Source organism: Apteryx mantelli, chromosome 1 (assembly GCF_036417845.1).
Source record: "Apteryx mantelli isolate bAptMan1 chromosome 1, bAptMan1.hap1, whole genome shotgun sequence".
Classification (NCBI taxonomy): Eukaryota; Metazoa; Chordata; class Aves; order Apterygiformes; family Apterygidae; genus Apteryx; species Apteryx mantelli.
In genome coordinates this window covers 131,292,947-131,426,182 of record NC_089978.1, presented here as the reverse complement: position 1 = coordinate 131,426,182, position 133,236 = coordinate 131,292,947, and the positions used below count along the sequence as shown (strand labels likewise).

The following is a 133,236-nucleotide window of genomic DNA, read 5'->3' as shown; positions in this document are numbered from 1 at the left end:
TTCAATTAAAATGCAGAAAGCCAGCATTTTAATTTTGCTTTTTATTAGATAATAAAGCTACACTAACTGTGCAGGATATACAAGACAAATTGATCAGAACTGATTAAATAAAGAAAGGACATATTATCTCTAGGTAGTGAATTGAATCATTTCTTTTTGGTTGTATTTCCTACAACTTTTAGAGCTAGTAAATCTCAGCCTCTCAAATATCATTTATACTGAAATCGAAAAAGAAAACGTAGTGTTTTTTACTTTTCCAACTTGCTGTGAATTTCTTAGTGTTGAACAGAACAACATTAGTTATTGAATTAAACAACACTGAATAAATTTAAGAAAATATCCTCTAGAATCTCCAGAAAAGGGTACAGATTGTAGGGAAAGGAGCTATTTGACTTCAGCAAACTCTTTTCCTAGACTTTGCACTGGTGCCTTGCCTCAGTTCAGTGGTTGAGATTAGGCCTTTAATACAATGTGTCAGAATTTCACATTAATTTTTCCAGCAGCTTCACTTTCTAAAAGGAGGAATCATTTCATTTAAAGGCTAAAAATACAATTAAACCAAAATTAGGCAGTTATGATTCCTCCCCATCGGTTCTCCCATCACTCCTAGTTCATTTCACATCTAAACAAATGTTTCTACAACAGGCTCCACTGAGATGAGGAGCCATAATACAAACACACAGCACACATTTTTGCAAAGGGTGCTTCCAAAAATGTGTGCCGCTTCAGCAGGAATTTCCTTGCCATCTCCAGGCTTGTCTGAGTGTCATTAATCCACCTTCTTCCCCTGATTCTCTGTGCCCATAAGCTTTTCTATTTCCCATTCAGCTGGAGTTCAGGACTTCCTCCAAGCTGGCCTTGCTGCCCTGAAGAGGTCACAAAAGGAGGCAGGACATAAAATTTCCTTGGTGATTTGAGCAGGCACCGCTGGCTTTTTTATAGGTAAGGGGCTGCAGCGCTATCTTGGGGAGGATCAGAGGAGGGAAGTGGCTGCAGGCCAACCCCTCTCTCATCTCCTAAGCAACCATTAAAATAGATGAACAGTCTTTTCATAATGGCATCATGATAAAGCGATTTGGCAAAATGAGAATATAATTTCCTGTTGACTGTTAAGGCTCTATAAATGATCTTTAGTCAGTAAGCACAGTGGATCTGTGTTCTGCAATAAACGGCAAGTACGAAATAAACCCCTTTATTACTGCAGCATGTACCAAGAGGATCCCAGATTTCTCAGCCAGCCTCTGTGTGTACCAAATCAGGCGCTGTTAAAGAGAGAGCCCATTTGTTTTTAGTTTGCCCTCCAGAATTTTCTGAGCTTTTTTTCTTCAAAATTTCCCAGTGCACTAACAAAGGCTGTAGCTTATTTGGTACTGGTTTTAACTGAAAGCAGAGAGTCTTACAAGAAATCACCTGATTCCAGGAGCTGGAACTTTAAGACAGTTGCTACGTAAGACAAGAATATTACAGCACCAAAAACCTGACACATACAGAACTTCCTTCTGCAATATATGAAAGGGCAACAGCACAAGGCCTGGATTCCTATGACCTATAAAGCCTGTCTGCTACAGGTCAGTCTGAAATGAAGCCTTCTCTTGCTGCATTAATTCCTACTTTCTCATGATTTGTGTGTTGTAGCCCATGAATTGCTCTCTATACTCTCTACTTATGTACGCAATTTCTGCCCCAGACTGCTGTCCTACAATGCCTGACAACTGGTGCTTTGTGCCCACAGTAGTCAAAACATTATTAATTATCTAATTATTCCTAACAGCATGTTTCTTCTGAGACTTTCTCAAAAGTTGGTTCCATTTTCAAGTTGCAAATATTTGATATCATTACAAAAAAAAAAAGATACTACTTAACTATAATGCAAACCATTGGATTCTGCTAATCATCTCTTAAATTTGCCAGAGAATAGTATATATGATGTGATCAGCAGAGCTACAGGATGACATTCTGGTGCTGGCGGCAGGCCCCCTCCCTCAATATTCCTCCATTTACAGTAGATTTGCATCCCCCTTCTCAGGCAGGAGCAGCAGACATGATTTGAGCAGATGCCTTTTCAGCTGATCATTCTCTTGCTCTAAGCTTTGCTATGGTTCTGGTGCAGAGCACCTTCCTTCCCCTACTGGAAACATTGATCCTTGTTGGTGTCTATTTTTTGCAAGCTCTGACCACTCTGGCGCTTATGGGCCTAAAAGAAAACCCAAAACACATCCAGCTGAAGGATGTTCCTGGAATCTCCCTGAGGGATACACATGCCCTTTTCTGGCTAGAGAAGGGGTTGACTCAGGAGGCCAAAAAAGCAACAAAGTTGGAATCTAAAGATAACAGAACAATATCTGTTTTGGATACAAATCTATAATTTCCAGCATCTCATCATGCAGGCTGCTGAGGATCGGGTGGACCCCTCTGCGCTAAAGAAGTCTCTATTCATTCTCTCTTCTCCCTGCCTGGCCTTTTAATTTTTTTTTCTTCCCCTTTGTATTTTCCTCTGGCTCCATTTGTTTAAAACAAGCAAAATGAGTCTTAACATGGTTCTTGCTCTGCTCATCAATAAGCCTGAGGCTGCTTTTCTTTCTCCTACAGTGTTTAGGTTGTAGAAAGTGGTAGTTGAGCACCACAAGGGCACGAAGAAGATGCACAGGGTAAGTGAGAAGGGCATCTGACTGCACCTGTAACCCTATATGTACATGAGCAGCTCTACTACAACTGGGGCAGATAGCAAAGGCTTTCCAGGAAAAACCTGCTGCTAAAACATGCACTGGCAGGGATACAGGATTAGGGGTGAGGGAGAACAGAGAGCAGATCTTACATTGCTCCTTGCCACCCTGATTTGTTGCCTCTCCGTGTTCCCCCCATGTCTTCTGACACCTCCTCAAAGATAGTCCCTGAGGCTGGGCCACACCACAGAGCTCTTAGCGTGGGGAAAAAGCCCGTGCTGGAGGTTGAATCAAGCGGGACAATTGCTTCCCATTTCCCAGTACAGTGTGTTACAAAGGGCCGTTGCAAAGCTTGGCGGCCTGACAGTTTCATTAGCAAGAGCGCTGGCCCCTTTCCAAGCAATTCTTTCAGGTCTCATTGTTTGGTAGGAAACAAACAAGAGGAACAGCACTGGGTGGGCACACCAGAAGAGGCTCTAAAAATAACAGGGCAGCATTAGGGAGCCAGGCTCCTTAGTCAAAGCTTACTCTAAAGAGAACAAAACCCCTCTGCTAGTCTGCAGAAAAGGCATCAGTCCTGCTATAACCACCCCAGTTACACAGGAGAGGGCTCCCCAGATGTCCTGATCATGCTGTCCTGCTACACGGATGCAAAACTAGCCATAAAAGTTGAAAGCAGTCTGTTAAGCTGTGTAAGTAATTGCAAAGCACAGAGAGAATATTACTGGTTCCAGGCTGAAGTCTTTTGAGCACTTTCTGCTATAATTCACACCCAGTATAACTTCAGCATGAGTCAGAAAATAATACGAACCACAGATTTAGATAATGAGGTGTCAGAGCCAAGGCAAGCCAAGCCCTTTTGGCCTGTGATGGAGAGAAGATAACTTTGTGTCAACTTTGCCTGGAGGTGTTGAGACTCAGTGGGATTCAAACTAAATAATGTCACTGGCAGCACTGCAGGCTAGTGACATTTCCAAAAGCCGGGGTGGGGCGGGGGAGGGAGAAGTGTGGCAAAGAAGTCTAAAAAACCCGTGCAACCTGGCATACCTCCACAGAAAACACCTCCCCCTAGAACAGCCAAGGCCCAGGCAGGGAAAGGTTAAAGGAGAAATGTAGCTTTCTCTGAGGGAGCATGTGAATAACTTTAATATCATTCATCCTGAGAGAGGGGGACTCCTAAACTTCAGGCAGAAGGAGGAATATTCCCACATAGCTAATTTCTCTGTTCAGTACTGTCAGCCTTTGACAACACAGTGAGAAGAGCAAGCTGTTTTTCCACTTTACCTAGGCACATGCCTTACTAAGAAGAGGGACATGGTGCAAGACAGGAAGAGAAATCATAGAAGGAAGAGAGGATATGGTCAGCCTTGCAGAGAAGACAATAGGAGAGCTTTTGTGCAGAGCCATCAAAGCTTTCCCTATTGGGACTTAGCCCAGCAAGCAGAAATAAGAAACACCAAATGAGCCAGAGCCTGCCTCTTGTAAGAACACCTGGCCTTCCCAGCCACAGCTGCTAGCACTCCACCCATCACAGCTGACAGCCCTCTTGCAGAGGTGTTGCAAGCGGGAGAGTTGGCTTTTGCAGACTTGATTTCCTCTCTCCCCTCTTCCTCCCACCAAATCAAATCTGTATTTGCCATGCTAAAGGCTGAGAGAAGAGGTGAAGAAGCAGTCTGTTCTCACAGGAGAGCCATCATCATAGCTGAACATTCTTCATCGAAACTCTCACTTGCAGTGCTAGCTCTTCAGAGACAATAAAAGGAATCTTAGTTGAAAGTTTGCACTAAAACTAGGTGAAGTTCTCTCATAGAAAAGAAGTTTCTCACAAGTAATCAACAGATGACCCTTGAGCAAAAGAAGTTAGGTTTTAAATGATTTCTAAAAATAGAACCTAACAGGCTAGCTTTTATCCCTAAAACAGTGAGCAGCCTCTGAGCTATTTGTATTTTTTTTTCAACAAATAGGATCATTACAAAACAGCCCTTTTCTTCTACAGAAAGTAATTGAAACAGATTATTGCTTGAGTGAACAACTAGATAAACTCATTTCTTTCCCCCTTTCCAGCTTAGTTCCTATAATACAGATTCTTTCTCAGTCCTTAACCTATCATCACTATTAAAATGCTGTAAGTGCAATGGACTGCTGTTTTTATGCAGTCAGGTTGACCCACAACTTCCTTCTCTGGGGGCAACATGATTGGCAGAACTGTTAATAAGGGAAGGACATCCTATGGTGTGAATACAGGCAGTGAAATGGAGAGAAATGGTACTCACTCCTCTATGTACCTATGAGCTTGGGCTAATCAGAAATGATATATGTGGGGTCCTTTGTAACAGATTAGGAATGCTGTTGGCTAGCAGAATTGAAATCAGGAGACAGGGTTATGACCAAATAGTTTCTCTTTTAGTAGCACATGCATCTAGGTCACCAGATTTCTCATTTCTGCTAGAACAGCACATACAGGACAAAGAGAAGGGGGAAAGTCCTACTAAACTAGCGAGGTGCAAATATGGAAGAACAGATACCGAAAGTCTTCTGCTCTCCCTTAGGCTGTGGTAGTGCTGCTGCTGGAGGTAGTGACAAAGCAAAGGGTGTTTGAAGTGATAGATCTGCTCAGGCTTTTCCCCCTCTATTAAATCTTCTCAGGTCCAAAAGCACTGGCTGTGCTTAAGAATCCTGATTAGTACCTGTGTTCACAGGCTGGTAAGACATGAGGAAAAATGGACTTATGGTTAAGGCATTTCTCAAGGTCCTAGGTGCTGTTGATTTGACTTTCTCCTTTGCTTACAGACTTACGACATGGTTTTAAGCAAGCCATTTATTTCCTGTAGGTCTCTTTAGTTACCTGTTCAGAAAAAAAGGAGGCAAAAACATTCCCCAGTTTGGTGGGAGTGCTTTTTGTTGTTATTTGCAATGAGGTAACTTGCTGAGAGATCACCTCTTTCCCAGGCTGCCTTCATGCTGCCTTGTTTGTACTCAGCACAGGGCTGCTAGCTGCCTCTTCCTTCAGCTTCCAGAGAAGCTGCTGGCAGGATACTCTTGACAGGGCCTGTGTGAGTCTGGAATGGCTCCACGGTGTGAGATTAGTGGCCTTCCTGCCTCACCAAAAGAGTCATCTAGTTGGCAAGATGCTTGGAGAAGGCTCAGGGCATGCCTTTGAAATGAAGGAAGCCTTTGCTAGCTGTGTGGCTGGTATGGTAGAGTTTTTGTCTGAATGCTTGTTTTATAGTACTATTGTATATTATTGTGCTATCAATTAAGTTTTACACTGGGAAACGTATGTGTTTTCTTTATATTGTTTATGTAAAGGACAGTTGGAGTCCCCAGTCAAGAATTAGTGCTCCTCTTTGCTAGATGCTGTACAAACACAGAATTAAGCAACCATCACTGTTCAGAAGAGTGTATGTGCAGAGTAAGGGAAGATATGTTCCTCACCTGTTTTTTTTCCCTGTATACTAAACACCTGTGCAATGACTGTGAATAGTGGGAGAAGGTAGTCTGACTAAAAACATAGTTGCATGTTTTGTAGTTGTGATGTGGGAAGTTGATAACCGAGTATCATGCTATGTTAGGCTACTTAAGTACTTCAGCCTGCAGTCCTAGTGCATCCCTAGACCCCTTGCAGCAGAGAGCACTACTCAAGTAGGTGGAATGGGCAGCAGTGCATGTCTACTCCTACTATGCCAATGACTACACCTGGTTCTCCAGCCACAGGTTCTTGCCCCAAGCAGCAAAGTAGGAGGTTAAGTACCTTCTCGGTGAATAGGATGTTATATTTGTTCTCTTCTGGCTGCCTTTTATGACATCACTGTGATGACATTACAGCACCATGCAAACTCATAAATAGAGCCTTCTGGGCGTGGGTCTGTCATTTCTCTTGGTTAAACCTTCACGAGCAGATTGGAGGCCTGGTAGCATGTGACTATGAGGTGCCTTCTTCATTTGTAGTTGAAGGGGTCTGGGGTCTGCATTTGCTGGGGTTTGTGTAGTACCTACCCAAAAGGTTTTACTTGTTTCTGTGGTGGGAGAGCAGTTTCATGGGACAGATGGACATGCAGAAGAGAGTGTGTTGAGATGTGAGGAAAGAGGGTCCTTTGGAAGGTGGAAAGGGAGGTGAGAGCCAGGGGAGAGGGGGGAGATAGGATGGGACAGGACTTATGACTCAGAACAGGTTGAAATTAGGAAATGAAAATGGTGGATGTCCCAGGACAAGGGATGGTGAAGGATAGCCCAGTAATTTGTTGTCCAACATGTACGCAAAGAAACAAAAGCCTCGGTGCCAGCCTTTAGACTTCACAATACACTTCAGCTTTGGCCCATGGAGATGGGAATAGACAGGAAATTGGACTGGAGAGAGCCAGGAGAGGAAAGAGAGTATGTGGAGGGGTAGGGAGGGAGGCTGAACTGGCGTGTCAGGGTCTAACAATGCACTGTCTGTGTCAGGAAAACAGTCTTACTCGGCAGGGTTATTTTTAGGGGTTCAGGGTTTTTTTGTTTTTTTGTTTTTTTTCCTCCCCCTGGTTCTTCCACTCCCCCTGCCCCCATCCACTCTTTTGTGCTGAGTGGCGCCTGGCAGATTGGTGGAGATTTTAAAGTTGTGGATAGGAAAGAGGTCAATACAGTGAAGGAAACGCAGCAGGGAGGGAAGAGATGAGTACCTAGAAATAGCCTATGTGACGCCTCCGCTGCGGCCCCTGGCTCTTAGAGGGGGAAGAGATACCTAGGCCTAATGGCTGAAGCTGGTCCCCAAGCTCTTTGACTGCTCCTAGGCCCACAGATACCTCATCTGTGAGAATGGAGAGAACTGTAAAATCAGATTAACTGTCCTGCATTCATTTATGTACAAATGCTGGCCTGCCACATCCACTCTCGAGCCAAAGTGTGAGGCATCTCAGATCAACTGGATGGGAAGGTGCCCCACCTTCCTGCATGAATGTGTGGCCTTTGTGACTGACTTCAAATCCTGACCTATTTTTATAGGTTCAGAGGAAAAGATTTAAAGTAAATGTTGTGGGCCTTGACTTCCTGCTTGGGGCTGAGGTGCTGTGGAGCAGCCAGGCTTTATGCTGTTGGTATCACAGCAGAGCATAGAAAGTAATCTCACAGAAAGCTTGCTCCTGCAAGAGCTCTGGCTTGGCTTGGTCTTGCTTTTATTCTGCAGACTCACTTTTTTCTCTTCTTTTCTTTTCTTTTTTTTTTTTTTGAGGGATGAAAATGACCCTTTCTTTTCCAGCTGTTTCAGCTTTGAACTCTGTTTTGCTTTCCACATTTCTGGCTCAAGCTTTTTTCCTTTCCTACTTTGCATGTTCTCATCTGCGAAAGCTTTTCCAGGAGTGACACTGGTTTACTTCTTAACCCTGTGGCTCACCTTAACTATTGCAGGGTCTTTCCCTGCCTCTAAGCCTGCTCAAATTTAGGCTGATTTTCTTTTCTTTTCTCTCCTCCATAGAGAAGCATATCATCCCCTTCCTTCAGAAAAATCCCCTGGCTCAGCACTGATTTCAGGCTCTGATACAAAACCCTTTGTTTGCAAAGCCTCCCATGTTTGCTTTCAGCTTACCTTGCCTGACCTCCTCCTCCTCCTCCTCCTCCTCCTCCTGGCCCAGGCTCCACGGCCATCCCAGCTGTCCTTTTGCTGAACCAAGCCATGGTGTGGTGAAAGACGTCCCCCTCTCTCAGCTCTACCTGGCCAGAGCTTTTCCAGGGCCCTTGGCACCTTCACTTCCTGGGGGATGTCCTGAAAAAGGTCTTTTTCACCCGGCCTGCTGCATGACTTGGTTTCTCCAGCTTCCACTTCCCTCGGCCACCGTGCCCGGCTCTCTGGGGCGGGAAGCTGCGTGGCAAGTGGGGGGCGCGCAGGTGAGGGCTTACCCAGTAACGCGGGGACGCTCACAAGATGGGGCAAAACCAAGTGCTCTGAAGCGGTAGCTGAAGGCTGGGCCCAGGCCAGCCGTCGGGGCCCTGGCTCCCAGCGCCCCGTCTGCCAGCAGGGGTGTGGGGGCAGCAGGCTGGAAATCAGCAGTGCCGCCGAACAGCACTACAGCACATAAAGCACGATCCTTCCCAGTTTTGTCACTAGCCTCTCTTTCTTCCTCTATTCATGCTTCATATATAGATTTTTCTTGGGACTGGGCTGGCAGCCTGCCCCGCTGCAGCACCCCTGTGGCAGTGCCTGGTCCCGGTCTCCTCAGTGAATCCCCCCTGTGCCAAGCGCTGTGCCCCAGTGCTGGGCAGCCCTAACCCAGGGGCAGCCTGGCCGGTGTCCCAGCAGCGCAGCACAGCACAGCACAGCCCCCGGGTAGCCAAAATCTGGTGACAGTGCTTCGTCTTCGCGGTGTGTATGGACAAAGGGTGCCCACCGTTGCAGCTTCCAACGTGGCGCTTCCCTCAGCAGCCACAGGAAACGGCCACAGAGGTGCAGCCAAGAAATGGGGCTGGCGGCTAAAAATGCTTGGTGGCCACTGAGAAATACCAAGGACTGAGGGCGACCCGTTGATCCAGCCAGACGGAGAGCTGGGGTGCTACTGAACGGCCTGCACACTGGGCCTGAGGAGTGGGCCTGCGTGAGGAAGTGCCAGGCTGCGCCGTGCTGTGCTGTGCCATGGTGGCCGTGCCGGGGCTCCCCTGGGTGGGTGACGTGAGGAAGCAGCACGCCAGTGCTGCAGGGGTTGTGTGTTTATTTATTTATTTATTTATTTTAATGAAGCCACCCTCTTCTGAAGATGTCCCGTTTTGTGCATCAGGTAGGTTTGCCAGAGGGGAAGCTATATCTAAGATTAGGGAGGGCGTGGAGGTGAGGGCTGGCCCGTGGTGTCTGCCAGAAGTGAGGTGCCAGGCAGAAGGCACCAGGGTGAGGACTGCGGAGATGGTCAGTGCTAGTGGGGCATCTTGGGTAGAGTGACTGAGAGGACCAACACTGCCCGTCTCGGTAGGGGAAGGAGGTAGGTTTCTGCAGAAGGGAATTCAGGATTTTGAAGTCATATGCCTTCAAGAAGATGGTTATTCGCTGTGGCGAAGCAGTGGGTCCTTCTGGAGCAGTGTTGAGACGCAGCCCCTCAGGAGGGAGCTGAAGTGCGCGGCAGGATGTGCTTCCTCTGCAGCTACCCAAAGGGGCAAGCAGATGGGTTTCTTCTCTGACAGGAGCCAACGGGCCACTGGCATCACTGGCGTGCAGCTTGGCAAGGCATCCAGATGTGAGTCATTTTGTCCAAGTCAGCTGCCAGAGCTGTTTGAAGTGCGCCCTTCGGCGGGCAGGCAGGATGCGCTGGGGCACACGATGGGTTTGGCAGCGCTGTGTCATAGGGACAGATCCCACGCACTGACTTGACATCACAGTGCTGCAAGAGGTCCAGAATAAATTCAAGGAAGTTTTAAGTGTTCTGTGAGCACTGAGGATCCCTGAGAACAGGCGCTCATCTGGTAGCTAAAATTTTTTTTTTTTCTTCCCCTTAACCCAGGAAAAAAGAGTGCTTGCACATGCAGAGGAGAAGGCTGGGAGCTGACGGACTGGAAATCTTCTCTCTGTTATTCCTCTTCCTCCAATTCTTTCTGTGACCATGGGGCAAATCATTTTCCCCTCAGTTATCTAGCTCTAAAATGGGGATAATCAGGATAATTGTGATGATAAACTGTACAATGGGAGTCAAAATCGTTCAAGGTCTTGCACAGGAGCTCCTGGTGTTCTTTTTTTTTTTTTTTCTTGTATGTGATATGGTAAGATCCCACCCATTTAAAAAGAAAAAAAAGGAAAAAAAAAGTCATGATATTAGCAGACAGAACCTGAATGACTTTTGGCAGCAATCAAATCACAATGGAGGCTTGATTTCTCTGAAAAATGCCACTTTGTCAAAATTGAGGGATGGGGTAGTGGCTTTGCAGAGATCTGTGAGAGAAGACAAGACTTCTATACTGCATGATGGTATGGACCCCAGGGTTGAGGTGGTAATTTGGTTAAGGTATTTCTTCTCCCCATTTCATGGCCAGTTTTCCTCCAAACTCTCTTCCTCTCTCTTCCTCTCTTAAGTCAGCATATTATTGATTTTTGGTGAAAAGCTCCATGTTCCTGTTCTTATTTGTTTGTTTATTTTTCAGTGAAAGCCCTACAGTTACAGTTGGCTTGGAGCAAGAGAGGGCAGTGAAGCTTTAGCAAAGTTAAATTTTCCTCCCTCCTTGATAAAGTGTCGCCCACCAGCATACTCAGATCTGTAAAGAGCTCTGACTTTCTGGGGTGAAAAATATGGAGAAAGCGCAAGTGACTGCTTTTACTGTGAGCAGAGATATGTGTGTACTAAAGGTTAGACTAGAAAGGTGCTTGCGGAGGCGGGGGAGGCTCAGGGCCTGATGGAAAATCCATCCAATTTTCCTTCTTGTCACTAGATGTTGGGTGATTTCTGTTTCATGTTTCTAAACCCTTCTTCAGTCAAAGGGAGCCTTTTCTGGGAGCTCACTTGAAAGTACGTGAACTCAAAAGCCCTAACGGCATCTGTTTCTGCTTGCTGGGAGGAGGGAGCTGAAGGATTCTCTCCTCCCCCCTTTTTAGTTTCCCAACTTTCTGCTCCCTTCTTGCATTTTGGTTGCTCCAGCCTGTACCTCTGGAGAGGAAGGCAAATCCTGAAGTGGCAAAGTCACATTCCAGGGCAGGAAGATGTCTTATGACAAAAGAATGAGCGTAGACAAACACCTACTGAAACCGTTCCTGCTCTCTCTTCCTCCCCAGCCCCTCCTTGGGCCTTTTCAAAGCTGAGCGTTTGTAGCACAGGAAGTGTCTGATCGCGAGCTGCGGCTCCTGCTCGGAGAGCAGTGATTTCCTTTTAGGCAGTCCGTTATCTGTTGACTGTCAGGACAGGCTTTCCCTCTTCCTCCCCCTGTCCCCATCCCCGTCCCCCAACTCCTCTCTCTGCCTTCCCTCAGCCTCTTACATACACACACATGCATTTTACTGCCAAAAAAGCGTCCTCCGCCCCCCTCCTCAGCTAACTTCCTTTCAGCATTTTTTTGAGCTGGATAATCCTAGGATTTGTAAAACGGGGGAAAGGGGAGAGAGAGAGAGAGAGAGAGAGAGACACGGAGTCAGGACAGGAAGCTGGCTTCTCATTCCTCTAACTGTCCGAAGGCAGGAGGAGGGAAAGGGGGGGGAGCCAAAGAGGAGCCTTGGGCAGGCTCTTCCCCAGTCTCTTTTCATTAGTCCTTTTGAACTTCCAGTCTCCTCTGAAAGCTGAGAGAAGGAAGACCAAACTGGGAAGTTTTCTTCTGGAAACAGCAACAGAGCTACTGAAAAAACCCAGAGGGTGGCTGTGGAGGGTCCTGGGACAGCGCTGAGGGAAAGACGCCTTCCACCATCGCTTGCCCCCAACTTGCAAACTCCGATGCGGGCACTTGTCCACCACCCACTTCCCTCTGATGAGAACCCTTCCGGGCTTGGGCTATGATCTCTGCTGCTGCCGGCTTGGGAGCCTCCTCTCGCCCTGACCTTCCTCTGCCGCAGGAGCAGCCCAACATCTGGTGGGGATTAATGTTTATTTCTCCGGCTGGACGTTGTACAGGACCCCCGATGTTACTCCCTGGGAGTGGGACACGGGCGGTGGTCTGAGGAGAAAAGTGAGCTTTTTGTTGCCTGGTGTGAGGCGAGGGGGGGAGGGGGGCAAGGCAGGAGGGTGGCTAACCTCTTTTGGGACTAAACTCATGAAGAACAAGGGAGCCAAGCAGAAACTCAAGAGGAAGGGAGCTGCGAGTGCGTTCGGCTGCGACCTGACGGAATATCTGGAGAGCTCTGGGCAGGACGGTAATTGCCTCTTTATTCTCACTCTGGTTGCGGAGGAGCAGAACGCATGTCCCCTTCTCTACTGGTAGGACTGAAATGAAAACTTTCCCAAGGGTGAGGGCTAGAGGATCTGGAGCTGTTTTATCCCCGGGAAGTGGAGTCATTGCTTCATTACTCACAATGAATGAACAATCAGAAGATTACTTTGGTGACGCGTTTGCATGACCCTTGCATGAATAGCATGGTGTGTGGGGAAAGGGCTGGATTAGGGCTCTCAGGCTGTGTGAGTGTGGGCAGAGATGGTCAGTCATACGTTGGCCTGGGGAAGGGAGTAGCAGGCTTTTAGGGAGCTAGGCTTGCAAATCAGAAGCATGCTCAGCATTGCCTCCTTCCAGGCTTGGAAATTCTCCTGAAGTCCATGAGAATCGAGAGTGCTCCAGGGCCTGTACAGGGGAACTGGGAATGTTACATCTGCCCCTCCTTGATTCCAGTATGGTTCCCATACTGTTCTCTTACTGCTGGTTTGAGAAAGGGCACAGGGCTGTGGGTGGTGGTGGTGAAGGAGGGGTGGGTGTGAGGTGTAGGGGGGGCAGCTGAGCTAATATTTTATTTCCTGGTTGGATATCTTTCTCTTCTGTTATCCTCCTCCCCCTGGCCCCCTTCCCCCCAGATATCAGATGAGAATATGGTAGTCCAGACAAGAGGTAACTGCAGTAAGATCAGAAGGTTTTGTGTTTGAAATGGTCAGTCTCAGATGAAGGAAGGAGCAGGACAATTTTTCTTAATGGTCAGTTGATGAGAGAAGCAGTTGAGAGCTTGGCATACAGAAAGAACTGCAATTTAGAAAGGGGACAAATAAATATATGCCTTTTCCAGTCCCTGATGTTAGCATTATGTTCCAGCCTGAATTAACTAACTCTTACCAGTGTCAGTCTACTCTGAGCAAAAGAGCTTCTAGCAGCAATGTCAGCTTTGTATGGGGAGGGCCATACAATCAGGTCTTTCATTTGCTGATGAGCATGGCTGATGAAGTACAGGGTGGAATTGCACTGGCTGAGGGATAGACTACATAATACAGCAGTCCTTTCCATTGCACAGTGAAGAGACAGCACAAATATCACTAAAATAACACGTTATAGATGTGTGTTTATTTAGATATGGGGGAAAAGCAGTCATTCAATTTCATTGTGAGTCAATTGTAACAATTACTGTATCTTTTAACATATATAGCCCTTAATGGCAATTGAATTGAAATAACAAAAATAATGGACTTAATGGACTGTTATCACTTTGCCAGCACAAGATACAGATAGATAAATTCCATCCAGTGCTAAAATAGAGCTACCTTGGTGGAGAACAGTTTACAGCCGCTTAGAGGAGCACTGAAAAAGAGCTTGGGGAAGGCAGGCGCAGACTGTATATTCAGTTGAAACAGCAAGGGGGATTTTAGAGGGAGGAACATAATTACTGCAGTTGAAATTAGGCCAGGACAGTAAAATTTATTACCAAAAGTCCCAGAGTTTTTTAAAAATAGCTTTTTGGCCACAAGGAAGGAGGACATTGTCTCAAGTCTCGTTTGTGGGATGGTTCACAGTTCCAACCTACTTATCTCTGCTGTGCTGAGGAGCAGTGGGGGAGAAAATGAAGTTCCTTTCCCTTTATAAATACTGTTATTTGCTGAATAGCATGTCCTGTTGCCCAATGGTGTGGGATCCCAAAATGAAAAACTCAATTGTTATATGTTTATTGAAAAGGTTGTAAGTTTGATTGGTACAATTTAAATCCTGGGGCCAGGGGAAGAAGCAGTGAGAGAATTACAGATATTCCTTGCTTTGCTGTTAGGGGTCTCAGGATCAATAGGAATGAACCCAAGTTTGCCAGGATGACCTCTTGGAAAGAAATGAGGGTTTAGATGTCACAAGGAGGTTTCAAACTTCCAACCTATCACTGTGGAAAAAAACCCAAAAAACAGAAGAGTGACTAGAGTACAGGAGATAGTCAGTTTGGGGATAGATAAATTTTTTTATTAAGGATTATTTTCAGTGACAAGCCAGTACTCCTGCAGGCAGGGGCTTTGTTGAGATATAGAGAGATAACTTTATCTTTTCTTTAGATAGCACTATGTGTTTAACTGGAGGAATGCAGGCTGTAGTTGTTCCCTGCTTGGAAGCAAGGATACATGATACAAGGATACAAGAGAGACATGGCACTACTGGAGCAAGTCCAGCGAAGGGCTACAAAGATGATTAGGGGACTGGAACATCTCTCTTATAAGGAAAGACTGAGAGAGCTGGGCCTGTTTAGCCTAGAGAAGAGAAGGCTGAGAGGAGATCTTATTAACGTGTACAAGTATCTGAAGGGAGGGTGTCAAGAGGATGGGACCAGACTCTTTTCAGTGGTGCCCAGTGACAGGATGCAAGGCAATGGGCACAAACTGAAACACAGACAATTCCATCTGAACATGAGAAAAAACTTCTTCACTGTGAGGGTGACAGAGCACTGGAACAGGTTGCCCAGAGAGGTGGTGGAGTCTCCTTCTCTGGAGATATTCAAAACCCGCCTGGACGCGATCCTGTGCAATGTGCTCTAGGTGACCCTGCTTGAGCAGGGGGATTGGACTAGATGATCTCCAGAGGTCCCTTCCAACCTCAACCATTCTGTGATTCTGTGATTCTGTGATACAAGACTGTTAACCGGTGGCTAGGAGTGATGAGGAGGGAGCAGAATACTTTGGCTGCTGTCCAGAAAACATTTTGTTGTGGACCTTTGTGAAAACAGGTTTTAAAATGCACCCGGAAGGATTAACTGGAAAAGGAGATGAGGCTGTAGGACAGGCAGGACACAAATCAGATTGGTTCTACTTTCATGCTCAGGTAGGCTTTATGCCATCTTGCAAGTGCTGCTTTGTGTGACTGGTCCTGTGCACTTGCATGGGCAAAGAGAAACTAAGACCCACTCTGCCTGGTGCTGGGGGAGACATGGCAAAGGGAGCACTGAGGATGGCCGGAATGGTGCACACACTTCAATTTGGCTTTTTTCCCTTCAGATTAGTACACAGCCGTTGCAGTTAGGGGGTGCTGTGCTACTTGTGTGATGCCTTGCAGAGGCGATGGACAACTTCAGTCCCTACATGCTTGTGGTTGTTGAAGAGCAGCTTGTGCTTTCTGTAAGGACCTTAGTCCCTGTGTCCTTGCCAAATTCCCGTGGAGAGAATTATGTTCTGCTTAAGGTATCAGCATTTCCTCTCCTGTCATTTAACTGTTTAATAACTTGCAATGAGGTTTAATAACTTGAGACAGCTGCATTTCTGTGAATGGTGAAAAGATCCTGCCATCTCCCTTACCAGATGTACCTCAGACTCAGTTATAAAGAGCTTTATGATTATACAATAAAATTTGTGGCAGAAGTACAAAGTATTTAAGAGTGGTGAGATTGGCAGGTACAGAGGGGTAGCTCAGAAGATTAAAAATGAGATACAAAACCTTTAGCCCATTAGTTGACTTTTCAGATCTAACATAGGTCAGTGGTGATGGACAGATTTTGCTGTCTGGTAGCTGGCTTGAAGCTCGGATGTATTGATTTTACCATATTTCAAGTCACTTCCTGTCACTACTGCGTTTGACCCTACTTGGCCTTTTTCTGCGGCAGTCTCAACACAGAGATTCGTTATGCCCTTTACGGGGGCAGACTGTTATCAGTGCTCCCAAGCATTTAAAATCATGAGTCAGGCCGCAAAAATCATGAGATAAAATAAAGACTAGTGCCGACTTCTTTTTCCTGCTGTTTTCTGAAACTTTAGTGTACATCTGTGTCATGTTTTCAAGCCTTTCTCTACTGCCAAGAGGACTAGAAACTTGGGGAAAAAATCAGGAGTGCTTCCTCCCCACTGAAATTCTGAAACAATGTCTTTAATACCAGCGGATTTGAGGAAAAGCTTACATAAGACGCGATAAAAGAATGGTGGTTGGCGATACTGATGAGTAAAAAACTTCTGATTTCACAAAGTCCCTCTTCTATCTCTGCTAGCACTGGATTTATACACAGAGACAAGTGATCTTTTGGAAAGTCAGAGCTTCACTAGAAATCAGGCTTTGAGCATGGATAGGCACCCTCAGCAAGAGGGTGCAGGAAGAAGTTAGCCCTAATGCTCCCTACTGAAACATTTTGTGTCAAACATTATTAAGTGCTGTATTGGTGCAATGGCTCTAATAGATATTAGCTCTGAAGGGTTAAAGTTAGAGCCATATTTTGGCTTCACAGTAACCAGTCAGGTTTTCAGAGGAGAAAAGCACATATTGCTTCTACTGCAGTCAGTGGGAGCTGCATGTCAGGCCCCCTGTTCCTGTACTAACAACAGTATAATTTTATAGTGATGGCTGGGCTGGCAAAGAAGACAAGACTCAAGGCTGTACGTGAACCTTAATTGGATCAGGACAGTCTGGACAGCTTAAGAAAAAAGTCAGGAAGAGTAGTCTAGCAGAAGTGTTGCAGGAGCGGGCTGAAAAAGACAAAGCTGTTAAACTGGGAGGGAAATGGGTATTATTCCCAGTTTTTCTAACTGTGGGAAATCAAGACTGGGATATTAGATACACAGCTAGGTGCCGCTTTCATTTTTTCAATGGAAACTGCCACAGCATCTGTAAAAGTTGGATTACACTAATAAAAGATAGTCCAGTCTTTTGTACAGGAACCACTGCCAACCCAAACCCACCTTTTCTTCTTTTGTTTAGGGACAAATAAGACTCAGAGGAAGGCTGAACTGTTTTCTTCATTTTTAAAATGATGGTGTCTAGATGCTGGGATGAGAGCTGCTACCAGGACAGCGAAAAGTCAAATCTTAAATTAGAAGCCTTGTTCTTAGACTGCAGATCAGCTGCATGTCCCAGCTTCCCCCATTTGCTGGAGGGTTAGTCCTGCTGCTGCTGTACCCCTCTGTGGTTTGTTGCACATCTGTTTCCTGCCTGATGTTGTCTGGTTGGCATGCAATGAGCTCAGCTTTTCCCCTTGACCCTCTCCCACACTGTTCGCAGTTCCCTCAATGGCTCTGATCCTCAATGGGTAGCACCCAGAGCACTTTCTATCTATCTCTTTCGTTATTGGCTTTGTTTATTATTCACTGTAGCAATCAGGCCGCTTCATTAAAGGCCTTTGAAAGAGCTCACCACTTGGGGCTCCTTGCCATGGCAGAGAGCTCTGATACTGCTGTGAAGCGTGGCTGGCTGGCAGCACTCTCTGGAGGCAGGGGAGGAAACGGGAGCTGTGTTCTGCAAACGCAGGGCAGGGAGATGGGTGAGTGCCGTTATAAGCCCTGGATTGTAATATGGGGAAGGAGACAACTTCTGTCAGTGGGAACCACCCTCAGCTGGGCCAGGGCCAAGGAGCAGGGCCCTTGGGGGTGGCTGAGCCAGGGAAAGTTGACATAAAGCCATCTGGGGCTGTAAGTATATAGACGTGGGGCTCATTGTGGTTCTGCTTTTGACATTTAGTGCTAGCATGTGGTTTCCCTCCACTGCGACTATTTGGAGGGAGCAGGAAGTACTTTCATCTCCCAAGGAGGCAGAGTGTGCCATCAGGTGAAGAGGATGGGCTTCTGCTTGTCTCCTCAGAATACAAATCCTTGTCTGTTGGCCAAGATCAATGTTGCAGCCTCTTCTCCTCAGGAAAGTGGAGGGGTTTTCTCTCTTGGAAAGGCTGGGATGGCAAAGGAGCCATCATTGCCATTCCATCATGCAGAAACTACAGATCTCCTCACAGAGGAGTGAGCCAGCTCCTTGCTTTGGGGCAAGAGTGGTAATGTCTAATGCAGAGAATATCTGCAAACACAGCCTGCTAAGGTGTATTTCACACCTCTCAAAGCCATTGCTGCCTGTCTGATGACTCGGGCAGATGCTTGTGTGTTGGTTTTGCTTGGACCATGAGTTCAAGCTTTCCTGCGTAGCTGTGAGAGCAGAGACTTCTTGAAGCTGAGATATTGATGTGACTGTAGAAATAAATCTAATGCCTGGATGTTAATGCAGCCTGTTTTGTGTCCTCTTTGTCAGGAACTTGTCCCTTGACCAGTAATGTATATGAAGGGGGCACAGATTATTTTCAGCATCTTCTAATTTACAGAGCAAACTGTTCAGATGCTGGCAGAGACTTTGGACTACATTTTGGGAAAATCATCAGGATGATTCTGTACTTTTTATCATGCAAACACAACATACCACCTCTTCCCAAGCTCTTCTCTTCATCTAGGTCTGAATCCTCAGTTAGCTCACAGTCCCCAATAGTCCTGGCTCAATTACTCACCCTGTGTTTTTGCCAGACTCAACCATACAACCCAACCATTTCTCTCCACTGCTTGTCACAGTTCCTCCTGGCTTTGGGTTGATTCGGGTGGGAGATGAGGGGCTCAGACTTATTCTGTCCTCACCCTAGCTGGCGTGTTGCGTAGTCCCACATTACATGATATAGTCATAGCTGCACAGCTCCTACAACCTCCTTCCCAGTTAGGCTGCATTCACCCTGACCCCTTGATGACCTTACCTCAAATAGTGACTGCCACATCTGTTCATACCCTATTCTTATCACTTCCCCACAGCACATTTGGTGGTATGGGTAGCCCATATGATACTCTTCTACTCTACGTGGTTGTACCATGTCTGCTTCTGCCTTGTTACAACTACATTTGAATGAAAGAGAAGAAAAGTTTTATTAGACCACTAACACTAAATGAAAAATGTAGTAGTACTGGCTTGCACTAGCTCCCCAAGCAGAATTTTAGCCATTCTTGAGAGATGCTGTAGGATAGGCAAGTATTTCTGAGGAAAACTAGTAACAATAATTCAACAATAATATGCTTTGTGCAAAGGAAAGGTAGCCCTGGATGCTTTTGAGCTGTTTTGGGACAATCCTTAGCATACTAGCTTCTGCCTGATTTTGATGCTATGTATTTCATTGTGAAGTTGCCTCGTCCATGCTCAGATGGATAAGGAGACCTGCTATTCAGGAAGAAAGTAGTTTGCTTTGAGGACAGGCTCCCCTTGGAGCCAATTGTGAAACCTGCTGCCCAGATGTGAAGCAGCTTTGCTGGGTCATGCAGCTTTCCTTCCTCACACTTGTACGTGCAGCTGCATATGTTTGTGGGATAACAGCACTCAGGGATGTGCGTGTGGGTGCATGCAAGTCCCTGTCACTTCTAAGTGTATATCAGCACATGCCTCTTGCCTAGCACAGTTTAATATTTAAGGGTTGCACCGTGTCATTGCATGTATTTCTGGGTTCCTAGGTGCAATTAGATGCTGCAAATTTATGTAGGTGCCACCAGGAAAGATACATCTGTGTCTGCTTAGTATATTTCTTTTTAAGCTGCTTTTCCTGTGTTGATGTTTCCGAGTGAATGTATGCTCTTGCTTTTGGTTAGCAATGCATGTAGAAAGTCCTGAAGGATCGTTAATGACAACGTGGAGGAAAAAGACGAGGGCATTTTTAAAGTCTCCTTGGAAAAATGAAATGCTTATTTAATCTGTTACCGAAGGATGAAGAGCTGCGTTCATCCTGCTCTCAAAATTAGAAACTGTGGCACTGGGGATTTCTGTCTCAAGAACTGATTGACCTGAAAAGAAAAGAAAGCCTTTTTTTTTTTAACCTCTTTTTTGCCAGGTTGCTTTCAATCCAGACCAGTTCCCCAACCCACCTTGTTCTGAGACTATGCAAACACTGGTCCCCCTGCAAGGGAGAAAGTGGCAGGGGCTGGGAGAAGAAGGGGACAAGAACAGCCTCTTGTGCTGGCTTGAAGGGCAGTAGTCATCCTTTTTTTTTATCAGATGTGCTGCCACAGTTTGTTCTGTAATTCACTCTGCTGATACTCTAAGCAGCCCCATGACCTGTACTGTATGGGATCTATTCCTGGCTGTAGTCATGTAACCTGCATGGGCATTTAAGGCTGTGTCCCCTCACCTTTGTGATGAGAGGAAAAGGACACTCAGGCTTTGAACTTTGGGGGCAGAAAAGGGGGAGCTGGTGATATAGCAGAGCAGAACTGTGGCAGAGAGTGCTCTGCCACAAGGGCTGAGGGGGCGGGTGACTCCTTGGCCATCCAGGGTCTGCCAAGGCATGTGCAGGGGACAGAGAGGAATGAGAAACTGGGCTGCCAAAATGCATAGTGTGGGGGAAATTATTAAGAATGTAAGGGTTGCTTTTTCTCCACCCACTTTCACAAGCAGAACATCATGTTATGAGTCCCAGATATCAGCCTCTATGGCAACAAAGTGAGAGCAACAAGACACTGGGAACAACAGGAGCAGCAGCCATCTGTCTGCTTCTGATACTCTGCTGTTCTTCCTTGGTTTGTATGATGTTTGTGTTACTTCCTCAATCTGTTTCTGGTTCCTGGGAGCTGGATTTGGTGTCCCATGGTGGCATGGTGTTACTGCAGTTAAACATTTGTGTTGCAGGCTCCATTCCTTGCTCTGTACTGACTTTTTGTTGCTGGCACTGTGTGATTAGCAGAGAGCTGTTCCGTGCTGCCTCCTGCTTTACATTTCCCTCACCGCCTGCCGCAGGAGGCACATGTGTCGCTTGCATGCACTAGCCCCCCTTTTGATCCTGCTTCCCCCCCCCACCCCAGCAAACGGCTTGAGTCACGTGTCTTGCCTGCAGATTCTAGATTAGAAAACATATTTTGATTTAGCAAATATTTTCTCTTTCTTGGTAACAGCAGATTTCATCTGGACTTGCAACAACAAGGACTAGGGGCTTCAGTGCCTGAGATATCACAGTTCTCAAAGGCTCAGGGAAATATCTGCAGTGGATGAAATACTGGCACAGTACAAGGTGGATGTATAACATAGGCTGTTACAGAGATGTTGAACAAGTAGTTTGGGAGATCCCCAATTTTCTGCAGTTCAGATCCAAAGTTTTGATGTAGGCCTGGTTCTAATCTGGGGAGCTCATGACAGACAAAATACTAGAAAGGTTGCATTTGTAACCAGGGCTTTGCATACATGATGCAGTTCCACAGACACAACATTTGCTGGCAAAATCATGGTTATGCCAAAGATTTATGTTCCAGTGTTTTTTCTTTAACTGTAATGGGGAAAATGAAAACAGCCTGTTGGTAACAGTATACCCAGCCCTGCTCTGAAGGGCATGGGGTGTGGGGTGGCTGTCAAATTGACTGCTCTCATCATTGCTTGGACTGGATCTCTGATCTGCACCAGATGTAGTTTTCCTGAGTGTGAAATACAAATGGAGAGTGGTTAAAGGATGGAGACCTATCTGACTCCGCCACCAGTCCTAAACCATGAACAGGGTGCCAGATGCACTTAGTCAGAGCTTTGGTACAGAAACCTACAGACACCTATTACAATATATATGCTGCTAATAGGTTCTACTGACGTTTGTTTTTAGGGCAACTAATGTGTCCCTGTACTGTCCATCCATCCCCAGAGCCTCAAGCCCAACCATCCTTTGTTCATATGCCAGAGCCTTCAGCTTCTCTGCTGATAACTTCAGTGAATGTGTTTTGCATTGTCAACAAAAAAATCTGCAGCATGTTTACAATGGATACAGACAGAGAACAGTGTAACATAAATTGAATTTAGTGTTAAATTAAATAATGTGGGGCAACTGTGCTGACTGTATTATTAACTTTCATACTTAATTCAATAATGTAACCCTCTGTTTTCTATATTTATCTGAGACCACAATCGGACTTTCAAGTCTTCTGTACCAGTATGACTGCAGATATGAAAGTGCTTACCACAGGCTTTAGACTTAGCTTGCTGCCAAATGCATAGGCCCTTATATATAATAAATTAAAGACACTGATACTAACCTTCACCCTCACCCAAGTACCACATCAATGCTGCTATTGTGCATGTGAGAGAGAGGAGTTCCGTTCTTAACAATACAAGTCTTCTAGCACTCACCACTTCAGTGGACAGGGAAGTCCCAGTCCTCTTCAGTGTCTCTCTCTCCTGCCTTGAACACAATTCTGCAGCTGGATTAGATTCCCTGTGTTCAGCTGGGTGGAGACACCTTGTTACCGTAACAGTGCACCAAAAGGAAAAGAGGAAAACTCACACTTTTGCAAATGCCTTCAATTCTTTTCCTCTAGTTGCCCTACTCCCCCTTGGGAAGAAGGGCCTTGCCTAGATTCAAACCAGCATGTGTGCATCCTGGTGCCAGCAACTGATGCCATGCATGACAGCCCCAGTGCCAAGCAATGCTGGGTTGGCTGGATGGCCACTTGGACTGAAATAACTTAATGCACATGTGGAAAGAGTTACCTTAGCAGCAGCAGAAATGGTTACTAGCAATTTAGACAGTTTCAAATTGGCCTTGGTCTTCTAACCAAGACTGAGAATATGCAATTGGGACAGCATTAAGGATTCTTTCTGCCCTGGTTAATGCTAAAAATGCATTGGCTTTTCATAAAGAACTCCTGTTCTTTAATGGTTTCTGCAGTCTTGCTGCTGGCCAGCTCAAACAAATTCATGTATGCTTTGTATAGTACGTTGATATGCTGCATTTTATGAAAGCTGTGCAGGCTTAATGGAAAGCCTACACATAATGCTGTGAAGCAGCATACCTTTCTTAAGTGGATGGTTGTATAGCCCCCCTGAAGATGCTGTGCACAGACCAGGGAGCTCATAGCCAGACTTCTCCCGTTTGTGGTGGCTGTGTTACGTTGCCCTTCTCCAGTGCAGGGACTGGCCAAGGGTAGGGGGACTCTGCACGCCAGTAAGGGATTCTCAGCTGTGGCTGCTGCACTTGGAAATCTGCCCTGAGCAGCTGAGCAGGGTTTGTAGCCATCTATCTCCAGCTCCTCTCTCTGCCCTCTTCTATACTTATGGCTCAACTAACTAAATGCCTTTGGAAATTCTATTATCTATCATCTCCTGCGCTCTCTGGGGCCAGAAGCATGATGAAGATTCATCATCTGGAACAGGCAGCTTTGTTTGGTTCTGGAAAGCACAGAACAGTTAAAGAACAAAAACTAATATCCAAACCAAATGCAAAGCCCACTTTACATCTCATGCCCTTTCTCTGCTTTCTCCCATCTGTGACTGCGGTGTGCATTTGGGTTTGTAACATGATTAAGTACTGTCACATGGTGAAACAGTTAAAGGAGATGTACCTGCATCTTTAAAACAGGGTCTGAACATCCAAATGGCCAGAGAACTTTCCTGCTATAACTGAGTTGTTTAATTTGTTTCTTACAGAGTGTTAGACAGGAGACCAGGTCAGCTTTTCCAGTCCAAACTTCATTTAAAGAATACCACCCTGGTTTTCACGAAACACAGCAGCATTGGTACAGTCTGTTGTTCTGAAAGCTGCCGGCATGCTCACAGACCTTTTCTAAACATGGGATGCAGAGTTCAGGGTGAGATCCAGGCTAGATCTGTGCAGTGGCCACCATCCATATTCACTGGCTTGTCAAAAAATGCTGGTTTAGCACACCCAGAAAACCATGTATTGAGGGAAAGGGTGGGGTTCGATAATCTGGATCTGAATATTTCAGTTGGGATATTTTTGATACTGTTAGTATTCTGTATTTGCCATCTCCAGCAGTGAATGTGATTGACTGTGCTGTTGCAGACAGGCAATTTGGCAGCGTCACAGGGCCAACCAGCACGTGGAGAACCCTTTGCTCTGTGTGCAACTAGTGCTTGTTTTTCTATTCATCTTTCATTACAGTGCTTTGTGTAGTGATGGCAGTTAAACCTCAGGAGGTTCAGAGGTGTGATCAGGCAGGATAAGCCCTCCTTCTGGACCTCTGGTGTCAGTGCCTCAATCTGTGTGAAATAAATAAGCTGTCAGCAGGACTGAATTGCTTTCTTTGCTCATGCAAAATCCGAGGGTGGGGACAGCTTCACCATTTTGCTCTTTCTCTTTTTTTTCTCCTAGTGTTCTCCACTTGGTATTGGATTTTCCTCACTGTTTCTCTGGTCAGGTAATTTTAGATACATGAGAGACTAAATGAGAACAAACTCCCTTGTAAGATTTATTGCACCTTCTGCTTCTAATCAAGCCAGAAAAATAGAGCAACAGACTTCCTTGTATAATTCTGTTCTCTCCCTTCCAGGCTCAGCTGGAAACCAGAAGTACAACAAGGTAGAGGAATGCAACAAAAAAAGTTAAAACAAATGTTTTGGATCCTCTAAAAAGAAAGTGGTGTTTAGCTTGAGGCAAAGACTCAGGGTTACAGAGAGTGCGTAGGGGATTCTTCCTTTTTTCAAATGTTTTCAGTCTCTCCATACTTAGTTGTTTCTTTTTCTTCCATTTCAATAACTCTATTGGCAGGATGGCAATATGCACATGTTGCCAAAGTCAATACATCAAGCATCTGCGCCTAAGGCGGGCTTAAGAACAGTAAAGGGGAAGAGCTGGTTTTGATCTATTGAGTCTATTATTCTTCCTTCCTGGCTCAACAGTGAGTGTCAGTCACATACTGCTGCCCAAGGTTTGCTGTGTAAATCCACAAAAGGAGTCCGAGTCAGGAAAATTCAGTTCCAGATACCAATGGCCTGGATTTGGGGGTCCCACCTCAGACTCGGAGTAATCTGAATGAGGAGGGAAGTCCTCCTGCAGCTCTGTTCCCAGAAGCGCTGGCCCTAGGCGACTCTGCCCGCAGCGCCCGCGGTCCTAGAGGCGGCACACAGAGAGTGCCAGTGGAGGCAGCTCCCTGCTGTTGCTAATAATGGGGCTTCAGAGGCAGGGAAGGAATCAGTGTAATAAATACAAAGAAGGGTTAGAAGTTCTACTAGTCCTCATTTCTAGCCTTCTAAAATGCCCGTCTGTCACTCCGCTGCAATAATGAGATTTGAGAAGATTAACTGGATACTACTTACAGCTCCTAAACATGGCAGCTAAATAAGCATGCAGTTATTCAGCCTTAAGCTGTGCTTGTGGCAATTAGACCCCAAGCAAGCTTATGTCTGGTTAGTGCTTGCACAGGAGTTGCCCAAGAAGACCTGCTGCAGGAGCACAGTCGTTTATTCAGGAGATGGCAAACTTACCATCTGTTAGTCAAGTTAATGCCCTGGCATCATATAAGGAAATGTCACTATTTGGATGTGGTATGAAACAAGGGCCTCAGCCCTTCGAACACCTTAAAAAAAGTTCACCTTTGTTTGTAGGGGATGGGGACCTTTTTACAAATGTACATGTAGTGCTGCTTCTTTCCCTTTCCACAAGCAGTTTCAGTCAGAGCCGTGGTTTATTTTCACTTAGCATCCTAAACTGTCATGTAGTGGTGCTCTGCACAGAGCAGCAGCTGCCACCTCCCAGCCCAGAGGTGGGTGGGGTGAGTCTTGTTTTTGCAGTTTGTAAAGTATTTCAGGATGTAAGGCACTCGTTAAATTACTGATGTTAGCTCTTGGGCATTAGAGACAAACCTGAACTGCAGCTCTGGATCCTAAGGGCTTTGAGGCTTATCCCTGCCTACTAAGGGTGCCCTACGATGGATTTTTCATGCGTCTCTTACTCCAGATTTGAACTCACTGCAGGTTGGTGGAATGATTTAGCAGATGGACCAAATGTGACAGCCAGGCTCTTTCCTTACAAGATTATATACCTATGAAACAAATTTAAGTGAGCATAGGTAGAAAAGGGAAAAGGAAACCTGAGGGTTTGCTTGGGAGAATAGGAGAAATCAGGAAAACATTTTCTTGCCCCTTTCTGTAGAATATGTAAAGTTTTCATATGTTTATGATTCAGGGGACTGTGACTGCAGTTCTTGTGCTTAAGGAAAGATATTTCAGCTTTTCAAGTGCCTCATTTCTATTACTTTCCCCACTTTCTGCCTCCTTGAAAAGAGAATAACAATAGTGTTACTTGCTTTATCTCACAGCAAAGTCTGTATGGAGTGCGTGATATTCAGTGCAGTACTGTCTCTGCAGTGCTTTGAGCTCTTTGTTTGGGTTGTGGTGGTGAAAAGCAAGGCCTCGGCTAACATGGTGCAAGGGAGCGAACGCAGCAATTGTGGCAGTGCATGCTGCCGAGTCCTTCAGGCTGCTTCAGATGCTGCCTGCAAGTTCACAGGGAACTGATGTGAAAGAAAAACCTGCATATGGCAGAAAAAACTTCTCCTGAATTTGAAGAGGGCTGTGTGTGATGTATTAGGGTTTGAATGGGAAGTATTCAAGGGGGCTTCTCCCTTCCCCTCCTCTTCCACACCCCACTCTCCCCTCCCTGTGTCGGAACGTCCCAGTTACACACAAACTTTCTGTTTATTATTGGGGAAAGAAAGGGGTGTGGGCCGTCTCTGACCCTCTTCTTCCTTTGGCCGTTTGCATGTTAAGTAAGTGGCTCGTCTGTACAAGACAAGCTGCGGCCCAACAGAGTCGCGATTCAGTGGCTGAACAATGTCCAATTATCCTGGACTGGGGAGCGAGAGGCAGGCCCCTGGTACGTGGGCTCTGCAGCCCTGGTCACATGGCTCCTTGAACTCACTTGGCTGGGCCAGTTAAATCGCTTGGGGAATTTGACATGTGTCAGCAGTTTCAGCTGAGCACTTTTGTGAGTTACCAGCAGCACAGTTGTCTGAAATATTAGGAACAACTTTCCTCCCGCCCTGGGCAGTGCCATCCACCGTGGAATGCCTTGAGTGGAGGAAGTTACTAGTGATTTAAAAGGGACTTTGACATTCACTTGTGAAATGAGTTTTTGCACCTCAGCCTGGCTTCTTCATCCAGCAACCAGTTTGGTAACTTGGTGTTGATGTAAGCAGCTCATGATCGTACCTTTTGGTTTTCATTTTAAATCCCTGTGTTTGCACATGTAGAACGAAGGCTGAGTTGCTCAGATTTATCTTTGAATTGCACAGAGCAAAAGAGGTGGTAGGAGACACACCAGTGGGACACCACAGTCTATGGCAAACTCTGTTCCTGCCTCTGCTTGACTCAGTAGGAGATCTTAGGCCACTCCTCTTTCCATGTCCTACTTCCCTCAGTTGTTAAATGATGCTGGTATCATCTTCTTTTTATACAAAGTTCTCATTATTATGATTATTATTAAATGTGAAGGGTATGTGTCTTTCATCATCCAATACTGAAAAGCAGGCCCTTGCAACTGTGGGAAGTGTCACACTGGATCACAGTGAGGGGAGAAAAGGATGGTGCTCACCCAGCTTGCCCGTCTCAGGCAGGCCCCATAGCAGGGGCCTCAGATGGAGATGTGAGGAACACCATGGTAGCATTACAGACCTAGAGAGGAAGGCTGCTTCCTCTTCCTCTTGAGTTAGTGGCTACCCTCTGCCCTGATATGTGAGGTTTTAGCTTTGAGCAGAACATGACAGCCGTTTACCAGCTAACCTCTGGGGCTAGGAAATGGAAAAACAATGCAGCATCTATCTGAAATAGCAGAAGGGTTTACCTAAACTGGAATTTGGCCAGGATGCTCTCTTTAATTCTGCTAATCTTGGAAAACAAAAAAAAAATGCTACAAGAACTTTATGCAAGACTGCAATCTTCATTTTACAGCCATTGCTTTAGAAGGGAGTAAATGCAAAAGCACAGCTTTCTCTTTGGTCCTAATGGGACATGGTTCATTACCAGCTCATAGCAAGGACTGCCACCTACAAGTCACCAGCAGCAAGTTGAAATGGTTTTGGTTTTGGGGCAGGCCTAACCTGAGGCTGTTCATAGAAGCTAATGATAATGTGTCCAAAGAAATGGCTGGGAGAGGAGCGTGACAGAGAAACAAAAAAGCAGACCAGAGGGAATGAGTGGGAAAAGGGAAGAAGGACAAAGGTAGGATGGAGAAAGCATGTGAAGGAATCCTAATATGCTTGAACTGGAAGAGGGAAAGGTTGGAAAAAAATGGTCTGAGTGCAAATGTGGTCATATAGGAACAACTGGAGACTGCCAGTGAACGGTAGAAGAGAGAGGACCAGAAGGGGGAGAATGAACTTTTTTGAACAAAATTCAAAATCTGGGCAGCTTTGGTAGTAGGCGTAGAGCAGATGAAGAGAGGATTTTCTGGGTACAGCCAGCCAGACGGTAGACAGAAATAGTGTTCATCAGAAGCAGTGGTGAGCGAAGATACTTGCAGTGCCAACAGTTCTTGTTATCCAAAACCCCTCTTCCAAATTCTTACCCAAAACTGAGCAAGAGTAAGAGGTGAGGGAATTATTTCTGGCTACTTGCAACCCCAGAAACAAGCATGGTTCTGGAAAGTGCAAGAAAATGCCACTGAATTACTGCAATGCGAGGGATGCAGTTTTTCATCAGCTAACTACATTTTTTACATTCTCCTTTTAGTGTCTAATTGATTCAGAAATGAGCTTCACGCTCTGAACGGTTCCAGAGTCTATGGCTGTGAGCAACAGTAGCTCTGTCTCGCTCAGATAAACTTGCAATACTTTACTTAACTTTTCAACATTGTCAGTTCCATTGCCTGCTGAGGGCATGCAGTACATCAGCTTCCTTGGCCTTGGAAGCCTGTGCTATGGTGCCATGAATCAAAACCACTCTGATTTCACAGTCTCCAAGAAGTTTGTGCTGTTAGATCATGCAGTGTGTCTCCCTTTGCGATAGGCTGCCAGCACAGAGAGATGAACTCAACCTGGCGTTTTCTCGCCTGTCAAACCCTTCAGCTGTTTGCCAACATTGGGATACAGGTCTTGGCCTGATGTGTGTGGCTCAGCTGTGGAGGCTGCAGAGAATTTCAAAGGCAAAGAGATGACTGACTTATCATGCAGCAGTGCTGGAGCTCTCAAAATGTAAGGAAGTTTGATTAAGTATGATCTCAACGCCCTTTTCCTGCAACACCCCTTCTTGTGTTTGCAGTGTGTTTGTTAGCGTCCCAAAGCCCTTAGTACAGCAAGATCCAGGAGTCAGAAAGACAAAAGAAACAGAGCCCAGAAAAGCAACTCCTTGGCATTTGCCTGCGCAGAAATGTAGCACATTAGAGACTTTTTTGTTGCTTCCTCTTTCCTTGCTTCCCCCAGTCTTTGTTGTTCCCAGCACCGACCATATTTATTTATTTGCCTCTTCCCAAACTGCTGGACAGACAGGGGCTGCACAGGGGAGCAGTTCAGCAGCGCCACTGGAGAGGGCCTAACAATGGGGCTTTAATGAGGGCGCCTCTGGCAGCTGCTGGCAGCCAGAGGCTTCCTGGCATTCCCAGTGTGGAACAGTTGCCTCTTTCATGGAGCGCCTGGGGGATGAGCACAGTGTTGCTACACCCAAAGCAGTTTCAGGCAGCAATGGCTCTCTGAAATGAACTGCTGCCGAGAACACCACCTGCAATGCCCCGAACTGCCGGGGTGTCCTGGGTTAGAGCCTCTTTCTTCCAGGCCTGGGCTGTGCTTGCCTTCCACTGCCATTTCCCAATAGCTCAAGGCTGGGAAGTGTTTCTGATAGCATCTAACCTTTCTCTTAAAGGAGAAAAAAAAAAAAGGGGAAAAAAAAAAAAGAGAATGACAGTGGGGAACAAAATAGTTTCCAATCATTTGAGGCAGTGTGGCCAAATCATTTGTAATAATTTCCTTTAGATTCCTTTTATATAGAAAGAATTAAATATGAAATCATAAAGCAGGAAGCAGTCATCCTGCCAGCCAGTGACATGTACATGGAGATCAGAGCAAAGTGAGAAAGACACAGAACAGCAGGAGACTTGCAGAAATCTTTTTTAGCTCTCTCTTTTTCTTCCCCTTTTTGTTTAGTGTACACATCCATGTAGTACTAACATTTCTTACCCAAAAGGAGCTACAGGAATCTCCTGCTGTTCATTGTCTCTCCAATGGCAGCCCTGAACCTTCCTGTCTTGATATGTCTCATCTGTCTGTGTTTCCTGATGGATTTTGCAGTCCGCAGAGTGTTTGAATACCTGATTCATCTCACAGGAGACTGTGAAACATTAAGTATTTTTAAATACCCGGCTTTATAATTGCCTTGTTTAAAATTTGCAACATTCTGAGCTCATATAAGGCAGCAATAAAAATCACCGCTGTTTTCCTTCAAAGGATTTTACTATAGCTGCTTCTAATTTTGCGTGTGTGGAAATGGCTTTTGTCTTTGCATGAGTAAGGTTGTAACATTCTTGTTCCGCGAATTCATATTTTTCCGATTCTCTTTTTCAAACCTTCTATAAAGATACATATCAGGAGCACCCAGGCCATTGTGTAAAGGGAGACTGAGTTCATCCAAGCACTACCAAATCAAAGTGTAAGAAATTTCCCTAATAAAACCTGAAATCAGAAGAAATAGACCTAGTGTCTATTGCCTTCCAATCTGCAGGTCTACAAAGCTGACCTGAGTTGCACCTGGGTTTTGCATACCTCAGCACCAAACCCTCGAGCCTGCTTGGATTCACTCTGGGAGCCTGGCGCTGGTCTCTCTGCTGTCTCCTGCCCAAAGAGGCAAATGAGGATGCTCATTCTGAGCTGGTTCTTCTCAAATTGCTCTGATCAGGGCAAAATCTGAAGTACTGACTCTTGAGTTCAATTTCCCTGAAATCTGGGGTGTTCAGCTGCAAGGTTTTTATCTGAGTCTGTCTCTAGCTTGGCTCCAAGGGAAGGGAGAGTGAACATTACAGGCCAGGAGCCTACAGATGCAAAAAATTAAAGTCTTTAAAATGTCACTAGCTGAGTGCATAATGGATATTCTTTGGATTTTGTGATTAGCTGTTGTGTTCTGTCAGCCAGTGCTGCCTTCCTGATGAGATTTATAAAGTAGTCTCAGGTCACAGTCAGGCAAGCCAGATTCATAAATTCCATGGATTTCCTTGGGAACTTTATTATCTTTTGTAACATTTCCTTTGTTTCTTCTCAGCAGGACAAGTTTGCTGATACACACCTGACTGTGACTCGCAAGCGCTTTGTCAGTAGGGCTGTAGTGTGATCTAAAGTATTTCATATACCCTTCCATCCCGAGTCCAACCATCCATCCATCATCCACCCAAATGTCTGCTTGCATGCCTTAAAACCAAGGGGACAGTTATGTTCCAGGCTGTGCTGCTGGATCAGGCCAGTATGTCCAGCATTTCAGATCAAGGTTAATGCATTACTTGTGGGGTTTATCCAGCTGACTCCCATCTCATGCTCTCCCCAGAGCCATCCTAAAACCCTAGGATGACCTGAACACTGCACATGTGTCTGTGTGCAAAGGAGTCAGTACTATACATGCAGTGAAATCAGGCTCTAACTCTATGTGGGATATAGGACCATCTGTGCCTGGGGAGCCTGGGCATTGGTCTGTACTCCATGACAGCTATGTCTGTACTTCATATAGTTTATATATATGCAGCAGTTTGCGCAGCAGTGTTTGGGCTCTGACTAGAACTTGAGGATCTTGTTGGAAGTTGTGGGCTTTCTGAGGACCCCTGAGGAACTAGCAGGTGATTGCTGTGAACAGGAAAGGAGAAGCTAGGCAAGGACAACTGCAGGAGGCCTTGACTTCTGGGAAAAGCTTGTGGGAAAAGCTCTAGCTAGGAGTGGCTGCTGCTAACGAGCTCTCTGGGCTGCCCCTGACCAGAGGGAGTTGGGGCCTTTGATCCCAGTGGCCCTTGATTAGGGCGGTCAAGCACCCTCTTAGCCAGTGCTAGGGAGAGGCCTATATAAGAGCCAGGCCTAGAGTGCAGCTAAAAGAGGCAGTGAACAGACGCAGCAGTTTGTGCAGAAGGGTGCATGAAGGGACCTTCGTTTCTGTTCCCTGTGGTGTACGCTTCCTCAAGTATGGTTGTGACACGCCGCACAGCGCGTTCCCCAGTGGCTGTTGGAGTTGCTGTGTCAGAGGCTTGGACCCAGACCGACCCTCTGACAGTAGCTGCGGCTCTACAGGTCTCAGGCTGCAGGGAGTGCTTGGGGCCTCTCCAGGAGGCCTGGGCTGGCAGCCAGCTCTCCTGCAGGAGGTGTGCTGCTGTTGGCGAGTTGTGTCGTCAGGTAAGGGAGTTACGGGAGGAGGTCAGTAGGCTGCGCAGCATCCGAGAAGCGGAGCAAGAGATAGACAGGGTATTCTTGGAGACTGTGCAGCTTCGGGAGTCCCAACCCCCCACAGCAGTGGAGTTGCCAGAGGGCTCTGTGCTGTGTGAAACGGTACATCATAACACCGTAGAAGAAGGCTGGAAACTGGTCACTGCTCGTGGGAGGAGAAAGGCTCCTACTCCTCCTGAAGGCTTGCAGCTGAAGAAGAGGTTTAGTGCCCTCCAGGATGAGGAGGAGATGGGCATGGCTGCAAGGGAAGTACCTGGGACAACAGACCCTGTGCCCTGCCGGAACGCCCGGAAGAAGCGGTGGGTGACTGCTGTGGGGGACTCCCTGCTGCAGGGGACGGAGGCACCTATCTGCCGACCTGACCTCTTGTCTAGAGAGGTTTGTGGCCTGCCGGGGGCTCATGTGAGAGATGTCATGCAAAGACTGCCTAGGCTCGTCCATGCTTCAGACTATTACCCACTGCTGCTCTTCCATGTGGGCGCCAATGACACCAAGGGCAAACTGGAGACCATCAAGCAGGATTTCAGAGCTCTGGGGATGGTGGTCAAGGGTCTGGGAGCCCAGGTCATCTTCTCCTCAATCCTGCCAGTGAGGGGGATGGATGAGAGGAGGAGGAGATGGACTTTCCAAGTTAACGACTGGCTGCGCCGCTGGTGTTGGCAACAGGGTTTTGGTTTCTACGACCATGGGACGCTGTTTGAAGATCGACAACTGATGGCGAGAGATGGGATCCACCTCACGAGGCAGGGCACGCGGGTCTTTGCCAACAGGTTGGCCAACCTGGTAAGGAGGGCTTTAAACTAGGAAAGATGGGGGAAGGGGAGAGTTATAGTGCCAGGGTAGCTGGCAAAAGACTGCTCAAGTCGGGATGCCTCCAGCAGGTGAATGCAGCCAGGGAAGTGCGCATGGGATGTGGCTATGGAGGATCCTCTTGTATCCCTCCTGGGAAACCTGCATGCTCGATCACCTCTCTGAAATGCCTGTACACCAATGCACGCAGCATGGGGAACAAACAGGAAGAACTAGAGGTCTGTGTGCGGTCGCAGGGCCATGATCTCATTGCCATTACAGAGACATGGTGGGATAGCTCGCATGACTGGAGTGCTGTCATGGATGGCTATGTGCTTTTTAGGAAAGACAGGCCAGGCAAACGAGGTGGTGGAGTTGCTCTTTATGTGAGAGAGCAACTGGAATGTATTGAGCTGTGCCTAGGGGTGGATGAAGAGCGAGTTGAGAGCTTATGGGTAAGGATTAAAGGGCAGGCTAGCATGGGTGACACTGTTGTGGGTGTTTACTACAGGCCACCTGATCAGGAAGAGGAAGTCGATGAGGCCTTTTACAGACAGCTGGAAGTAGCCTCATGATCCCAGGCCCTGGTTCTCATGGGGGACTTCAGCCACCCTGATATCTGCTGGAAAGACAACACAGCTAGGCACAAACAGTCCTGGAGGTTCCTGCAGACCGTTGGTGGCAACTTCTTGACACAGGTGGTGGAGGAGCCAACGAGGAGAGGTGTGCTGCTGGACCTTGTACTAACAAACAAAGAAGGACTGGTTGAAGATGTGAAGGTCGGGGGCAGCCTTGGCTGCAGTGACCATGAGATGGTGGAGTTCAGGATCCTGCGAGGAGGAAGCAGGTCACTAAGTAGGATTGCAACCCTGGACTTCAGGAGAGCAAACTTTGGGTTCTTCAGGGACCTACTTGGAGGAATCCCATGGGTTAGGGCCCTAGAAGGAAGGGGCATTCAAGAGAGCTGATTAATATTCAAACATCACCTCCTCCAGGCTCAAGAGCGGTGCATCCCTATAAGTAGGAAGTCAAGCAAAGGAGGTAGGAGAGCTGCATGGATGAGCAAGGAGCTCCTGGCAAAACTCAAACAGAAGGAGGAAGTATACAGAAAGTGGAAAGGGGGTCAGGCCACTTGGGAGGAATATAGGAACATTGTCAGAGTATGCAGGGATGTGACGAGGAAGGCTAAGGCCCGTTTGGAATTAAATCTGGCTAGGGATGTCAAGGACAACAAGAAGGGCTTCTTCAAATACATCAGTAGCAAGAGGAAGACTAGGGAAAATGTGGGCCCTTTGCTGAATGGGGTGGGTGCCCTGGTGACGAAGGATGCAGAGAAGGCAGAGTTACTGCATGCCTTCTTTGCTTCAGTCTTTACTGCTCAGGCCAGCCCTCAGGAATCTCAGACCCTGGAGGCAAGAGAGAAAGTCTGGAGAAAGGAAGACTTTCCCTTGGTCGAGGAGGATCGGTTTAGAGATCATTTAAGCAAACTTGACACCCACAAATCCATGGGCCCTGATGGGATGCACCCACGAGTGCTGAGGGAGCTGGCGGACGTTATTGCTAAGCCACTCTCCATCATCTTTGAAAGGTCATGGAGAACAGGAGAGGTGCCTGAGGACTGGAAGAAAGCCAATGTCACCCCAGTCTTCAAAAAGGGCAAGAAGGAGGACCCAGGGAACTACAGGTCAGTCAGCCTCACCTGCATCCCTGGAAAGGTGATGGAGCAGCTCATGCTGGAGGCCATCTCCAAGCATGTGGAGGAAAAGAAGGTGATCAGGAGTAGTCAGCATGGCTTCACCCAGGGGAAATCATGCTTAACCAATCTGATGATAGCCTTCTGTGATGGAATGACTGGCTGGGTAGATGAGGGGAGAGCAGTGGATGTTGTCTCCCTAGACTTCAGCAAGGCTTTTGACACTGTCTCCCATACTTCCTGAGCTTACCTATGAGGATGTTGTGGGTTAGATGAGTGGACAGTGAGGTGGATTGAGAAGTGGCTGAATGGCAGAGCTCAGAGGGTTGTGCTCAGCAGCACAGAGTCTAGTTGGAGGCCTGTAGCTAGCGGTGTCCCCCAGGGGTCAGTACTGGGTCCAGTCTTGTTCAACTTCTTCCTCAATGACCTGGATGAAGGCACAGAGTGCACCCTCAGCAAGTTTGCTGATGATACAAAACTGGGAGGAGTGGTGGATACGCCAGAGGGCTGTGCTGCCATTCAGAGAGACCTGGACAGGCTGGAGAGGTGGGCGGAGAGGAACCTCCTGAAGTTCAACAAAGGCAAGTGCAGGGTCCTGCACCTGGGGAGGAATAACCCCAGGCACCAGTACAGGTTGGGGGCTGATCTGCTGGAAAGCAGCTCTGCGGAGAAGGACCTGGGAGTGCTGGTGGACACCAAGTTAAGCATGAGGCAGCAGTGTGCCCTTGTGGCCAAGAAGGCCAATGGTATCCTGGGGTGCATCAGGAAGAGTGTTGCCAGCAGGTCGAGGGAGGTGATTCTCCCCCTCTACTCAGCCCTGGTGAGGCCACATCTAGAGTACTGCGTCCAGTTCTGGGCTCCCCAGCACAAGAGGGATGTGGCACTACTGGAGCAAGTGCAGCGAAGGGCTACAAAGATGATTAGGGGACTGGAGCATCTCTCTTATGAGGAAAGGCTGAGAGAGCTGGCTGGGCCTGTTCAGCCTGGAGAAGAGAAGACTGAGAGGGGATCTTATTAATGTCTACAAATATCTTAAGGGAGGGTGTCGAGAGGATGGGGCCAGACTCTTTTCAGTGGTGCCGAGCGACAGGACACGAGGCAATGGGCACAAACTGAAACACAGACAGTTCCATCTGAACATGAGGAAATACTTTTTCACTGTGAGGGTGACAGAGCACTGGAACAGGTTTCCCAGAGAGGTTGTGGAGTCTCCTTCTCTGGAGATATTTAAAACCTGCCTGGACGCAATCCTGGGCAACGTGCTCTAGGTGACCCTGCTTGAGCAGGGGGATTGGACTAGATGATCTCCAGAGATCCCTTCCAACCTCAGCGATTCTGTGATTCATATATTTGCACTGACGTGTCTCTCTGCAGCCCCTTTCCTACTCTGCTCATGCGGGCCAGATGTACAGTTGGCCTGATCGGTTGTCCCCTGCCCAGCTGTCGTCTGGTGTGCAAGGCTATAGAATAGAAGGGAATGTGCAGGGCTGTGTGGCAAAGACAGATGTTGAAGGGCCGTACAAGCCAAGGGGCCCTGTTAGGAAACGTGCTCCTTGGCTGTACTTTGCACCACAGGCGCTCCCTGGCATGTGGCTCTTGGTAGCCAGTGCATCCTTTCAAGTGCTCCAACACATGGGGTCTCTCATACCGAGACACAAGAAGCATGATGCTGGTAGAGAAAGGGTGGCTTCATTTTGTTACTGTGGCTCTGAAAATTTTTTCTAGCACCTTGAGGCACTCTGATACCTTACTTCCATTTCAGCAGACTGCCTTTTACCACTGAGCTCCTCCAGAAGCACAGGCTGCATGGCACAGAGCCAGGTTCTGACCTCAGTGACGCTGGTATAAATATGGGATGCTGCAGCCAACTGGCATGGAAGCACTTCAAATTTACACCATTTACACATACAGCAAATGTTTCCAGTTTTAAAGGGGCTTATCATTTAGGTCCACAAAACAGCAGAACAAAAGCAAAATCTATGTGACTTGTGTACATGCAAATGTCCTCTGTGACAAACTTCTGCAACACCCCTGCTTGCCCTGTTATCACCAGTGTGAGCCATGAATTAGCTCCAGAGAAGTCCAAGAAATGCACCAGAATGAAATTATCAGGAGTGAAAAAGAAAAATTTTAGGTGGATTTGTCAACATCAGGTAATACTGTTGTAATTTACTGCAGCTGGCATTGGAAATGGTGGTATCATCAACTCCAAAAGAGGTAGATTGTATTGGACTGGATTTCTAGCGGGACAGACTGCTGAAAATGTATTGGTGAGGTTGGATGTGTATCAGAGGAGCACTCAGGTTGAAAGCTTTGGTGACAGTGCTTGGATGGGAGATTCTGGAGAACTGGAGACAAGGCATTGTCTGTTGTGAGAGTGCCTGACTGTGGAATAACCTAAAATGAAGCCGAACTGCAGACAAATACGATCTTTTTGGAGACATGCTGCAAAATTCCATTTTGGCCAGAGCCCTCCTCTGCTGTAATTGGAGAAAATGAATTGGTAATAAACAGTGGGGCAAAACATCATGGTAGAACAAGATTGACTGAACCTGGGAGAGGTGCAGAGCAGAAAGAGCCACAGCTTGTTCCTAAATATGATGGTCACATCCTTAACGTGATGGCCAGAAGGGAAGTGCACTAAAGCAGTGTTACTCAGGCTCTTCATACTGAAGCCAAACATGTTATTTTAGCGAGGCTGAGAGACCACAACTGATATTTTGCAGCATATTGGCAGGCAATGCAGAGAGAGCAGCACAAATGTCCTGGAAGCACTGTGAGGATCCGCCTTGGTACGAAAACTTCAAGCTGGGCAGGGGAGTGATGCTAAGGCAACCCTTACCAGCCAGTGCAGGTTGAAAGTGGTTTTTGTGATGGGGCAGAGAAATATAGTCCATGATTGATAGTTGGTTCACAGCATATTTTTTTCCTCAGCTCTCTTGTGAACTGCTCTGTGATGCTATGAAAGCAGCAGACACATTTTGCAAGTGCTTCTCACAGCTCAGGTGGAGCCTGCTGGGCTCAGCATGGGCTCTGCCATGGCCTTGTAGGCAATGACCCTGGCTAGGATGGCCAGCAGTGCCGTCTGCCCCTACCCTGCAGTGTAGCCAGTGCTGAGCAAGGGACAGCCAGTATCCAGGGTAGTCCCAGTTCATATCAGAGTGGCTGTGGGGACTTTCGGGGAAGTGCCAAGAGGCAGCTGGAGTAAGACATGCCTTTGTCCCTCCGCTGAAGCCATTTCCATTTGGAAAGCAGCAGAGAGCTCCAACAGCAGTGAAGAGGTCTGACAGCCTTGTAGTCTGTTGGATCAGAAGACAGCAATAATGCATATATTTTGAGCCTTCTTCCAAACACCGTAGGTAAAACTGCGGAAGGAAGATGTGTGAAGGAGTGGCTGTCCATCCCTATACCCAAGGAGAGTTCGGAGTTCCCAGAGTGGTTTCCTGCCCTCCTGGCAGCATAGACAGCTGCTGGTTTGGAGCAAACAATCTGCGTGTCCCTTTGAGAGTCAGGACAGCTGGAGGTGGATTTGTTTGCTGTTGATTTCATGGCAGCGTTGCTGCTTCAGGCCACTGCCTTGGTGTGAGGAACAACAACATCCTAGAGGAGACACCCAGTGGACTGCTGAGCGTTCCGCAGCTACCCAATCTGCATGCCCAGTGTGGGAAGCGGTCAGACCACCCTGATGGCATCAACAAAACCATCATGTTTGCTGACATTTCAAGGGAACAGGGAAGGGAACAAAGGCTAGGAACAAAAGTCTTTGATCCAGTTTAGAGCTGTAGTCAGAAGACGTGGGCCTGAATTGTAAACACCAGATCCAAATCACTTTTTGCTGGGGAGGTAGTTTAAACCTGGGTCTAGATCCCAAAGCTGAGGCTTGAGTTTTCCTGGCCTCCATGGGAAGAAAATTATGCAGGAAACTGAGTGCCCTGTGAAATAATGAAAGGTAATGAGAGGAAACTAATGGAGACCTGAGGAGATGGAAGAGGTCAGAGGACAGGGAATGCAAGAAATATAGAATAACTGATTTGTGAATAGACAGGACATCTTTTCCAGTGAAGCTCGGCCTCCCCTCCCACCTCCCACCAACCTCCATTCCCTGAAATGATCAGAAATAATGCAGCCTCTCCCCAGATGGCCTCTGGGTAGCTTCTTGCCATTATTGTGGTATTTAGTTATGAGAGAACCATTCAAGGGGAAAAAAGAAAAGAAATAGAAGTGAGACAAAGCCACAAAGTGTGGATCCAGTTCCAGACATTCCCAGGCACAGGGGGACTGAAGTCTGGTCTTTTGGTACAAGACTCTTATGACAGCCAACCCCAAACTTTGCTCCAAGAATCTAGTCGGCACTCTCTGAACCAAATCGCATCCTAAAGTTTTCATCTGGGTGTCCAGATATTGGCTAGAAGTTTAGAGTAAGGAGGGTCTTTCTGGTTTGGCAGAAGCCCAGAAAGAATTGAGCCTCTCCGAAGAAAACATATCTGTATGAGATTTTCATTTCGACTTCCTGGGTTGGTGATTCTGATAAGCCAATTGCAATCTCTGTGTGCTTTACCAACTTCTGAACTTTTAAAGGTAGATCTGTTTACTAGGAGTTCAGATACAAGAAAAGTGGCCGTGTGGTTTAGTTACAGAGTGGGAATCAAAGCTGTGAGCTCTGACCTTAGCTCTTCCACTAACTCACTGCATGACCTCACACTGCCAACTCATTTCTGTTTCTCATTTTTTGCACCTATGGGATGAGAATGATACTTATCCTCTGTTAATTCATGACTCTTTGCCAAGGGGTTAGATTTTTGCTGATGGAAGCAAAGCATATTCTGTAAGACTGTGCTGGAGTTTTATCCTCACAATGGGGGACAGGAGATACAAATAGGATTTCAAATGAGGGTTTTTTTGTATCCTGAGGGCTGAAATGCAAACTGTAGGACATTTGCCTCCTTTTTCTCTTGTTCATTGACGAGAAACACACACAATATTCTGGACTTCAGCTTGCAAGGAACAATGCTGCCCTCCTTGTATGTGTGCGGAGAAGAGCAAACAACCTACCCATTTTCCGTTAATATTACTTGATACCCATTAAAGCTGGCTGAAATATCCAGTTTTTGTTTTGCATGGTGTGCCCTCTTTCACTGCTGCAAGATTTCCTTTCATCTGGAAGCAGAATAACAAAGTAGAAACTTCCCCTAAATAAAAGTTCTCCTACAGGTAATGTTACATTGAGAATAACGATATTGAAATGAACATATTTAGCCTTCTGGAAACAATATATTTGGATAGTTCTTTGATTGAAAAATTGAACAGAATCTCTATATTCCCATGAAACATCTTGATTCTGTGAAATGTGCACATTCCTACTGGAAGATCATTCTGCTAGAAGATTTTCAGGTGGCCTTTCTTCCCGCATGCTTTAGTATCCAATTTAAATTCCAGCTGCTGGTTGTGGTTGTCCCTTGTTTTAGCAAGTGTTGGCACTATATGCTTTTCTTTATTATTAGTATAGCAAACTCTTCCAGGGGATCTCGCTGTGTCCTTAAAAGTATTACCTGATAGTAATATTAGACATGGGAAGGCCAGAAAGATTGTTTTGCCTTTGTCACAGAGGCCAGTGCCAGACAGTTCCCTTCAGAGTAGTCTCCTGCCTAATTTTAAATATCCACACAGTGTCTTTCACACCTCTTCCCTTGAGAAGGCAATTCTACAACATGATACTATGTCTCACTCCTAGGACATTTTTCCTACTATTCAACCTAAATTTCCCCCTCATAATTTCATTCAGCCACTACTAGCTACAACCCCTTGATCACCCAAAATAACCTTTTTCCCTCTGTGGTATTTATACCCTTTGCAAACTGCTATTGTGCATTCGTTTCTCCCCTCATAATTTGCACCAGCTGTGCCTATTTACCACCGTTACTTTGTTCTTTCTTGCAAGTTGGTCCCTGTAGATCATTAGAATTTTTGTTCCTTTTCCCTTCCTCCTCCCCATATGCATTGTGGTATCCTGTTTTCCTTGTAACTATAGCCATGCACAGGGCTAAAAGATTCAAGGATTTTTCCATTAATAATCCCCACACCCTCTTCCTGGTCAGTACATTGCTTAAGAGGGATTGAGGTAATTCATTCATGAATAGAAAGCCATACTAAAGGAGAGGGAGTGCGCAAGAGGAAAATGTGAGTTCTGCGGAATATCGAATCTGTTTCTGTGGAGCACTCTTTATTGAAAGTGTGGTTTTGCTCAGAGAGAAGCTTTGGAAATAGGGTCCAATCCTGCAAACCACTTGGTGTCCTCAATGCTCATGGGTTTCAGCTGGCTCTGCTGGCTGTTAAGCACCTTCCAGAAAGGCAGCTGGCACTGTGTAGGCTAGAGCACTGTAAATAGCATAGAGAGGCCTTCTCTTCTGGTGCTGCATCCCACTCATGTGCAAGCAGTGGCAAAGCTCCAGCAGAGTTTAACTGTGCAGGGCTGGGCTCTGAATGGTCCCACAGTGAGGCTTTTGCACCATTGAAGACTTTCTGAAATGTTAGTGCTGCAAATTTCAGCTGCCCTGGCCAGCTTCTGCTGTGAGAATGTAGGTGGGCTTTTTCCCTTTCCGTCTCACACTCTCGCCAACAATAAAGATTTTGCAGTTGCACCTTGAGTAAGGATTACTGCTTGTGAGGAAAACTAAGTTCCAGTTCATTCTCTTGCAGCTCTGCTGGCTCTGCTAGAGTTGGGGCCACATGTGCTGTTGGCTGCAATTGCATAAAGCTGGAGTGATTTTGTCAACCTGTGTGGCAGCTTACACACAGTTAAAGGAGTCTAGTAACTCTTTAGTTTGTACAGTGACACAGGAGGTGACCGGGGAACAGATAGGAAAAAGAAGAAAATCATTTTATAGCAATATATTCTATTAAAATATAGATCAAAGCCATTTCAGAGGACCATTAGGAGCAATAGTTGAGACTCTGAGGGACCAGTCTTATTGCCAGGCATCAGGCCCCATAGTAAAACCCTTTCCCTTGTTTTGGCAGTAGTTTTAGGAGTGGTACAGAAGATGCTGGAGGGCCCTATTTCCCATCATTCCCTAGGTAGGGGAAACCTCTGTTTGTGGGGGAACATGCCCTAGCGCAAGCCAGCTCCTCGCCCTGCACTGGGGGCAGCAGGAGCTGTGTTGTTGTTGAAGCACTCCCGAGGGCAGGAAATGCCTTTGCTGTGGCTGGCTGTGCCATTTGCGCTCTGCCCTGTTGTGTGTCAGCACTGCGACACAGCCTGCAATCACATGTGTCGCAGCTGCTGCTTATACAGTGCAGAGTCTGGTATCATCAGGAGTGTGTTTACGGTCTTTGATGCTCTCAGTCGTTACAGTATACACTGGGGTGCTGCCTCAGGCCATCAGACCTGCTGTGCTAAGAATAGTGCAAATACATTCCTCTGCGCTTGCCTCCTTCTCTGCACGTATCCGCCAGTGCCCACACAGCATGTCCTGCCAGAAGTGTGCTTGGAAATGCCTCATCTGGATGATCGTGTCCACAGTCTTCAGCAAACTGATAACCTCCTGGTGGGAGCCGGGGAAGCCCATCAGCTTTTCCTAATGGGATAAATGCAAACCCTGGAATGCCATGGACCAAGAGAGCTCAAAAATGGTGTTGAGGTAGGTTTTCCCTTCCCTGCTGGGGCAGTGGCCCATGTGGTGGCAGTCTGAGGAGCTGGGTCTAAGGCTGAAGTGCTTCCGCTTGGCATAAGCCACGTTCTGCAGTCAGCATCCAGTTCTTCCTCTGTTGGTGAAACACTACTGGCAGCAGCAGAGATTCCTCCATTTGAAAGAATAAAAATGAAGGCAATGTTCCAGTGTAAAGGTCTTGGCATCTCGCAGCTTATGACAGCGCTGTTGGAGCATGGGAGCCGTGGCTGTGGCTTTTCTTTTGTGACCTTACATTCCTTAGCAGTGGGAAATCGGCAGCTGTTCTCTGCTAATACATGATCTCTCTGGTACTTGCAAACACTGGCATCACTGAGACATCGTTCTATTGTTTCAACCTCTTATCTTTCCTCTCCTCCTTATTGAGAGGGGACTCAGATATATCCTGAGGTTCTTCAACACTGTGAGGAAAAAAAAGTCCCCCTCTGCTCCTCCCCATCATAGCCCTGTCTCCACTACCTTTTTTTTTTCAGCTGCTCTGTAGGAAAATGGCTCCTGCTAGTCCTCATGGAAAAGGATACATATGCAGGCAGGAAGTCCATTTGCTTTGGGAGGAAGAGAGGCCTGACATCAACAGGAAGAGCTATGCGGCATAACTGCTGTTGCGTCCAAGTGAGAGAGACCTTGAAAACAATGTCAGCTTGTAGTTTGGGACTGGCTGGCAGGAAGTGAATGTACGCTGGTGTTTGCGGTGCAGAGGAAATGATAAGCACTACCTGGTCTGACTTGGAGCAGAGATAACACAGTGGAAAAAAAAAAAGAAAAAAGAACGGTTGTTTTTCTTCACACTGGTTCAGAGCCTGTCCTTTGCCAAATGGAAAACAAAATAAAAAGCAAAATATGGAATATATCAGGAATCTGTTGGGGGGCTTGGAAACTGAGGAGTGCAATTGCAAAGTGACTAGATTTACTACTTTAGTAATGGTCAGATATTGCTTTTTTTCCATTGCTAGCACTGAAAATGACCCTCTGCTTGATAACCCTTGGCATGCATATTTACTGAGAGACTAAAGGGAGGTGGAGGCTGTATCCAGTATGGGAGGGGGGGATTATATGTGTGGGAGAAAAGTCGTGGGGAGAGCTCCTTCCCACTGCGGGCAGAGGGGCCTGGGAATTCAAAGAGTAGCAGCGTATAGATATCTTTCTTAACTTTTCCCTACCAGGTGAGGAAATGGAAGCCATTCTGGGGAAAAAGGAGACAATATTATGCCATAATATTTAACTGAGCTGTGTTTCTTTTCCCTCTTTATGACTGACTGTAAGAGCTATATTGAGCCCCCTTTTAGTATTGACCTTCTGAGGGCATTAGTTTCTGGTCCTGATACCTTTATCCTTTTGCCAAGCAGTTACTGAGGTACAGGTCTTGCAGGTTTGCTTTGGAGAAACTGTGCCATATGGTCTGGGTGTATCTCAGCAGTTTTGCGCAGAAGTCCTGGAGTGGAGGTAGCCATGAACAGCATGGTAGGAAATCTTTTCTTCCAAAAAATCCCAGACCAACATCAGCCTTTAGAAGGCTTGGAGGCTGTGCAATGCTCTCTGCAAATGCTCTTCTGCCTCCTGTGCTGTCGTTGGTGATCCTTGTGGGGTTTGGTGGGAGAGAGCTGCCCTCTTGCAACATATGCCGAAGGTTGATCTGCCACAAGGCTAGCAGAGGGAGCAGAACTGGGTTCACTGCTGTCTCAGAAAGAAGCACTGAAGGTGCAGCCCCACATCCAGATGTTGCAGCCAGGCTGCTTAGCAGCTTCTTTGAGAACTCCTTGTGCTCCCTGGTGTATGGAAAGGAAAATACAATCCCTGCGATCAAGGCTCTAAGGTACACCTTAGAGGACTGCACCCTCTGAAGGTGAAAAGCTATAGCCAAAATGGTGCCTGTCCCATGCATGCCTGAGGAGTTCACCCGCAAACCAACAGTTTCCCTTGGCTGAGAATGCTTCAGCCAGGAAGGCCTTTGGCACAGCAGCAAAACACAGGGCAATGCACTAGATAAATGCACTTTGCTGGTGAAGGGACTCTGAGCATAGCAACCAGTGTGTGTGGCAATGGCTTATTCTCTGGTCAGCTGCGCAACCTTCAACAAGCAAGAGCACCAGCATGTAGCAATGTGCCCACCAGTGATGTAGACTGACCAGGTGAGAACTGTAATTATGGCCGAGCAAGACCTTTGGGACTTTTGGCTCTGTAAATATCACCATTAGGTCTTAAGCTTTAAACTGACACCTTATTCAGAGAATCTGTTTCTCTCACAAGAATTTCCTGATAATATACATGAAACCTCTCCCATACACATATACATACATACCTGAATATATGTATGTATATGTATAAATACATGTGTACAAATATACACATACATGTATATGTATGCATATCTATATGCACACATCTACCTACATATATATGTGTATATATTTATTTATACACATAGGTATGTGTGTGTCTGACCAGGTAGTACCATTGCTTCTGCTCAGACACAGAACTCAAGTACACAGTCTGTGGTGATCATATGGCCTGGCCACTGTTACTTAGGGTGGGTAGAAACCACGTAACTTCACCGGACATCAGCAATCCAAGTCACCCACAGCTTAATCCTCTTCAAATAATGACTAACTTGTTTTCAACCTCCCTGAACAGGGCTGGGAGGAGCATCTATAGGTGACCTTCCACTGCAGCAGCAGTCTTAATTCTCCACTCTGTGTTGTACCTCATGTCATCATTGTATAACCCTGTAAAACTGGTGCAAATGCTTCTGAGTCCTACACCTAGCTTGTCTGTATTTGAATGGCACAGTATGAGGAAAGAGAGAACTGGGACAAAAAGATTTTTTTTCCTCTTGTGAAAAATGCTGCTTAAGTCAATGGGATTTTGGTATGAGTAAGGTTCTTTGGGTCAGGCCCAGACAGCCTTGCAGTGAAAACACTCAACCTAAATATATGTCTCAGCAACTGAGCAAAGATGGAACATATTTTATAGTGCTTTGCTTTAAAATATAATGACTTATTACTGCTAGTGTCTTCACATGTTTGTCTTCAATCAGATTTGACATCATAAAGCCTTATTTACTTTTTCTCAAAAGTCTGTTTGCAATTGCCTTTCACTTCTCATTTGTAGCCTTCAGGGGTTTGTATTTAGGGTCCTCATCTGTCTTTCTGTATAATGATCCTCAACAATTTTCTATGCTCTTTGCCCTAAGTCATTGGCTATCTGTAAAACAGACCACTTGGAATAACCTCTGGAAAATGCTGTATCCACTCTTCACCAGGAGAGCCCTAGAGGCAAGATCAGCGAGAAGCTTGAGTGAAAGAACTTTGCTGCACAATCTAGTGTCACTCTGCATCAGTCCATCACTGTGACAAAGGGCAAAATAAGCAGAAAAGAAAGCCTAACCTCAAATATAAATATGTGGTGTGAGATGAAGCCACACAATTCTTCATCCATGTGAACGCTTGGTCCAGGACCTACTCCTCTGTTACTTCATACCATGCTATCAAGCATTAACGTGGGCTTTCACTGGGGTGCTTGGCCACAGTTCTCCTTTTCACATAGCTGAGCTATGAGAATGTTGCTGCCATTCTGCATTAACTGGCACAGCTGGATCTGGGCTTTAAAGCTCAGGAATGGCTGTCACATAAGCTTGCAAATGACTCACTGCAGCAAGCCTGGAAGGGGAACCATGAGTACCAATAGGACTCCAGCCTATCTGAAATCCTCACGTGTTCAAAGGGGCAACTGTAATTCGCTAAGAAAAAGTGTAGAGAGAATTTCAGAACAGCCCACTTTGCTGCAGCACCAGAATCCAGAGTTCATGAGACAACTCTCCATCCCATTTCTTCACCTTGTCTCTTTACCAATAGGATAACAGCAGTATCATTTGTCCTGAAGACTCCCAAAAACATTTATTTGGGAATTAGTCGTCTTGTCATTAACATGCCGTCACCACTGAAGTGGAATAGGGATCTGTAGCAGTGCATGGTGATAGCATGACAGGACAGCGCAGAAACTACAGACAAATTCTAAGAGATTGCTATAGGTTTCAATGTATATAAGTGGTTTGGGAGCATATGCTATGTAGTGAATGGCACAATACAGAGGATTTAAAAACTGTTTGACTAGTAGCTGGTAGTTTTCAGATGCACGCTAAGATCTAAGCACCCAGAATTTCTTTTTAACAGCCCCAAAGGGCTTTCTTATAAAGAAAAACCTGGAATCCCTATTGCCTGCCATACTAAAATCTAAGTTAAAAAGGACTAAGGATCAAACTAACGCTGATAGCCAGGAATGGAATGTATCCTGATCCCCTAGAATCACCTGTCTCCAGATTCAAGGATCCTAAGAATCTTTTTCAAGAGTTCCCACACATCAAGGGAGATGTCGGTTTCCACACTCCTTTTACAAACCAGAAATGGGTGTAATAGCTTACTAGACACTCCTAGCATCTTCAGGGAACTTTTTATAAGAGACTGAGCAAAACCGCATCATCTAGCAAGCTCAGGTGGAATATGGCGACAAGGGCTTGTTTGTTATCTAACTTGCTGCTGATGCCTTTGCAGATTAAAACATATGGCCTGTTGAGAGAAAGAAAACACTTATGAAGTCCATTTATATTTTCTTTGCTTTGTTACCAACAGTAAAGTAGGTTAGTGTGGCTTACATCTTTGTCCATGCTGAAGAAGAGATGGGAAGAAAGGAAGAAAAAACGTGATATAGTGTGACACCTGCAGTCTGTGGACTTGTTCATCAATTTGAATGAAAGACAGTGGGCACTCTAGAGACTTCAAATGGAGCCACATCAGCAGCCATCCGTCCCCATGCTCAACATTTACCTGCATTGTTCTTTTGCAGGCTGCTTTTCCCAGCTCCCTTGAGACCCAGCATCCATATTGCCTCACTCACTCCTGCAGTCCATCAGCCTCTGACACAGGCTATGAATTGGACATTGTTTGCAGTATGTGTCATCAGAAACAAGGTTAATGGCAGGACCCCTGGCTCACAGCCTGCCTATTCTCATAGTACCTAGGCATTCACCAAGATGGAGGTCAATTCATTATATTCATTATATACCTGAATCCCTTTTCTGAGACAGCAAAAACTGTACTGTTACACCAATCTTTAGAATTAATTGTCCCAAATGCTTGTGCTGTGGTGAGCAAAATGCTGTACAATATCCACCCTAATCTGTCATGGATGAGACTTGTTAGGGTTCAGACGGTTACTTGAGGCCATGTACAGCTCATTGACCTGCCCTAGAGAATCCAAGCCCCTGTTTTCCAAGGTGGCTGTAGCACAGAAGCATGAAAGTTAGGAGTGGACATATCCTGTTAGGTTATGTAGTCTTTTTTTGCAGGAAACTCACAGCAGGATGTTTTCCTAACAAACCTATTCTAGTATTTAGTAGAATCTCTTTTCAAAAGTGCCTGCATGATAAAATTTGCCAGCTAGGACATTTCTGAGGAGTATGATGACTACTGCTGTTGCATCGTCAATCAGCTGGCCATGGCTGTTGTGGGCTCTCTCACCTCTGCCTGGCACTTCACGGTTGTCAGATCTGCTCTGGAAAATCAGATGTTCCAATGGGTCTTCTTTAGATATGTTAGATGCAAGATGGGTAAAGTATCTGTGGGAAAAATCCTTCATAGTTGTCACTGACTTTGATCAAAGACAAACTGGCCTGCAGGCTGTGTTGAAATGCATCTGCTTGAAATCAATGTGCCTCATCCTGAACAGTGCCCAGCATTTCCTCTTCCCACGCCAGTCTGTTGAAGTTTGTGCCTTGCAGCATCTGCCAGATTCAAGATCCATTTTTTGCATGTCTTTGCTCACCAAATTCATGACTGAATTCAGGACTGTGCTTTCGCCACAGGGAAAGAAATTGTTGTGCTAACCTTCATGACATTGCTGAGTTGTTTCCCACAGAAGTGAAGGGAAAAAAAAAAAAGAAGTGTGTGACTTGTATGGTGATTCAGTTGTGTTGTCTGTGCAGACAGGATCACCTTGGCGCCAGCTATTCATCTTTTTTTAACTGTGTTTATGGCAGCTAAGGGGGAAGAGGCGAGGAGAGCTCTAACAAGGTGATTTGTTTTTAAGTGTATTTGATGTTGTTTAGCTATCTCATGCTATTCAAACACAGGTGTGTGTGGGGGGGGTGGTAGCTTGGTACTCACAGCCAAACCAAACATTGGGATTTGATGGTGAGACAGTTTATTTTTTCTTCTTCCATAAAATGAATTTAGTGCTGGTGAAAAGTCTGCATAGACAGCCATGGAGACTGAAGCCCTCTGTTTGTCCTTGTAGCATTTACATCTAGGCAGGGCAAACCTTCCCCATCCCCAGCCCTGCCAACACACTCCATCTCCAGGCAGGAGAGAGCCTCTCCGCAGGGGAACTCAGACCCTGTGGCCCCTTCGGGCCCTGGCCTCTGCTCAGGCTGCTGACAAGGAGGCTGTGGAGGGCAGAGGAGATGCTATTTGGAGGAAAAGGCAGGATTTAGTCTTAGCTGCCACAGGTGAGGGTTATGAATTGGGAAGCAATCTGGAGTTCTGACAGCCAGGGAGGACTGGGGATGGAGTGAGCTGCAGGGCAAGAGCACGGTTTGAACTCCTCTAGGATCTGTTTCCCAGCCAACTTTATGCCTAGTGAAAATCAGACAAGATCAGCAAAAAGAATCTAGTGAATCAGCATTAAGGCTTGTGATTTAAAGTAGGAAGAGTAGGAAATACAAAAATATAAGTCACGTCAGAGACGCTAACTCTCAAGTATGTTGCCATTTATGCAATGCTGTTCCTTTCCTGTGATTAGGAGGCCAAGTTAATATATTAGTATTTTCTAAAATGTGTACTATTTTGTTATTTTTATATGTAAAAAATGACAGCTTTTACTTTCTACAGACTGAAACACTTATTTTCTAGAGGGAAATATCTCCTAATTTAATAATTTAAATTGAAACAAGAGACTGTTTTGACCTTTATAGTCTCATGATTTTACACAGTGTGTTATGAAGCATGCACTACTATTGAGGGGAATGGAGGACAGTTTAAAAAAATTAATACATACAGCAAAAATACATAGCAAAATAAAATGGTGAAGCAAAAATGTCCACAACTTTTTTTGTTGCATGGGATTCATTCTTTGGGGGAAATTTTGAAAAAAATACAATTTTCCTCTAGTTGAATGTCAAAATGTTGATATTTCAGATGAAATGAAAAGCCAGAGTTTATCCCTCCAGTTACTTTAACTGAAATTAAAATAAAATTAGAGAGGACATGAAACTTCCTCCATTGGGCCTAAACTGACCACTAAGGAGGACCCCAGTAGCTCTGCTTCTACTTTTTATCCCTTGAAGGAGCCTTTTGAGACAATGACAGAAGGATAAAGAGAAAAATGAAGCTTGTTGCAGTATTCAGTCCTATTAGGTACTTTGTACTTTGGACACATGCCCTAGTCCAGGTTAGCACGTGCTTAACTTTAAGCACAGGCTTACTGGACAGTATTCATACTGACTAATTTAGGTGCCTAACTTAGCAGCCTCCCTAGGGTCCTTCTGTAGTCCATGGAGACAAAGAGTTTCTTCTAGAAGGCAACACTCAACACCTCCTAGGCCGCTGCTTGCATCTCTTGCTGGACCAGGGTCTTCCTCACTCTTCTCTGATTTTGGTGGGAGACCACAAGGTCAGCCTCCTTCCCTCCTATTGACTCTAGTAAGGCAGCTTGATGATTTAGTCAGGCACACACTTAGAAGTCTTGCTGTTTTTGATCCAAGATGCTCAGCCCTGTGCAAGATCAAGCCTTTGTCAGGCAGGCAAATAGTTAGCACCTTGCTCTCTGGTGGGAAAGTTTGAAGGATGGTAGCACAGTGGCTTGGAAGAGGCAGAAGGGAGGGACCACCCTCCCCGCGACACCGGGAGTCAAGAGGCTCAGTGCACATTGCTTGTACTGGAAGCCCACGGGATGGGGATGGGAGGGAGACATAATACCTGACTGTAGTAGGAGGAGCATGCACATGTAAAGAAGATAACATGTCCTGCATTCATAGAAAAGGCCCTGGTGAAGGTAAATGTCTGAATATGCTGAGCTCCAGTAGTGATATCAAGTGAGAGTGGAACTAGTTACTGTGACTGTCCTTCTGGTTTATTTTTGTCTAGGGGAAGAGAAGTATTGTCTTTTGTGTGCAGTATGTTTATAACTCAGTTTCCCTTCTGACTGATGCCTCGCTCCACACTCTTTTCTCCTCCTCCATCTGGTTTCTATTGTAGTTTTAAATGAGGACAATTTGGTTGTCTGGCAGAACAAGCAGGTCTGTGTGACAGCAGCTGCCTCTTCCAACTTCCAAGCCTCTAGCACAGTTTTGATTATAGAAGTGTGAAATTAGAAACCACCCCCTCCCCAATCTCTCTTTCAGTGCCTGCGCACGTGCGCGCACACACACACACACACACACACACACAGCAACCCTTGCTGCAAAGTCCCCACCCAAATCTGATTTTCCTTTGGGAGACCCTGGTCTGTGATTTATCTGCACTGTGTAATGCAGATAAAGTCCCACTGTAAAGTTCATACTAGAGTCCGAATTTCCCAGCATTCAAGGTTGATCACAGCTTTCATTTTGGTTCAAGTTCATCAATAGTTATATCTGAAATAATCAAACCACCTCAGAGAAGGCTGGAGGTGTGACGGAGCTACTCACTGCTGCTTTAGCCTCGCCTCCTGCAAATGCCCTAAAGAGTCAGCTTTGTAGGAGATCAGAGCTGCTTAGGAATTTCAGACCTACAGGTTCTGCTCAAAGAAAACATTCATTGTGCTCCAGTTTCATACAAGTGCTGTATTTAGGGGCTTGCTCCGCAGGAAGTTGGTGCAGTCCTTTTACCTCCAGGGATCTGAGGTCAAAGTCTGTAATTTGGGGTTGCGAGTGAAATATGTCCTATGGAGGATTTTTTTGACATCACAAAACCACCACGCATTTTGGCATAACAAGCTGTTTCTCTTTGTAAGAGTCAAAGACCTGGTATGGCAGGAAGTCATGTACATGGTGAGTGAAGGGAATTGGCAGAGAATCATGAGAAGCCCAGGGCTGGAAGAGCAGGAGGTGCTGCAGGACAGGAGCAAGAGGTATTGACAGAGCTTGGTGCATATTGTCTATCTATCTGCAGTCTATAACATGGTCTCTATTGTGGAGGCAAAGCCTCTGTATTTCAGTAATGCTATCTTCACCCACTTTTAAAAATGAGTTAAATCTTCTATGTTTACTGCAGATTATTCCCCTCAGGCCCCTTCTCTTGCTTACCAGCCTTCAACAGATGGAGCTAAGCTTCTCCCGTTTGTGTATAAGAGGTTTGCTTACCTGCCTGAGGCCTCTTGACCTAATTTATCCTCCAGGGAAACGTAAAACTCAGCAAAAAGAAAGAGTAACCTTTCAAGAGGTCAAATTAGTCACAACAAACAACTTTTCCTTCTTATCCTTTACACTGAGATTTTAGAAAGTGCCTAACAAATGGGACTGTAGACACGGACTCCATTTGTGTGTTAGCTAGACACTATCGTGTGAGGTTTGTCTATAATGAAAGGCTGTTTTATTTTTTAACAGACCTTGTCACATGGCTTTTCTGCTCAGATAAATTTTCCATTCAGTTAATTCTTCCTCTTCCATGTGGCAAGGAGTGATTCACCCATTCTCCCACCCCAGAGCATCTGAAGTGATCATGAATCTGTCTAGGTTTCATTTTTGCTGTTTACATTACATTTATTCCTGGAGGTCCTAACCAAGGGGGAAATCTTAATATGCCATATATGCATAGCTCCTGCCACAAAGATCTTATGGCCTAAACAGACAGAAAAGAAGAGGCTGAAAGTCATTTCCCTTTTCCTTCTTTTTATTTCTAGCATGCTCATCATCATATGATCTGAGTTCCCTACTACAGTTACAGATAATCAACCCTTACTTAGAGACGAGGTCCTCTTTCTCGATATGTCTGTCACAGATACAAAGTTGGGCTTTTCTTGGTAGGATTTTTAGGAAGTTTCATGCTTCTCTTTTTATCTGTCTCCTTCCATATCATTTGTTTCTCTAGGAAGTTGGTGCTGTAGGTACTGAAGGTCGTGACATAGAAAAGTCCTTGAGGAGAGAATCCTATAGCTCTGTGACTACTTTGGAGAAAGCTTTGACTCTGTAAACTTCACCTGTTCTCTTGACAATTTCATGGTTTCCCATGAACATTGATGTGGTAGGTTAAGGCCTCAGACAGAAGCTGAGCTTTAGTTAGTATTAGCTCAACATCTTGAGGGTCTTAAAAATCAGCCCAGGGGCTTAGAGTGTGGCTCAGTGTGCCTGCACTGTATATCCCTGTGCTAAAAACAAGTAAATTTTTCCCTGTTGTTTTGAAGGGGCACTGAGTGACACATAGTGTGTCACTGAGGTAGACACTGGGTTGGAAGCTCTCCTCACTGGGGACTGTGCCCTGGTTTGCGTAGTAGGGGCAGGCATAGAAACATTAAAAAAATTGTAAAAATGAAGAAAAATCACGTTCAAATAGATTGCTAAGTTATGCACCTCTACCTGGCTTTCATAGCATGTTTTCTGCTTCTGGGAGGAGAACACACATGGAAGAATCTATCATTACATTCAGCATCAAAAAACCCAAACCCAAGATCCTTATAATCATCAGGACAGTAATAAATCATATCAGCCTGCTGGGTGAGAAGGGATCTAGTGGTGTCTCCTTGTGCGATCTCCTCCCTTCGGAAATCCAGTTGCACTGGTTCTAGACTGAGATGGCAGCTACTGGGTGGGAGGACAGAGCACTCCTAGAAGAGACCAGCAAGGCCAGTCCCCACCATTCCTCCTCCCTGTCCTGTGACAGAAGTTATCCAGCCTCCCACTCCTGACATGGCAAAATTCAATTTAGCCCACACTTCTGAGAAACCATGGACTGGCTCTGGCCTCAGTGACACATATGAGAAAAACAACAATGTACCAGCTCTTTTTTGTTCAGACTGTCCCTGGAGTGCTGTCTTTGGATCCTCCACAGTGAAGCATGCATTAATATGTCATTATGGTCCTAGATTTTGAGTAGAAGAAGTCAAGCAAGGTCCAGAAAGAGGCATTATTTTTGTGGTGTTGCAAAGATGCAGTAATTGCTATGCCTGGTTTCCCTGTCAAATGCGTGGCTTAATCTGTTTTCTTCCATACAGTGCAGCAGAGTCAGCATTACAGTGAGGAGCTTTAACTTCTGCATTTACTGATTTTGTGCTTATAACTGTGTGAAACATTGCATTAAATACAGAGTAGTTTCTAGCACCTAATAAGGAAGGAGTTTCTTACTGTTATTGTTATAGCTAGAGTTGTTAAAGTACTGGGGACAGGGAGGCTTGGTCTGATCAAGAGCATGAGGGGTTCCTATACCTGTTTAAAGGGAAAAAATAAACACTCACTTTGGATCCAGATCTGGATATAAATGTTGGGCCTCAGGCTTCTCTCAGTTTTAAGGCTGGTTAAGTCCTTGGCTGGTTATGTTGATGGAGTTCTTTTGAAGCCAATGTCAGATTTTGTCAGTGTGAACATCTAGTCAATGTTTGAACTTCATACACCCTCTGTGGGAGTTTATGAGCACTAAACCATGGGGTATGTGGGCTTATATGGAAATGTGAATGTTTCTCTGATTTTTATCCAAGCCAGTCAGACCTTTTGGCTTTATTCAGCAAGGCTGGAACTCTATTTTGGGGAGGGGGGAGGTTCCCAGGACCTCATGCTTTCAATTAGAGTGAAATTGCCTCTCTTTCTGGGGGGGAAAAAAAAAGAGAGAGAGAGAAACCCTACCTTTCTTCCCACAACACTTCTGTGACTTCATACTCAGTATTTGTCATAATGACAATGAATGTGGCATGGCAGAACCATAGCACGTCCTGCCTCACTGTGTAGATTAACTATGGCTACTTTGTGGGGGAGAAGAGGGAGTTTATTTTTTGTTTACTCTGTATTTCTCCCATTACCGTACCCTTCCCTGTGTCTTGCAGACAGCCTCTGCTGCTGTTTCATGAAACTGTCTCCTCTGTGGTGACTTCTGGCTCTCAGTATGTATTAACTGGGAATCTTGCCTTCCTTTCCTCTCCTAGTCCCCTATGTTCTGAAGAGCTGTGCAGAGTTCATTGAGACACATGGCATTGTGGATGGGATCTACCGCCTCTCAGGAGTGACATCCAACATACAAAAGCTGAGGTAAGGGTAATCTGTCTGAGCACCAGAGGGATTCAGTGACACCACTCAGTACCGTTTTGCTGTTAGTCCCTCAGGCATATATTGGGGCTAACATAGCTCTGTACTAATGACAAGGATACTAGACCTAAAGGCAACTGGCTCTAAAGCTGGTAACAGGGAAATATAGCATTTAATGGTTTATTCCATGAAAAAGAGAAAAATCTCCTTCTGAATCCATTAATGAGAAAGGCCTGGAGTGTCTCAGCACAAATGCTGAGTTGTTCTCTCTCGCTTCAAGACAAAACAATCTCTTTACATCAGTTTGGGATCCATCCATGGAACCAGAAACTGGTTGAGTCCTGGGGCCCTGAGTCCAGGATACAATCTGGGCAAGGCCGCAGGTAATACAGAGACACCTCTACTTTCCAGTTTGCTTTAGCTGTAAAAGAGAACTTTATATTGAAGTACTGGGCTGAGCTTTTATTTGTCCGCATTGTTATGTCTTCATATTGTTCCAGACAAGAGTTTGGTTCTGACCAATGCCCGGACCTGACAAGAGAAGTTTATCTTCAGGACATTCACTGCGTGGGGTCACTTTGCAAGCTGTACTTCAGGGAACTGCCTAACCCTCTCCTCACTTATGAGCTCTACAAGAAATTCACGGTGAGACCCCTTGTGTTCTCATTCCTAACGAAGAGTGTGGATGTGCTGCAGGTTCTCCCATGACAGCTGTTCGGGCTTCACTCTAATGTCCTGGTTTCTGGTGCATGCATCAGTATAAACATTTCTCAGTGTTCTTTCCTTCTCTTCTTGTGCAGGCTCTCTTTCCCTGCCCTTGTTTCTTTCCCCCTGTTTTCATGTTTATTTCTCTCTGTTTCCCTGTTGTTTTCTTCTCTGTGTCTTGCTCTCTGATTTTCTTACTTCATTGCTTCCTCGGTGTTATTCTTTCCCCTACTGTGCATCTCCTCCCAGAATTACTAATTCTCTTTCTTTTCCTCATTACTGTCTATCACTGAGAGTTTTTTGGATCACCTGGGGTTTGTGATGATAATCACAGAGTGGTTTCCTTTTCCCTGTTCCTTCTGCAGTCCCTGACACCTGCACAAACTCATTGCTCAGCCCTCATGTAAAGCACCAACTTTTCTGCACCTGTAGCATTTTTCACCCAGTTTGTCAGAGTGCAAATGATGACACAAGTTTCCAGTTATGGCATATCAGGCCCTTCATGATCATGTCATGAATACAAAAAGCAGAGGAAAGGGGCAGCTGGCCAAGCAGAAATCTCTATTCTGGCTTAAAGGGACTGTAATTCAAAGAGTAATAAGTCCATTCTGGAAAACAGCTATAGAGTATAACAGATAGAATTGGATCCTAGGAGCAGACTGTGGGGAGCAGAAAAATAAGAGCAGGAAGCCTGAATTTTTGAACAAGTTGGCTAATTTGATGACAGGAAATATTTAATTATAAGGTAGTACAGCAAGCTATGCATGTCAGTGAGGTTGCCTGGTTCTTACTGTACTAAAACCATTTTCAGTTGTTTATGACACCAACAAACTTTAATCCAGTCATCTTAGATGCTGAATTTTCAGCTAAAACCATTCACCAGCTTCTTATAACAACTGGGGTGGGGGAGAGGGGAAGGGTTGTTTTCGCAGTATTAGAAACATCAGAAACATCCATCCTTTGTTCAGAAGTTCTCTCATCCTACTCTTTGACATTTGCTGGGAGGTGGAGGGGACAGACTTCGTCAAAAATGTCAGATGTTGCAAAGAAGACATTTTGCAAAATTATATCCAACTGAAATGGGAAGTGGCAGGCAACCTTAGCTTCAGGCATCACTATCTGCATTGCCTCTGCTCTGAATCAAGCACTTCCAAGCGGCACTGCTACAGCACAGATGGCAATGTGAGAGAGCTGCGGGGCCTGCACAGGAAGAAGGCCTTCTCCAAAGACTCCCCTATTGCCTGCTGTGGGAAGAGGCAAGCACACCTGTGCAAAGGCAGGACAGATCCAAAAGGCACCACCCAAACAGCCACCCACTATAAGAAGCCAGGTAGCTGTCAGAGGCTATAACTGAGCTGGGGAAATATTGTGTGGGAATTGGCTAGCCTTGTTATACTGCCTGATAGACATGCAATAGCGTTAGGTGTCTTGCTATTTCAATGCCAAATATTAAGTAAGATTGGGCTGTTTTTTGAGATGATGTATAGTCAAAACTTCAGTCACAATTCTGAGCAGATCTGAAAAGTCTTCCTATATGCTCAGTCTGGGATCTCCAAAACAGAGACAGTCAGGATGAATAGGACCTTGAAAATACAGAGTATTATTCAACCATTCATAATAACTGATGAATCTTTTGTTGGAGATATTTGGCTGGTGTCTTTCTGGCTCAGTGCTGTTTTATGAAAGAAAAATGCTATAAAGGAAACATGAAGATTTAGATGGAAACTTTTTTTAGGAAAGAATGTTTGCTGAAAAGTGCAGTTTTGGGATGATGACTTGCAGGTTTGGGTTAGATACTTTTGGTAAATAGTTTTATTCAAAAATAAAAAGGAAAACACTTTTGTAACTGTCCAAATGTTTCTTTTACAGATACTTTCTAAAAGCAATATTTCAACTTTAAATCAACACTCTAACTCTTAAATAAAAAGGCTTTCAGAAAAGGGTTAAACAGCCACAAACTTAAATTATTTTTTTCTTTCACTTTTGGTTAAAGGTGATGTTTTGGTCAATCTGGAACAATTGATTTTTGAAATCTTGTGCCAGCTCTGCAAATAGTATCACTTTGGATTGACCTAAAAAGGATTTTTTTTTATCTCCAGCTTTTTAGTTTGTCTGCTCAGCCACAAAATCCATTATGCACATAACTCCACTCAGTAGGGATTTATAATGAGTTACCCAGCTGACAAGAAACACAGTCAGATACCAGGAGGAAAGAAAAAAAAAAAAAAAAACAATTCCCCAAGGAACAGAAGAAACGACCAATTCCCCAAGGAACAGAAGAAACACCAGGGGTGTGTGTATATGTGTGGGGTGTCTGAACACAGAATGGTGGCAGCTGTGCCTACACAGAAGAGTGCTGGTAGGAGTAAAGGATGCATGCTAATCCCATCCTGACTCACTCAGTGCTGCCTCTGAGATGGAATAGGCTCCGCTTTGAGTCAGTAGGGTGATTCAGACATTCATGGCTAAAGAAAGCTAAATTCTTAATGACTAGGGAGGATTGGCTTTTTGGCCATCACTATGTCAAGTTTATGGTTGTAACATCCCAGTCATGACCTCACTGGACATTAACCTCTGCAGAATGATGCACTCTCATGTTCTCCAGTTTGCCATCTTGTATTCTGGTGACGGATGCTTGTTTCATTGGATAGAACATAGAATGACAAATGACTCCCTCAGAATAAATCAGCTGTGGAAGGCCAAGCCTACTTTCTCTCTCCCTACTTTCTCTGCTCCTGCTGGAAAGCAGCTCTGCAGAGAAGCACCTGGGAGTGCTGGTGGACAACAAGTTGACCGTGAGTCAACAATGTGCCCTTGTGGCCAAGAAGGCCAATGGTATTGTGGATGCATTAGGAAGAGCATTGCCAACAGGTCGAGGGAGGTGATCCTCCCCCTCTACGCAGCCCTAGTGAGGCCACACCTGGAGTAGTGTGTCCAGTTCTGGGCTCCCCAGTATAAGAGAGATGTCGAGCTACTGGAGCAAGTCCAAAGGTCTACTAAGATGATGAAGGGACTGGAGCAACTCTTATACGAGGAAAGTCTGAGAAAGCTGGGCCTGTTCAGCCTGGAGAAGAGAAGACTGAGGGCAGATTTTTATCAATGCATATAAATAACTGAAGGGAAGGTGTAAAGAGGACGGGGCCAGACTCTTTTTGGTGGTGCCTAGAGATAGGATAAGAGACAACAGGCACAAACTGAAACACAGGGAGTTCCGTCTGAACATAAGGAAAAACTTTTTCACTGTGAGGGTGACAGAGCACTGGCACAGGTTGCCCAGAGAGGTTGTGGACTCTTCTTCCTTGGAGATATTCAAAAGCCATCTGGATAGGGTCCTGGGTAACGTGTTCTGGGTGACTCTGTTTGAGCAGGGGGTTTGGACTAGATGATCTCCAGAGAGCTCTTCCAACCGCAGCCATTCTGTGATTCTTTGGGTCTGTGACTCTATTCCACTTGTTAACCAGTGCCTGTAAACCGTGCACTCCCAGAATAATCAGAGGAGCAAAAATATCCAATATTTTTAATTGTGTTTTAGACACCTTCTGCCATCCTCAGAGTGTTCTTTTCCCACTTATAATATGAAAATATAAACAACAGTAATTCATATCATGGTTAACAGACATACAATAAATGGAGTTATTGGATCTTCCTTGAATTCCATGTTCTGCTGCTTCATATATATAGCTTTTAATCCCAAGTTTTGAAAATGGCCTTGGTTTTAAAATGCACAACATGTATGGGTCAGAAATGTGGCTGGAGGTTTGAATGGGCCACGACCTCAGAAAGGCTGGTATTCACTTGCTGTGTAAGCATTAGGTCTTTGAGACTTGAAAGTTAAATATGGGAATGAATATTGGCACTGGGGGGGGGACCTGTGTACAATCTAATTGAAGTATAATGTTTCAGATGCATTGGCTAAAGTTTGTATTTTTCTCCTTCTCCATCTTTGGGCAAGACTATTCAATTGGAAATCTTGTATGAATATCATGGGACTTCTTGTACTTAGGATTTCTGGGCTGATGGTAATAGTTTTTTTTTTAAGGAGAGATTTCAGAGTTTTCAAAATTCAGTGGAACCTAAAAATAAATGATGATTAAATTATGAGAGCTATTAATAAGAGAGTTATAATTTTTATTATGAGATTATGTTTCCCTAAATTTGAGTGTTTAGGTCAGAACTTTATTTTTATTTGTTGCAGCAGAAATGCTGCCTCTAAACATCCTAATGGGGCCCCTGCCTCAGACAGTGTCTTTCATTTCAGCCTATATCTGCTTCCGAGACCTTGTGTCAGTAGAATAATAATAAAAACACAGGGAAAGTTAGTGTCACTTTTTCAAATCTCAGAACAAGCTCACTTCTTGCTTGGATAAAGTCTATAGTCAGCTCTTTTCAGCTCTAAAGAGCTTGTCCTTTCCACTTCAGGTGTTTTGAAACTGCAGGTAGCCTGTGGCACATTACTGCAGTGGACTTCTCCTAGGTAGAGGCCTGGTTCATGCAATGTCAGTTTGCAGCTGTGTGTGTAGCTTGTCAGGAAAACTGCAGATTACAGATGAGTTACACTAGTGATTCTCCTGTTGGCACTTCATGAAGTGACTGATAGATGATACTAAAAGGCTTGATTCCTGATGTCTGGAAATGGTGATGCTGGGATATTTGTTTGAGTGTGGGCTTATGACAAAAATATGCTGTAGTTATGGCTAAAGAGTAGTGGAAGGAATTAACCCACCTTTAATTTGGGCAGAACAAGTATATCTGTGTCTCATATACACTAAGCTAGTGAGCTTACTTGTTTGCCTTTGCCATGGCACCAGGGAGTAAGTTCAGGCTAGAGGACACAGACCTTGATTCACAGTGTTGGGGAATTAAACATGATTCGTATTCATCTTTGGCTTTGAAATTGGCAATACCAACCTAGCTTGTCGGTGGTTGTACATGAAGAGTGTTTTGCAGGTAAAAGAACTGTGACTAGGACACAGATGGAAGAATCGTAAGTGCAGATGTTGTAGCAACTGAAAGGACATAATGATGCTTCTTGAGTTGTGGCAGGCAATTTCAGGTTCATAATGTTTAAGCGACGGGTGGTTTGGGATGGGTTATTTCCTTCCTTTCCTTTCCTAGCAGTGCTGATGTCTGTCTGTAGGCAAAACTTCTGCTGGCAGCGTGGGTCCCAGCATCTTTCTTTGAACTTGCTCCAAACTTCAGTGGCAGCAGGGTAGGCAGGAGGTTCCCAGACAGTCATGCATTGTTTGAAGTTGCTAGTGGTTTGTCCTCTCACAGCACAACTATTGAAAGGGAATAGCTGAACAATTGAATACCAATGCAACGAACTGCTAGGAATGCAGACAAAAGCTTATCACAGTTTTCTAAGCCCTTGCTCTGTAGAGACTTGCTCAAGACCAAGATGTATAACCTTGATTCTCTCTAATCTAGTGTAACACTGAGTATAAGAATTTATTAATCTACCTGGACAGTGATTTTGCTAAGGCTTTTCCTACCACAAGAGCTGCAGTCTCACACAAACTACTCTCTACAGCTATCTTCCTATGACAGATAATAATATTGCTTATTTTTATGAATATAGAACGTGTAAACCCAAGCTACTTTCATATCACAGGGCTTGAAAGACCTATTTTATTTTTAACAGAATTTCAGGAGGATTTTTTTCAGTATTTTTCTTCTTTTCATTATTTTCACTGCTTTCTTTCTCTCTATTCCACCCACCATTTCCCAAGTCAAAAAGGGAAAAAAGAAAAAGAAAAAACCCCATAACTCCTCACTGAAGCTCTCAGTGTAGTTTTTGAATCAGAACTAAGTCTTCAACTCCCCCCACCCCAAATATTGATCGCTCTCTCCCAAGGTATGGAGAGGATGTACTGAGACATGAAATAAATAACTAGCCAGCTCAGGAAATCTCTGTTGTGCTGGGAACAAAAAGCAACTTTTTCTACCCATAGTTCTGTAAGAAAACACAAGAGCACTCCCTCTGAGACTGGCTGTCTTGTGTGACCTCCTTATCCCTCTTCCTTTTCCCCTAAATCCTTTGCCAGGGTGGACTGTTTCCTTGTATCTCCACAGGAAGCAGTATCACGCTTCCCTGAGGACGAGCAGTTGGCACGAATTCAAAATGTCATCCAGGAACTCCCACCATCACATTACAGGTGAGAACATATCCATTGAGGCTCTGAGGAAGAGTCTTGTGATCCTCACCATCAGGGAATATTGCCTGAAACAGCACCAAAGTTAATTTCCAGAAGTTAATTCCCAAAGGTTCACTCACCATTTCCAAATTTGACAATTTATCTGGCATTTAAATGTCATTGAACAAGCCATTGTTAGAGATTAAATGACCTCTCCCTGCCTCTGTCTACCCTCCTCTTCCCCATGTGAGCCCCTCGCGATGCCCTTGGCCAGGGTCCTGCATGTGGTGAGGAGAAGATGATCTGCTGGAGGCGCTTGAGCCTGTGCTAAGTCCTCAGCCTCCACAGCCAGCACACAGTGTCACTGCCTGCTCCCACCTGGCTGCCGTCTTTCTAGCACTCATCACACTAAGAATTGTTTGGGTCATGTCCCACCCTCAGCCACCCCAGAGCACACTGGTCAGGTATCCACTGCCAACTCATGTAAATTCTGTCACTGTAAGTCATCTGCCCTATGGTGCCCATTATGCCATTGCAAACACTGCCCTGCTTGATGAGGGAATGACTCTGAAATCAGGGCTGTATCTGAGATGTGCTGTCCCAGGAGATGGGCAACGTCACCTGAGCCGAAGGGAGAGCCTGTCAGCAGGTCTCATGTTTCAAGCTGCATTGTGCTAGCAGCTCAGGGGAGACATCATCACGTGCATGATGGGGGATCTGACACTTTCTTCTCTCTTCACATCAAACCACTGCAGAACACTGGAATACCTGATCAAGCACCTGACTCACCTGGCCTCCTTCAGCAACATGACCAACATGCACACCAGAAACCTGGCATTAGTGTGGGCACCCAATCTCCTCAGGTACAGTGGAGAGTCCTCTCATCTAAAGCACCATGTTGAGCTCCAAGGGGAGCAAGAGAACCTGAGCCTGAAGGCCAATCACTGAGGGAAATGCAAAGCTAGAAACAAACAGAACAACTAAAAGGAACACTAAGACAGAGCAAACAGTTTTAAAAAATAGAAAATATTCTTCCAGGTTGACTAATTTGAGGTCTTACTGTCAACATCCAAGGAAGCTTGTGGTCTTTTTTTTTTTAAGCTGTTATTTGTAAGCTGACCACATTGATTTAAAAATGAGGAGTTAGCTCATCACTGTGGAATGGAAGTGACATTTCTGACAGCGATAGTGCTTCTACAATGGAGCAATGAGAGAGAGCGTGTCTCAGAAGGGAGGGCAACACAGCAATAAGATCAAAGTCTGTGTCCAGATCTGCTTAAGCATAAGTGAAGTGAACTTGAAGGGCCTAAGATGGCAGCCAGTGGCAGATCACAAGATCACCAGGTACTTTTTCATTTTTTCTTTGCCTGGCACAGGAAAAAGGCCCAGATAAGAGGCAGCCAGATGTTTTGCTGATATGATGTAGAGCTGAGCAGAACAAGAAAAAGTATTATCTGAAAAATTTCTATTGAAATATTTTATACCTTGGTGTAATTCCTTTCCTAGACCCCACCCACCCAATATTAATCTATTGAGAGGAGTGAGTTATGCAGGAAGAGTCCAAGACTGCTGCAGGGCAACAGCAGGGCACAGGCAGTACAGGTGTGGGGAGCCCAGGCTTGGGAGAGCCTTTGGGGGCTGCAGGCCAGGAGGGAGGGACATTGGCAAGAGAGGTCTAGGCCAAAAAGAATTCTCTAAAGACTTATCTCACTCTTTTAAATTACAAAAAATGGCAGAGCAGGTTCCAAAAATGAACCAGATGTTAACTCTGTTGAATATCACAAAGTGGGCATTTGCTACTCAGACATTTTCATTCTAGCATCTGTCCTTCTTGTCAAAAAACTGAAGTCTTTTTCCTTTTGCAATCTATTGTAAGTGCAAGTCCCAGGGAGGATAAGAAAGGAGCAAGCAATGCAACTGCAGTCTCCTTACATGGTTATCCTCTTGGCAATGCCCCAAGCTATTATCTAACAAACCAGTCATTAACTTTACAAAGGATCCATTGCCCAGAGATAATTTCTTCAACAACACTTTGGCATGTCAAGATAAGGAATGTTTCTTTACTGAGAGCAAGAGTGAGAATGTGAGAGTGCAGGGGGGCAGTGAGGAGACTACCAGGACACAAGGCAAAGCATTGAAAAAATTGACATTGAAAAGACATAAGCAGGGTTCTAAAGGATTTCTCTCCCTCCCCCCCCCCCCCCAGAGAGATGACTGAAGCATTGAGTATGGATATGGAAGCAATGTGTGAAGGTTCTTATATGTCTTTCAGGCCCTACTCCAAAAAAGCTAAAGGAGCAGCATAGAGGGGGGAAAAGAGAGGAGTTTGAGAGTCATGGTTTTATCTACTAATAAAGAATGTAAAAGGGAAGTAGTGAAAATAACACTGATGGGGAAGGAACGAAGAGAGGTGAGAGAGAAAACAGAGAAAAGAATTTAAAAAGGAAAGAAGAGTGAAAGGCAGAAGGAGAATGAGGGCTTGGGAGGGAAGGAAGGCAGGAGATGGAGCAAAAGTGGGGAAAACATCCCTGTTTCTGGTCCTGTCAAGCAAATGACACCAGAAGCAAGAAAGCAGTTCCCTCCTTCCCAGGGGACCATGTGTGACAATGCTGGGTGCTAGTGTACCTCTTTCCTCTCCTGGTGCAGGTCAAAGGAGATTGAGGCTGTTGGCTGCAATGGGGATGCAGCTTTCCTGGAGGTGCGAGTCCAGCAGTTGGTGATCGAGTTCATCTTGAATCATGTGGATCAGATCTTTAACAACAACAGAAAAGCCAGCTCCACGGAGAACAGTGGTAACAACCTCCCTGAATCACTCCACACATCACTTGCCACATACTCCCCTTCCACTAATATTTCTAGCATATCAACAATCTCTCCATGTTCAGACTCTCTCAAACCCATCTCAAGCCCTGTTCCTCATTATCTTTGTCCTGCTTATTATCATGATAGTTTGTTTCCTTTTTGAACACTAGCCTTCTTCAGTGTGCTCCAAGATTGCCTATGCCTTATCCTTTACATGATCTCATCTGGCGTAACCTTTTTTGCAAAAGGAAGACCACCTGACTAGCTTCTCAATCCTGGCCTCAGTTTTCTTTCCAAGCCCATCAGCCAGTCTCAATCATTTTCTCAGGCGCTCCCAGTTATAATTCTTCATAACAATGATACCTGCCCTATGGTCATCGTTCTTACACAAGCCAGAGTTTCTAAGATGAGGCTGTACGCTCAGGGTGAAACTTAAGCATGGGTTCTAAAAACACATGCTTTCACTTGGGACATTTTATAGTGAGATACCTTTTTTTCCCCTGAGACCTCAGGAGACTTTGGAGATGCTGTTTTTGTTATTTAGTGACAGGTTTGTTGTCAAAATGCTTTTAAGGATGGGGGTAAGAGGTCTGAGGTCCAAAGTGACCTCACATAATTTCAGAAATATGCTTCTTTCTCTTTACACACGGGAAAGACTCATCGAACATGCAGAAGTGAAGGAGTAAGTACCTTTCTGCTTTCCAGAAAACAGAATACCATCCATCTTTCTCTTAACTTGTGGCATTCCCTGCTAGTGTATCCCTGGAATCCACAGTTTTGGTGAGATGCCCTGCTTGACCTATCATACCCCTGCTCTGCCAATGCCAGTGCCATTCCTATGCCCTTACTTATATCCTAGCAGAAGACACGGAGTGAGGAACTGCACCTATACTGTCACAAGCATTACAGTAAAATACTGATTAGTAAATTCCAAGGCTTCTGGTTGTATTGCAGGTCGCTGGCCCAAAACTGGCCCAGTTTGGTAATTACTGAACACTGTTGGCCTTTAACAGTTACATGGAGTTTAGGAGAGAAACACGCTGATGGTCCCAGTCCAATTCTTTGTGGGAAAGTGCCCCATTACCCAGCCCTCCTGCTCAGGTAGTAGCTCGCACCCTGGCTGACAGCTTCAGCAGAAGGGCTAAGTACTGAAGGACTACAGAGACTGCACTTCCTTCATGCACCTGGAGGAGGTCTGTTTAGGACAGGGCTGAGGCCTGTTAGTGAGGTTGCATATGGGGAGCTGACTTTGCTGCTGGCCATGTAAACAGAGACCTTCAGTTTCCAGGGTTGTCAATAAGTCTCCTTTACATAGTCCTAAAATACATTAGGAAGGTAAAAGTAATGTTGTTTTTTTAGAACAGACTCCCTTCCTAGGACAAACCAGGGAGAAAGATGTGGAAGCGAGAGAAAGAACTAGGCATGTGGTTTGGATTGGGGACTGAACTGCTCCAAAATCTGGGGAGGGAGAGAGAAGAATCCTGTTGTTTTGCACGGATGGCTCTTTGACACTGAAGCTTCTATAGCAGAAGCAGCAAGTCTGTGCAATGCAGTCTTTGGCTGGTGAGCATGGCCCCTGCTGGGAATGAACTCTGATGGATAAGGTTGCTGGGGAGATGGAAGACTTATCTGACAAAAGCCTCTCTCTCTGCATGTGCCACTCCTTTCCCCCCCTCCACAGGAGATGTTCCAGTCAAATAAAGACATGAAGCTCTTGCTCTTGTCTTCTCCTCCTGAACTTTTTCGCTTTTCAGAGAACACACCAATTGTGAAAAGTCTGACCCTCCCCTCGGCCTCCCTACCGATGAAACTGATGAGCCTGGAAGAAGCGCAGGCCCGGAGTCTGGCAGCCTCTCACCCTGCTCGGAAGGAGAGGAGAGAGAACAGCTTGCCTGAAATTGTCCCCGTAACTGTGTCCCTCTTCCACACAGTTGTTGACCTTCCTGACAGCAAGTAAGTGCCGGGAGAAGTGTAAAGTGCAAATAGAAAGTGCAGTTTCCCCAGTATGATCAGGAAGGGAACATTTGTTAGGGTGATACCCCCACACCTGCACCTATGAATTTACAATCATCACGTCAAGAGAGCAAGTTGTGTGCTCTTCTCAAAAGAGACACAGTTGCTCATGAGAAGTATTTCAGAAGCTGAGTTTGTAGTTCCACGAGTCTTTGCCCCCTGTCAGGACAGAACCTTGCAGACCTCCTGCAGGAGGAATTGTCTTTGCAGCTTTGATCACCTCAGGATTTGGCTAAGCATGGACTGGGTGTGGAGCAGGTCTGGACACAGCTCTCCTAAGAGTTCCACCTGCTCGTGGTTGCTCCATAGCATGTCTGGTGATGTTGGTCTGCCCAGCTTTATCATTCTCCAGGTTCCTCTGCCTTCAGAGCAAAGGTATAACGCAAAATTTCACTCCTGCTGTAACAGTAAGAGATATTTACGTAAGGGCACCTATGCTGAGAAGAGTCTGGCATCAGCTGACATTGCTGCAGTTGCTGGCATTGCTGCCTAGCATACTTATTTATCTATTGGTCTATCTATCTATTTCTCTATGGCCACTCCATTGTTTGGTTCTGAGAGATTATATCCTCTGCAGCAGGAGACTCATTAATCTACTGACCCATAAAGCACCGTGGCAAAGATATTTCTTCACACTTGATATATTAAAGCAAAAATGAGCCTTCTAACAGAATACTGGCAAGAGGTACATGGATAACCAGCTTAAGACAGAGGGTGTGTTGTCCTCCTCCACTGTCTTCTCTTTTCTCACTTAAGAGAACAGTCCTATCCCTAAGATATTAATCTCTTTGTAGCACTGGTTTGTCCTATTTGAATACTGATCTGATAGAAAAGAAGTAGGGGGGTAGAAAGCCCACTTTGGAAAACAAGATAGGGAAATAAGAGAGTTCTTTCACTGAAAGAGGTGAGAAGGAAGGAGTCAGAATGGGTATGAAGATATGTGAAACAGAGATTCATGCAGTAATATGCATAGGAGAGAACTGGCTTCAGATGTAGCAGTTTCTTGCAGTTTTAAGTTGGGATTTCCAAAGAGACATAGGGAACTGGTGTCCTGTTTCCTCTGACATTTAATAGAATTTGATTTAATTCCCTTAAGCCTCTTCCTTTTGGTTAGCACCTTACACTAACATATGATCATGAAACACATATGGTAAAATTCAGGTTGGCTTGAGAAGCATTGATAGATAATTTGTGTTAGGGAATCCTTATATTTTTGCAAATTCATAAAAACTATAAGACATATGGAATTTAAAGGTTAGCTTTTTATGCAGGGTGATGGTACATGTTCCATGAGTTCTCCAGAATTTATCTTATATTCTGTCATTAAAACCTGGTAAAAAGTAGTTTTTCCATGATGTGTTGCAAGAGAGTACTAGACTCAGAAACCTCTCCTTTCTGGAGGCAGGCACAGTTGGTTGGTCAGTTAGTCACAGCTGCTTTTGCATCATGCCAGCGCCAACTCTGTGAATAGTCAGCTCAGGAGTCTTTCCAGCTATGACATGGTTAAATCAGCAAGACAGATAAATCACAGCTAAGCAAGAGTTGGTTGTGCAGCTATGCCTTGCATGCCTTAGAATTAAAAAAGGAGTGAGTAGAAAAGAAGGGCAGTCTTGAGGTGAGAGAGCTCAGGGGCTTTTGTGGGACACCACAAAGACAAAAGTGTCTGGGGTTTGGTAACCTCCTGAGTCCTTTCTCTTCCAGGAGAAAATTATCTACCAAGTCCAAGAAATGGAAGTCGATATTTAACTTGGGCCGTTCTGGCTCAGAATCAAAGTCTAAACTGAGTCGAAATGGGAGTGTCTTCATAAGGGCACAGAAGCTCTCTGGTAAGTACACGCTTTTTGGTTAAGTATCTCTTTCAAGCAGCTTCACCTGTGATACTGAAAGCATGGGGCAACCTGCGTTCACATGACACCTATACCATTAGACTTGAGATACGGTGTGAAGAGTAAATTAGTTGAAGGGTCACATGTTTGTTGCCTGCTTTCACAGATATCTCATTTTCATGTGATGGTGAGAAGCAGCCTTGAGGAGGATATACCAGACAGCTACAGTAAATATTCCATTTTGGTCTTGTGATAAACAGGCTCCCATTGCCCAGCTGTCACATTTGGCAACTAGGAAATGCTATGTGTTATATTAGGTTGGATTAGTCCACTTTTCCTCCCCAGTCAGACTCTCACTCCTATCATTCTTTACACAGCACTGGGTGAACGATTGTCCTTTCACTAAATGGCATTTAAGAACTAATTGTGTTCAGTATCTTTGTGATAAACAAGGTATCATGAGTTCCTATGGTTCCTGTCACTCAGCACTCTGAGGGAAGTGATTACTTTTGCAGAATTTACAAGGAAAAAGATGTTTTTCCTCCTGGCTGTAATCCCAAATTCTACCCTCTCCTGAGCTGCAATCTCTTAAGCACTGTGCTTCCTAGAAACCTGTCTGGTAGTGCCAATTCCAAGCATTCATAAATGATGAGTCAAGTTCTCAAAATCATGAAATTGACTTAAAAAAATCATGGTATTTAAAAGAAAGTGTAACTTCTACCTTATTTCCTAAAGAAGTGATTTGGGGTCTAGTGTTATGTCCTAAAAAAAATTTTTTTTATCATCTCCAGGATTAGGAACTTGTTTTTTAAAAAGACGATAAAGGTGTGAAGGTGTGATTTTTACATAATCTCATAACTCCAGGAGCTGGTGTTTGGAGGAACGCTACCAGACATTGCAAGACTTAAAATAAAATAGTTAAAGTTGGCAACATTAGCTGGCACCACATACAACAGAGGCTGTATATGAATCAGATGTGAATGTGAAGTCAAGTGCTGGATCCAACTCTTTTTGGACCCTTGCCTTGGCCTGTGTTTTGCATATGCAGACAGCCTCACATAGGGTGCCCATGCAGGTCTCGGAATAGCTTTCCATCCTATTTTGATGATGGGACCACCTTCTCATGTTGATAAGAAATATTGCACCCCAAAATAGTGCTAACCCAAGGATGTCCAGTAACGTTGGAGCCCAGTGATGGTGGGGGCTGTGCCTTGTTCCAGGCACGGTACTAAGTGACAGGAGGCTGTATGTTTTCACCAACAGGGCACAAAAATCCAGAACCCTGCAGAGATTTAGGCACTGAAGTAGGGCTTTTGAGTAGCTGGACTTTAGTGTTGCATTTTTGTGTACTCTCTGTTTACAGCCTAATGTAAGAAAACAGATCACCCTGCTATTGAAACCCAGAATGTGCCTTAGCATAATTTGTGTCCATGCATACAAGTCTGTAAGTCACATAGAACTTGAGTTTCACAGCTTGAATTCTGTAACTCTGGAAATACTGAACCAATGCTCAAGACATCACGCCATACGAACGTAAAAGGTAGCCAGGATTCCATCTAAATGCAAAAAGTAGCTGAAGTTTCTCCTGTACTCATGTGAATGTCAGGCTCAGAACCCTTAATTATATAAACAAATCACTTTCTGCCTAACTTACTTTATGCAGCATTGTAAATAGCAAACTTTGCTCCCAGACATTTTCCAGAGGTCCACTGATCCTTTCTGGGCTGCCAGTGGCTAATTTGTCTTTCTTGACAGCTAACTTCCCCCCTCCTCCACTTTTCAGAGCAGTAACAGTTACGTCCTTCCAAAACCTCTCAGGAACAGACCTGTAGAGTGTCTGGTGACAAATGACAGCTTATTTCTGGACACGTAAGTCCAGTGAGGATGACCAGGAAAATAGGTTCCTTATTGCCCTCCTTCATAAATTTCCCAGAGTGCTTGCTTGAGGCAGAGTATGCTCATGCCAGTGGAACAGTCCGTGAGTACAACGTAAAAATAATCTAACATTTGCTATAAGGAATGACAGGTGAGAAGGCATTAATGTCAGTTTGGTGAAAAAGTTCTCAGAACCAATGGCCTGATGTGATAAGGGAAGGAATGGAGCATAATGGCTCTGGAGTTTATGTGTTTCACAGTAGAGATGGTGCTGGCTGGCTGAGTTAAGTATAGTTCTGCACATGTCTGGCAGGTGCAAAGCTGTTGTTAGCACTAGCTGATCCCCAGCTGTGTGGACAAGTGTTGTAGGCAATAAGATGTGTGGTGTAGATACAGAGGGAGCATGCTTGAAAATAGAAGGTAACTTTGATGTCTGTCTGGCATGTCTGTCTATATGTAGCCTTTGTTCTTTATGGGCTGAAACCTGCAAAGCTACAGAATCTGAAGACCGTTTCTAAAACTCATTTTCCACAGAAAAAGCAACTATTCGGCCCGCTAAGAGCATGGACTCGCTGTGTTCCCTGCCAGTGGAAGGTGAGATACATAATCTATACTGTAAGAGTGAAGGGCTGGGCCACTGTACCCTGTTCCTCTACGTATGTTGTGGGTGCTTACCTCAGTGTGTTGTATATTCTTGTGTGTTTATGGCATGTCCTCTGACATGTGCCTCCACCTTGGTGTGCATGCATTTTTAACCTTTGACCATATACTTTTATGCTGGTATATGTACCTGAGAATTATCACTGTGCCTGGCTGTATCTATCTTTATTAGCAGTAGGATTGTTTTGATTCAGTTTTTGATTATTCCAGTGGGCACAAAGTTCCCGTTTATAGGGAAAAAAGTATAAAGCAGTGACAAGTGCGTGAAATAAGCCAGCAAAGCCCAGGGCTGTGATCGTGGTGGGCAATGCACACCAGCACTGGAGTTGGTTGGGTTTGATTCAGAAGGGCCACTAGTGAAACTCAAAGATGATTTCCACTGAAGGGCATCCTATCCAGTCCTGTTTGCCGAGTTTGAAGAAGGACCCATAGCTGGAGCCTAAAAGATGTTCAGTGGCTATTGTACCCATCCCTCTGAGGAACTACGGGTGTTTACCAGGCCAGGCCCCATCCCCAGAGGGACTGAGGAAAGCTCCTCGCAGAAAAAGGCTACTGCTAGTGTTTCACTTCCCATTGACACCCTTGTATCTTCCCTGCTCTAGGAGAGGACGAGAAAAGCAGATTCAAACGGACAGTGACTACTGGAGGGTTTTTTGTCCCAGTGATAAAAATACGGACAGGAGGCACAGGCAGCTCGTACGACCTCAGCAAGGAGAATGAGTGGGAGCAGGAAGGATCTGCTGTGGGGGCCAAAGGAAGCTCTGAGCTGAGTGGGGAGAAAGGTGCCCCCTGGGCACCACAGGCAAAGTCACCCCCTGAGCAGCTGAAGGTCTTCCGGGCAGCAGAGGATGCTGAAAATGAGCAGACTTCCCCCAAAAGTGGTCGCATGTTCTACACCTCAGAAACAGCTGCCAAGTCAGGCTTTCCAAGCAGCCTCTTTCCTTTGGAAGCTTCCCCTCGTCACCAGAGGAAAGCCCTGAACATCTCAGAGCCCTTTGCTGTCTCTGTCCCCCTCCGGGTATCCGCAGTCATCAGCACCAACAGCACCCCCTGCCGTGTACCTGCCAAGGACAAGCCTTCACTCTCCAGTCTAGAGGAACTGTCTTCTCTGGTGCCTGAGAGCCCAGCTCTCACTGTCCTGGAAACAGGGAGCCACACAAGGACAGACCAGGCCCCAGAAAGGAAGGAGAAACAGCCTGGGCCTGCCCTGGCAACAGCAGCATCCAGAGGTAAAAGCCAGTTAGGGAGAGGTTCGTGGAGCCCCTGTTGGGCTAAACCACAGCCATGGAGCTGCCGTGCAGCTCAGCCCCAGTGGCATAGAGCAGTGGCCACATATCTGTGGCCTGCTCATATAGTAGGAAAGATACCAATCTGTGCTGGGGGTGGATGTTGACAGTGGCCGACCAAGTTGGTGTTTGCTGCAGTAATGAGGCTGGGGAGGTGGGTGTCCCCACAGCAATGTCCTGTTATGCCTTAGAGGGATGCTAAAGCTGTCTAGCTTCGTTCATGTCAGGTTGAACCAACACAGCTTCCTTTCTCACAGGGACCACTGTCAGGTGCATGCTCTTTGTCTCAAGTAGTTAAAGAGTTCATTTGTGTTTCTAATCTAGGTTCTCACCCTGAGGAGTTGGTGACAGTCAGGAAACCGGAGCCCTTAGAAACTCCACAGCCAGCAGCAGAAAATCAGGAGACATTATGCGGGCAAAGCAGCAGCACAAGCAGCAGCAGCCCCCAACAATCTCCGGAACAAAGTCCCAGCTTGGAAACAATGCCAACCTTAGAGATTCGTATGGGGCTGCTCCCTGCAGACAAGGCAGAGCAAGGGCAGCTCAAGATGAAAGAAGGCTCCTCAGAAGTCAGCTGTGGCCAGCAGGAGATCCAGAAGGCTAAGGCAGAGGAAGGGTTGCATTTAAAAGATCTGGTAAGAAAGCAGCTGTGAGAAAAAAAGGCAGGGGACAGTGTTAACAGTAGTGACTAGGAAGCTCTTGGAAGTTTCACTGTGTGTACCTAGTCATGGAAACTCAGACCTAGGCTAAGTAGGGTCAAAAACTGACCATGTATCCATTTCACTTCTGTCTGTATGACCATGTGTTGATTTACCTTTATGCAACTACCTACTGTCCCCTCTTGGTTTTCTCTTCCCATAACTATACAATTGCAGCCAGTACAATCTATCAGCTGTGAGACTCTCCAGATGTGACACTCTCCAGGTGTCTGATCATTCTGACCAGTCGTTTCTGAATTCTCCTTCTGCTTTTGCTGTCCCATTTGTCAGTTCCTGGACAGCCTGAACAATTCTTTTCTCCTCCATTCTCTACACACTCCAACATTTTTTTGGCCTCCTCTGTATCTCTAGCTGAGGTTTTTCACCAAGTTCCTTACAGTGATACTCATCTCTGGACAGCTATTTAAAGATCTGTTGGTGCAGATCCTTAAATAGATTATTCATTCCAATGAAGTGTGATGCTGCATTTGCCAGCAGTGATTTGGGAATGCAGAACCTCTGGCAAGGCTAGGGGAGCATTAAATGGGAAGAGCTGAGAAACAGTGTAGGACATTCCAGCTACTCATTCACCTTACTGTCATAGGTACAGGCCTCTTTTCAGGTCTCATTCTGGCTGTACCTCAGATGTTCTCTTCCATAAACCCACTTCTTTATGGACATATTTCCTTAGCTGGGCAGGTAGCAGTGCATGTGTGTTTATTTCCCATAAGTGTGCTTGTCCAAGAGCCTGTCTATTCTAAGAGGACTCTGTCAGGAAAACGGAGGGGTGTTTGCTGATAAGTTAGGAGTTTCCAAGTCATGGCATTTCTTCTGTTTTTCAGACTGAAGAGGACCCTGCTAGTGCCCTGCTAGAACCGCTGTGGCCGGAGATACAGCAGGAACTGAAAATCATTGAACCTGAAGAGCTCTTGCCCTTGCCAGCAGCTGTCCCAAAGACAGGCCTAATTTCTGAATCTTCTTCTTCAGTACAAACAGATAGCTTTTCCTCTGGCCCAGGGCAAGGTCCAAATCTGTCTGAGCAGGAATCTGCAGCCAGAACAGCACAGACCACATCTCAGGTGCCTGTATTTGGTGCCACCAGCATGGAACAATCAGATGGCCTCCGCAACTGCCAGTCTGAAGTGACTACACAGCACAGCTGTGCTCCAGCCCTACCCAAACCAGGTGCTCTTCTGATTGCCACAACTACTCCAAAGAACCATTGTCCAGTCATGGAAGACAGCATGAGTGAATGTCTCACTCCTCCCCTGGACTGGGAGCTTCATAGTCAACCAGAATTTGATGAGGTTCCCCCAGGAGAAGATTTTTCATGTTCCAGAGGAGCATGTTCAGAGCCAAGGAGAGAAAAAGATAGTACTTGCCGGCTGCAGAGGGAAAAGGATGATATTACCAGAGTCCAGACTCAGAAGGAGAAGCCTGAGAAAATGACTGCTGATGGAAGGAATGCATTCTCCTCCAAGGTGCTGAGTGGAGCTGGAATCCAGGAGCTGAAGAAGGGCAATGCTGTTAGCAGAACTCATGATGCTGGTGACCAGGATGAAGAGGATACTTGGACAGATAATGTGCAGAGCTTAGAACTTGTAGAGCCATGGGAGGATCACCAGTGGGTCACAAGCCCACTCCATTCCCCCACCTTTAAGGACATTCAAGAAAAGATGATACAGGAATTACAGCCACATAGTCAGAGAACAGAGACAGGCCTTTCTCTTAGACCACGATTCAGTCGCAGCCTCTCTCTGGATAGTAAAGACACAGTGATGAGTCTGTGGACTATCCCATTCTCTTTCACGAATGTCACAGAACAGCAACAACCTCGCAGTAACATTCTGCCAGGGACTTGTGAGCTGCCCAAAACACAGTCTGTCTCTCCCTCTAGCTTGGGCAAAGCTAAGCAAGATGCAAATGGCATGAGCCCTCCAGAAGAGCCTTTGAAACCTGAGGGGCCAAGGTATCCCCTCAGCAGAGAGGGAGAACCAGGCAAGCAAGAGGGACTCTCCAGAATCCCTCTTTCAGAGCCAGAGGAAAAGAAAGTGGACACAAGCAAAGAAAATCCTTGGAGCTCAAAGTTTGAGCTGTCTTTGCCATACCAAAATACCCCAGACAGTTCTTTACAGACAAAAAACACAAAGGAGGAGTTATCCACATCTCAGAACACTGCTCTGAGAGGAGATACTGTTACCAAAGGACTGTGCTCTGCCACGGAATCACAGCTGAGTAATAAAGGTGAAGACACACCGCGTAAAGGGAGGACTAGGCCATCATCTCTCAACTTGGATTCACTTCTTCCAGCCCCAGATTTCTTCACCTTTGAGAGCCTTGCCATGCCCTCTGCCCCTGGGAACCTCCTGTGTGGGCAAAAGGAAGTAAAATGCAGTGATTCTGTCCCATCCCTTCCAACTGCCTGCCCTGCTGTGAGTAAAGGTGTTCCCTGGGGGTCTCACTTCAATGCTCAGGTGGATCTAGACTTGGATTACCTGGCAGTGGCCCACGCCACCACTGGCCGTCGGAACTCTGCGCCTGTCAGTGTGTCGGCGGTCCGGACCTCCTTCATGATTAAGATGTGCCAGGCTAGAGCTGTGCCTGTGATACCACCCAAGATTCAGTACACCCAGATCCCCCAGCCACTGCAGGCTCAGAATGCTGCTTCATCAGCAGAGAAGAAGGAAGCAGACACCAAGCAGGCTGGCAGGCAGGCTCACCGAGCAGCATGGGGCCATTTGGAGCCCCCAAAGAGCCCGTTGATAGAGAAGAAAGCCAAAGCAGAGAAAGAAAACAGTGACCCAGCTCAAAAGGACTCAGCCTGTCCTTGGCATGGCAGCCTCAGCTCTCTGCTGGAGCCATCTCAGTCCAATCATAACCCTGGCCTGGACGCCCCTGTTCTGCGCCGAAAGCGCACCTCTGAGGGTGAGTCTGCTGGAGACACCCCACAGTCCTCAAAGATGGAGAGGCCATCAGGGTTCTCCAAGCCTTCCTACAGATCTAGGCCTGGGAGGCCCCAAAGTCTGATTCTTTTCAGTCCCCCCTTCCCCATTATGGACCACCCACCCTCTTCAGCAGACTCCAGGGTGTTGTTATCACCCATAAGGAGCCCCACTCAGACCACCTCTTCAAGTCCCATTTGCGGTGACCTGTCTGAGACATCGCGGACAACACCTGAGGGGGTCACTCTGCGGAACAAAATGACCATCCCCAAGAATGGCCAAAGACTGGAGACCTCTACCAGCTGCTTTTACCAGCCCCAGAGGCGCTCTGTGATTCTAGATGGACGAAGTGGGAGGCAGATCGAATAGCAACAACTTCCCTTACTCCTTGTCCCTGGTGGATGGGATGGTCTACACCAAGACCAACTTTGTTGCCATTCTTGCTGTTGTTATAACTATTCTGTGCAAGAAGGACCCAAAGACTTTACCGTCTCCTGCAAAACATTTTGCTATGGAGGGCCTTTGTGTTCCTTTTCCTTCCCTTTACCACCCTTTCTTAGACCCTCACATTCTGCTTTTTTGTAAGTCAGTCTAGAGGAATTTGCCTTTCCTCATTCATATTGTCTAACAATCCCTGTGAAAGTCTCATCCTCTCTACGAAAAAAAAAGGAACAATTAATCTTGGAATAATTAGAAAATAGGGCTGGGAGGAATAGTGTTCCAAAGCACTGTAGCCCAGGGTGCAGGGGCACACATCTGCCAAGGAGGTGAGTCCAGATGTTTGGGACATCCTTCCTTCTTTCCCCAACCACCATTAAAGTACCATGCCTGTCCATCTTGGGTGTCTGATTTGGATAGCATAACTAAACAGTGTAGGAGATTGGTGATAGCTGAAGCAGAAGGTGAAGCAGGTGTGACCAAGTCACACACAGTGTGAGTTACCCAAGGCTGTTCCAGTGGCAAACATACAATTTGAAGGTGCTGACTCCAGCTCTTTTGTTGCATCAAAGGTGTGCTCTTTCCAGCATGTGCTAGGGCTGGAATAAAAGTAGCTGGACAGGAAAAACCTAATTGTTTTTTTTAATCTTCCAAATCTTGCTCATAAATTTTATTGTGCTCAGCCACACCTTCTTCTGGCAGGCAAGATTTGGGTGTGAGGGGGTGTGTAGCTGTCTGCCTAGTGACAGAGGATACTCAGGCTGGTATCAGTGAAAGTGAAGATATGGTCATAACAAAGGCCAGTATCAGCTATTTTCATCATTGCTTAAAGCCAGATGACACCTCTGCAACTATCTCCAGCTGTGCTCCACACTGCCATGAGCAGAGAAAAGCAAGAGTATCTTCTGATCTTCATGTCCCTGAGCTATTGCCCTCTTGCACTCTGACTGACGTGTCTGTGACGCTTGGTCTTTCATTGCCACTGTGTGGCATGTCCCCAGGTGCTTCTTCCTCCTTTAAACTTCCTCTCCTTGTGATTTTACAGATTCTTTGAGAGCATGGCTGGCTTTCACCTCCCTGCCCCTCAATGCTTTCAAATTGATTAGAAGTATGGTAAAGAGGATGATTTGTGGGACCACGGAACAGATCATGAACAATATCCTGAAAGGGAGATTTGAAGTGAATTAAACTGTCTCCTGAAAGGCCGTTATCATTACAGGCAAATACATGTTCATATAAGCAACAGCTGCCATGGGAATAGAATTAAAACTTCCATTTTAAAGCCTCTAACTCTGAGTTAGCTGCAGGCTCATCTTTTGCCCAGTACGTGACTGTGGGCGATTGCAAAGTCAGGTACAGCCCATGCTGTCTCTGCAATTTAAATGTCACTAGTGACTATGCAGGAGATGGGAACACAGGTGTTGCTGCCAGCATTGAGATTGTCCCTGTAACGGTGCCTGCAGGGGCCATCATTCACAGAGATCTTTCAGTCTGTAGGCCTTCTGATGGATATTATGGGCTATAGCTAAAACAGTAACTGAGCAGCTGATAGGAAATGCTACAGCCACCACAGTGGATGTCAGTCAAAAGTTCCCAATGGCTGCATGTTTAGATCTTTCTCTGCTAAAGGCTGCTGCAGTGCTGGCATTTTCAAATTCTTAGTAAACTGAGCCCCTGAGCTCTTGGTCTATATTGAAAGTGTCACTTAATTAGTGTCATTGGGGCTGGAGGGCCCAGATTCTCGATGGTGCTCTCTCTTCACTCCCTTTGATTTCTCAAAGGAAGTGATGACAGAGTACTTCTGAGAAGTTCTGTGCCCCCATATGCAAGGAATATATCTTCAGCAGCATATTCTCTTGCCTTATCCAAAGGGAGTGAAAAAACAGTGGGCTTTGTTCCTGTCACCAGTTGCATATTTGATCTTCCCCATTGTATTCTGTACTTGTGTATAATGTAATATAAGAGGGAACAGAGTAGAGAACTAAGTTTCCATGTTTTATTCAGGGAGAATGTTAATTCTGAAAATAACCTAGAGTTCTTGTTTGGGTTCATGTTCTCGCACAAATGTTAGCAACTGCTTTACTGGTGAAGCAGTGGAGGGTGGGTCCAGAACACACAGCTTTATGACAATTGTATTATCGTGCTCCCAGAGCATAAAATCCCTTTGCAGCCTCCCATTATAACAAGGGGATTGCTAGTCCATGTTCCATGCTCATTGCTATGTTCCTCATAGTTAGTAAAGCTCTGTGCTGCCTCTACATGACACGCAAGCCTTTTTTTACTGCCTCATGGGAAAGCTTTTAACAGCCACAGGAGAGTTAATGGCAAATGACTTGGGAAGATGTGATACAGGTACTATGGTAAGGCTTTACAGAATGTAATGGTAGTGGAAAAGGTGCCCAGATTTTTTGGTGTCAATGAAATGGCTTGCTTTGGGCAGTGATTTATATTCTTACCTCAGTTACTGTGCTAGAAGTTCTGACTGTCAAGGCGTTTGGAACAGAGCCAGCCAGACTCAGAAAGTAAAGTATCAAAAGAAAAAGAAAATGTGATGAAACCTTGGCACCTTAAAACTGTCTCTTTTTTTCCCCCTCCTTTTTCTCATATAAGCTGATCTATAAGCAAGAAATGAGGTCCTGGCAATTTGTATATACATATTCTGTCTTAATTCTTAACGGTGTTTCATTAAGTAATAACATTGTTGTGGTAAATGGTGAAATTCCTGCAAGAAGAAAATTATTAGAATATTTTACTTAATACTAAAGATTGGCCTCAAATAAAATCTGGATCCAGACTGTAGTTTTTGAAGATGCTTCAGAATTTGAGCTCAGATTCAGGTCCTGGATTTTAATTAGCCAGAGCTTCTGAAATGAGCTCTAAGTTTTGTAGCTTGATCCCATCTCTATTCACAGTTCCAGCTCCACCCTTCAGCTGATATATCAAAATTCCAAGAGCCTAGCCAGGTGGACGTAACAGACACACATCACTATAGCTTATGGTCATGACTGGACTTGTATCAAGAGAGCTGAGGTAAAGCCCTAGATCCTGCAGAACTGGGAGTATTTGCTTAGTTTGTTGCACAGGTGTAATCATGCCCAACTCCAGACTCAAATTTCTGTAGAGTTTGTAATGGTTGATAGTGGGTTCCTGTTCACATTGATAGTTGCTGTTGGCTTCAAGGACCTTGGCTTAATATAGCTGGACAAAGCCGGAAAACAGAAGCCATCTCCCATTCAGTGGTGCTGATTGTGTGGTTGCAGCCTCCTGAGACCACACTTTATTAAGCCATTTTTCTGACTGAGATCAGCTTCAAGGTCAGGCCTGATGTCACTTTCACTTTAGAGCCCTTACGTTGACCTCTGCCACCCTGCTCTAGCAGACTGAACCAGAGACTGGAAGATCTGAAGTTCAGGGTTTTGGATTTGTACACTGTGGGTACCAAACTCCTGCCCTCCAGCACAACCCCTCAAAATTGGAGGTTCTGAGAAAGGTTTTCTTTTTTGGGGGGGTTTGTTTGGGTTTTTCTGGGAAGTATTGAGAAGGATAAAACAGATTTAGGGGAGGTGGATCTGGCCCAGAATTTGAAGTTTTTGTTTAAGGGAGAGCTGAGTTGGTTATTCTTGGCATTATGGAAAGGATCCTCCTAATTAGAATGGCACATCATTTGCAGACCTCTGCAGAGTCTGCAAGGATCACTCCACAGATTCTGCAGTACATTCGGTTCTCCTGAGACTGTGAAGAGTGTAAAGGCCTTCTTTGTGAGTTTGCAGATGACCTCAGTCATGATTTAGTAGCTAGCAGTTCTAGCAATGTGAGAAAGAAAGGTGGCTGATTTCACTTCTACCCATGTAAAAAGGGGTTTTGTGCAGCTTCTGCTAAGTGCAGGAGCGTTGCTCAGTGTGAAATGGTTGGGCTGGCAAAGACGGGAAACACCAGTTGGAAAGGAATGACCTGAGTAGATGTTAGTTCTTGTGGGAGCTGCCTTGTTGGAGGGAGGGTGAGCAGAAATGAGGATTGTATTTTACCTTATAAACCACATTCCTCTGGGCCACCTATCCCATCCTATCCTTTAATAAAGAGTGAAGCACTTCTCTTTTCACCTTTAGGGCTTCAGAGGAACTTAGGTCTGCATTAGAGATTCCCTCATCCAGAGTCTGAAAGGTGCAATCAATCTTTTTTCTTTTTTAAGAATTCTGAAATGCCTGTAGTGGTGAATATTGTGTTAAATTTATATATATATATATATATATATATATACACATTATATATAAATATATTAAAAAGGAAATGTAATTAAAATGAAGGAATTGTCTAAATAGGATCCTGCACATCTGTGAAATTTGGGCAGATGTATAGAACTGTTTCTGCTGCAACTTTTCTAGCACTGAGGGTGAGAGAGCAAATGGCTTTTTGCCCACAGAGGAGAAGCTAATTAGTTCTGGCTAATCTGTGGTGGGCAAAGACCATGAAGCTGCCTTCCTGAGCAGGATTTGTGTCCTGGGAGAGGAGAGGTGGGATCAGGTGAGACCAGAGTGCAAGGACGGATTTAGCTTTCCACCACCAGCTTCTCTCCCAGTCCTTGAAAAAGCAATCAATCTACTGGAGCACATATTCCTTTCTGGGCATGCCCAGATTTTGCAGTTGTCCCTTTTGATTCTCTCAATCTCTAGGAAAAAAAAACAAAACACCTAGAGGATGGGGAAAAGCTGTAGCTGATCCCAATTCTGTTTAACTTTTGCCTGCTCCCAATTAATGTAAGGCTTGCTGATAACTAATCCTGCTCCAAGCAAGGAATGGAAAGCTTGCCATTGCATTCTATTGGAGCTGGAGTAGGACTTTCACAGACTGGAAAGGAAGGAAAGCAGGAGGCAAGTGTTTCCTGAGGGCTTCATGCAGCAGCCCAAGTCTCAGATCTTATTCTTGAAGGCACTGGTCCCCTTCAAAATACTCCTTTGTTGCCATGTCAAGGGAAGGGTTAGAAATCAGACACTGTGAAAAGGCTTGTCCCCCACATACCCACCCTCGTTATTGATTATTTCTCCTGCTAGCCCTGATGGATTGTACTTTTGTTAAGCTTTGTTCTCTGTGTGGACTTGACCGCCTTTGTGCCTTATTGCTTAAAAAAAAAAAGAAAAACAACACCCACAAAAAAGATGTTTTGCCAGGTCTCAGCCATGAGATTAAACTGGAATTTTTATAGAAACAGACCTGTGCCCTAGTAATATTTTGAAACATTTTCTTTCTCCTGGATCTGGTTTATGAACAGTGAACAAATGCATCTGTCTTCCTCTGACACGAAGTTTGAGCCCTTGTTTTCTCATGTGAGTGGCCAGGAAACTGAGCTGGTCTTGTATGGGTTTCGGTTGTGGGCGTTCAGCACACTTTTCTTATTGAGGCTAATGCGAGCTGCTGCTGCTCAGCAGCTCTGAAAATGAAGGGAGGGCATGGAGACTTTTGTAAAATTACCATTATCTGAAGTGCTTTAAAGTTTCCAAGGCTGAAATTCATCTTTCTTCTTATCATTTCTAGTTCTGCCAGGCTGAGGTTTCAGTGATGCACAACCACATCATCCCATTTAGCACAGCTCCTACAGAATTCTGCCTTGTCTGCAATAATGTAGAGCAACAGAGAGTGGAAAATAAAAATGCTCTGGGATCCCAACACTTGTAGAGAGGAAGCCAAACTGGTGCAAGAGAAGTTACTACAAATTCCTCAGTGCATTGTGTATGCACTTCTGTTGATTTGCAAAGGATAAGCAAGAGCTTAACAAAACTGTGAATTAAATTTCCTGGTTCTCTCTGTTCTTGCAGTTCCTCATTGTTTCAGTTTCTAAACTTACTGTGAAAGTGAACATTATTAGTAGCTGTCCCTTATTCCACACTGAAGAAAAAAGATTAAGGTTCTTGTGGTTGTAACCTCAGTGGGCATATCTGCAGTCCAACCTGCTCTTTGTTCCCCCCAAACAGCAGAAGAATCATTAGGTTAAAAGAACACATTTTTCATTTTTCAACAGCTGAGCCCAGGACTTGACTCCCTTTCCTACCTCCTTCATGACTTCAATTTCCCTTTAGGAAAATGCCTGGGTTGTGCTTCCTGCTTACCATGGCAACTGGCACACAAAGTAGGACAGAAGAGCATGTCTGTTGAACTCTGTAATTGTTGTTAGCCCTAGTCAGTTATGAGTGCTGTGCAAGAAACAGTATTTTTGTATTCTTCTGCCACAGAGTCTAATAATGATTTGGCCATAATACAAGAGGAGAATCCCAAACTGCCCCCAGCATTCCTGTGATTATGGAAATTAAGCAGATGGTGCACTAAAGACCTGTACATCCTCCAGTGAGAACTGTGCCCTGAACTGGTGTGTTTAAATACGTAGAAGTGCTTGAACACAATTTCAGCCAAGTCCTTTTGCCTGTTTTCACATCAAAATGGGTTTGAAAGTCTGACTCAGGCTGAATATCTGCATCGGTTGTATTGGAAGCACCAATTATAGCATCCTAGATACTTTCAGCTAAGTCAGTCAGTCAGCAAGATTAAGTGAATTCCCAAACTGGCTGTTTACTAGGAGACAAGCTAGCCCAGCACCAAAGAGAGCCTGATACCAGTGTCTCATGCATCCTCCTTGCAACGCAGGAGTACAGGCAATGGCGGACAACAGGACATGTCCAGCAGGCACCCCACTGGTTGTAGCTAAAGGTAGGTTGGCAGCGAAAGAGAGGCAGGCAGCGCAGGGAAGAAATTTAGCCCAGTGTGGGAGACTTAGGCCACAACAAGGCAACAACAATAACAACAAGAGCAAGACCATAGTGGCTAAGATGGAGAAAGGCAGTGAGGTCTCTGAGTTCATTTTCTGCCTGAGCAGGAAAAACTCTTCAAAGAACATGTTGTGTCTCCACAAGGGTAAAGGGATGAACAGTTTCAGAGTTAAGGATCAAAAAGGAGCAGGAGCTGCAAAACTCAGATCTGGCCAGGTCCTGAACATCCCAAAAATTAAAACAAGATTCATTCCCTGATAAAAACATGTAGCTATTTTCTCATGTCTTACTTGCAAATGGCAGTGTGAGAGGAGCTGGATTTTGCATATGTGGAAAATTCATAGGAATTCTATCTAGAACTTTAGGTCCAGGCTCATCTTTAAACTGGACCTGTTTTCTCCCATAGCACATCTGTTGCATGGAGTGCATATCTCTCTTTCACTTAAATCCTTTATCTAAAAGACCTGGAAATATTTGAAATCAGTGAGAGGAAATGACTTCAAAGAAAACTCAGTAGCTGCTTAAGAATGAACCACAATGATTAGGAACATGAGAACAACCAGAGCTGGAGAAAAATGAGTAACACATGATTATTGTTAAACAAGGGAATATCCCAGATAAGTAAAACCTGAAGAGGAAAAAGAAAATAATCCCCAAGCCATAAGACAGAGCTGAAACAGTCTGAAAAGTATCAGCTACCTTCTTTCCCTCCTCCTTCATAAGAGTCAGGAAGAAGTTTAGATCATCAAAAATAGGTGCTCACAAATTGCTTTACTTACCTTCTTTTGCATCATGAAACAATTTGTTTTAAACACCGTGTGTTGGAGAGTGAAGGCAGAAGAGAGATGTAAAAAGACTGGGCTAATTCACAGAAGCATCAAATATGCTGCAGGGATTATATGAAGTGGCTTTACCCTTTTCAGAGTCTGTGCCAGCCACAATACTCTGCTAAAGGTGAGTGTTGTCTAGTAAGAATAGAGAGATGGAAGGTTTTCAGTCCTGCATTCACTCACAGTCAGTAACAGCCCTGGGGAGACAGAGCAGATCATTGCTCATCACTTAGTTGTCGTGTAGAGTTTATCTCAACTAGTGAATGTGCAAAACCACAGGTGACCTTGCCCATGCTGGAATTTCACCTCGCATGCAGGCTAACATAATCAGAAATGCCCTCACCTTTTCTTCCTGTTGAGGATAAACCCCCAGCAGTCATCCTCAGCTCCTCCCACAGCAGGCTCTCCTAAAGAGACATGCCTCAGATTACAGGGAGGGTTCTTGCAGGAGGTTCCCAGCATACCATACATTGCAGAGGCTTTCCCAAGTTGCCAAAGACAGCAGGGCTGCCAAGGGGTGGGAGAAAGAGGCTTCATTTGTGAGCTAGTTTTAGGTCATACTTGGTCCCAATAAACTTGTTTTTGGCACAAGTCCCTGTTGCCAGGAATGTGAAATACTAAGATGCCAGGGTAGGGATGAGCAGGATGGGAGTTAAATCATCTGGGTCAGAGGCTATAGTACACCACCGACACTGTGGCGCTGGTTTATGCAGTAAGGTGGGTAGCCAGAGGCAAGCACAGCACATAGCGGCAGGGCATTGTGTGCTGTAAGTGAAATGACAAGGTAAGGAGAAATAGGGCCTGTGAAAGAGAGTCTGTTCAAAGAGATCTCATGCAGAAGAAGAACAAGCAGCACAAAGGAGAGGGGAAAAGAGGAAGGGGCAGACAAGCCTGTTGGAGAAATGGGTGCAAGGCACAACATACACAAAGGCAGGCCCACATTGCCCCATGGCCCAAAGGAATAAACATTTCAGTACTGCCAACTCCAAACATTTAAGACTTTGAAAGGCATAGGGTTATGTTTCTGCATATATGGGAGGAAAACAGCAAGGATTTGAGTTTCTTGTTGACTTGTAGGCCAAACTGCTCTGTCAAGTACGAACAAAGGATGTCTTGATGAGATGTGTCTGATTTCTCAGAGCTGTGGATATTGCAATAAATTAATGTTCTAAAATTACAGCTGGTAACTCCAGGGGAGAATTGAAACATGCTTTTTTGCCAAGAGAGAACTGTGAAGATTCACACCTACAAAACAGAAATACACACAGTAAGTCCGCAAACAAAGCACATAACTCCCATTGGAGAATTTTTTCTTCATCTTGTCTTAGTCTGGCAGTTTTCATCTTTTTTTTCATCGTCTTGTCTTAGTCCAGCAGTTTTCATTCTATGCATATTGCCAGCTTCAAAGAGTGCATACATCTGTACCCTCAGGTAGTGATCCAAACAGCTGAGAATGGGCAGGATTTCTTTATAAGCCTCAGTCAACACACGAACCAGTTCCCCACCATTCCTGTCACTGACTCCATTCCTTCCTCACCCTCCACTGGAATCCCAGGTAGGGGACTTGCAGAGATTGGAATCAACCTTCAAAAGCTGAAAAACCAGAAAAAGCTGGGCAGAATTTTTTACAAGCCTGCTCAACATCATTCTGCCATTAGCCCAGTCTCCTTTTCCCTCCTTAGCTCAGACGGATAAAGCTGGGTGTTTCTGGTTGCATTGTGACTTGCTTGGCACTTCTGCATAGATCCACCGTTGCTCAGATCACTTGTTCATCACAGCTTTTATTTTCATAAAACATAAATTATAATGTGCCAGGTGAGCTACAGACTCAAGAAGCAGAAAACAAATTTGATGAATCCAAACTTAATTGGCTTAAACTGATATTTATGCCATAGGTCAATAGGATCATTTGCAATTGGTTGGTGAAGATAATACTGCAACAGTCTATTTAAACTAACCTCAGTTCTTCTACAAAACCCTACAAACCCTACCTACAAAACCCTAGAGTATGTTCTCTATATTGAGAGCAGTGCCATAATGATGTCACATTTAGAGGTAGAAGAAAGTAAAAATGATACCACAGGATCTGAAGCAAAAGACCAGAGGAAGAAAATAAGATTTTGAGATTACCTGTTAAGCGGCCCTAAAGTCTTCATCCTACAAGCCCTGTCTCCAGCTATGCCATATGCAGAGGGCCTTGCTAGTCCTTAGAAGGTCCCACATCCATTCATTTCAGTATCACCCAATTGCAGAGCTTTCTAAGTTTCAGAAATTACTCGAGCAAGAGATCTTTATGCAGGTGTGTAACTATCCACCTAGGCTGCCATGACTTAGAAGCAATTGGAGGGATTTGATCAAACAAGGACAGAGACTGTGTGCATTGACACTATCCCTCCTCCCCCATTTCTGTCCGCTCTGCTAGGGATTTGCAGTTCATAACAAGAAACATCAAACCAAATCTTTGCTATTGCTAACTTGCTTAGGGAAGCTCTGATTCTCTTTAGATTTTTTTAGATCTTGGTATTATTCATAGCTTTCAGCAACATAAGCAAGTCTATCTCACAAAAAAAGTGCTTAAGACAAAAGAAAGTCCTTATTCCTTAGTGTCCAGGCTCTTAAAGAAAGTCATCACCCCATTAAAACAGTGAGCCTTCCACAGGTGCTCCCCTTCTGGAGTGGCTGATCCAAGTGGATTTTTCTTTTTGAAGACACACACACACAAAAACCTACCCCTCTGTGTTGCAGGGACCTGTTTCTCCTTCAAACTATTCACCCTCTTAGCTCTGCCTGTTTCTCTCCCCCATTACACCAGCAAGGGACTATTCAGCTACAGGCTTTTTGGAGCACTGTGTGTCAGTGTACGAGGCACTCAGATCTTCAGAATGGGGTTACAGGTATGTAAAGCCTGTATTTGCACTGCCCAGGATGTCCCAGATACAAACATTTATCATTTCCCCTTCCTGAACACAGGATCCTTAACAAGAAGGAAATTTCACTTCCACCACTTTTTAATTAGTATTTTGAAGAATATACAAAAATGAAGACTCAAGGCAGCCAGTAAGCTCTCACGACCTGGCCCAGTACACATTAAAAAGAGGTTTCACCTTAAAACATTATGTACAGGAGCATATTTCACACAACACATGTAACTGCTGAAGCATTCATTAGAAAGGACACCAGATCAGTCTGAGCCAAAGTAAACAGCCTCTGTTGAACTGAGTGAGAATTGTTAACTCTTGATGCAAGGACCAGATTTGGTTGACTCAGTTTCTTGCCTGCATTTTTCACAGGAGTTACTTGTTGCCATTATTTGCAGTTTGTTTCACCTGATCTGGGGATGTGGAAGGGGGAGTGCACAGGGGACATGACCATATGCATGCAGTTAGTTGAAGCAGGAAGCATGGTAGTCTAGGGATATGACAGCCAGTTTTGCAAAGGCAGGTATAGCACAGAGCCCTTGTATTCTGCACACATAGTTGGTGGTGCAAAATTTTGTACAAAGTACATACAGCTTTTCAAAAGAGTCATTCTTAGCAAACAGCATTTCATGGACTGGCACTTCTGAAGGTAGGAGTGCCTGCAGTAGTTTCATCAATGACAAGAGGTAGGCTTGAATATAGGCAGCATATGGCAGAGGAATGAGCTAACCTTTTATTGGGCTTGACTAGCAACAGACTTTTCATCTGTGACATGTCTTCACTGCTGACACACTTAAACTTATAGAGAATCTGCATTATTCTAAGGCAAGGGGTGACAGAGACGAGGAACAGAAGTAGAAAGATAAAATGTATCAGAGAGTTCTGCAGTCCTCTCCCTTGCATTATCCATCTTTATTGTTCACAGGAGGTTACCATTTTGCTCACATAGTCCATACCAGAATCTAGTTTTAGAGAGATACTTTTCTGGAGCAAGTACACATGAACTGGACATTTTCCTTTCCAATGTCATCACAGAACAAATCAGATCATCTCTTATCTTATGCTCCAAGGATTTCTTGCACAGCAAAAGGATTGCGTCTCAGCCACAAGGCTTAAAGGCTGCAGAACAAGAGGCAAAGAAGGAACAAGATTCTTTCCTGGAGGCATCACCTCAGTGTGTCAAGTGTTTGGAGCAGCAAAAATAGTATGGGAGAGGTAGTGGGGAAAACTCCAAATTATCAGTGGCACAAGAATGGAGCAGGAGATGAATGAAAGCAGTTTCATTCAGTGCTTCAGGACAACGTTGAGGACACCAGACCTTCAATATTCAATTCTGCTCCAGTAGAACATAGTACCGAGGAGAACCCAGAACTGAAAAGACAAGACTGTTAACTTTCTTTACTCCCCAGCCTCTCCCACCAATCCCTTTTAGTCCTTTTGGTAGGAGGGAGGAACAGAAATTCTTGCTAAGCGAAGTCCATACAGGCACAGGAAGCTTAAAGCTTTTTATCTGCACAGCAGCTTCACAGTGAAGCAAGAAGATCTATACAGATGTAACTATTTGACTCGATCACTCAGTTTGCTGGGAATTATCTGTCATGAAGCTGCCGAACCCTGAGTACTTGAAACACTCGTGCAGTCTTCAAACTAGATACTGAATTATCTGCTATCTCCAGTTTAGATGATCCAATACCCTTCACAAACAAGTATCTGCAAGCTGTTTGCTGTACTGTATTGCTGAGACTACAGCAGGCCACAGCAAGCTGAAAGGCCATCTAGCTCTTCATGTGTGGAAGCCAGAATGGAGGGGAGCTTCTAAATGTAGCCCTATTATAGGAACAGGCTACAAGCAGGCTGGTGACAAATGAATTACTGTATTCTACAGATTTTTTAAATGCATCAATCCTGACAGCCACCTCCACCCATCTGGGTGGGGAATAGCAAGGAAAGAGAAGAGCAAATAAAAGCAAATATTAAGTACTCACAGTCCAGCAGAGGATGGCAAAACCAAACCAGGCAACACCCCAGGCTTGTCTGTTCATTGGCCCAGAAATAGCGTCATAACAACCCTGTAAGACAACCATGAATGAGTCAACATGAGCTTTGAACTTTTACCAGTAGGCTACAAACTCATCCATCTCTGAGACGGAGTGAGATGACATGCTCCATTACTATTGCAATTTGGGTAGCTCACAGGGTCTCAAGAAGTTGAGCCAGAGCTTCACTGCTTATTGACAGCTTGCAGATAGCCTACCTGTTTCTAGCTACAAATATGAAGAAGTCCAGCTCAGACACTTCAAAGACACTTTAGTGTCCCATCCCCTTGCCATATTTGTACCTATAACCAGACACAGCCAACACAGGGTTGGCGTCCAGAAACAAGAAGCTGCATGCAAATTTGGAATCTTGAATGCCTTCTAGAGATGCTTGTTAGTGCAGACATTCACGCTTATGACCCAGCAATCTGTCTGAACAGGAGAAGCCGGTCTACTGAAAAGCTCAGCTAGTGATGTGTTCAGTAACTTTATCCACCACAGGAAACCACTTTCACTTTTCAGAGCTGTCCCACTATTTGGTTGCTGGAGCACAGCAGGACAGCCTCTTCTTCCTCCCCTGACATCAGCTCTTCATTAGCTGTGATAACTACCTTGCATAGAACTGCTGACTAGCTCACACATATTGTATGCAATCATCTTTGGGCTAAGTTTGAATTAGCTCATGCCCACTTACATGTCAGGGGTGCTACTTCTTATTGGTGGCACTGGAAGGGTTTTCTTCCTTCATGCTCTCTCCATCGGGAAAGCCTTTATCACAGTCTATCCTGGATTCAACAACATGGCTAGAACCCTACAGGCATTGCTTCGTCTCCAGAAAGCTTTTGAACATGGGTAGCTTACAGTGGAGGAGGAAAGCTATTCCCTGTTTCCTCCCATTCCAGAAAGACACTGTAGACCAACAGGCATAATTGGATGAAGTGGAGCAGTTCTTACATTACTGTTATAGTAGCCAGGCACTCCAAGCTTGCAGCCATCCAGGTTGACGGGAGACCCTCGGGCATCCATGACGCAGCACTGGTGTGGCCAAGGGTAGTCAGCGTCGCTGTACATGCTCCGGAAGGCAGACGCATACTTCTGCCAGTCAGATGGGCCATGCACACCACAACACTGATTCTGTCCCGGAGAGCGGGGGGAGAGAAGGGAATGGTCTTTACGGGCCAAGGTTATAGCACTGTACGAGACTGGATCCTGCACATGGCTAGTTAGGCATTAACCACAGATTTATGGGAGAGATTTGTTGAAGTGCCTGCCTTTGACAGTCTGTCATCTGATAAATGAGCAAAATGGGGAGTCCAACAGGACTTTGTCGGAGGTTCAAGGCAGATGCTGTCCTCTTTATTACTGAGTGGTCCCAAGGAGCACTTGAAATTTCAGAGCTGCAGAACATTCAGTAATTAATGAGAGTTTTCAGTGTTGTTATTACCTGAAGCATGAGATTATTCCATGTTTTTGTGACCTCTTCACTCATCCGTTTGTCATTGTTATTGTCTGCCTCTAGCTTCTGATACCTCTCCAGCATTTGTTTCAGAAAGGGATTTGGAGTGAGCTACAGGATAAACAGAAAAGAATGCAGGAACTATATAAATAGGTTGCCAGGTAAAGCAAATATAGAGTTATTTAGGGTGGGGTGGTTTGGTTGGTTTGTTTCAGTGTCCTGGTAGAGAACAGGAATGCTGCTTTGGACCCCACCCCACCCCAGTTTTACAGTTTTATACATAGGAAGACAAAGAGGAGGATTTGAGGAGCAGGAGCAACAGAAAGACGTAGATCTTGAGCATGACTGTTAAGCAGGTCCTACCACATGTCAGACGAGAGGAGACGTGCAGAAGCTATGGCTTGCATTTGATATATTGCTTGGAACTAAAGCACCACAGGTCATTTGCCCCTGCCAATAGCTGCAATAACTCATGTAATCTTTTCCTTACTAGTAACATTACCTGTAGCAATTCTGAAGATTTGCTTTCCACATCTATGATAGATTAATCACTGCAGCTGAAAGACTAACACTGTATTGGTGATTCAACTAACTCACACTATTGTTCCTTTAATAGCAAAGTTAGAAATATTTTTAAATGTTACAAATAACAAAGTTATGTTAAAAATAACAAAGTTATTTTCTTGATCAGAACAATGAAGTTAGAGACTTTCCAACAGTAGTCCTTTGAGTTTACACTGTACCACATATGACATTTCTGCACTGAATGGGAATACAGAGTACCAAAACCCTGCAATATTTCTCAACGTAATTGCAAGAACACATGAGAAAAGCAATACTCACAAAGTCTCGGTGAGTTGCTGCTGTGATGCAAGAAGCCATTTCAAATGCATAAATGATCAGCATCAGAATGATATACTGTAGGAGAAAGAGAACAGAGTTAGCTCTTGGAAAAAAGTTAAGCAGTTTCTTCTGGTCCTGTATTTTCCAAGGTCAAGTTCAATACCCTGCTCAAGTCAACTGAAGCTTATAAGCCCTTTGCTGAATTCGCCTAGCTCTATTTTAAATGAATTTATCTTTTCGCTTTCATTACTCACTTCAGGTGCTCCAAAGCCTCACAGAGTCATAAAACAAGCATAATTTACATTGGGAGGGAACTCTGCAGGTGATCTCATCCAAATCCCCACTCAAAGGAAGAATCATTGGTTTAAAACTTTATGGTTCTTTATAGTCTACTTCATCTACTTCCTGAGAATAGTCAGACATCCATAATGCTAAGGTAACATGCTCATTTTTCCAGGCAAAGGAAGCCAGGCTGTTCTAGTCCCCTCATCCCTCTCTATTGCTTTGAACATTCCTGCAGCTTGTTTCAGTTTGCGATCTTTTTTCTTGAAGGTATATGTCTGGAATTGTTCTCCATCTCACAGACACAGTTTCATCAGAACTTCACTGCATGGCATTAATACTGTTCTGTCTCTAGGGGAAATACTTTGCTTGATATGTCTGAGGACAACACTTGCCATTTTCATTGCTGCATCTCCCTGGCAACTTATATGTGCTACTCCACTCTTTCCACTTCCACCTGCCAGCTAAGACCTTTTCAGCATTGAGCTATTCAGTTCTAGCAAGAAAGCTTGTACTTTGCGGAAATAGAGGAAGGGTATAATTCAGTATGTTATTCAGATCCTCCTGACTTTGCATCATCAGATTTCCTCAGCACTCCTCCTTTGTGAGCAAAGATCCTTAATGAGAATCGATCCTCAAGAGCTCCTCTCATAGTCTTTTTCACTGCTTCTCTTCCCTTCTCAGCACAACCCCTCTCAGCCTTTTCCATATCCACTTTGCTGTTCTCGTGCCTCTATTTATCCTCTCACATCTCATAATGTTCTCAGATTTGAAGCATCTGTTTTCCCCTTACCCAGCTTCTGCCCTTTGTACCCCAGCTTTTCCCCTATAGCACAGCCTTGGGTTTCAGCCAACACACCAGAGTTTAGAGTTAGGGGAATTCTCTTCCATTAGCAGTTAGCTGGTTAATTCCCTGGCACAATATTTCAGTTCTCTAAGTCTTTTCTGTTTAAATAGATACCCCAACATTCCACATTAATTCAAGAGAGAGCTGATATCAGAATTTTCAGCTCTATCCTTCCTTAAAGAAAGCAGCTATTAAGTTTCACTACTGTCAATCTGAAGGACTAAGAAATTGTGCAGAGATCTGTTCACATCTTAGCATTGTTCATGGCTTATCCAAAGTTCTCTGTCCCCACCCCTGCAACCTCTGCCTGCCTACTAATGTCTGATGTTCTCAATTGCATCCATATTTGGTATACTAACACGTACTAATGCCTTGTACAGAAGTCATTACTTACCAGCTCCTACACAGAATGTATATAACAGCTGAAAGGCAGCAAGGGGTGGGGTGAAATGAGTATCATAAACCATATCTCAGCTACATCTGACTGCACAAGCGCTTCTGCATTGCTTCAGGGCAATGTCAGGGTCAAGCAAGCCAGTTTAAACCACTGCTGAGGCTATCACCATTAATACCCTCATCCTGGTTCAGGAGCTTCCCACGCTGTGTTCTTACAGGAGTCAGGTTGTGGGAGAACACAGTCATGGTCAGGAAGAAGGAAGACCCTCCAGCCCCTCATCATTGATAAAGCCTGCCTTTGCTCAGTGAGTGATTACCAAGGTGAGCAGGGAAACTAAGGCAGCATCTTTCAGTTTGACAGCAATGGGCGGACAAACTTTATAACACTTACCACCAGCAGCAAAGTCTTGTTGGACTTAATGACTCCAATGATGCCAAGGACAGACAGAGAAAAGAGTGCAAAGCCAACAAAGACGCCAATCCAGGCAGCAGCATAGATGTCATCATTTTCTGCAGCTTCCAGCAGAGGGTAGAGACCGTGGGGATCAGACACGAAGAAGATGCACTCTGCTGTCAGGGCAATACCGCACATCTGAGAAGCCCAAGTCAGGGAAATGCATTAGATAAAGTTTCCCCAAAGAAACAGTAAAGAAAAAGGAATTAAGAGATCTTGTTCCTTTCATTCAGCCTCCTGCCAAGCAGGAGCTGCTCAAAAGAAAAACCCTGCCATTCCACTTCCACTGCCCAACTCTACAGTCTGGTTTTTTTATGCCTCAAAGCAAGAATTGCAGGCAAAACTCAGCAAGCTTATGCCTGAACAGTCAAGCCTAGAACTTGAAGATGTTTAAGAAAGAATTCACACAATCTTTCGCATTACTCTCTGGAGGGCTTGGCTGGAAGCATATTGGTCAGCAGCAAGGGCTCTTCCTCCAGAGCTTGTGTTGGTCTTGTGGATCATCCCCTGCTGTCAGTGCAGCACTCCCTCCCCACCCAACCGATCAGCTAGCATAGATCTCCTTTCCCTCTCCTCTCACACTATTCTATTGATATGTGGCCTTCACATGTGACGAGGGATTTCATGGCTGGGAACTGCTGCTTTGAGAAGTGCTATCCTGAAGGGAAGTCCCCACCCATCCTTGCCCTGCTCCACTTACCCCAATGACCACATTGCCCAGGACTAATAGGCCCTGAAAGATGCGTACGCTGTTATCATCTTTTGCCATCTTTAATTCTTCATTCAGCCTATGAAAACAAAAGACAGTCTTCAAGGAGACCAGTACAACAGACTTCATCCAGAAATGGAATTTATCCCCTGAGGATAAGGATAGACAGAATCTGCCAGTCTGTCTCCACACCTCCCACCCTTGCTTCACAGTAGTTTAAGAGAAACTACCCCGGGCTTGAAGTTGGTACCTCAAACTCTTCCTGATACTTAAACTATGGAAGACTGTCATCACTCTGTCTGCAGCCAGTGGCTTCACCTCCCTTTTGGGTAGGGTTTTCACCAACACAACAGCACCCATGCAAACCCCCAGCACAAACAAAACTCACAGTGTCACATTTCCATCTGGCTAGAAATACCACCTATGCCCAGATGGACATAGAATGAGTTCAGTGCACTCACCTCACTCCTCCTCTGAAGGACCCAGGTTTATCCCAGAGTATACTATTTACCCCAATACCATATCCTCTCAGCCAGCACTACCAGGAGGCCAAATTGGTAATTGCTCTGCTTTAGTCGTGTCACACACACACACACACCTACAGCACATGGCTTGGCAGCATCTTACTAAGAGTAATTCCCTTCCCCTTCCCATGCTGGGAAATGAAACCAGGGTACCAGCTCCAAACCAGGTGTAAGGGAAGGAGGTGATCAGGCAGTAGCTAACTCACAGGAGCCAGGCCAAGTAACATTCCCACTAAATTTCTGCAGTCTGGGCCCAGGCTCCCTGCATGGAATTCATCCCCCTCCAGAGAGGGCAGCATAAAGGCACTAGTCAGAGGTGTGAGACTTCTTGGAGAAATAAATTCAGATTCCAGCACCAGTGAAGCCCTTCTTTAAAAGGGACAGAGACTGTGTGGGTGGGTGGGGGGGCGAGGAGGAGGGGAAAAAAAACCCCAACCCCTAGACAGCTGCATTTGTCAGGGAGTGTAAGAAAACATAAGCTGTGAGTGGAAGGTTGAAATGAGTCCAACCTGAGCAGACAGAAAGAAAAACAGCTTGAACACTGCTCTTCTGCTATGGTATCTGCACTAGTGACTTCTCTTGCTGGGGTTACCAACTCCATGTTTCTCCAAAGAAGTTTTTCAAAAATAAGAGTAGACAAGATTATCAATAAATCACAGAAAATTTCTTGAGGAACAGAGCATTGTGGGACCTCTCTGACAGTGTCATCTTCAGCCTCCTCAGCAGCTGCCTCTTCAAGGTAGGTAAGACTTCCAATGGTGGCAGAGACAGAACCAGAATTTCCTACCATGATCTCTGCAGTGGTTTGAGTACTATCATGGAGAGACCTCCAGTGCTTTCACCATTGTTCCAGCAGCAGAGCATGTTAGCATTTTCCCATGAAGGCATGGGCAAGGTTGGCCACTATTTCCAGGATCAGAAGCCATTTTTATTCCCAGCCAAGTGTTTGGAGGCTGGTCCAATACACCTGAAGCTGTATGGCACTGTATCCGGAAAAGAAAATGGTAGGCTCAGCAGGTCAATCTGAAGCTCTGACCTTGCCAAGCTTGTTGACCAGCCAGCATATCCAGGGGCCACATAAAACTGCTCTGAAGATCAGATCTGGATGTGGGCAACCTTTGGCCACATGTGGTTTGGAACAAAACATTGCAGAGCCTGCCAAACATGAGATGCAAGCAGATCCTTGATCATCTAAAAGCTGAAGAGCCCACGGCCTGATTCATTGCTTTTCATGTTGCAAACTCCAGAGTTTTTAGAAAAGCCTTTAGTTATTGCCAGCTAAGAGACAAATCACGGGACAGTCCAAAGAAGAAATCTTCCCTGCTAGAATTCAGGCTTATGAACTCTGACTATTACGTGAAAAAGCAGGCCTGTTCCAGCTGCCATGCAGATAGCAGAGTTGAGTGTGTGTCATGTGGCTAGCATGACACAGCACACCAAGCACCCTTAAGAAAGTCATAACCCTTTCCTTAACATCATAGTAACTGCTTTATCCTTGCCTTTTCTCTTGCTAACTCCTCTGCAGAGTAACAACAGCCCTCAGACCAAAGGCTAGACCTGGCTTGGTCACTGCTGCCCAAGGTAGTTCATTTTTGCTGACTAGTCAGCTGTTTGAAGAATCTTGCATGTGGACTCTCTATCCAGCCCACACCCTTGACTCCCCACAAGCTGGATTTCTTCTCCTCCTTGGTAGGCAGGACCTGGCTCAATCTTGCTTATCCTTGGGCAGGTATTGCTGCAGGCACACCGGCCTGAGAAAGCAGGACTCTTTTCCTGTGGCAAGTCCATCTTCTAGGATACTGTAGCTGAGAGGAAAGCTGGACACAGTCACCACCACACAGATACCAACTGGAGAGTGACAAATTTCCAGGCAACCTAAGGCTCTCCAGTACCTTAATGAAGAATGATGGGATTGCAGAGAAGGTGAAAGCAGAGAGATTGAGAAGTGTAAAAGGAAGAGCCTTTACTGGAAGACCTAAAGATGAACCGTGTCACCATATTGCCATATTACTATGAATTCTGTGTCTCTTTCCAGGTGATTAGCGTGAAGGGAGTCCATTTCTCAGCATCTACCTTGTTCCCCTGTGTTACATGTGGGAACCACTTTTCTCCTTTCTAAAAGAGAGAGTCTAGTATTCGCATCGCAGATGAGAGACCAGGGAGGTACTCCAAGGCCATGACAACAGCTGGATCTGATGGGCAGCTGGAGAGCCATTCCCTCCCATACACTCTAAGAAGAGCCACAGGAGATCTGGGGCTTCTCACCTCACTGCCCCCATGCAGGACACCCTGTTCCTTGCACCTCAGAGGTAAGTGTTAAGTAAAAGCAGCTCGTATAGCACTTGGGGCAGGTTCATGACTATGGCAGCACGAAGCAAACCTCTGCCTGCTTGCCTGAGGCAGGTTGCACACAGGTGGGAGTCACAACCACCTGGAAAGATGCTGGTAGGCAGTCTTCCTCCCAGCCCCCACAGAGATGGGACCCAGCAGCTCAGGCCTGCAGACACAAATCATTTTGGAGGTAGAGAAGCCTTCTGCACAGGCTGGTTAAGATTAGTTTTACAACCCAAATACAATTTCCTGGAGCTTCAGGGAAACCCCTGAAAAAACAAGAGCTTCAGCTACAACCATTATCCAAAACCTTTACACGTGACAGAAGAAGAAGGTCAGGTCCTGGGATTTCAGTCTTGAGCTTACATGGAACTGGTGTTCCTCAGCACATCCCGGAACCTTGCAATTTAGCCATGACCCTTCTAGATAGCAGGTATTCAACTACTGCTGTTGCAGAATTAGCTCCATGCTTGAAGTGGCTCTGCAAGGGTTTCTGTTGCTCCCATCATGCCACAAAACTCTACATCCCTCCCGAAGCATCTTCTTCTTCCCCTTCTGACACCTGGCCACAACCTAGACTGCAGCTTTCCCTCTCTTCTCACCTCACACCCCGAAAACAGTTCTCCCACCCACACGGGCCCAGTTCAGTCTCATAGCCCAGGAGCAGTGGTATCCCTGCCTCTGCCTGTTCATCCACAAGTCACAGGCAGATCTGTTATTTCTGTGCCCTTAGAGCTCTCTTGAGCTCTCCTTCCTTCCTCTACTCACAGTGGCTTGTATGAGACCTGCAACACAATTGAGGGAGTGAGAAATTAAGCTTTCTGCAAAGAAAGGCTTCTGCTCTTGTGTTTTAGGTGACCAACATCACACAGGCTTTCAAAGGTATTCCTGTTCGCAGCAGTGCCTTGGGACTTTATCAAACTAGGCAGGAAAGGAACACTTTAGGCTGGATTCATTGTTTCTAGTGCGCCTGTCACACACATTAGTCTGAAGCCTCCACACCCTCATTTTTTAGATTGAGCCAGGATTTCGATATCCTTGAAGATCAATGTCCCCTACCTTAATCTAGTCCTACTCCATCTGCAGCCAAAAAAGCCCATCAATAAGAATTAGTTTGCCATTACCCCATGCAGGAGCAGGTCCCATTTTGATTGCCTTGCATTTTGTGCATTTTGTGCCAGTTGTCACAGTGGATTCAGAGTCATGGCCAAGGGATGTCCAGAAACACCCTTTGACCATCATTTGTTTCTACAGAAAGCCAGTGCTTGTCCCACCCCTTGCACAGGACTAAGCATTACCCTGACAGTAAGAGCTTTACTGCATACCCCTTTCCCTAAAGAGAGCAAGCCCAGTCCCTTGGCACGCAGGTCACCAGCAGGTCACCATCCTGTCCCCTGCTCTTGGAGGGAGGCCAGAGAGAGGACAGCTTGCGCATAGCACCTGTGTGTCAGCCCCTCACTCCATGGGCAGCAGCTGGGGGGCTCAGGGGCCCCATGAGTCACTGGCCAATGCACACCAGCTAGGGCATGACAACCCGCTCCCCTCCCAGCCCTGAGAGTAAGGGTTTAGATGAAACAGCGCTTCTAAAGGAAGAGAAGAGGAGCAGAGGGAATGGTCTCTCAGCACGATGGCTAGGCTTACAGCAGGGAGCAAGATACAAAGCTTCTACCTCCCCTCATTTTTAGTGCTTCTGCACATGCATGACATTCTTATCAAATTGTGTAAGAAGACAGAGACAAGGGACTTATTTGTTTTATTTCTTATTGACTTTGCAGCCTCCAGATGCCTCGGCTGTCGGGCTTTGAGACACTTGAGCGCAACTAAACAAATCCAGCCTTTCAACGGCAGAAAAGCTGGGCTTGCCAGTGTGGCTCTGCCCTGCTCTTAACCCCGTCCATGCACTGCACCTTCCCTCTCCCGCACTTGCCCAGCCCCAAAGAAGGGGCACATCTCCACAGGCATGAGCTGAATGCTTGAGCTTGGGCTGGGATGTGGAGGGACAGGAGCCAGCTGCATGGAGCCCAGCCTGGAGGAGTGGTGCTGGGCGACGAGCCTGCAGGCAGGGCTGGTGCCTCGGGAAGCCCTCGGCACAGCACGGACGCGTGTGTGCTCAGAGCCGCTACTGGATCTTAATCATCAAGACTTGCAGGAGCCAGACAACAGTAAAACTGCATTTTTTTTTTTTTTTATTAGGCAAGAGTTGGCTTTAGCAGAAAATCTAGTCCCCAAGGGACTTAAAAAGAAGGTAGTTTCCAAGTGCTTAGGAAATCTTCAGAGTTATATAATTTTAAGGGGATAAATTTAAATATGTTATTGATAAATAGCTTGGGCCTTGCTGTAAAAGCTAAGTGTTTTGCAAGTGTCAGTTCATCATTCATTTATTTACTTTAAAGCAAATACCTCCAACACACACACACACACACACACACACACACATCCTGCCCTACCAAACTTTTCTCATGGCTTCACTTGCCACTGAAATGTAACCACTTCTGACACAGAACAGCTTGTTCACCAGGATTCGAACACTCTGAGAAGAGGAAGAACCAGCCCAGTTATTTTATGCTACCAGGGGAGAAAAATAAAGTAAAAACAAAGCTCAGCATCAAGCAGGGGTCAGAGACTAATTAAGTTTCCTTTCGAGAGAGATTGCTATGAAATGAAGCCTGTGTGAATGCTGGAGTGGCTGGTAAATCATCATCAGGCATAATTACCTAGGAAATAGAGCTGGGAGGTAGTTTTTTCGTCTCTCCCTCATTAGTTCAGCAGAGCCAAAACAAGAGGTATTTTTTTTTTGCCTTTCCTATTTTCACAAGTGAAGGGGAATTACAGGATTCATTTTTCTCTGCAACAATTTTTTTTTTTTAGCCACTCAGATTATGTTGGCAACAGATTTAATTTTCCCATTCCCTCCTCCCCGGTCTTTAGGAGAAAAATTATGAAACAAATTAAAACAGCCATATAGAAGACACAGCCTGAGGTAGAAGAAAAAAAGAAATACTTAATAATCTCCTGCAGTTAACTTTATCCAGGTACCAGATTTCCACATATTAAACAGAACCCAGGGACTAAAATAAAAAACATTAAGCATAAAAGCCTCTTTTTCTTGTAACAGACACTTATAGCTCAAACACTACGTACTCACCCCTCCCTCCTCTTGATGCTTGCCAGCAGAAATCCAGACCCACCTGTAAAGCCAAAAAGCCTCTTTCTCCCACCTCAATCCGTCTTTAAAGGGCCCAGGTTGCTTGAGAAAAGTGTTGTGTGATTGGTAGGGTGCTCATCACATGAGGAAAACTTTTTTCTAGCCAAACCTGTTCCTCAGTGCAAATGGGACCAGAGGGTGTCTCTGTGAGTCTTAGATCGTATCGGAATGTTGTTGTACTGAAAACACAAAGGTTAAAGAATTTCTATTATTATATTTTCAAAAGGGTGGATAAATGATTCATTCATATGAGATCTTTGAAATTTAAAGAGGATGGGCAAATTGGAAGGACTGTTATTTGAACATGGGTATGGCAAGAACGTACTGACTAGAAAAGAGAGTAAATGAATTTCAATGTTTCCATTAAATTAAGTTGCATGGGAAAAACTTGAAAGACAGTGGTTTGGGCTGGAGCTGTTTCAATTTTTTGACTTGGGACTTTTTCAGAAACAGAAGTATAGGTGTTGCCTATCATGTAAGACACTGTGGATAACGAGAAAAGCAGAGAGACTATTGCATTGCCTTGGGCCCTGTGGATTTTTGACACATTCAGTCTTATTTAGAGGGAATAAAGTCAAGCACATACATATATATTTATTGACCTATGATCAGCTAAAGGGGCTGAGGCTGAGAAACACAGCAGAGAAGGAATGTCTCTCACCTTCCTCTCCCTCACCCTTTCCAGTAAAAGTCTACAAAAAATTATGATTCTCATTCCTGGGGCCATGAACAAATCTCTGGCAAAAGCACAGCTGCTTGTGCTTGGCATTCTTCATCTGTGAATGCAAAAACTAAACAAATGAATAAAAAGCTTGGGATGGGTGATGGGAGCTTCATGGTTTTTAGAGCTCTTTACAAAAACAGGCATAAAAGAGAGAGAGAAAAAATATATATCCTTGGTAGCTATTCTTTCAAATATCTTGTGGGAAATTAGTGGGAACTGCAAAACCTGTAGTGTTTTACAGGTCCCCTTGGTACTTGGAGACTGATGAAGAAAGATCCACCTTCTGAGTAATCCACATGAGCTTTCACCCTGAGGAAGGGACAGTGCTTTTGGCATTTCCAGCTCCAGGAGGTATACAATGGTAAGCAAAAGACCTGGCTGTTCCAATCAGCTTGCACTGGTAGGTAGGGATAACAATGCATTTGTCGCTTGTTTTGGATGCTCAGGAGTAGGGATGTGGATTTTTCTAGCCCTACATAACTCAGAGACAGGTGCCACATGTTTGTGCTCCTTAGAAGAAGACATGTGAAGTCTGGTTGGAGCAGTCGCCACCCCATTTTTCTGCAGTCTTGGAGAGACATCTCCTGAATGTCACAGCCTGGCAATCCATGGGACAGCAGTTAGACACAAGCACTGTAATGACAGCACACCTCACCACCGCTCAGGACAGAGGAGGGAAGAGGCAGCATACACAGAATTACTATTCTGCGAAGGGAAGGGATGGGAGGGGAAGCTGGTAATAAAGTCCATGGTGTTGCCAATGGCCAGCACAAAGAGAGGCCGTTGGGAGAATGACCTGGTGCAGCTGAACTCTTCCTGCTTCGCAGCCCTGTTTAGGAAGTGGCAAACAGGTGTTAGCATGAATCCTTGTTTGGGCTTGAACAGTGGGCAAGGCTGGGAAGGGAGGTGTTCGCTCCTGAGCTGATGTCAGTGTTGCTAGTGTGGATTAGTTGGCTAAGAAGATATTTTGGTGAGATCCAGAGAGAAATTTGGTACTATAGAGAGCATTTTTTATTTTTTGATGTGTGTTTTTAAGGGCAAGCTTAGAGTCTGCATGAATGCAAATGCATGCAGAGAGGTATGTGCAGGGTGAGGTGGAGATCTTGCATGAGCAAGGAAGTGTGGTGGGGCTGACAAATCATATGGTGGAAGCCCAGGAGCCACCAAGGGTACTTCCAGTGGGGAACCTACAGCCCCTTTAGACTCCGCTACAGCTAGATCTGCATCTACATTAGCGTACTTCAGATGAGAAAGTGCAAACACACCTGTATAGCCAGATCCATACATCTGTGCAAATTCTACAGACTCATGCATGCATGGACCCCGTCACAGACTCTTACATATGCACATATATATGCATATGTACAAATGCACATATGCACATGCTTTCTACATGTGTATCCCCACATGCGCACACCTCTGCTGCCAGCAGGTTAAAGGCAGAGTGCTGGGTCAGATGTGAAGATGCACTGCAATTTTGGGTTTCACTTGGATGGACAGTCAGATGTTGAGGCTGCAGCCTGGCCCATTTTCGGGTGGAGGCAGCAAATGAAATTCCTTGGGAGATATACCACTTGACTATGGCCATATGCTCTATGGGAGATAGGCTAATGTGAGAAGATACCTGTCACTAGGTGTCCCTTAGGTTTTCAAGGTTGGTGTAGGAGGGATGCTGAAAGATGCCCAAAGAGAAAGCGGAGGTGATAAACAGAGCTGATGATACTCTGCAGGTAATTCCAATGGGCTTGCCTTGCTTCTAGTTGCTAAGAATGCTCTTTCATCTTCCTGTACCCTTTGAATGTCTTCTCTTCATAGCATTGAAATAATGATTTAAGACAGAGAGAAGGAGGAAGTAGGGAGGAAGAGAGAGAGAGCACACAGAAGAAGGAAGGAGGTTATGGCCAAACCAGCAGGGTCCAGGAGTCATTTCTATGACTGTTTCATGCCAGCATCATGAGGGAACCACTCCCACCTGTGAACAGAAGGCTCTTAACTGCATTTGCAACTTTGCTTGGGGAGATCAGATGTCAGGGTTAAGTGAAAAGGCCAGACAGGGATCAAGAAATCCTATGTCCCTAGCAGTGTGGGTGTAGTGTTGGTTGTACCTGTGCACAGGTTCAACTTGACACCCATGTCTGTTAGTCCAAGGGAGAGGGACTTTTTTTTTTTTTGGGGGGGGGGGGGGGGTTCTTCTGAGCCAAAACTGGTGCCAGGATCACTGGACAGCCGAACTGGGGACAGGCAGGCAGAGAGCAGGGCTGTGTTTTCTCTCAAGATCCTCCTTTGCCACCTCGATGAATGTCCCTCCAGCAGCGCATGGCATCTCTGCCTGGGAATGAGGCTCAGCATCCCTGTCTCAGCATGCTTTAAAGATACCTTGCCATGAGCAGAGGGCCACAGGCTTTAACAGCAGTCTCCTCCTCATCAGCTGTGTCAGTGACATTGCTCTAAAGGTGCCACTGTGAGCAGCTCCAGCTCCAGTCCCTGTGGCCCAGCGGCTCTTTGCTTTGCTCTCACATTCCTGGGAGGGTTGCAAACAGCTGCTTCCCGGTCCATGGTTTGACCTTCCTTCTCTCAGACAGATCTGACTTTGAGGCTCGTGTCTGCCTGACTATGCTTTCCAAGCGTCATGGCTGGGTGCCAGCACTTCCCCAGAAGAGAAGGGAATTTTGCACAGCTGCCTTTCCCTTTCTCAGTGCATCTGTGCAGAGGGTGAAGATGCGGGATGTCGTGGGACAGATGTCCATCGCCCTTCTTAGGATCGCAGCTCACCTGGCCTTGTGCCAGGGCAGCCCCTGGCCTCCTCCCACCCTTTGACCCTCTGACCCAACCTTGCCTCTGGCCTCCTCCCCACAGCTGGCCAGGGCATGGCTTTTGCCAAAGTTGGCTGCCCCTTCCCGAAACATTTTGCCCTTCTTTCACCACTTCTATACCTCTCACCTCAAGAGAGAGGACTAATTTCGGGGTGTGGAGAATAAATAAGTGAACACCACCTAGGGAGATCAGGGGAGAGCAATTCTGTCTCAGAAAATGTTTACCAAACAATGCTGAGTGTGGGGAGACAAATGGCATACCATTAGCAACAACTACGGGCTAATTATAGTGGGTTAGAATAAACCACTGGTTCTCTGGGCTAACCACTCCATTTAAGTCTGGAAATATATAAACTGAAAAGCAGAACTGTACGTATATATTTAGTATGATGTGGAATGCGGTAAGTAACTTCTTCCTAAAACCTCAGATACCTTAGCGAAGTACATTACAGAAAACCCAGATACATACATCTTTGTGATGCTAGTAATCCTGGCATTTTGAACTTGGTAATACAGAATCCACCCATAAATATGGCATTGCACCTTCATTCCTAAGAAGAATGGTATAAAACACACTCTCAAGGTTTGGGGTTTCTTAATATTTTGGGGAAGGAGGGGAATAAGCCTTATATTTCTAATTATGTATGACAGGGGTTTCATTCATGAGCTTAGAAGTACAGATGCATTTTGGCGTTGTTAAGACTTGCAACTTTTGGTGTTTGCATAAAACCCAAGCTACTGGAATCACATGATTACTGGAGAATCTGTACTTTGAGTGTTTCAAAAGAGATCGTGTCTTCTCCTTTTGACAAGTGAGTGAGCAGAAAGGACAAATAACTTGGAGAAAGCTGCTCTGTATGGAAAACAAATGGGTTCAGGCTAGGATGTGCTTCCCCAGGGAGTTTTGGACTAGAGTGAAATTTGCACATCTGGGTATAGAAAATAACAAAATAGATCTCAGTATCCCACTGCTAACAATTACACTAGCTGCTGTTGCCCCATTCTTCAGTGGTCTTGGCCCCAAAGCTTAGAGAAATATTGAATGTTTATAAAGGCTAATCTCTCCAGGCTGCTACCACTATTAATAAAGAAGATCCTCAGAGTGCCTTCCAGCACACCTTGAGACAGATTTGTGCTCTAAATCTCACTCTAAGGAAGCCTCTCTTACTCCATTGACTATGAAGGAAACTCATAAGAGAGTGTCATCACAGTCCTGAAGCTAATTTCTGCAAAGGAAAACCCAGACCAGAACATCTGTGTGTTAGATCTGCTAATCCCACCTCAGACTTTTTGCAGCCTAGAGGTCCCTTTTTTGTAAATGCAGACACAAGCAGGTAACACAAGCACAGAGGAGCCCTAGAGAGCGGACCTGATGGCAGAGGTCAGGCCTTGGCCCAGCTCTGTTCCCATCAGCAGGAGTTTCTTGTTATGGGGAAGGAGAGCCAAGCCCTGTGAGAAAGGCCCTCCCCAGCCAACACCCTCACCTGTGTAAAAGGGGATGTAAACAGGATGTGGCTTCTTCTTGAAAATCACCTTCAGTCTCCTCTTGTGGTTCTGGCTGCCCAGGCTGGGCATTTGCACTTCCAGGCTGAGTTGTGGCACCTTTGGCAAACAAGCAGAGAGCAGCTGGGAGGCCTCTGGCTCAGAGATGGCAGGGGAAGAGCCACGACACAGAGCACCAGAGATGTAGCCTGAGGACTCGGCTCTCTCTTATTGAGGGGGCAAGTCTCATGGGCAGGTGGCTGGAGCTCAGGATGAATTTAGCTAGGCAGTCAAGGGCCATGGGAAAACAGCAGTGGTGATTATCTCTGCTCTCCTCCTGGCATGAGGGACAAACTGGGTTGGACTGGGGTCCTTGGAAGCACAGTGGCTGTGAATCTCAAATAAATTTGGCAGAGTTCAAGTGCTCCTATGAAGTTATGGACCCTATTGATGGCTTTTAAAAATTATAAAATAAGAAAGGAATGACTCCTGTGTTAGCCTGGCCAAAGTGGAAAGCCTCAGAAAGTCTACAGCACGTTACCTCAATCCTGGGGCTGCACAAGCATCCATTTACTAGCAGGGAGCATTTCTCATCATATAACCATGCTGTCTCTGACCTCCCAGTCCTGATTCTCAAGGGCAACACAAAAACACATTCAAAAGCAGAACCTGGGATCTACACTCATCAATCTACTAGACCGAAAGGTCATGCACTCTACAGAGGGCAGTTTTATGATGCATGATCTCCCATTTCCTCACTAATCCCATTATGTTCCCACAGACAGTATTTTACCTGTCTATCTCTTTCCCATAGGAGACCAACCCTTTATCATCTCCTTCATTATTAATATTTCCTCTTCTCCCCAGATGCCACCTACCTTTTTTCTCAGGAGGTCTAGCTGATAGATATCAAACTAAGCTCAAAACAACTCTTCTCACTTGTATTTCACTTTGAAGATTGTTGTTTCTATTTCAGACCTGAAGGATTTGTGTGCCTAAAAGCTTAGTTACTTTTTTCCAGTTCTGCTAGTTGACCTGACAAAGGCTATTACTTCTGCCTGCAAACATTGTCTTACATGAGGGCCAGGAAGGGTTTAAGGGAGTTTTAATGAGCAGACCTCCCCGTGACAATCAGAACATGATTGCAAGGCAGCTGGCCACAGGAGCAGGTGCTCTGGGGTGGGCTAGCTCACACTGAACAGGTGCCTGACCATAGGGCAGGTTAACAGGATGCTAGAAACCTCAATGTACCTGGCGAAGCATTGCCTGGGATCTTGCAAAATACATAACAAGAGAAAAGAATTATGAGAAGATGTAAGTCTTCTGATTGTGTTTTAGATGCATCCTTTTAAAAGCTGACAATGTAGAGGGGAAAGTCAGTTAGAAAACCTCTCTATATTGCTCTTGGTTGTGGATCTGATGACTTTCTGGCCTACTGTCACTGAAAGATTGCAGGTGGCAGTGTGGATATATCGTTCAGGATGTGGTCCCAGATCTTGAACAGCCCTGGGGCTGTGGTGGTCTTTTGGCTCTGGGGTTCCAGTAGAGATTCATTGAATGAACTGGGAATGAGATGTTCTGTCTGGACCTGGTGACTGCCTTGCTCTTGTGGATGATTAAAATCTCTCCTCTGAAATCCCCAATATCAGTCACGAGACACAACATGGTAGAAAGAAGAGCTCTTGATTGGTGGCTTTTGCTGCTTGCTGGCAAGGGATCAAAGAGATCATCTGTGCACACAAATTGTTCCAGCTAATTATTGAAGGGCGCTTGGCAATACCTCAGTCTCCCCAAATCCATCCTACTTGCCTCCTTAACATCAGCTGTTTCTGATCCAGGAGGCTGCAATAGGCTGGCAGTGGAGCACTGCCATCTACATATGGTTGCCTGTCACTATCCCATTTCCAACACACTTGCTGTAAGCCAAGTGTAGCAAGCATCTGTCTGATTTATCTCTGCATCTCCACCAAGCACTTTGCTGGAGGGCTGGAGCACTCAGGGTAGGGAGAGAGGCCAGTCAGGTTAAAACCGCATAGCAAGAGCCTTGGCAGTAGGCGGACCGGGGGCCAAGCAGAGGGTGTTGGCTGATATGGTGCTAGGCGCACTGGAATAAAAATAAATAGCAAGCACGCCCTGGGCAAGTCTATAGTGCTCCCAGGGTGACAACCTTTACCTCAGCAAGGGTGTGGTGGACATCTCACGCCAGCTCATTGCTTTGACAGAACTGTAGGTACCATTCAAAATACTTCCTCTGAAAAGTCCTTCTAATGTTTCAGTAACTAACCGGAAACTTCCCGGAGAAGTCTGTGAGACTCAGAGCTGGAATGCACCAGGGGTTTGACCCAGCCAGTGCTGGTACCAGCCAGCCACAAATGGGTGATGGATGGAGCTGTGCTTTGGGCCATCAGGCCTTATACATGTACTTTTTCTCCTCTGCTTGTGGCTGCTCCACCGCTGGACACAGTTGAGTTAGTCTCCCTGCCTCTTAATAGCCTTTTGCTATTAAGCTAGCAGGCTCAGCAGGTCTGTGCTGCCCTCTCATGGACATACATAGGAAAGGTTAAGTTTTGCCCTTCATTTTTTGCAAGCTGCTTTTTAACCTACTACTCAAGCACCGTATTTCGGTGTGTGCTTTCTGAGCAGCCAGGAAGCTTTCTGAACAACTTCTAAGAGGCCTGTGAAAGGTAACTATGAAAAGTAATTCGATCTGTAATTGTGTTGGGCACCTCCCAGCTCTTACCTTTCTAAAGAACTTTGCTCTTAATTTGGAAATATTTAGACCTCAGCTAGGGAAAAAGGTAGGAGGCTATTGCTCTAGAAAACAGGCTTAGCTTCCTCCATGTGTTGTACTCCCGTCCACTATGTCAAACATATGTCAGCATCATGGCATCATACCATGTCCAAGGAGTCTCTCCTGAGATAGCTCTGTTATGCTACCAAGGATTCAAACAATAAGCAAAGTCGATACTCAGTGCCACAGGGCTGAAAGCTGGGTTTTAGGGCAGAGCTCCCATTGCTTTCAGTACTGTGGAGTCTCAGCCAGCTGGTAACACCGCAGTGGAGAAAAAAAAAAAAAGCATTCATATAGTGTTCAGGGCTACACCACGCTATCCTTCCTGGATCTCCTTGTAAAGAGGCAGGATATTATGCTGAACCCAAGGTGATACTTAAACAAAAACGGGCTAGATATCACTCTCTGCCCTGCAAAGGGACTCCTTTTGCTTTTATGGTATTTATGCAACTTTGAGTCACTTTTAAAAATCTTTGGCTATCTGATGGTCCATTTGCCTGCATTGTAATATATCCATCTCCCTAATCTCTACTTGTATATCTAAACACCAACAGCTCCTCATGTTGGGGGACTATTTTTCTTCAAGGGCTGGTATGACACATATGCTCCCATTAACAAACTACTGTGCTATTCCATATGTCTTCATTCACTTCCATCTCCTGTTTTATACTAGAAGATAAGTTGAGGGATGGGCAGGAGGAAGGACAGAGGTCACTTCTCTGTTCTCACAAACTCCCTAACTCTAATATGGATCCTGGCTCCTCTTTCATAAGCAGAATTTTTAAGTGTGGACCAGATGATTCCAAGGGAGAGATGTGCTTAAAGGCTTATCAGTTTACAGTGGAATTTTCAAAGCTGCGCAAGTAAGCTGGGTATCTCACTCTCTTAGGTACATCACCTACTTTTTTACTATTGTGAATTGTACCAAGTACCTGTGCACCTTTATAAGTCTGGCTCTGTGTAGTCCCTGTTCTTCCAAATCTTGCCAGTTTAAGTAATGAGTGATGATGAACAAGAGGTTAATTTGGTCTCAAAGTAGGTAGCATCATGCAAAAAAGCAAGTGAGGCCATCTCATTTCTCTCATCTCATCCCATCTGTTTCTTCCCTGGTATTATTCCACTGAAATTAATGAAATGACATGAATGAAATTAATGAATGACATTAATGAAATGACACCAGCAGTTTCTCCAGTCTTCTACACTGGGAGGATAGAAAGTTTTCCCCAGACTCCTAGCTGGATATGCCATGGAGATGGCCTTCTTGGTACCCAAAGGCAGCAAGGTCTGTGGTAAAGAAAGGTAAGCTCTTCCCACCTTGGAGGAGAGTTGTATCGGAACTGGGATGATAGATTTGACGGCAAAAGGAAAAGCCTCGCCATTCATTCATATCAGGTGTTTCTAATACAGAAATCTCTTGGGATTGCTTTGCCTCTCTAACTTCAGCTGCCTGAGAAGATGATAAGGGGCTGCTCGGCCAACCCATGTTGCCTCAACATATCAAAGTTTCCCTTTTCATTTGTGTGTGTCGAGGCACAGCCAAGAACTACTATTTTTAGTGATGCTGGTAAATCAATGCAGTCCATGAAGGTAGTCCCAAAAAAGGAATGCTGGCACAGATACTGAGATCTAACCATAAAGGAATATTTCTTTTCTTTTTTTTCCCTGTATTTCATCTTGTTGTAAGAATGGGCAAGAGAAGCTCCCCCTTGAATAAATCCTGCTTAGAAGGAAGGCATGTCAAACAAGATTTGATCACTTTGCCTGGGTATATTGCCTTTTTGTGCACTCCCACATCCCCCAGGCTTCAGCCTGAGCTCTCTCTTGAGCTCAACTTTTTGTCAGTCTTTGCCCAGAAGTTAATTTCTTCCATTTCAGACATGCAAACACTGAATAGTCACTGCTGCCTACTTTAAGTTTCTCATGATTGTGAAACTTTGAAATCAGTGGCATTAAACTAGCTTAAAATTGGTGTTATGTAGCAATGATTCATATCCAGTGAGTCACAATGAATGCTTCATGCTCTAAGTGGCTGGCCACTGAAGAGCTATCCTGCTTGTGCCCTCCACCTAATGAAGAAGCAGAGCAGAGACTGGGTGAACTTTTCAAAGGGTATTTAATCAGCAGTTACAACATTCTTTTGCAATTTGGTTAGAGGTGGTGATGCAGGTGACTTTAGTATTGCTTGGACATCTGAGTTGTTTTAAGTTCTTAAGAACATCTCTTAAGAGATGGCAGAAAAGGAATCTGGCATTCTGATCCAAGATACCTTTTTCAAGGTGAGTACAACTTCTCTGTGGTTTGCCCCTCTGAATCCTGCTTCTGGGGGAATACAAGGTTCGCAACAGAAATAGTCTGTGTAGCATGAGACCATGCTATTTGCCAGCTGAACTGAATATCATGTTTCTGTGTCAGTTCATGCATCAACAAATCTTGTCTGTGCAAAGACTGAGCTTCCTTGGTGCCCAGCTCAAACTACAGAACAAACACCTGTGGGAACTACAAACTATCTCCAGCCTTCCCACCTTCCACTCCATGACCTTTTTCTATCCATTAGAAACACATAGCAGTACACAGGTGTGGGTAAAAAAACAAAATACCCCATTAAAAAGAATGCACTTCAGTGCACACACATCTCCCTTGTGGAGATGAGGAAAGAACAAACAACAGATGTTAGTCACGTTGCTTAGCACACTACTGGATGGTATTCAAATATACAGTGACTAGCGTGCCATAAGGACTTATATGGAATAGTTTCGGTTACACACAATGAACTGTTAATTCCTTCAGAGCACCCAAGGCAAGAAATTTAACGACAGTTTAATGTCATGTTGATAAATCTCCACTTATGAACAAGAAATATGGATCCACTGGTTTGGGAAAGAAATTATGGAATAGGGACAGTCACTGTGGAATTAAGACTACAGTAAACATTTCCATTTTAAATATAACTTTTCTGCCTTTCTTCACTGCAGAAAAGCCTATACACACACACACACACACACCAGTGGTATATTAGTGGCATAATGTGAGGTAGATTTTTTCTAGAGTTAAGATGCATTTTTCGGCAAAACTTTGAAGCAAATCAAAAAGGACAGCTCTGTTGTATTAGCCTAAACACAACAATCTGCAGAGTTTCTGGGGGATGCTTTTTTGTTTTCATAAATGTAAGTTCATAGCCTATTTTTCTTGAAAAATGCAGCTCAAAATACAATCCAGTCATCTGAGAGGCTTGAGGAGAAAGAAGAGAAAGGTTTTCAGAAGGCTCCCGGTGGTTTCCCAAAGTTTTCCTGTCAAAGTCCCGCTCAGAGCTGTGTCAACTCCCCACTAAGTCTGTGAGAGCAGAAGGGTCATCCTTGGCCTACTGCCTTCTCCAATCACTTGTTATCTACACAAAGACAATTACAGGCTTGCACAGCTATCTCGAGAGGAGCCATGTTTCTACACAGCTGTTGCTTCTCATAGAAGAGGGACCTTGATCCTGAGAAATTAAAAGGACAGCTGCTTTTATGTGCACCAGAGAAGACTTCCTGCCAGCACGCAGCAACTTTGGTAGCATGAGATAAGGTGGCCAGGCCACCAAAGGAATATTTTTGCCCAGATTGCTGAGAAATGCTGGGTAGGGCCTCTCAGGCAAACTTCTAGCATCTGTTAGAAGAAGGCTACTTTCCAGCTGATTTCAGTTACCTGAAAGAATTTAAGGTATTAAGAATTTAATTTTCCTTGCATAACTCCATTAATGCCAATATAAAGTTGTGGGCATGTGCCTGTAGTCTAAGGACATATCACAGCTCACAAGTTTTAATACATAAAAGAGAACAACAAAGTGCAACATACAAAACGATAGAAATCTAGGAAATTCAGAGCTAAGGCTGTATCCCAAAGTACCTTAATCCTGTTCTACAACAAAATTCAAAGACATACTAACTTCTCCATCTCTCGGAAAATAATGTTGACTAGTGACCATAGATGTGAAAAGGCCTCAGTCAATATCTTCATGGGACATTGATTACCTTCCATTCATTTCTCCTTCTTTTACAGAGGTGCATTTGCACTTTCCTTGCATTCACAGGGAGTGCATGTACAAGGTTGCTTATAAATTCTTGATCAATTAAATACCAGGCTGAAAAACAATCACTCTCTTTTTTTCATTAAGGGTCCAGTTCTTCCATTTGCTGAAGATACTTAGGGCTTTTAAAAGCATCTCAGTGTTTCAATGGGACCTAGCTGCCTAAGTCTACAGCAAACCTCTTATGAAACCCATGAAGATCTTATCTGAATCTTTAGGTATCTTTAGGCTTGCAGTACCTTGAAAACCTGCCTGTTCTATGAATGACAGGGGTGCTTGGCAGGGGTGCCTGCCTTTAACCTGGAAACACATGAGTTTAGCTAATCTTTGTTGAGAACCTTGGATAGAGAGGCAGCTCTTCTCAGACACAGAATTTATATGCCAAATACTTGCTTCAGTTATTTCCAGACTTTTGGGGATCAAGGTCTGTTGTGGAGAATCACACAACCTAATTGTCAGACTTTTAACTTAAAATACATAGATGGGAGATAAGCTTCTGTGGCACTTTTTTCATAGCCCTGGAGACAATCATTTGGGAACATGCTACCATCCTTCATGGAACTAGAGCACTTGCCTAAAAGAGAGAAAAGTCTGTGGTGACAGAACAGCTTTCTGGCATCTGTTGCACATACATAAGAAATGAAGCCAAAATACCAGTATGCTCTATTGTACATTTTCAATAGTCTTCAGGCGAGAGACAAAGAAAAGAAAAACAAACTTCCTTTAGAGGGTGGACACAGACACTTGGATACTATGAAAATGAGGATCATAAGTGTTCTGGGAATTAATGGCAGGTCAAATGACATGTTTGCAAAGTGTACCATAACTCTCAATTTCCTGGCCTACCAGTGCTTGGTTTTGGTTTGTTTACTTTTATTCATCTCCCACATTCTGGAGAGGCAATGCCTTCTGAAGCCACAGAGTGCCTGCAACTGTTGCTTTACAGCTCTGTTTATCAAAACATACACTTATACTTGCAATGATACAGGCAGGGCAACACAAAAAATCAGGGATGGCTATGGATGAGGCAGCTAGTCGCAGTGCATGAAAGAGGTATCAAGACAGCTCCTTGCATCAGAGGAGCTCTGGGGGCAGGGAGCTCTGGGGGCAGGGGGAGAACCACAGACCCAGCCTCTCTCAAGACAGACTTCAAAGTGTTAGATGGGCATTAGCTACTGCATAGCTGGAGATAGTAGCCCATCAAAGTAGCTCGAAAAAGATAGGGCTCTGCCTTGGTCATCCAGGGCTGCTTTTTAATTCTAGTTGCTTTTGTGCTTGTACTGTCTGAGCCAGGTTTCTTTGCACAGAAAAGTAGAGTCTAGTGCTGGCCTAAATGTGGGATTTGTGCATTTGTATGTATAAACCACAAAAGAATTCAGCAGACCTGCCTTCTCAAGATGTGCCATACATGCAGACATATCCATGTGCTCTTTAAGAGCGTTTGCGTATCCAAATCAATACACGGTTGCAGGATTTAAACCCAAGGGTTGGAAGCACAGCACACAGAATAGAGAATCCAGGAAGCAGAGGTATCAGCAAGCTTGTTCAAAGTTACTTCCACAGACTGCAAAAGCATGGTGCTGGCAAAGCCCTGTGCAACACCACATTAGCAAGGTCAGTAGGGGCCAAAAGAAGTGCACAGGACCTGTCAGAAAAACACCTCCACATCTTCGTCCTCCTCCAACATCCCCTCCATTTCTGCCTGCCTGGCATTTATCATAGATTGTACCTGAGCAGGAGTAAAAGGAAAAGGGTCATTTGGGGGGTCTAATACCCTACCACCAGTGCCCAGAACTGACCTTGCCATCCCTCTACAGGCTCTGTACACTTCAGCACAAGGCGAACCCAGCAACAAATCACAGAGGCTGTGCTGACTGGAGGGCAGTAAAGGAAAGGACCCCCTCTCTTTCTCTGGCTTCGCTCTTTCCTTTAACCTCCTCCTTTCCTCAAGTTGCTCCTCATCCTCCTTCTCTCTAATTCACTCCCAAACTATTGTTCACTCCACAGACTTTGAATTTCCTGTGTTTTAAAGCTCTCCCAGGATCAGCAGAGACATAGGGGTGGGCAGGCAGTAGAGACATTCCATCTTAGTATTGGATGGAGGGAGCTAGAGAAGGGGCACAGGGACACATATAGGCCCTACCGCTGTCCCTAAACTTCACCTCACCTCTCAGATAGAGTCTCCAGGGCACATCCACCCCAATCCGCCCTGGGCTCTTCCACATACCCATCCTCCCATACCTCTTTTCCCTCTCCCTTTAGAGCACATGTGGGTTTTTACACCCCAGGCACTGTGCTCCTGCCCTGTCTCCCTCCTTCCCCTCCTCCTCCCAAGTGAGCAGACACATAGCGAGAGAAATAATCATGGGTTCACCGTGTTTCCGGCATGCTCCGCAAAGTTGGCTTTCTGCGGCGACCCTAACAGACAGTCTCTGTGAAGCCCCAACAAGATGCCATACCTGCAGCAACATGAACTGCAAGGGGTCATCGGGCTTCTTGTACACCAGTTTCTCTGTGATCTCCTGAGACAGAGAGAGACAGAGGGAAAGAACTGTTAATCCTTAGGAAAGCAGGTGGCTGCTCTTTCTGCTCCAATGCTAGCCGCAAAAGTTGCAGACACTGCAGTCCCCTTTCTCCCCTTTTGAGAGCAGGCTTGGGCATTTCTGGCAGCACAGCACAAAGATGTCAAGTTCGGTTAAAAGCTTCAGAGGATTTTCAAGATCATAATTCAAGTCCCCCTTTTTTAGATAGCTAAGCACTTATGCTTGGACTTGGAAGAATTCCTTTCAAAGGGAATCAAAAGATTCCTTTTTCTGTCCCTCTTTTTCTTCATCACATGCTACTATCCCAAAACAATGGTATTTCATCAAAAAGCACCAACACTGGTGGTAACATTTACTAGATCTCACAAGTTCCTCTTTTCCTAACATCTCTTTCAACCCCTGAAGATGATCACGTGTCCATTTCTACAGTTTACACATAAGAAAGCACAAGACAAGGAGGGATCCAGAGGAAGGGATAACTTGGTACAATGCTCACAAGTTAACTTTGGCCCCGCTTCTCAAGCAAGCCTCTGGATGGAGAACTGAAAGGGAAATTTCACCTGAAATATCTGCAGAATATTATGTTTCTCCATGTACCTAAGGGAGACTTCCAAGGGGTCTTCGTACACCATTGAATGCTCCAATATTTCACTCATATTATCTGTTGGCATGACTACAGATGTTGATGACCCAGCCTCAGGTGTTTTGGCCACAGCCCCTGTGGTTTCAGATGTGTGTATCTTGACTTTGAAACCTGGCAATTCACCCGCAGATGATCTGATCTCATGTGCTGGTGATTCAACCACAGAGGACTTGATGCCATATGATGAAGTTTCAGCTACAGATGACCTGTCCTCATAGGCTAGTGATTCAGCCAGACAAGATCTGGACCCAGATTTTGTCAATTCAACTTCAGATAAAGGTAATTCAACCTCTGGCAAATGCTTCTGGAATGCTGATGATTCACCCCCATGTGAATTCTCTGTGGATGAAGGAAATTCAACTACAGGTAACTGGTCCTCAGATGCTGGTGATTTCTCAACAACCAGCTGTTCTATAGACACTGGCAATTCTACTACAGGTGGCTGGTCTGCAGATGATGGTGTTTCAACCACATATAAGTCATCCAGTGATGCTGGCAGTTCAACCATAGGTGACTGTTCCTCAAAAGGTTCAGCAGTTGGTGGTATGCTGGGCTCCTCCACTTCAGTTTCTGAGTTATCATTGGGCGCTTGCTGAAACATTTAGCAAATAAAGGACAAAGAATGATTTAAACATGTAGCCCTAGACACCAGACACATCACATTACTGCATCTTCTGCAAATATGATGGAGCCCCTTTTAGAGTAAGTGTCAAGCCTGAGGACACCAATAGTCTTTAATCACACTCACTGGTTTCACCTGGGCCCTCCACCCATGCTCTCTGCCCATAGGCCCAGAAGCTCCATTTAAGCTCAGATCAAAGCCTCCAGAGCTGGTTGTAGTTGCATATGTGCTGTTTCCTTGCTTACTGATTGGTTTTTTTTTTGGGGGGGGGGGGGGGGGGGAAGTGAACCCTAAGCCTCTTTTGTAAATAGCTTTGCCTTTGGCCCCATCTCCTGAATGGACTTTGAATCTATATTCAAGCCTTGGGTCCAGTCTTGTATCTGGCTCTGTTGTTCCTGATGGGACTCTCTGGATGGATCCTGACTCCTCATCTTGCCTTGTCTGGGACTGCTGGTGGACCTGTTATCAGCACCCTGCCCAGGTGCTGTAGGCCTGTGCCTTCTTGGTTGAGGGCACTGCTCTGCCTGTGCTGTGGTTGCCCTCAGCTCTCGGCTTGTCCTCCTGCTTGGGCAGCCCTGCTCTTTCTGTTGTCTGACAGCAAGCAGTTGAAATTCAGGTGGGCTTCACCTATCTCCCTCGTGAGCAGCTGGCTAGGGACTGTGCCACATCCATGCTCTGTATCACTGATCCTAGTCCAGTTGCTGACTTCAGGTGGAGTCCTGGCTTGCTTCTCCCTTGCATCCCAAAACCAGCAACAAAACTCTCTCTTAGTTCATGGGCCTGGGCTTTTGCTTGCCCGGTCTTCTCCCTTGAAAACACGTTTGTTCTGCTTTTAACTCTCCAAGTTCCTGTTGTGCCCCCTGGGATGAAATCACATGTAAAAAACTAATCTCCAAAAGAAAAAGGCCAAACTGCTTTTTACCAGGAGATGCCTTTCTGCGAGGGCAGGACTCCTTGGCCAAAGAGCGGAAACTTGGGGACCACACTTGCTTCTGGGAGGCGGCTGAGGCAGAGACGGTGGGGAGGCAAGATGTACATCAGCCACTTGCTGTTTTTTTGAGGCTCTGGGTGACATGCTGTGCGATGCCACCGATCCTGCGTGGATCTGGTGTGATGTGAGGTGCCCGGAGGAGACTGCAGTGAGGGGGGGGAGTGCAGGGCCCATGTGCGGGCAGGGGCGGCCTGTATGGGGTGGGTGAGCGCCTGCCATGTAACATGGGGTCTGCACCTGGAGGGGTGGGGATGGGGACGCAGGGCCTGTGCACCCAAGGCCGGCGGCCCCAGGGCTCGGTATGTGCCGGGGGAAGGGGAAAGCGGGGGGGGGTCTCCGGGCCCGGGGCCGCCCCGCCGCCGCCCGCGCTCACCGGCCCCCGCCTCTCCATGGCTGGGCAGCAGCGCGCTCCGCCGCCCCGCGTCGCCGACCTCTTCTGCCGCTCGCCGCGCGCCGTAGGCGGGAGGGGGCGGTGGCGACGCCGGGGCCGTTGTCGGGGCAACCGGCCCGCCCCCTTTGTGGTGGGGTCACGTGAGCGGCAGCGCCGCGCTGCCATCTTGGGCCGCGGCAGGGGCGGGCTGTGGGGAGCTGGGGGCTGCGGGGTTGTCCTCGGGCTTCCTCACCAAGCCCCTCTCGCTGGGAGGGGGAGCCGGCAGGGCTCACGCGGGCTTCGCCTGGTAATGAGCAATAAGCAACGCTTACGTGTGCGTTGGTGTGAGAGGGGCTTTCTGCTCTTGCGAGCTTTACACAGATCGTGGCAGTTGGTGTGCTCTGTCGTGAACCTCCCCAAAAGGAGCAAGCAAGCAGACTGCCGTTTCCCCCGAAGAGAAGGTGGAAGGAACATAGATAAAAGCTGGGCTGAGTTACTTTAGTAACTGGCTTCTGAAACACCCTGGCTCATGCTCTGCTGCGGCAAGAGCTGGGATTGAAACATGAGTGGCTGAAACCCCTCGGGGTGCGGGGGGAGTGGGAAGGAGGCACAGGACTTCCAAACTGGGTCAGGCTAACGGATGTCAGGTTTGGAGCTGCTGAGGTTGCGTGTGTTTTTCAGATTATATTTTTGACCTCTTAAGAGGGAAAAAAACAGCTTCCAGGCTGCCCCAGTACTAGGTTCGTAACACCATTGCCCATATACTCAGCAACACTGACCACTCAGGTTCCCTTTGCTATAGAGTGCTGTTTTCTGTGCTCAGGACATGCCAGGTCGTTGCTGGAGGTCTTCTCCCTTGGAGCCTTATCTTGCCTCTCCCACTTCCCCTTGGGACTGCAATAGCCCCAGGCAGCATGGGACTGGTGACTTTTTGAGTAGTTTTTGTGTGTGTGTTAACCTGGAAAGACTTTGAAAGATGCTGGGTAAAACTTGTAAAAATGTTGAAGGGCCTTAGCAGCCAGTTGGGTGGGCTTTCAGAGGGATTTCAGAAGAATCTAACTTCTTTCAAACACTTCACTGATTATTGTACCCCGAAATGATAGAGGGGATTACTGTGGACTCCCTGGTGCTTGTCAATATTTGATTTGTGGGCCCTGCCAGATCTGCAAGAGATGTGGACCAACAGAGCAGGCTTAGGTTTATAATCAGGGTATCACTAGTTTGTCTTGTGACAAGTTTACATATAGCCCCTGAAGTCGATGAAAGCTGCTGACCTAGGCTTCTTAAAGCCAAAATCATGTTTATTCTGCAGACATAAGTGCATGTTTAAAGTTGCATTTCCATCCCTTGCAGTTGTGAAGAAATTTTGCTCAATAAGGCCTTGCTACCAGTCTGTTTGGAAACTAAGCAACATCCAGAAACAGTTGAGGTGTGAGTTAGGTCTTCTCCCTGCCCTGCAGCTGGATATTTCTGCACAGCTGTAACGCTGGCAGAGCTAGATTATTGAGTGTCTAAAAGCAAAGCTGTAAACTGTTATATCCCAGTCATACCTTCAGGGGGGCAGTGTTTGCTCTAGTAACTGCAGTTGCTGTTCTAACTGAAGTAGGCACCTGCTCTCTGTTGTGTATGGCCAGTTGCGTGCTGAGCATCCCAGTACAGTTTTCTCTGCAGCATGACTCCCTGCAGAACTTCTCCCGTGTGTTTCTCCTTTCCATCCTTTGCTGAACAGTGTTGAGCAGTTCTCAGCTGCCTGCTGGCTTCAAATAGAGTCCTGCTGTGGGTAAATTTTGAGCCCCATGTCTTCCTTTCAGCTGTGCCTCATTGGTAAACAGCAGATCTCTCCTTTTTCAACCCCACTGTCTGCTGCAGGGATCTGGCTGCTGGGGCTGGAAAGCTAGGATTTTATACAAGGAAGTAAGATGAATGACTCCATTAAATAAACATCACTGCTATGTTTATTCTTTCAAAAGAACAGATTACAAAAAACAGAAGATGCATTTTAAATACATTAAAAATTCTGAGTAAAATAATGCCTTAAATACAATGCTTGTGTAACATAAATCACACTTGTTTTTTTCTATCCAGACACAGGGAAAGCAAAAACATATTATTATATCATTATTTATATGGTACCATATGCTAAGTCTGGAACTTAAAGACTTTGGAATAAATAAGAAAACGCCAGCTGCAGATCAGCAATACGCTCCTTTATTGAGAGTCACTCTGTAACTGTGGCTATCATTCCTGCTGTTAAGTTAAAACTTAAATAAATTGTCAGAGAAATAAGATAGCCATTAGAGATTCAGTGTCTGTCTCCTGGGGACACTTCTTCTAACAGCTGTAACAAAGATCTGCTGCTAGTTTTGTCCTATCTGTGTAGTAACTCATTGCATTTGTCCCTGCAGTATCACACAGTTGTTCAGTAGAGATGGTTGAACTGTTAACTATAAATAATTTTGGTTAACAATGCGGCCCCTTCTGGGTTAATAAATTATGCTCAGACCACTCCTGAGCCTCTTTGATTGGTTTCTTGCAACTATGCAGTGAAGAGTTGGAACAAATCACTTTCCACAGTCTGTTTGCTTTGAATATTTCTTCTTATTTTATTGAGCTGTAAATATATTTTAAAAAGTCCCATCCTGAAAATACCAGTCCTAAACACCTGTCACCCTATCCAGTATTTGGAAATCATAATGGAATGCACAAGATGAAACACATCAGAAAATGATGTGGCATTGCTTAAAGGCATGCAGGGTCCTGGCCAGCACTGGGCTGTGGAATCGGTCCCTCTCCTTTGCGCAGGAGCCTCTGGCAGAGCTCGGGCTTTCTCACAGTCTGAGCTTGCTGGCCAGAATGGCAACTTCATTTGATACATGATCCAAGAGGCTGCTGCAGGCCAGCTCCAAGACTCTCTAACCTGAGGTTTTGGACAGTTACAGTCAGCCATAGTTAAAGCCTTCCTGAGGTCTGGAGAGCAAAGAGCAGCTACATGGTGCAGACCCGTGGTTAAGAAAAACAGGCTGTGAGGAAGGATGGTGCAGTGGCTAGAGTCCTTGGAGAGACATCTCTGCTCTTCCACCTGCTGATGTGTTACTCTGGGCAAGTGACACAGTTGCTCCACATGTTGGTTCCTTACTTGTATGATGGGGCTAATCGCTCTGCCTTCTGTGCACAGGGGTGCTGAGAAGGTAAATTCATTGCAAGCTAGGAGGAGAACAATATGGAGAAAACCAGCTCTTACACACAGTAGGGAGAGGGATGAGATCTGAGAGGAAGAAATTGGCTGTGCCTGCTGGAGTGAGGAAATATTTAGCTGCAGGGATGTGGTAACCAGTAAGGTCTCCAGGGACACTGGTCTTCAACAGGCCAAGGCTGTGTCCAGTCTGTGTTACACCAAGAGCTTTTGATATGGGCCCAATTCTGACAGCCCTGTCAAGAGGGAGGTTGTGCTAAAGTGTCCGTTTTCGTACGGTGGCTTTGAGTGTTTATGTGCAGAAGCCAAGCCTCCGCCTACTGTCAAATCCATCTCACCAGTACAGCAGCTTGCTAGGGCCCTCCCTGCATTTCCCAGCAGAGAGCAGCAGAGCCTCATAGCTGTGTGCAGAGGCTCTGAGAGTATTCTCCAAGACTTATAGTGCTTTCCTCTGCAAAACACAGCAATAAACCTTCTTTGAGCTTGCAGGTTCGTGTCAGACCTGTCAAGAGCATTGGTATGAACAGAGAACACATGCTAGTAATCCAGAAAATTTGATGCTTTCCTGAAAACTTAGGTGTTTGCAGAGAATGGTGGGGTCTTTCCTGAGGTGTAGCTGTCCATGTCTTTCTGTGCCCAGTGCCAAAAGAGGGTGCCTGAAATGCAGCTTCTGAAAGTGGACAAATACCTGTAGTGGGTTAAACAAACCTCTTTCACAGATGACTGGGATGGACTAGGTAACCTCTTTGTGATCACCTTTAGCCTTATCTTCTCTAGTGTAGGAAGGGAGCATGTTGTTAAGGTCTGTGTTCTAAAATACTTGCTTTGGGAACCTGTTTAAACTACTTTAGATTTGACCTTTTCTATTAAAAAAAAAAAGTTTCAGCTCTCTCTTCCTTGTGCCTGCCTCACTTTATATTGTTATCACGAATGTTATTGGTGCTGAAAATGAATGAAAAATATGAGACACTTAGCTGCTTTGCCAAGGTGTCAAAACTAATTAATCTGTGTGTAATTTGGAGAACATTCTCCAGAGAAATGTGACTTCGTCCCCCAAGTTTGGAAATTCACTTCCAGTTCCTTGGAGATTTTAGAGAAAGAAGCCAAATTTGAGATTATTCTGGATACTTATTGGTGATATTAACTAGAGTAGCTTCTGCCTTTCCAGAATTGTCCCATTCTAATTCCTGAAGCCTAAAGCTATGACAGTTTTATTCTTTCCCTTGGGAGGTTGTCATAGACCTCCACAGCAGACCACAAATGCTTGTGAGGGAGAAGGCTTTAGTTTTCTCACCATTGCTTCACTGTGATGCACTCTCCTAGCACCGGAGTAAGCGGATGCTCTATGTTGCTGTGATGTCCACAGTGCACCTTTATCCCATCCTCTCCCCATCAGCTCATGGTGTGTGGGAAATCCCTGAAGGAAGGGAGGAAGAGTCCAGATGTGATATTCCCCTCAATAAGTGGTGCTTGTGGAGGATATTGGGCATAAGGATAGCAGTTAAGGATAGCAGATAGTGCGAAGGTCCGCGTTTGCCTGACCCCTCCATTCTAGGAATACTGCCTTATTCCTGTGCTCCACTCAGCTGTGACCCATCCTTGGCCAGGGGGCAGGGAAGCAGACGTGGCACACACAGGACAGCCTTTTGAAAGGCCAGTGTGTTCCACAGTGACAGCAAGAGCCTGGGTGACCCTGTGAAGGGGTCCCTCCTGAAGAGATTGTCATCCTTGGACAGCGGTGAGTGGCTTTCTGCATTCCTCAAAGCCTTGTGTCCAGAGTACCCCCCTCCCTCCTCTTACCTGCATCCTCCCCTTCCCCCCCCCCCCCCGGCCCCATCCTTTCGCCTGTATGCCAACCTAATTTAAAATGTGATGGGCACCACATCAGCCCTTGGGTCATTGAGCTGGTCTCTGCAGCCTCCCACCACTCACCCCAGGTGGGATCTGTCCTTCTTTATGAATGCAAATGATGCTTCATCAATGAGTCGTAGCTGTACATGGGAAAGGTGTAATTAGCTGCTGCAAGGAGCTGGGCCCATCTGCCTTGCCTTGTTTAACAGAGGCTTTAATTAAAGACCCCCTGATGCTAGAAAGCTACATTAATTATTCATCTGAAAACATTTACATAGAGTCCCCCGTTTCCCTTCTTCAATAAATTATCAACTTCACGTCTCCATAATTCATCGAAATGACTAAAAATACATTGTCTCAGCCTCCATCACCTCCCTCCTCACTCTGGCTTTGTCTGTTCCAACTGTGATGGGTTCAGTATCTTAATGTGAAGTTCTCTGCTACTCTCAAGTAAGATGGGGGGTAGACAAAAAGAGAGAGAGGGAGAAAGAAAAATTTTTCTCTGCACAGGAGTCATGCAGATGGCTTTAATTTTTCTTTTTCCCACACAGCTGGCATGATACTGAGGTTTGAAGAAGCTCATTGACTCTTTCTGATGAGGAAGACTCCACTGAGGGGAGGAGAAAAGATGGTTCCAGTGGCAAGAGGCCTGGATTTAGACAATTTCCATGCTCAGTTGCAGGTATCCTGTTCAACCCAGAGCTCAGTAGTTAATCTACCCAGATCACCTTCATTCCCCACTTGTAGAACAAACCAGTGGTTCCCTATCTGCCTGGCAGAGGGATGGTGCTTTACTAATTATAAGTTGTTCCAATATAGCTGTTGTAAAGAGGAACAAAGCAGACAAACTTGGGCTGAGGGAGAAATTCTGCTGCAATTCACAGCAAAGATGACACTGCAGCCACAACTGAGGGAAAAATTTGCTGCAAATAGTTTTTTTCAACGCATTTCGCTTTGTGATAAAGTGAACTGTCACATGGGAGAGGGGAAAAAACAGTCCTCTGTGGGCTTGTTTACATGAGGAGTTAAGAAAAATTAGTGTGAAGTGTGAGTTAATGCACATAAGTCGAAGTGCATTAAACCCCTGTGTGGGTGCTCTAACACAGAAGGAAAATGGCCTCAGTTCACTATGGTGACAATTAAACAAAAGCAAAGCAAGGTCACTTTATCCCTGAATGATATGTCTACAGAGGGCTAAATGTGCTTTAATTCACGTGCATTCGTTTCCCATCTTCTGTTAATTTACCTTAACTTTCATGAATGTCTTTATCTGCAGGACTTGAACAGGTATGTGTTCCACCTGACTCTAAATAACTAGTGTTTCCCATAGAAACAGGAATGGTCTGGTGCCTGTATAAATCAGGTGCTTTCCTGGGAGCAGAGGAAGTTGGGGTCGAGGAAGGGGTGATCTTCTGAGATGGTGGGTGAAAGGTGGCAATATAGATAGTGGCAAGTTTCTCAGGACATGATGAAAGAGAGCATTAGAGAATGAGACCAGGAAAAGAAAGCAGTGACTTCAGAGGAGTTTGCCCCCTGGTTTTCAAAGACATGGACTCTATTTTCAGAAGGATATAGAAAGGTTTCTGTGTTTGGACCTGAGCACGTATAGGGCCTGAGTCTAAGACTGAAAAAGGGGCTGAACTGCTAACAAAGAGGATAATATGCTTATTCTAAGCATTTCCGTATTGACTTCTGTCTTTGCCTTCCCTTGCCCTTGTTGCTGTTTTAGTTGGGCTGTCTTGGCCCAGCAGTGATTAGCCTGGTGACAATATTCTTTTTGAGCCAGAAGGACTTGCCCAAATCTTGAGCATTGTTTTGTGGTGGACTGTTCATTTGTGATTTATCTGCACTGTTAATGATGTGATATAATACGGACTTCACTCTTGGCCCCACTTGAAACAATACATGCAACTAGCTGATGTAAGAGGTACCAGCTGGGGTGAGAAGTGTTACGTTCTCTTTCACTAGGTCTATAAGAGGAGACCTTGACTATATCTGCTCCTAAACAATTGCAACAGATTAATGATGAACTTTAAAGTAAGTTCCCTAGCTGTAGTGGGGCAGGGATCAGGATCACTCAGATGTGCGGTAAACAGATCTATATGGCACTGTGTAGGTAACCTTATGCTACTATCCTTGGCATCAGAGGTTGAGGAGGCCACAGAAACCTGCCCAAAGAGCGAAGTCAGTTAGTTCTGTACTGACCTCTCCAGCTGGTACTGTGTACACATCTGTGCTATACCTCAATGACCTGCTTAGTGAGAGTACACCTCCTTTATAAAAGGAAGGACATGGTAACTATCAGTCACATTTTGCCCCCCTCAGCTCCTCCAGGGGTTGAGGGCAATGGGGAAGGAAGGTGTAGCAGAATTTTCCGCTAGTGTTAACGCACTGTGTAACGCACTTGGGGGATTTCTTAAGTAATTAAGGTTCTGGACTGGGGAGGGAGAAATTTTATTCCAAGAATAATACAGATATAGTCTCCAGTGTTTGGTGACCCTGTATACTGCTTTCTGAGATCTGGGAGAGAGGACAGAGGAAGCTAGAAATTCTTTCTGGGTCCAATTCCTGGAAGACAATCCACTGAGAGCTTTTAAATATGAAGATGCTAGCTCTGACTTAAGCTGTGTCTCACAAATTGCTGGAGGCTGTAATCGCATAGGAGAGAAGTACACCTATTCTGCTGTTCACCAAAGATGCATTCCTGAAAGGTGCGATGGTTAGCAATTTAAGAAAGAACAAAACAGTTCTTCTGTAGAATTAACGTAATGGGTGGGGGGGGAGGGGTGGATTGAGAGGTGTGTGTGTAGGGACATACAAAATGCACATTTAAATACACAGGGTACTATCTATGGCATAGAGGATGTAAAGGAAGGAACAGGGTCATTGGCTGGAGGAGATGCTGGCTTTTGAGAGGCTGACTTTTGGAAGTGGATCACTGATCTGCAAGATCTCATCTCTTTCATGGCATAGGGTAGTATACTCCAGTTTGTTAACCCCAGCCCAGCTCTTAAATTAGGAATAGGTTTTAGCTTGGTATGCTGTTAGCTTTGAGAGTAACCTCATCCTGCTGATCATTTCTTTGGAGACTGGGGGTATTATTTTATAGGGTCTTATAGAAAAGAACACCAGTAGAGGTCTATCTCTAGACCTCTGCTACCCAGGAAATCTCTAGAATATGCTAGGTAGCACTGAACTCAAAGGTTGCTAGCATTCAAATGGAGTCAGATACCTACTGTTAAATTTACTAAGATATAAATACCATCTATTGCTTACCAATTAAATTATATTTCAGCCTATGTTATTAAGGGATCTGAATTACCATGCTTCTGGATGCAAGTCAAACACATCTTTACAGGCATTAGGAAAAAGCTCCCATCCTTCTCTTCCATCTAAGCAAATGGGGTCATAATTGTCCACTGTGAAGTTTTTTAGCATTTTATACAGTCTTTGGAGACCCTTTAAAAATTTCAGGGCTGCAGATTCCTTCCAGATGTACATAAGTATGAGCTGTTAGATATCCCACTCACAGTCCAGTGTTTACTGTTAAATTTGTATTGGCCTTAACACGCTTCGAAGTAATAATCTGTCCTTTTTCTCCTGGGGGATATGACAAGAAGTGATTGGCTTAAACAGAAGGAAGATCTAGTTAGACATTAAGAAGCTTTTAGTAATGGTACAGTTATAAAGCATGGGCATAAATGGCCTGAGGCCTTCTACCTCTAGAAGTGTTTGGATGAACACTCTGAAATGTTGATCTTGTCTTCTCCCAGAAGGAAAGAATAGATAGCTCTTTGAGGTTTCTTTCAATTTTAATTTCTATGATTTTATATATGCCCAAAGTTTTCTTGCCAAAACTGGCAATAGCAGCATTTGCATTGCTATTACTTTGTCATTGAAAACACTACCCTATCAGTACGCCAAAGGAAGAACAAGCTAAAATAACAGAATGCCAAGGAGAGTGTCCTTTCTTTCCAAACTGGCAGAAGCAAACCATTTTGGAAGGTGATGTATGTCTCCCATAACTTATGCTCCAGCTTCCTCGGTTGAGCCAAATTGTCTTCCCAGCTTGTCAAACTAGAAAAGTGTTACCACTATAATTAGAGACATTAAAGCAATCAAAATGAGCATACAAGCATAATTAAGGCACTATTGGTTTATGTCCCCTGCAGGCATTCTTTTAGAATAAATGACTTTTTGATTTAATTTAAGCCTCTTCCAAAACATCACTAAAACAAAGGGGGAAAGGAATTTCTGTTTATATATTGTGATAGTAAAAGTACATAGTTTTCAATCTCATAACCTGGCTTAGACTAGTAAAATTTTCCCCACAAAGACAAAATCTAAAGGGTACCACTCTATAAGAAGCATGTAGCTTTAAGAGAATAAGTTGGATCTGGACAACAAAAATCAAACAGGAGCAAGAAAGGCTTCCCTGGCTCGAGGTCAAGCCCATCATAAAAGAAGAACTGACTCTGTTGTGCCAGTGTAGGACATGGTGTTCTGAAAGTCCCTTCCCTCCCTGTGAAGAATAATTAATGAGGTCAGAAGAGTGTTTTCCAGCCTGGGTGGATGGAAAAAGGGGAGAGGTTGACCAGGAACTTCTAGTAAGCACAGGAGCTCTAACCCTCTTGCCTTTCTGTATGACCAGAGCAGTGTTATGGTATAGAAGACATTGAACCCCACTTGTCGAGCTTGCTGGGTAAAACCACAGAGAAGCAGACGTTTCACCTCCAGATAGGCTGGTGCATTCACAGGTCTATAAACTGCAGCTTTGCTCATCTCCTTCCTTTTTTCAATAAAGATCCAAAGCCTCCTAACAGTCATACAGCTATGAATCTGATGTCACAGCACTGAAACTAGACGGGGGGTGGCTCTGGATTAAAACCACTGTTGTCATGAACATTGGTCCCAGGATGTGTGTACCACTACAAATGGTATTATTCCCCCAGCCCTGTTCCTTCACCCCCCTTCTCAGACTTACTGGGCTTATGTCTAGGCAGGCGCAAAGGACTGCTCTGAAGTGTTCGGCTCTGACTTACTGAGGTTGAGCTGTTTGCACCAAGTAGCCACAGCCTGTCTGCCTTGGGAAAGATGGATTTAGTGCTGTGTGTGCACACGTATGTGTGGGGTTGGGTGGTGACAAAAAGGCACACTTGGCACCTGTTAGAAAAGGACTACTTCTTGGCAGCTCCTCACTCTGCCAGAATAATGCTTTATCTTGGGAGCTTTTTAGTTGTGATGGCCAGCTAGGCACAAGGGTGAATGCTCAGGCTGATCGGTGGGCCGAGGCACAGTTGCCATACAGTGGGTTGGCAGCGGGTGGGTATATACACGGCCTGAATGTGTGCATGTCTGCTGACCTCGCTACCTTCAGCTCGAAGGTTGAATAACTGTAGAAATGGCAGATGGACTTTATTTGATGTTGATATTAAACTCCCTACCAGTGACACTGGTGGGAGGTCAGGGCTGAGTATTCCTAGTGGTCTGGGGAAGACCCTGAAATCTGAACATCTCTGCAGAGATTTGAGGCTACGATATGTTCTAGCCCTCAGAGATGTCTTCCTCAGGGCCAATCCTTGCCTGTTTTGCTGTACTGAGGGTCTTCAATTTACTCCCTGATGAGATCCCACAGAAAAAATGAACCTGGTTGGTATAAGGCAGAAATGTACAGAGCTAGCTACTGGTGGTGGAGGTGGAAGGACATGGCCACTTCCTTTGAGGACCTGCCTTTCCAGCAGAGCTAACAAAGGCTCCTGTAAGCACAGACTTGGCCATTTGCCCATGAGCCAGAAGAGCGACTGCTCCAGGGTTGGTGTCTCCCATTGCTGGGGCCCCGATTTATTCAGTCACCTTGAACTGCAGACTGCGCTCAACATGCATGTTCCTTCAATCAGACAACATGGCAAGTAAGATAGTGCTGGGTACTGCTACAGCTTCCTGGTCCTAGTAGTGTCTTCACAAATGAGAATTGCCATCAGGATCTGGTTGTCCCTGCACTGGACATCAGCATCCTATTGTTATAGGTAAACGCGACAAATTGACAACCACTCGGGCTGGGTTGCATAAATTCCAATTTAATAGAATAATTGAGCAAGTCACAAGTAAGCAAAACAGCGCTGGGCGGCCGGGGAGTCTCCTGCTCCACCAACGGCGCGCGCAATCCCCCGCTCACAGTCCCCTTATATGCCTGTAACTTCTGTGGTTGCGCCGGCTGTTGCTGGGGGGGTCGGGATGAAAGCTGGCGTCTTCCTCTGCGTTGTACGTGGTGCCCTTCAGGTCGCGCGCATACATTTCACAATACAATATCGCTCTGCTGGCTCAGTACAATCATTGTGGTGATAGCCGGTACTTAGCGCCTAGTTTCATGGTAAAATCACTTCGCGAGTTGATGTAACAAATTATCACCTATCACACTGATGCCGTCAGCATCAGGATCTGAATGTCCCTGCACTGGACAGCTGAGAAGAGATGGGCAGTCTAAGCCTCTGAGGTAAATACCAACCACTCTTTCTTGAGTTTTTACTGTAGTTCTTCATGCCAGTTCTTCAAGAGTCAATGGGAGTACCTTTCCTCCCACCCAAATTGACTTAGCAAGAGGTTTGGGGATGGAAGGGTAACTTTTTGGCTCAGATTCTAGCATGCATGCGAGGGTAAGAACTGAAGAGGCCATGTGTGGAGATCACTGTTGATTTTGCTACCTCTAGCTCTGGCTAGGAGCTTCAGCCTGTTATAGGTAAACGCGACAAATTGACAACCACTCGGGCCGGGTTGCATAAATTCCAATTTATAAAATAATTGAGCAAGTCACAAGTAAGCAAAACAGCGCTGGGCGGCCGGGGAGTCTCCTGCTCCACCAATGGCGCGCACGATCCCCCCCTCACAGTCTCCTTATATGCGATTCCAGCCCCGGGTATATGTGGCACTTCCTGTAACTTCTGCGGTTGCGCCGGCTGTTGCTAGGGGGTCTTCTTCAGCCTTCTGGTGGTCATGGGGATGAAGGCTGGAGTCTTCCTCTGCGTTGTGTGTGGTGACCCTCAGGTCATGCATATATTTTACAACTGTGTGACCTTGCCATTGCCATATTAGGCTATCTAAACTAACATCGCCGCCTCGCTGGCTCCACTTAATTATCTCAGGCGGGGTACATGCCCTCATTGCAGGATGTTGTGGTTTTAGCCTGTAATTAGCGCCTAGTTTCATCGTAAAATCACTTCCCGATTTGATGTAACAAACTAGCACCTATCACAAGCCTTAGCAGTGATTGGAGCAAGCAGCTCCCCTATCCCAAAGTTTTGCCTCATTAATGAAGGTGCTGCTTTCAGTGGCTGCCTGGCTTAGGCCTGCTGCAGTTCCTTGCCAGGAAAGAGAGTATACAAGAACCCTTAATTTGGGGGATCTCCCAGCAGCACCTTTGCAGAGGGGTACGAATACCACTCCTTCACCTTCCTCCTTCTGTTTTTTTTTTTTACCCTGTCCCCATTGAATGTTACCGCAGCTGATGTGCCACCTGTACAGTACAGAAAGCTGGCTCTCTCCCTCACCCCACACCCTCTGCAAAGTCAAAGGCCTGGTGACTGGCTGCAACAGACATGAAAAGGGACAAGGCGAATGTCACAGGCAGCACCAAGAAAATCCATCCAAAACCCTGCTCTATATGGGGAAGCATAATTCCAGCTCTTCGGCCTTCAGAGTAAGCTGGCTCTGAAGCTCTGGGTACTGTGGATCTGATGCAAGGCAAGTGCAATTTTGTCAGAGCCCTTGAACAGGAGGAAGCGGTGAGGGTAAGAGCATCACACTGGTACAAAGAATCTCGTGATGTTATTGCTCCCCATGATTATGCTGTTAACAGCCAAGCAGGGTGGAGTTTAACGAGCAAAGGTAGATGAGAAAAGGAAAACAGCTGAGATAAATGATGTTTAAATGTGATGGCTCATTAAACAAAAGCTCTCTGCTATGTTTCTTTCCTTGGCAGCAACAAAAGGGACAATGGCCATAAGAGGCAACCCACTGACAATAGGAAGGATTTATAGAAAGTAACACACCTAATTTAGCAGCTCCAACACCAAAGAACAGAGTTATTTTGCATCAAGTAACCAAAGTGAAGGGTTTTGCAATGTTTTTGCATGAGGCAGACAGCTCTTTACAGCCCAAATCCTAGGAGCTTCTTGCTGTTTGAATATCAAGGACTGAGTCCTGTGTCTGCTACACATCTGAACTCCCGCTGCCTCCAGCAGGTGTTTTGGAATGCAGAAATAAGCCTGGAGCAGGGTGCAGGTCTCATACTAATGCATTCATGATCCTGTCTGGCCTGACTTTCTGATGCTTGCTCTTGGGGCTTTGATCTGGACAGGAACCTGTATTTTTTACTGAATTGTAAGGCTGGAACAGACCATGAAAAATTAGCCTAATCAATCCTTCACAAGGCAGGAGCAACTTCACCTGTGTCCCTCCTGTCAGCTGTCTAAGCTGTTCTCAAAGCATCTGAGTGATAGAAGTTCACACCAAACACTGAATAGCCTTAGCAGCACTGAACAACTATTCCTGTGTTTCATTGTCATTACCTAGCCTGTCGTCATCCTGTCCTATCCAGCCAGGATGTGGAGAATGGATTATTTCCTTGCTCTTTGTTGAAGCCTTAATATCGATTTTGTAATAGGCTACCTTTCAGCTTTCCAACAACATGCAGGAAAGATCTCCATAACATTCATCTGTCTTACATGGCAAATGGCTACTCTGCATTTCTATAAATCATGTAATTGCAGGTGTGCTCTTCTACCTGAAAAAAAAAAAAAAGATGCAGTCTCTCATATTGAAGATTGTATTGTATTATTTATAAGAATCGTAAAGGCAATAGACAATTTTCAGACATAAAATACCTGATCCTCCAGGAACTTACCCTGCTAAGTTCTTTAAATGAGAACCTGGCCCTGTAGTCTTGCAAGAGTGGAAGAAAGAGCCCTGAAATTATTTGCCAATTCTGAATTTGTCAGGAATGAGGAAGACAGAATACATGATTACTTTGACTGTTAGGACATCTGAAGGTTGGATGGCAAGTGAAAAATATGTTGTCTGCTCTTTTCTTGTTGAACACCACTTTTCTTCCTGGGGAACCTAGCCCAGTCAGAAATTACATTGCCCAGGACTGGAAGATTTAGCCACTTGGTTGCTGTAGAAAGTATGCTGCTCTCTCTTTCCATAAAAAAATCTTATCAACAGACTCGGAGATACCAGAATTAAACATCCTGTTCTTTGGCCTTCTTGAAGGTCAGGTACAAAGGAACTAATACAAATTCTAGCATTCCCACAGAAAAGATGGTGCAGGATAGCAGTGGTACAGGCTGTTGTGTTCTGCGCATGACCCTGCTGACATCATAAACCACAGTAAAGCAAGTAATTTTTTTCTAACTGCTACAACAGAAGGTCCTCTGTTTCCCAAACATAATTTGATCCAAGAGAGATCAAACTGACTTAAAATCAGCTTTCATCAACACCCTCTCTGTTCCAAATGAGGAACTTGCACCAGTGGAACTGCCTATTCACAAAACTCATGGGAAGACAGCCAGCAAAATACAGCATCCATATGAAAAATGCTTATTGGTTAAGAGATGGCAACTGTGTGTGTGGACAGGAGAAATGCTGCTGAGACAATTCATCTACAGCAGGATATTTACACAATGCAGTCCTCACTTCTGTACCACTGTATCTAATGATCAGTGGATGCCAAAATGTTGCAGTTGAGCAATATCTCATTTTGTGCATACAAATCAATTGTCTGATTGATTGCCCTCAGACTGATTTTTGTTCAGAATTGCTGAAGTCCCATTACTTGGATGACATGGGTCAGAGAAATTAAAATTTCACTGATTATGATGTTATAGAGCAACCTGAGTCTGCAAAACAATAACCTACATATTTGATACCAGGGCACGCTGTGTTTGTAATTGACACTTTGAAGGCAGCTTCCTAATACTAATCAGAGCAACCTACAAGGAACACAGGACACAATGGTAAAGCAAGGACAGCTGGACACTCAGTGACTGGAAAGCATATCACCTTTGCCTCTGGGGGTAAGAGGATTTCTAAAACTCCTAGCTGACAGCAGGATCTAGCTCTAAACTCCAGCACTTAAATTTGGGCGTCTGGCATGTTATAATGTTGTACTCAACGCAGACCTAGTCAATGCGTGGAGTTTGGAGAGCTGAGTTCTGAGCTGGAACGTCTTCTGAATGATGTGTTCACAAAATATTGAGTCCCAGAAGCCAAATATATGTAAAGACATGTTTCTCAAGCCTTTCACCCACCTGAGCTCTCATATAAATAACTTTGCCCAATCTTTCTCCCATGCATTTCCTAGAGCTTTCTTAATTCTTTCCAGATGGCCTCACTATAGCTTCACGTCTACTGATGACCATGTTTTTGTCATGTATCTGTTCAAAGCAGTGAACAGTGTAACTGTTCCAAAACACCTCTCCATGAATAGACCCAGAAAGCTTCTGATGACAAACAGCAATTTGTTGCTCATTCATGTTATACTGACATGTAAACCCACTGAGGGTGATCAGAACAAATGGGAGCTGGCTGTCTTCATAAATTTCCTCAAGTGCCTGGTAGGAAATGGAACATGCTTTTGCCAGTGACCTCTGAGACTACAGTATAAAAATAACCTAACACATTTAAAAAGCAACAAGATGGGAAGGATGCATTTTATGTCAATTCAGTCAAAAAGTCTTCAGAATTAGTTGCCTGAAGTGTTTGGGAAAGCTGGTGGAGTATAATAGCACAGAGACTATTTTCTTGTTTCTCAGCAAAGACAGCATTAATCGTCTAGGCTTAATATAGACTTCCACTGCCAACTGGGTGCAAAATTATGGCTAGTATTAGAAAACCACTTACCGTGTGGACAGGCTTAAAGTGCAATAAGCTGTGGGGTGTAAATGCAGATGGAGTATGCCTGAGAACAGACAGTGACCTTGAGAGTTGTATGCCATGTCTCTGGAGACACTGTGCCTCTTTGTTATGGACCCTGACAGAGATGGAGCTTTTCATCAATGGTGGGGCAAGGAAGGACTTGGATTTGGAGTCAGTCTTGAATTTTGCAATCCAGGTATAGCTAGAGATGTCCGAGCACAAGAGATTTACTGGAATTGGTTGTATTTATCATTATATATATATACACGATACATAGATCATGCCAGGAGGAAAATCCACAGCTCCAGGTGTTTGTAACATCATGCATGGAAAAAAATGTAGACCCGTAAGCATCCTCTGTCCTCTTCAATACCCAGCCTGGCTTGATTGGTGTACCTTCTGCTAAATAGTTGCACTTATTTTGATAGCAAGAGAGCAGAAATATTTCTGGATATCTTGTCAGAAACCTTGTCTTAGTGCTTGAAGAATGCAGCATATTACAAATAAGGTCAGACCCCTTAACACCCTGTATTGTAACATCTGTACAACACAGCTTGG

The 133,236-nt window shown here is 45.3% G+C and overlaps 2 protein-coding genes across 7 annotated transcripts; one reads left to right on the top strand and one right to left on the bottom strand.

The window, feature by feature from the left end:
* Positions 1–12,344: 12,344 nt before the first annotated feature.
* ARHGAP31 (Rho GTPase activating protein 31) lies at positions 12,345–98,291 on the top strand. Of its 4 annotated transcripts, none has more exons than XR_010885059.1 (13): positions 12,345–12,444; positions 54,614–54,716; positions 55,214–55,358; positions 61,491–61,573; positions 62,308–62,415; positions 64,199–64,344; positions 66,109–66,307; positions 68,069–68,193; positions 70,603–70,662; positions 71,331–71,957; positions 72,339–72,649; positions 73,555–76,235; positions 98,249–98,291. XR_010885059.1 is itself a non-coding variant. In XM_067302018.1 (13 exons), exons 1-13 carry the CDS (start codon positions 12,345–12,347, stop codon positions 81,633–81,635), a joined length of 4,104 nt encoding a protein of 1,367 aa, XP_067158119.1. In that variant the 3' UTR covers positions 81,636–81,955. The 4 variants fall into 4 exon arrangements, 2 of the variants coding, with proteins under 2 accessions (XP_067158119.1, XP_067158105.1); XR_010885058.1 differs by lacking the exon at positions 98,249–98,291 and adding an exon at positions 81,622–81,955; XM_067302018.1 differs by lacking the exon at positions 98,249–98,291 and adding an exon at positions 81,622–81,955 and having other exon boundaries at positions 73,555–75,637.
* On the bottom strand, positions 86,664–113,932 carry UPK1B (uroplakin 1B). 3 transcript variants are annotated; one of them, XM_067302032.1, is made up of 8 exons: positions 113,929–113,932; positions 93,610–93,697; positions 92,847–93,047; positions 90,931–91,005; positions 90,076–90,198; positions 89,586–89,765; positions 88,581–88,664; positions 86,664–87,966 (listed from the first exon to the last, which is right to left on the bottom strand). In XM_067302032.1, exons 2-8 carry the CDS (start codon positions 93,676–93,678, stop codon positions 87,916–87,918), a joined length of 783 nt encoding a protein of 260 aa, XP_067158133.1. In that variant the 5' UTR covers positions 93,679–93,697; positions 113,929–113,932; the 3' UTR covers positions 86,664–87,915. The 3 variants fall into 3 exon arrangements, with proteins under 3 accessions (XP_067158133.1, XP_013805535.1, XP_013805534.1); XM_013950081.2 differs by lacking the exon at positions 113,929–113,932 and adding an exon at positions 99,662–99,714; XM_013950080.1 differs by lacking the exon at positions 113,929–113,932 and adding an exon at positions 99,619–99,703.
* Positions 113,933–133,236: the final 19,304 nt, after the last annotated feature.

What these genes read in the sequence shown, in the direction of transcription:
- ARHGAP31 (XM_067302004.1), top strand. Translation starts at nt 12,345, where the DNA reads ATGAAGAACAAGGGAGCCAAGCAGAAACTCAAGAGGAAGGGAGCTGCG. An exon ending in CAGCTCCACGGAGAACAGTG is followed by an intron (nt 64,345 to 66,108) that starts GTAACAACCTCC and finishes TTCGCTTTTCAG; the next exon opens with AGAACACACCAATTGTGAAA. An exon ending in GGTTGCATTTAAAAGATCTG is followed by an intron (nt 72,650 to 73,554) that starts GTAAGAAAGCAG and finishes TCTGTTTTTCAG; the next exon opens with ACTGAAGAGGACCCTGCTAG.
- UPK1B (XM_067302032.1), bottom strand. Translation starts at nt 93,678, where the DNA reads ATGGCAAAAGATGATAACAGCGTACGCATCTTTCAGGGCCTATTAGTC. An exon ending in CAGCAACTCACCGAGACTTT is followed by an intron (nt 90,199 to 90,930) that starts GTGAGTATTGCT and finishes TTTATCCTGTAG; the next exon opens with CTCACTCCAAATCCCTTTCT. An exon ending in CTGGCTACTATAACAGTAAT is followed by an intron (nt 88,665 to 89,585) that starts GTAAGAACTGCT and finishes GTTGTCTTACAG; the next exon opens with GGTTGTTATGACGCTATTTC.